The sequence below is a fragment of the Girardinichthys multiradiatus genome, chromosome 9 (assembly GCF_021462225.1).
Source record: "Girardinichthys multiradiatus isolate DD_20200921_A chromosome 9, DD_fGirMul_XY1, whole genome shotgun sequence".
In the NCBI taxonomy this organism is placed as follows: domain Eukaryota; kingdom Metazoa; phylum Chordata; class Actinopteri; order Cyprinodontiformes; family Goodeidae; genus Girardinichthys; species Girardinichthys multiradiatus.
The window spans coordinates 39,183,855-39,309,835 of NC_061802.1; the positions used below are offsets into that span (position 1 = coordinate 39,183,855).

General features: G+C 41.4%; 4 protein-coding genes across 8 annotated transcripts; 1 reads left to right on the forward strand and 3 right to left on the reverse strand.

The window, feature by feature from the left end:
• The first annotated feature begins 1,159 nt into the window (after window positions 1-1,159).
• On the forward strand, window positions 1,160-54,287 carry wwc3 (WWC family member 3). 4 transcript variants are annotated; one of them, XM_047375811.1, is made up of 23 exons: window positions 1,160-1,756; window positions 22,207-22,316; window positions 22,875-23,075; window positions 23,521-23,597; window positions 26,693-26,772; window positions 30,218-30,347; window positions 31,963-32,112; window positions 32,279-32,352; window positions 34,705-34,953; window positions 35,219-35,308; window positions 43,924-44,495; window positions 44,578-44,698; window positions 44,900-44,980; window positions 45,062-45,148; window positions 45,698-45,893; window positions 45,984-46,154; window positions 47,606-47,727; window positions 47,810-47,972; window positions 48,047-48,211; window positions 48,320-48,412; window positions 49,163-49,396; window positions 49,484-49,611; window positions 53,356-54,287. In XM_047375811.1, exons 1-23 carry the CDS (start codon window positions 1,611-1,613, stop codon window positions 53,420-53,422), a joined length of 3,507 nt encoding a protein of 1,168 aa, XP_047231767.1. In that variant the 5' UTR covers window positions 1,160-1,610; the 3' UTR covers window positions 53,423-54,287. The 4 variants fall into 4 exon arrangements, with proteins under 4 accessions (XP_047231767.1, XP_047231768.1, XP_047231769.1 ...); XM_047375812.1 differs by having other exon boundaries at window positions 1,162-1,756; window positions 49,166-49,396; XM_047375813.1 differs by having other exon boundaries at window positions 1,162-1,756; window positions 47,825-47,972.
• Window positions 54,288-55,852: 1,565 nt separating this feature from the next.
• On the reverse strand, window positions 55,853-62,879 carry traf3ip2l (TRAF3 interacting protein 2-like). The gene is made up of 10 exons (XM_047375800.1): window positions 62,675-62,879; window positions 60,497-60,601; window positions 57,808-58,445; window positions 57,684-57,726; window positions 57,536-57,600; window positions 57,358-57,455; window positions 56,560-56,628; window positions 56,255-56,371; window positions 56,096-56,170; window positions 55,853-55,999 (listed from the first exon to the last, which is right to left on the reverse strand). The coding sequence occupies exons 2-10, from the start codon at window positions 60,559-60,561 to the stop codon at window positions 55,853-55,855; spliced, it is 1,317 nt and encodes a 438-aa protein (XP_047231756.1). The 5' UTR covers window positions 60,562-60,601; window positions 62,675-62,879.
• Window positions 62,880-68,714: 5,835 nt separating this feature from the next.
• On the reverse strand, window positions 68,715-90,535 carry chd1l (chromodomain helicase DNA binding protein 1-like). Of its 2 annotated transcripts, XM_047375815.1 has the most exons (25): window positions 90,297-90,535; window positions 89,968-90,080; window positions 88,651-88,757; window positions 88,445-88,556; window positions 88,325-88,356; window positions 88,004-88,085; window positions 87,748-87,910; window positions 87,150-87,305; window positions 86,976-87,068; window positions 86,791-86,887; window positions 83,534-83,607; window positions 83,179-83,289; window positions 79,418-79,532; window positions 77,996-78,149; window positions 77,728-77,914; window positions 77,404-77,549; window positions 75,280-75,443; window positions 74,994-75,190; window positions 74,775-74,873; window positions 74,610-74,680; window positions 74,277-74,391; window positions 73,368-73,476; window positions 73,033-73,284; window positions 72,808-72,889; window positions 68,715-68,981 (listed from the first exon to the last, which is right to left on the reverse strand). In XM_047375815.1, exons 1-25 carry the CDS (start codon window positions 90,388-90,390, stop codon window positions 68,862-68,864), a joined length of 3,045 nt encoding a protein of 1,014 aa, XP_047231771.1. In that variant the 5' UTR covers window positions 90,391-90,535; the 3' UTR covers window positions 68,715-68,861. The 2 variants fall into 2 exon arrangements, with proteins under 2 accessions (XP_047231771.1, XP_047231772.1); XM_047375816.1 differs by lacking the exons at window positions 68,715-68,981; window positions 72,808-72,889; window positions 74,277-74,391 and having other exon boundaries at window positions 73,144-73,284.
• Window positions 90,536-93,590: 3,055 nt separating this feature from the next.
• Window positions 93,591-97,652, reverse strand: sft2d2a (SFT2 domain containing 2a). The gene is made up of 8 exons (XM_047375818.1): window positions 97,425-97,652; window positions 97,248-97,337; window positions 96,488-96,573; window positions 96,243-96,324; window positions 95,245-95,280; window positions 94,116-94,174; window positions 93,998-94,027; window positions 93,591-93,900 (listed from the first exon to the last, which is right to left on the reverse strand). Exons 1-8 carry the CDS (start codon window positions 97,488-97,490, stop codon window positions 93,861-93,863), a joined length of 489 nt encoding a protein of 162 aa, XP_047231774.1. The 5' UTR covers window positions 97,491-97,652; the 3' UTR covers window positions 93,591-93,860.
• Between the last annotated feature and the right edge of the window lie 28,329 nt (window positions 97,653-125,981).

Below are 125,981 nucleotides of genomic sequence, written 5' to 3' on the forward strand. Positions count from 1 at the left end.
GTCCTGCTGCTGGGTTGTTGTATGGCCTCCTCCACGTCTCCTGGTGTACTGGCCTGTCTCCTGGTAGCACCTCCAGGCTCTGGACACTATGCTGACAGACTCAACAAACCTTCTTTCCACAGCTCGCATTGATGTGCCATCCTGGATGAGCTGCACTACCTGAGCCACTTGTGTGGGTTGTAGAGTCTGTCTCATGCTACCACGAGTGTGAAAGCACCACCAACATTCAAAAGTGACCAAAACATCAGCCAGAAAGCATAGATACTGAGAAGTGGTCTTTGGTCCCCACCTCAAACAAATGGCTGCATTTCCTCCTCAGTATGCAGTCAAATTCTCCAGAGTCCTGCTAATGACCTAATTATTTGATTCAGGTGTGTTGAAGCAGAGGAACATCTAAAAGTTGCAGGTTACCGGCCCTCGAGGACTGGAGTTTGACACCTGTGCATAAAAGATTTGTTGTCGTTGTATCAACCTTTAACACCAATCAGGTCTCCTGGTTTAAGTCTAGTCCACATTCACAGTATCAGAACCAAACATGAAGATGAGGCATTCAGTTGTTATGCTCCACTAATCTGGAACAAACTTTCAGAAAATTGCAAAAATGCTGAATCCCTGTGTTCTTTTAAGTCAAGGTTTAAACCCATTTATTGCTTTTGATTTTTCTATTTTAACTAACTATTTTAACTTTTTCATATCACTGAAATAAATTGAGTTTTTGATTATGTTTTGACCACCACCCATAAACTAATAAATAAATGTGGCATCTCATTCAAAAGTCTCCTTTTCTCTCTTAAATTCATATTCAAGAAAAGGAAATGCATAAGCGACTGTCTGTGACGAGAGAGCGACAACAAACCTGTTCAAGATGCTATTTGCATGTGAGACACGAGGTGGCGCTGTTGTAGCACTGCAGAACACCCAGATTCACAGCAGCAAACTTAGTGGGAGGTGTCCATGTGTTTAAATCAAAGTTTTCCTCGTTAACTTAAATATTGTTATTCTTGTTTTTTTTTTTTTTATTATAAAATACTCGCTTTTAAGTTAAATTAAAACAGGGTTGCGTCATATAGACCAATGAGTGAAAAGTTTTATTTGAACTTTTTTCTTCTAAGTTAGCATTTCTTGTTTATCGCTGTTTGCATCTTCCACCGTTTTCCGGGTAAAACTCCTGAGTGGAGCGGCACTTTAAAGCCGTTTTAAAGCCCCTGTTTGGGTTGTAGTAATTAGTTTTAACGAGAGTGCTGACTCCCAGAGTTTCCTCATTGGACGGAGGAGTTCGCTCAGTCGTACGTCCGAGCGTTTATGCAAATCCGCCCCTGAATATGGACACGAAGGAATGAAATATGGTGGAGGAGGCGAACATGGAGGACCGTGAGAGCGCCGCTGGACTGTTTTCAGGGGGGTTGTAGGGGGAGAAAGTGGATGTTCCTCCTGCGGAACTGTTTAAGCGAAGAACCTCGGTGGAAACTTCTGTTTTTGCGTTTCTTTTCCCAAGCGCGACGAGGTGGAGTCGCTTGTAATGCAGTGAAGACCGACGACTCCCATTTTTTCGGGGGGGATAAAGAAAAGCAGGGCAGGGGGGCTTCTTCCCGACTCACCGTCTCGACGCTATGCCGTGGGTCAGCGGCAGTAAGCGGAGAGAGAGCTCGGAGCTGCCGCTGCCCGCGGGCTGGGAGGAAGCCCGGGATTACGACGGGAGAGTGTTTTTTATCGACCACAACACCCGGCAAACTTCGTGGATTGACCCCAGAGATAGGTAGGCAGGCTGGAGGCCTGGGGGTAGAGGGATTACACACACACATACAGACAGATGTATGTTAATTAAACAGGTGGGCTTTCTAGACTATGTACGCACATGGAGATGTCAGTCCTATTGAAAGGAGATATCTCTGCAGATGAAGACAGTGTATGTATGAGTGAGTTTATTCTTCCCTCCATTTATTCAGCTTCCAGTTTGATGTGAATAAATTATCTGGAAATCTCTGATCAGCTGAGATCAGCCTCCTGAAACAGGGGTGTGCGCGACGCCCATCCTATCAACGCACCATGCTGGTTACTTTAATGTGTCCCTGCACGCACCAAATCTGACAGTGTTTTGACAGGGAGTTAGACAGCAGCCTCAGCCTCAGTTGTGTTTCATAGGAGTTTGGTGTTACCAGACCAGCAGCCTGCCCTGAGCCAGTAAGAACCCTGTCTGTCCGGTCAGCCAAGGCAGTCCTCAGCCTCAAGGAAGAGCAGGCTTGATTTCTGTTTCATACTCCAATCACCTGAAGTCATCAGCACACTCGTTGACTTGATGACTTTCAGTGACCTGAAACATTCCTGGCTGACGAATCTTAACAGAGAGCCATTGTTTTCCAGCTACCCCTTTCCTTTTCATGCAGAGACACCTCCTTCAGATGAGCAGCGTTTCAAGAACAGCCTAAAAGTCTCCTTGTTTATGTCCAAGTGACCATGATTGTGTGTTTTTGACTGGGTTTAAGAAGTGGAGTGTTGTAGGGCACGAGCCTGAAACTCCATCTCCCAGAAATCTTTGTAGAAATATGTGAAGAATGCTAGTTGGGCCAGTGGGAAAGCTGCAAGGATGTGCTTTTGTGGGGACTTGAATTTCACCAGCCCAGAAATGGTTTCAAGTAGGGACTTAAAGCAGATTTACAAGATTACTGGGAATTAGAGCAAGTACTTTACTTCAGCTGGGAAATGTAGAAATTGACAAGAGTACCTTGGTTTGGCCTAAAATTGTTAACTATGGTATGCTGCTGCACAGTGAAGCGTACAATAAAGTGAAAATGTCTTTCGCCAAATGCAATTTTGTCATATATTACGTCCAAGGTGTCTCCTTGTAGTCTTTTAGGTAGTTCCGATTGATATTTTTTTGAGATCATTTCGTTCTTATTTAATCACTGGCTGCTTTTTCTCTAATTTTAACCCCGGTCCATTATGCCTGGAGGCTGTTCCTGGAAAAATGCCACTCTGGGCGAGGCTTCGTTCTGTTCCTGGTACCCATATTTTGTCCACACAAACAGAATAATGGTTTCTCAAATTAAAACAATGTTTTAAACAATCTGTGATCAGTGTAAATATTTCAATCTACTGCAGTACTTGGGCCAAAACAAACAAGTGAACACACTGGCTGTGTGTGTGTGTGTGTGTGTTTTCAGAAATATAATAAAGTTTCATAAGCCTCAAACTATGTGTTTGAAAATCTATGTTCAGTGCAAGAAGGGAATTAGAATCAGCTTTGTTGTCAAGTTTGTACAGACAAATAAGGAATTTGAATCTGGTACACTTTGCTCTCAATAACAAAGAATAAAGGGAAATAAAAATATTTATTTTTTTGTGGAAATATGTAAACCTAATATTCAAACGTAGTCCAAATTCTGTTAAAAAGAATGAAATAGTCCCCCAGTTTAGCACCAAATAGGAATCTAATAATCAAATTCCAGCATCATAGTTTTTTATTTTTTTTCTCCAGTAGTATGCCGACATGTTTTCTTTCAGTGCTTAAGCTGTAACACCACAGGCAAGTAAGCAATAGAAACTTTTTTTTTTTTCCAAGTGCTTGTGCCGCCCCCTGATGGAACAGCACCCTGGGCGGTGATGCCTATTGCCCATGACTAAAACAGTTACAGATTTATCTCTTAAGTGTTATACAGATTACAAATACAGAACAGGTTTTTGACGTTAAGGTTTTTTTTTTTTTTTGCTAATCAACTTTTGGGCCCAAATGCAGCTCGTGGAATGTGAACAAATCATTAAATTTAAAAACTGCTTGTTCCTGTTGAAGATAATGCTGCCACCTTGTTTCACAGTAGGATTGGTTTTCTGTCACACGTAGTATTTTGAATAAGGTCAAAAAGTCTAGTTTTTGGTCTCAAGTGACCACACAGCGCATTCTTCCACATGTTTGCTGTTTTCCTTACAAGACTTGTTGCAAACTCCAAGCAGGACTGTTTTTCCAGCTGTGTTTCATCAGTGTTGTTTTTGCTGTGACTCTTCTATAAATGCCAGATTTGTAGAGTGCACAATCGATAGTTGTCCTGTCAAACGGTTCTCCACCTGAGCTGTGGATCTTTGCAACACCTCCAGTTACCATGGCTTCTTAAATGCTTCTCAGATTATTAGACAATGTTTCAAGTAGGTTTTATTTAGGGGTATCAGAGTAAGAAACAGGACTAAAGATGCATGCCACACATTTCAGATGTTTGTTTGTAGAAAACCTTGAAAACCATGTATCATTTTACTTCCGCTGCACTGCTTTGTGGGGGTCTATCATATAAATCTCAATAAAATATATAGATGTTTGTGGTTGTGACTGGGCATAATGTGGTAAAGGTACAAAGTACTATAGGTGCATGAATAAACACTTTTGTTGGCAAGTAAAACTTTCAATTTAAAGGCTCTGGAGTTTAGGTGTCTTGACGTTCTAGAAGGATCCCGGGGGAGTATTGGCTGAGAACTTGTGAGGCAGGTCAGTTTTAAAAATTACAAGAAAAGTTGACTTGTTGGGAGCAAACTATTAAGCCATGTTTGTTGATGATGAGCCACTCAAGACTTTTGCCCAGAAATGCACAAGATTTCTTGCCTGATTCCAGCAAGAGGACAACATTGTAGCTGGATGTAATCTAGATAAGAAAATCCTAATTTCCTTGAAGGCCCCCTTTTCCTTCCTGCTGGTTAATGAAGTGTTGTTACACAGGGCTGATCACAGTTTCACAAGATCTTCCAGTAGTCGGTGTCTGAAGGGAGGACGGTGTAGGTTTGCATGACGAAAGGAATGTTTCTTGCATTTGTTCTGGTGCTGCTCAGTGATTTATTGGCTATCTTGCCAGGGGAATGTCTTCTGTCACCACCTTAAACAACCTTTCCTATAAATCACACTTTTACCTAAGACTAAATCCGTCTGGCTGACATGCATCTGAGAAAAAAGTTGTTTTTTCTCCTCCAGTGTGAACGCTCCTGAAGCACGATGCAAATGTGAAGGCCCAGTTTGACAGCTCATCTGTTTAAAGCTAATTAAGAGTGTATATATCATCTACTAGCTCACTGTTGTTGGTGATTCATAACTCTTTAGATGAGATAGCATGTCATTAGAGTCTTAAAGAATGCCTGAAATCACCTTTTAAGATGAAACTGTCCAAATATAGTTGGGTGCAGTTGTTGAGTCTGGCTAATCAAAGCGTGGTAGGAGATTATTACCAACCCTATCTGTTGTTTTAAGCAATCCAAAACCACAAATGTAAAATTATACTGATAAGAGGTGAGATTCGCACTGTATGAGTAAAGAAAAAACCTAATTTGCACCGAAATATAAACCAAAATGTTAAACATGAGCGAATAGTTTAATAGAAGAACAGTTATTCTAATAATGGCTTGTTTATTCTTTATCTGATCAACAGGCCTACTCTATTGTTCATGTTTTTAATTCTACTCTTTACAGAATAACACTAAATAACACTTTAACAGATATTAGCCGCTTGTAGCTTTCCGACTGTAGTTTTTCCTTTAGCTTCCAGACCATGTGAGTCCAGAAACACTTGTCTAAGCCGCCTGGTTTCTCTCTTTTGTAATTGGGGGGGAAAGTAGTAGACTTCTTTCAGCTAGCTGACCAGCAGTGCACAGCAACTGTTGGGGAAGGGGCAGTGGTGCATTGCTTTATCCTCTATGGAGTAATGCAGAGAAAACTCAGAGCTCTCTGACCCTTTAAATTATCAGTTTGAGTAAATACAAATTGATTTCTGCTATGAAATGACTAAAACTGCCAAAGGAAAAGATGATGGTCCAACATCCAACAAAAAAGGTCTTTCTGATCTTAAATGACTCGTTTCAAAAATCTCATTGGACGAAGATTCACATCTTAAGACCAGTGAGGAGAGCAAGGGGTTGGGATGGGAACATGCCTTATTTTCAAGGGTAAATGCTTTTCAAGTTCCAATTTCCTTTGGGACACTGTTGCTTCTGGAGCTTCTCTTCAATCTCTCATGGCAGACTTCAGCTGTTTGTGTGAGCACTTCTGAGAGCAGGCTCCTTCTGCTGAGATCTAATGTACTCTAGCTCACAGCAGGGCTGTTCAGAGTGCAATTGGTTCGGGTCCTCTAGCCCACAAAGAGCTGCGGTGGATTACCGTCTTATTGCTGAGATGATAGTGATGTGCTGTACCAGAGCTGTGTACCAGCCAGAGTTCAAGTTTGTTCCTACCGGCGCGCTGAACATCTGCAGGCAGGAGAGAAGCGAGTGATGGACCTGCTTTGGTTAGGTGGCGGCATGTAGTGAAAACTTGGATCCGAGTGTGAACGGATACCTGTGGTATATCTGGGCACATACAGGTCCTTCTCAAAATATTAGCATATTGTGATAAAGTTCATTATTTTCCATAATGTCATGATGAAAATTTAACATTCATATATTTTAGATTCATTGCACACTAACTGAAATATTTCAGGTCTTTTATTATCTTAATACGGATGATTTTGGCATACAGCTCATGAAAACCCAAAATTCCTATCTCACAAAATTAGCATATTTCATCCGACCAATAAAAGAAAAGTGTTTTTAATACAAAAAACGTCAACCTTCAAATAATCATGTACAGTTATGCACTCAATACTTGGTTGGGAATCCTTTTGCAGAAATGACTGCTTCAATGCGGCGTGGCATGGAGGCAATCAGCCTGTGGCACTGCTGAGGTCTTATGGAGGCCCATGATGCTTCGATAGCGGCCTTTAGCTCATCCAGAGTGTTGGGTCTTGAGTCTCTCAACGTTCTCTTCACAATATCCCACAGATTCTCTATGGGGTTCAGGTCAGGAGAGTTGGCAGGCCAATTGAGCACAGTGATACCATGGTCAGTGAACCATTTACCAGTGGTTTTGGCACTGTGAGCAGGTGCCAGGTCGTGCTGAAAAATGAAATCTTCATCTCCATAAAGCTTTTCAGCAGATGGAAGCATGAAGTGCTCCAAAATCTCCTGATAGCTAGCTGCATTGACCCTGCCCTTAATAAAACACAGTGGACCAACACCAGCAGCTGACACGGCACCCCAGACCATCACTGACTGTGGGTACTTGACACTGGACTTCTGGCATTTTGGCATTTCCTTCTCCCCCGTTTTCCTCCAGACTCTGGCACCTTGATTTCCGAATGACATGCAGAATTTGCTTTCATCCGAAGTACTTTGGACCACTGAGCAACAGTCCAGTGCTGCTTCTCTGTAGCCCAGGTCAGGCGCTTCTGCTGCTGTTTCTGGTTCAAAAGTGGCTTGACCTGGGGAATGCGGCACCTGTAGCCCATTTCCTGCACACGCCTGTACACGGTGGCTCTGGATGTTTCTACTCCAGACTCAGTCCACTGCTTCCGCAGGTCCCCCAAGGTCTGGAATCGGCCCTTCTCCACAATCTTCCTCAGGGTCCGGTCACCTCTTCTCGTTGTGCTGCGTTTTCTGCCACACTTTTTCCTTCCCACAGACTTCCCACTGAGGTGCCTTGATACAGCACTCTGGGAACAGCCTATTCGTTCAGAAATGTCTTTCTGTGTCTTACCCTCTTGCTTGAGGGTGTCAATAGTGGCTTTCTGGACAGCAGTCAGGTCAGCAGTCTTACCCATGATTGGGGTTTTGAGTGATGAACCAGGCTGGGAGTTTTAAAGGCCTCAGGAATCTTTTGCAGATGTTTAGAGTTAACTCGTTGATTCAGATGATTAGGTTCATAGCTCGTTTAGAGACCCTTTTAATGATATGCTAATTTTGTGAGATAGGAATTTTGGGTTTTCATGAGCTGTATGCCAAAATCATCCGTATTAAGACAATAAAAGACCTGAAATATTTCAGTTAGTGTGCAATGAATATAAAATATATGAATGTTAAATTTTCATCATGACATTATGGAAAATAACGAACTTTATCACAATATGCTAATATTTTGAGAAGGACCTGTATAATCTTCTGCAGCACAGGAGAAGAGGTTCTTGTGTTTATCTTGGCCATATGTGAAACTAGTACATCCTGCCTTCAGCATCTGCAATGTTCATATCTCTGAGGACAATTGATACTTCAAGTAACGCCTGGCCATCTCCTGCTGATAAGCCAAGCACTCCTGTGGGGCTTTTTTTCTGCTGTGGAATGAGTGTTATGTCAGGCATGCCTTCACTTATGCCCGGGGGCTCTGCTCGCTCACGCCCCCAGACAGAGCAGCAGAACAGAGGCAGTTCCCATGTGTCTCTATCCTTCTCTCATCCTGGGCCCTTATAGGCCTCCTTTATTAGCTCTGTTATGCAACAGTCATGGTTGGCCTGCCGCTCAGCAAAGGGAGGCCTTTATGCTTGGTCACAAAGCACACCAAATTCAATTATTCTGGAAAGGGTGAGCTGTGTTTCCAGCACTGAAAGATTATTCACATGTGCTGAACCCCGCTGTTATTTTGCCTGCCCCAGTATTTTCATTATGATAGCTCTTTTTTGTCTTTTGCTGCAGAGGGTGTTGCTGAACATGGGCTGTCATTTGGCCCTATGTGTTTCCAGTGTTCTTTTTTTATTTGCAGACAATATGTTTGTCAACCCTCTCCTTGTTCTGGATGTTCAGACCTCTTTCCTCCAGCTGATGCCGTTACAGGGGTTAACCCCCTTTGATGTCCCACTTCCTGTCTCTTTAGCTTAGATTTCTGCATGATTTACTACAATAAAGATGTCCACTGATTGCTTAAATTCTGCTTAGCATCATTTCTGTCCACCTCTATGCCCTTTCATCAGCTGCAGCAGCTGTATGCGCTTTTCCTGTGTGTATATTGTGAAGAATGCTACCTAAACAGGACATGCCAGAGTCAGTGGACAAAGCTCGTACTCAGGGGGCACCATTGTGCCTTCCCCCCTGCCGTCCACACATCTGCACAATTCTAATGCAAAACAAAAAAAAAACCATGTAGATGATAAACATGGGTCAGGAGGAGGTTCTGACAATATGATACACTGAAGTAAATTACCCAATGATTTTTAAATCAAATGTGATTTCATTTTTTATTTCAAATAGAAAAACCAATGACGAACACTGCTGCAAAAAATGGCATATTTATTTGTAGGGTTTCTAATAATTACACCTAAAATTGGCTAAGCAGATTTTGATGCATCAACTTAAACTAACATTTAGAATATACGCAGGCTAAATGTAAGATTAGTTTTCACGTAAACATGCTAATTTTAGAGAATATTATATATTAATGTTTTGCTCTTATTGAGCACTGGTAGTATAACTGATAGTAACATGTTCTTTAGTAATCTTCTCAGCTAGCCTGTACTCTGCTGCTTTACAAACATGTTTCTTGGAACTTGTATACCAGTCTTAAAGCTTTAAACTGCAAGAGGTCAAAATTTTAGCTGTTTTGAAACTGTAACATCATAAAACCTCGATACAGGTGATCCGCCCAGGCCTAGCAGGTGACAGCTTGGTGTGTGTCCATGATTTTTGACTTGCTTTTTGAAGTAATTATTGCAGCTTTTACTGCAACACACATTTATTTGTAAGCTGTGTACTTGTTGGGGCGATATTAATTTCCATTTTTTAATCCAGTTTGAATTTTTTTCATCACAATAGCGGCATTGCAAATGACTGTTCAAAATGCAGTAATTGCTGGCTAATAGTTTCCTAGTGTTTTGAGTTTGCAGTGTGCCTACCAGTGTAATATTTAGCCTGTTGCATGGGATCCAACTTTAGTTTATGCTCATCGCTGAAACAGAATAAGGGTGTCCAAGTTGTAAAGGCCACAGAGAGTGTTGGAGGTACAGATGAACAAGGGAGCAGTAGGGAAAATGTGTATTTATAAGTAATATTGCCATCTCAATATTTGCAGATAATGAATAGATATGAGTCCAAACAAATGTATGTGTGATGGTCCATAGAAAAAAAAATTTATTTGTCCAAAATCAAAAATTGCAGCTACGACTTTAAAATAACTTTTGTCCCTCTTTTTCCATCCAGTGGTGCTAAGCTACCTATTAGCCGGCTGAAGGGGCAGTTTTACCAAGTGTCGGGATTATACCACAGATCATTTAACTTTTCTCAGTAAAGTTAAGAAAGCTTGTAGAAAAAGGAACCAAATATTGTAGAATTAAAGTATTAAGGTATTTGAGTACCATCACAGTTGAGCTGTGAACTGTCTTGGTAGGTAGGATAAATCCTCCATCCCTGACAGTTGAGCAGTTTTACTCTGGTTGCGGTTGAGCGAGCTCTGCCCTGGCCCACTCCCTTCCATGTGTCCAGACACTGTCTAAATGTGCACAGAGACGGGGATCTCAGTCTACTTATAGAGACTTATTTCTAAAAGATTTAACATATAATGGGAGAAGCACTTGTGTCAGCTGCTTGCTCTGTAATGGACGCTCCAGAGAGGCTGGGACATTCCTCCGAAAGTTGTTTTCAAGTTTCTTTTTTAGCACAGAGAGGAATTTTTAGACCAACAACACTTGTGGCCTTTTTGTTTCTCATTGTTTGTGTCACACTTTGGGAATTAAAGCAGGTGGCATTTAGGGTAAGAAGAAAAATGTGCAGAATTTGATGTGATGGTTTTGTGTCTGTCTAGGACATCCTGCGCCAGTCGTAGCATTTGCTGTTTTTATGGTGGTCGAGCAAAGATGCAGCGGTCCAGATTCTAAGATTCTCACTGTATTGAGTAAAAATGCCATAACATCATGTTACTTACATAAATTGTATTGGATCATCTAAGTGTTGTATTCCTCCTGCTTCTAAAGTAATGTATCATTATTACTTTTATAACGTTGAATTATTTCTCTATTGTAGCCGTTCTGGTCTTTATAGAGTAACACATGAATAACGAGGATGTTTGATGGTTAGTTAGTCAGGCTGTCTGCAAAGGTAGTGCACGGTTGACTATTTAACAGATATACAACTAGCAGATTACCAGTTTTACTTATGATACTTTAGTAATGATGACAATCTTGGTTTTTCCTGAACAGAAATATGTACAAACAGCTTAATCTGTCATTCTTGGAAGCAAGGTAAAAGTGTATTAGCTGTCTTTTTGTCAGGTGACCTTCATTATCTAGCAACATGTGGGGAACGGGCTGCACTGTCTTACTTTATGCTTTGTACAGTTGGAGAAATCAAGGGTCCCCCTCGGATCTTTCTTGGGCATTTCATTAATGGACTTTAAACTGTGTGGTGGAAAATTTTAAGCATTTTAAATGGATAGTTTGGATCTTTTCAAGTGGGGTTCTGTGGTCTTGTCAATAATAGTTACCTTACCTTTTGTAAATAATGTCAAACCATAATGAGCTGGTGGAAGAGTCAGCAAATGCTCAGGACGGAGGAAGGCTAACGGCTAATTATTCCACCCCCACTTAAGCTGGTTTTTAGCTATTTAAAATGAGTCAAATGGAAAATATTCATAGGTGAGAAATACAGCCCTATCTTAGCCAATTTAAATGTCTACAGTTTTACAAAAAATTAAGTCTTCTGTTGCTATTCTTAGCTGCAACTTGTCTGTCTAATCTTAGACCGCCAAGCGCAGTAAAGGTTTTTGACTTTGTGACAGGCCATTTGTTCAATGTCATGGAAGATCTATGTTCCTGTGGTTTTCCAGGTCTCGTCGTTCGGACATTATCCCAGAAGACTCATGATCATCTGATCAGACGGATTGATACAGCTTGGAGCATCCCCCAGTGTCACTTTAACGTAGTAACACAGGATGTGTTATACAGTGAATAACGTAAATACATGAGGTCTCTTGAAAAGTGTAGAAGGCAGATAACCATCAACATAGTGTTGGATCCCACAGATGTGAACATGCTCAGTTTGTTTTTAATTGCTTTGCTTTTCTGTCTACTGCAGGTAAGGGAGCTATTACCGATAATAACACAGAACTTAATTTCAAAAACTCAGAACCACCTTTTGGAGCCTTAGTATACCTTACGACCGGTAACCTGCCCATGCCTGTTCCAAAGTAATGAAAACAGTTTGGTCCTTTTTTAAAATACCAATAATCTATTATTTTTTAGTGAGATCTGTAGTCTACTTTGTGGAAAATAGCTGTTGTTGCCCAGGTGCCACAACTAAGGAGCTGTTGGGGACGACCCGACCATACGAAGTCCGGCCACTCAGACTCCAGTTTCACATGCCTTTCCCATCCTGCAGCCCGTCACCAGGCAAAGCATGGGTGGGGGGGTCTGTGCAGATGGAAATATCTTCTGGGACAACCCAGAATGGCACAGATTATTCTAGAATTAGCAAATGTCTCCAACAACTAAATATGTTTTACTGAGACACTGCAAGACATGAGCAGACCTCCAAGCATCTCGTCCCTCCACAGCTGAACATGCTTCTCATTTTCAGATTCTATTTTTCTCGTTTTTTAGATAATGGTCTCACTTTCTGTCTTTTCTGTGACTGAAGGAAGATGATAATCAACATGTAAAGCGTTGAAATAAAGATATCTGTACCCACTTTCATTAAAGGTTACAAACACCCCCAAAAAACCTTCCTTTTAAATTGTGGTTGAATTTGTAGGACAAGTATTTTTCTTACCAATTTTAATGTAGCTGTTGTATTATTGGTAATGCTTTGCTTGTGAGACTTCAGACTAATGGGCCAGTTACCAGTATCAAGGTACACCAAGGTTTAAAGAGCCTTCCAAAACCGATTGAAATGTCCCATCATACCGTTCCTATACTTTACCTTTAATGACAAAGTGCTGGAGTGAGCACGGAGTTGCGCAGCCCTGCCTTTTCTTGTGCACTGCTCCTCAGCTGGCTGAAGAAGCACATCTTAGTTTGTTGTTCTGATTTGAGTAACAAGACAAAGGTTTCAAAGTAAAGGTAGTCTTGGGAATGTTTTTCCTTGTAGTAAAGGTATTACGTAAAGTCTTTTTCTTTTTAATCAGATATTTATTGAAATCATTTGTGTGGAAACCCGTCACTCATAATAAATGACTGAAACTACTGTTGAAAAGCTGTTGGAGCCATGTTGAGCAACATACTGCAACCAGACTAACAACACATAATTAACCAACTAATATCATCTTGTTACACTTCTGTTACCCAATAATGGGGACAGGGGATGCTAATCTGCACAATAAGCACTAATACATTTACTCTACATGCGTCTTAAGTGCATGCATGAAAATCAAAATATCAATATACTACATTTTAGCAGCAGTACGTAGAATTGGATGAAAACTCTGCATTTTAACTCAAGGTTGCCATACCATGAGAATCTGGGTTCGACTCCTGGCCGGGGGTCTTTCTGCATGGAGTTTGCATGTTCTCACTCTGCATGTGTGGGTTCTCTCGTTTTAATTCCCCTTTTTATTTATTGTAATATGCTCATAGTGCTGGTATATTGAACACTATTCAAAAATGAGAGGCAGATCTTGACAATCAACACATGGAGGTTGATTAGAAAGAAGCCATCAGCATAGGTCTACTTTTACCTGCAACCACCTGCGAGAAACTCAGTACAGATATTAGCTTTGGCTTTAAAGAACTCTGATGTTTTGCACAACATTATTTATCATGTCTCCTCTTTATGTATCAAATGTCAAAATTAAATTGGTACCATTTACCTTAATTTCTGGGAACATAAATTAAGTACAAGGATCTGGAGTCCTATTATCTCAGATCTGAGCAACATTTTCAAAAACCAGGTTCAAAGAGAGCCTGGATTTTGTTTTTTCCTGGTTTACCTTCAGTAGAAATAACAATAACCCGTTAACAGTGTAAACTATATGACAAATTGTTGCTGGCTCAGAAATGAATGCTTATTAACTGAATCAAGGATAAACCTCCCACTGTTTCTTTGTGGTACAGGGAAATGTTCAGAATTATTCCCTATTAAAAGTTGCTCCTGCTTCGTTTCTCGATGTTTGGTCTCCTCTGCTTCTTTAATTGCCAGATGATTTGTCCCAACTGCTGAGGAGGGGGCGCTTGTCTGTAGGGTGTTTCCTGGCAGTTCAGTGTTGAGCACAAAGGATAGAAGTTTGATGTAGTTTTTTCTTGAACTTGTGGGTGAATGGATGGCAAATATTTGAATTGTATTTGCTGTTGTCTTGATAATGACAACTCGTACACTGATTTTGCTTTTGCTTTCTGCTGATAATTTATAAAAATGATTATTCAAGTAAGAACAACCAAACTGAGGCACCTAACAGGCCAGTTATAACAGGCTCCTTCAGTTTGTGGATCAAAACAGTACTATAGTTGTAGACCAACCAGCCAACAGATAATTGTATGCTGCAGGCAAACAAGCATTATCACATGGATTAACCAGGTCGAAAGTATTCTGAGCTCTCATGACTGATGATATTTACGTTATACGTTAGCCAGTGTATTTTCAGGTCCCCAAACATGTTTTTATTGTGTAATGTGGCTATAGGAGTCATTTATTTCAGATTTAAAGCACTCTCCACATATAAATAAATCTGTAGCTGCATAATTTGTTCAGTAGGGGAAAAAACCAACTTTATAAAAGTGTGATTAATTTGTTTTTAACTGCACTCCTAACCATCCTTTAAAATAAGTGTAGCTGAAGCATTTGTAATTTTGATCAAAGTTTCTAGGAACTTTTATTTAGTAATCCATGACTACCTGTTACCCAGGGATACTATTACTGACAAATGTGACACATTTGGCCCTTTTCTTTCCCCTTCAACATGGGGAACACAAGAGAGCATGCCACTGAAGTAAAGCAGATGTGTTGATCTTCATGTGTCAGGAAATGACTATAAGTCAGAGCAGTAATTAAAACGTTAAAAGAAAACTGGACCCGTGACACACACTGATCAGTATAGATATAGGGTTTATCTTGCCACCATGTACAATGAGGAGGAAGTAAGGCAGGTAAAAATACCTCCAAAAAGTGGCATCATGAGGTCACAAAGTAGCTATACCAGCCATTAGATGCTATCTACATGGCAACCGGTTATTGGCAAACGATGCCAGGACAAAGCCTTTTCTGTTCTACCATTATAAGGCCTAACCATGTGGAGTTGTGCAGAACTTTACTAGGACTTGAACTGGAACTGTAAGCTTTGGACTGATGATGGTGAGATTGAGCTTTTCAGCAACAAACACTCATGGGTGATCTGGTTTAAAACAGGAGGAATACGTGGTAAAGCACCTCATGCCCACTATTGACTAAGGTGGAGGTTCTGTGATGCTGTGGGAGTGGTTCTTTTCAAAAACACCCTGAGTAGATTTTACATGAAACTCTGGTCTGCTTTTTATATATGCTTACTGGGGTGCAAAAAAAGTGGAGGGTAGCTAATCTTTCATTAGGATCTATGTCATGTCTGCTGTTTCTCAATAAAGCAGTTAAAGTTTAACTTTAGCTGTAGATCAGGAGCCTAATAGTAATTGCAGATGTGTTGTCATTTACGCCCAACATTTCATGCTGTACAAGAAGATAACTTCAAGAAGCCTACAAAGGAATTTCAGGAAATCAAAAATAGGCGATCATCTCCTGGAAACCATTGAAGGCCATTAACTGCATTAGATCTTGAACGTCTTTGTGGTCAGTCCTAAAAGGCCCTGTTTAAATATGGACTGCTAAGATGTGTTATATATCTACAAGCATTGGTCATCTAATGAATCACACAGCCAGCAAGACAGGAATCTTGCTTAATAGTCCCATTTTAGCACTTATTGTTTAGTTACACTAATCCTGCAGCTGCCTTCATAATGTTGGCGTATAAATATAGTTATTATGGAAATCCCTTTATAACCTTAAAAGCCAAAGCCAAGTTAATTTGGTGTTGGCTGTTTCACACTGTCAGCAATCACAGGTTTATTTAGTTTCAGTGTGCCAGCCCGACAGGAGAATGACTTGGATATTTGTCCCCCAGAACCAGACTGAGGCTGATCCGTAGACGTTTTTTATAAACATTTCATATCAAGAGTCTTTAAGAGCCTACCACTTATGATTATTAGCTTTATTTTTACTGAATAGTGACTGTTCTTTAAGTAGGTGTCCTCATGAAGCTCTGTCCTGCTGTGTGTCCGTTTCTTTAAGAGTCTGCTCTGCAGCGGTTAGAGACTCTCCCAAGACAGGACTTGGAACACAGAGGCCCCTGTCACAAGACTGCGTTACAAACCAAACATTCAGATGTTGAGATTCAGAGCTGTGAGAGGAGGACATGTTTTTCCCTTTGCTGTCTCTGTCTCTGTAGCTGGGTCAGAGGGCAGTTCAGGATTAAACTCCCTCTGACGTCACGTAGCTTCCCACATCTCTGTCTTTCTTCTGAGCATTGCCCTTTTTTTAAGTTTGTTGTTTGTTGGTTTTACTTTTAAGAATAGCACAATGCCTTAATTAGAAGCCCCTGCTTTTCTTTTTAGTGTTCTTGCTTCTGTCTATATGCAAGTTAAACCTCAAAGCAAAGGTATTACTGACCCTTCCTGATTGCTTACAAGAGTAATTAGTGTCTTGACATTTGTTTGCCTTTCACAAACATTCAGAGCAGGAGCAGGTAAGAAGTGTGGCCTTGTTTGCTTTGTCCTGAAGCTCGACATGCGCGGCTCCTTTAACCCAGTGCGTTCATGCCTCTGGCTGTCTCACTGAGGTATTTAAAGCATTTTGGTAATCTCTTTATCATTGTTTTATGAGTCAAATTAGGTTCTTATAAGTTTGGGAGACTTATGGAGGAAAAATCATTGTTTTATGTAATGTGTTGGAGAATGAGGAATTTGCCTTTTTGATTGAAAGGTCAAAAGCAGAAGAAATTCATAAATTGTGGCATTAGCCTGCTTACAAAATGTAATCGACAAGAATTTAGTGGTTTTATTCTGAATGAGACTGACGTCAGTGTGAGGTGGAAAGGAAAATGATGCATAGTTTTCAAAGGTTTACAAATATAAGGCTGAAAAGTGTTTGGTCCATTTGTCATTAGTCCTCCATTGATCAATACTTTCCAGAACCACATTTTGCTCCAATTACAGCTGCAAGTCTTTTTTGTACTGGTTTTGGACATCTAGAGACTGAGATTTTATTCCTCCTAGGCAAAATGACTCAAGGTCAGTCAGATTGGAAAGTGAGTGTCATGCCATGAATTTTCAATTCAATTTAGGTCGGGACTTTGACTGGACCTTGACTGGTCCTATCTAAAGCATTCCATTGTAGCTCTAGCTGTATGTTTAGAGTTGTTGTTCTGCTGGAAGGTAAACCTCAGCCCCAGTCTTAAGTCTTTTTCAGCCTCCTAAATGTTTCCTTACAGGTTGTGTTTAGCTCCCCCCCCCCACCTTCCCATCAACTCTGATCAGTTTCCCTGTCCCTGCTCAAGAAAAACAATCCCCACAGCATAATGCTGCCACTCCATGTGTGACAGTGACAATGGGGAATGGGCAGTGTTAGATTTCGGCCACACTGTTGCATGTAGGTATAATAGTTCAGTTTTGGTCTTATCTGACCTGAACACCTTGTTGCTGTGTTCTCTGTATGGATTATGGTAAACTGCATACAGGACTCTCACAGCCTTGTTTAACGCCATCTTCCATAAAAGCCAGATTTGTGAAGAGCATGAATAATAGTTGTCCTGTTAAATTCTCTCAACTGAGCTGTGGATCTCAACTCCGTGATTTAAATATTTTTTTACTGTCGAATGTCATCACTGTCTTATTGGAAAAACAACGATGACCGTGCTCAAGTAGTTTTATTGTGTATAATCTATCTATCCAGGCATTGGGTATACTTGCTCATCCTTTATTAATTGAAAAAAATTCAACTATTGATGGGATAACTAAATATCCAGTCAGTAAATTATTTTCAGAATTTGAAAAACATCTTAATTTACTGCTGATTAAAGTTAGAAAACAAATGATTTGTTTCTCTTGATTGAATCATACCGAAAACAGACCGTTAAAAATATCCTTATTTTCCCACAGTGGGGAAATTCAGGTGTTACACTATTAATCTTTTCAGCATGGTTTTTCACAGAACAGCTGTTTACTGAAATTAATGAATTGGTCTGAATGTTATTGAATTGAATATAATTAATTCAATTCCACAATAACATAATTGTTATACCCTAACCTACTGATTTATTAAAGTGCGTGTTTTGGCAGACTATTTCACTTTAGTGCGTTTATCGGTTAATCCGTGTTTGAGGAAATAAAGGACATCAATAGGAGCATTTTTGCTGTCATAACATTCTGCACTACTAAATTATACCAACTGGAATGTGTAGAACTGACATGACCTGTTGAATTTCCCAGTAATGTGTGGTATGCATCGGGAGCTCGACTCTGAAGCCCTGAATGTTTTTGAGAAGCCCAACTGATTCATCACGGAGTATGATTGAGCACCGCTCCTTGAAGCTTTTATTGGAACATCAGACATTTTTATGAGAGTACGCCCTCTTTCATAAACAGCCTTTTTTTTTTTCAGATCGACTGACTAACGCTGTGTCGTCTTCTAATTTAAATCATCGGGATGTGTCTAAACGCTGATGGCATTTCGCCTGAAAGCCATTTTGTTGACAAAAGAAAGCGGAAGTAAGATCCAGTGCAGTAGGTTTTGGAGCGTAGAGAGGAAAACCGAAGCGTCTGTCTCCTGAGGAATGCAGAGCAGTTACTTTTACTGGGACGTCCATTCCTTGTATGCATACCTCACCATTTACCAGGTCTCATGCCCTGACCGGACCCCCTGATTGATGGTAATCAGTTAGTGTATGCAACACTATCATCAAACATTTTGATAGCCAATGTGTTATGTATCTGTCTGTTAGAACTGCACCATGCTAAGGCTTTGCTTTAGCAAAATGTTTCATTTTTTTAAGGTTTTTTTGTGTTTGTATCACCACTGGATCATTATTTAGGAAGAAAGTCCTTTTTATAACTATTTATATCACATTCCCAAAGTACGGTTTTCTATGAGTTTAACATGAAGGCTGTTCTAATTAGGTTCAGTCTAGTTTTCAAAGACTGAACCTGACTGAAAGAACGTTTCTTATTTTATAAACTGTATCTAACTACATGAAATCACATTTTAAACTAGAGATGCACCGATCAAGCTTTTTTCCTGGCCAATACCAGCTTCTGGTTTTTCTTTGAGGTCTGACCTGTCTATTTAGATTTTTCTTTGTTTCTTTTTTTTTTTTTGTGTTGAAACACAGTTCTGAGCTGGATGGTGACATATGTTCAAAGCTAAAATTAAGAAAATGTTCCTGTAAAGTTTTTCACTTTTAACCATACTTGGACTACAAACCTGATCCTCAAATTAGCACATCTGCAGCACGCCAACAGTCTTGTGGGGGGAGGGGTGTAAGCAGCGCGTGATTGACACCGCTAAGACATTTCTCCTGGTTCTGATTGGTTGTTTCTGACCTGGAGCGGTGTATTTCTGCAAATGATAGTAGGACCACTGGGTTTTTGTTTTTTTTCCAAAGATTACCTGACCCATTTGACTGTCAGGACATAGTTATAGTTTTAACAAATATGTGAAAAAAAATACATTTTTACAAAAGTTACATACTGCAGCTTTAATGTTTAGAAATGTTTAAATAAGACTGTACCCATAGAATAAAACTTGTTTAAATCCCTTTGGAGTTGTTTTAATATTGAGACAACCTAATATCCCAGCTTTACCTGAATGCAACATGATCATCTGTTAGGAAAATCCCCAGAAAACGACTTGCAAAAAAATAATGTACAGAGTTTATGCTGATTGGATGCTACAGGTAGGTATCTGAACATCAGCTGTTATTTCTCCAGTATCTTTGTTGGTTAGCTTAATGTTGTTTCAGGTGAGTAATTCAGTTAAGAGCAGATTGAGCTATGACTCATCTTTGTTTTGGTGTCACTGTTTAAAGTTGTGCTACAGAATGTTGCATTGCACACTTAGTTCTGCACATAAACATTCTTCATGTGTTCAGGTATAAAACAACGCTTTATTTATTTGGTGCATGTCTACTGAACCGTCAGGACTGTACCAGATGTTTTCGGTATTTTTGTGTACTTTTACACCCCTACTAAGTGTGGAAAAACAACTGAGCATGGAAAAAAATGTCTGGGCTTTTTTCCTCAGTCCAATATCTGACAAATCTAATTTTTGAAAAGTTAAGGGCTGTTTACATTCTTTTCATTACATTCATAATAAAGTGTAATTTCACTGCTTGTTTTAGCATCCTGAGCCCTCTTATTTTAGGCTGCCTGAACCTTGGACTTTAACTGAGATAGAGACTTGTAACCCTAAATAATGCTTGCTAAGAGATATAAATATTGGTACCTCCACCACACAACATCGTGTCACCGATGCCATAGATTCCTATTTGGCCTTAATTTTTGTCAAGCCTTTGTGGTTTGTTATTGAGGAGTTGGATGCAATAACTTTAAAAATTACCCTATTCTGCAATGGCAAGGAATCCTTTAAAAAAAATCCTGGATCCGGATCACCACCAAACTTTTATGGATCCTTGCTTGGGCTAAAAAAGAAATAATAAAATTTTTTAACATTTCCCGTGAAGTTGCTAACACAGACGAACAAACTCAACTGAAAACATGACCTCCTTGGGGGAGGTAATAATAATTCACTCGTCAGCTATTAATATTTGGTCCATTCTCATGGCTACTGATTTTGTCTCTAAACAATTATTGCAAACATGCACTCAGCAATAATTCTTTGATAAATATAATTAGGTTTTTATCTCAGACCATAGCTCATCAACAAGCAGAACAAATAGCAAATCGCTTGGTTTTTCTGACTTGGAACAACAACATGGTTTAGTTGGATATGACATTATTATTGTGTCAAAATTCCTACTTTCTAGCTAAAGGAAACGCACTAGCTACTGTGTAGTAGCTACAATAATGCTTGCTAAGCTAGCCTAGTAGTTTTTTGACTAAATTTAACGGCTGCCCTAATCGTGTAGAAACCTGATAAATTAGGTTTACAAAATGTTAACACACCATATATTTATTTTAAACAACATGAAAACACCTGGAAGACAGAAATGGTCAAGAAGAATATTTTCTGAATTTGGCTTGTCTTGAATGTGGGTCCTTGACTTGCTTTACTGTGATTTTGACCAACGTTTCTTTATGTTTTGTTGACCCAGAACATTTCTCAGCATTTCATGTCTAACTCTAGTCTTGATTCTTTTTCTAAAATACTTCTAAAAGCTTCATGTAGGTTAGCTGGGGATGTTGCTGGCAGTTTTAGTACTGTCCTCTGAAGGTCTTCAGGCAGTAATTCAGTTTACTGAGCCATTACGGAGGACTGTCCACTGCTTTGTTTTCTGATCTAATGACTTCATGGTCTTCATGCCAAGGTTTTCATTTTGTCATGAATCCACAGCATTGCAATAATAAACAGAAACCTCCAGGGTAGCAAGGTATACTGAGGTTTCAATAAATTATGCTATTAAAACAGCTAAAATTTTCTGCCACGTATCTATATTTTAAAGTACTTTTAAGATGCTGGGAGGACTAGTTTTCTCCAGGTATATGGAGATTAGAGAAGTACAGCACTCATCCGTACCCATCATGTTTCTGCACACCCCTGGTCAGCTGGCTGAAAGTAGGTAACTACAGTTTATGACGAAAACAAATTGGGCTGCATGGAAGTATGTCTAGTAAAAGAAAACGGCTTTGAATTGTTTTTTAATGTTTTTTATAAAGGGAATTATGTCCTTGTGTGTGTGTGTATATATATTTTTTTTCTTTGTTTTTTTTTTGTAAACACCATGATAGCATAAAACAGGTTATTTTACTTAAGGTTACCATACTGCCTTTTCAGCAACATGATGAATATATGCCAATTTGTGCTTCAAGTCTCGTGTCAAAAACAGGCTTAAATATAAAACTAAAACAAATATTTTTCTGTGACCTTCTATGAGAAGCTGTAAAATTGTAACTCATATAACTGGTTCAACATGTGTGCGAATGTTTCCTTTTTGTTTTGGTCTCCTCCATTAAGTCCTCCTCCATAATCTCTATTTACATAATAAATTGAGGCATAAAACCCTGCAAGCTTCTTGATGCCAACAGAAAAAATTACAAATTTTTTTAAAAACATGTTTTTAGTTTGATACTTGCTGTGTTAATCATTATGTCAAAAGCCTTAGTTTATATGGCTGAAATTGTTATGCTTCACTTTTCAATAAAGGTTAAGAAAAAAAGGGGGTTTTAACATATATGAAACAAAGTACAAGATATGTCATAACTTCGCTAAATGTTCTATATTTTTGTAACTGGACTTAATAATAATTTTCTTTTCCTCCAGGATTACAAAACCACTAACGTTTGCTGACTGTGTTGGAGATGAGCTTCCTCTAGGGTGGGAGGAGGTTTACGACCAGCAAGTGGGAGTTTACTACATCGACCACATTAACAGTCAGTACATCTAAGGACTTTGGTCTCCACATCCTGTTGTCATTTTAGATGTACTGAATACAGGTTACATCACAACTGGTGTGCTTCAGTATGGTAGACAAGGGTCCCCTGCAGAGGATAGTGAGGGGAGTTGAAAGGGTCATTGGAGTTTCCCTACCCTGTGTCCGGGATCTTTTTCGAACCTGCTGCAGGAACTAGGCTCTGATCATTCTAGGAACCAGCAGAATGCCACACAGCTTCCTGACAAAAACTGCTGTTTAGTTTGTTTACTTTAAATTATGGAACTAATGTTTATCTCTTTCCATATTCTCTCATCAATCCTATAAATATTTTTGTTTCGTTTTTGATGCCTGTGAGACACGGTTAGGTTTTGTTATATGTTGTCTAGTACACAATGAAGTTGTAATATAGTGATTTGAATTTGAATGATCAGTTTCCATAAAATTCTGAATTTTTAAGTATTTCTAAATAGTAAGAAGTGTAGAGGGAGTGTATTATTTCTGGCTAATACTACCATAAACATTGTTGATGCATCTCTGCTGTTTTGCTTTTTGTTAGAAACCACCCAAATTGAGAACCCGCGGACACAATGGCGGCAGGAGCAGGAGCGCATGTTGAAGGAGTACCTTGTGGTGGCCCAGGAGGCCCTCAACGCCAAGAAAGAGATGTACCTGGTCAAGCAGCAGCGACTGGAGCTGGCTCAGCAGGAAATGCTGCGATTAGACGAGCTCTCTGGGGACAACCACTCTATCACCAGCAGTAAGGCTCGTCATTGTCTTCCATCTGAATGTATGTATAGCCCAACCCTATGTAAGATGGGATGGAGGGAATGGAGTGGTGAGAAAAGAAGGAATCTGAGGATCCCATGTGAACAAACCCTGAGCTGAGCTGTCCTAATTATCTGGCCTGGACATGCTGCACTGCTGAGGTCTTCTCACACACTGGGGGAGATGCAAAGCTATAGAAATCCTTCCAAATGCTCATTCTTCCCTCACTCCACCCTCTTCTTTTAACACTTCCACCCAGTTCACCCTCTGACTTCAGTCCATTTTCACACATAAAGCATCCAGGGGGCATCAGCTTCCAACAATGTCAGGGAAATGATACTAGATCCCTCTCCAACCTTACTATCACAGCTTATGCTTAAAACCAAAACTATTAGCTGAGAACAACCCCCTCTGTTCCTTCCTTTCTGTCTTTGCAGCTTTTTCCGGCTCGTCTTCAAGTGCGAAATACGACCCTGATCAAATCAAAGTGGAAATAGCCTGTAAACGAGAGCGGGTAAGTTGTTATCCAGGGAGAACAATGGGCTGTGGTGAGGGGTGCTTTTGGACTGAGAGGGGGGGGGGGGTGCTGGGGTGTGGCCCCTACAGGATATTGTGCCTCTGGCCTGGGGCCTCAGGAGGACAAGGGTGAGATCATCATCAAAGGGTCATGCAAAGGATAGGCCCAGGACTCAGTGGGCAAGGTTGGATATTACTCTGAGATCAGTCACATGGGTGAGGGTATTTCCTGAATCGGGTCCTTTTTAAAGCAGTGTTTAAAAGATGAGTAAGGTATGATTGTTCTGTTAAAATAGAAATCTGTCTGCTGAAGCAAACTAGAAGCATGTCTAAACACGTCCCAATGACAAAGAAATCCCAGATTTTAAAATCATACAAGAACTGACTATTTTTTCACAGCCATTCTTCAACAGGGTGGGGTCAGATGATCAGTTTTTACTAATTCGGGTTTCAGTTGGTTACATTTTGTTAGAGATGTGTTAATCAATCATTTAGAAATGGAAATTGGCCTATTTTCTCTTAATTGGAGATTGGCAAATCAAATAATGAAAATCAGATTCATTTTACCTTTAATTAAATGCCTCAAAACCAAGAACTCCCACCTGTCTGGCTCTATCAAAGGCATTAACCAACAGCATGGAGTTTAGTAAAAATCAGATAAAGGTTAGGGATATGTGCTTTGATGCATACATTTAGATAATCTTCTATTTCATTCATAAAGAAAAGGTAGCACATTTCTTCTCTTTTGTTATTTTCTTTAGAAAAATAATTTCATTATTCAAAGCTAGAATCGGTAAGTTAGTTCTCCAACTCTTGATGTATCTCTACATTTTACTTTAAACTGATCTCTTATACACATTTGTTTTATACTAGAATAACTTCCTAGGTATGGGTTAGGAACCCTGAAGAAAAGATCACATTCAAAGAAATTTAATATTACCCGATTAACATCTAAAGGGCAAAATATCATGGAAAGTGGGGAAGATCTTATTCCAAGTATGAGACAAGGACATCCTTAATGGAACCCAATAGCTTGTGGCAAAAAGTCGTGTATCTGGACAGTGAGTAGGAACAATCAAATTACCTTCTCATCTCCCTTCGTTATCCTCTGCAGGTTTCACAGGATCATGGTATTTACATAAGCATTTAAAACAGCAGCAGAGGTTATTCCTACTGCTGCAAAACTAACATAACACATTGATTACTGCAGATATGGTCATAATATCTGGAACATATTTTGTTTTATTATTTTGATTCATAGATTTGATTAAAGCTAGATTCAGTAGATTGAGTTTTTGAGTGTTTATTGCATGAAATATTTTAATGTGGGACAATGATACTTAAACCATCCTGCGTCTCTGGACATTTTGTTGTGTTTTGAATCTTTGTCTGTATTGATTTGGCCGGGTTGTGTATTTTAGGCTAAATATTATTTTTTAGTGATTTAGTGGTTATGCTGAACTCCATATAGCTGGAGATGACTCCGGTCACTCTGACACTTTCTCTGTTATCTTCACGACTTATAGAAACACTGTGATGGAAAACCATGAACTTTAATTTCATCTTTGGGTAAAACTACTCATTCCAGAAAATACTGTCAAAATGTCATCTCTGAATCCATGCTAATGTCACATCCACTGTGTACTTTCCATGATGATGCACTGGCTCAGAGAAAGACAGGTTTGTTAGTTACAGGGGTTGAACAATGAAACTGAAACACCTGGTTTTAGACCACAATAATTTATTAGTATGGTGTAGGGCCTCATTTTGCGGCCAATACAGCGTCAATTCATCTTGGGAATGACATATACAAGTCCTGCACAATGGTCAGAGGGATTTTAAGCTATTCTTATTGCAGGATAGTGGCCAGGTCACTACGTGATACTGGTGGAGGAAAACGTTTCCTGACTCGCTCCTCCAAAACACCCCAAAGTGGCTCAATAATATTTAGATCTGGTGACTGTGCAGGCCATGGTAGATGTTCAACTTCACTTTCATGTTCATCAAACCAATCTTTCACCAGTCTTGCTGTGTGTATTGGTGCATTGTCATCCTGATACACGGCACCGCCTTCAGGATACAATGTTTGAACCATTGGATGCACATGGTCCTCAAGAATGGTTCGGTAGTCCTTGGCAGTGATGCGCCCATCTAGCACAAGTATTGAGCCAAGGGAATGCCATGATATGGCAGCCCAAACCATCACTGATCCACCCCCATGCTTCACTCTGGGCATGCAACAGTCTGGTTGGTGCGCTTCTTTGGGGCTTCTCCACACCGTAACTCTCCCGGATGTGGGGAAAACAGTAAAGGTGGACTCATCAGAGAACAATACATGTTTCACATTGTCCACAGCCCAAAATTTGGGCTCCATTCACCATTGAAACCGACGTTTGGCATTGGCATGAGTGACCAAAGGTTTGGCTATAGCAGCCCGGCCGTGTATATTGACCCTGTGGAGCTCCCGACGGACTTGCTGTCTTAGTCACAGATGTGCCAGCAAGACGTGCACCAACAATTTGTCCTCTTTTGAACTCTGGTATGTCACCCATAATGTTGTGTGCATTTCAATATTTTGAGCAAAACTGTGCTCTTACCCTGCTAATTGAACCTTCACACTCTGCTCTTACTGGTGCAATGTGCAATCAATGAAGACTGGCTACCAGGCTGGTCCAATTTAGCCATGAAACCTCCCACACTAAAATGACAGGTGTTTCAGTTTCATTGTCCAACCCCTGTATACTATATTAGTTTTTCTTTTGTGTTTCCGGGTGTGCTAAAGCAATGCTGGAAACACCATAAAAAACCAGCAGCACTAAATTATTATTTATTTAGGTCTAATATGACTTTAAAACCATGTAACGTTTCTCAGCCGGCCGCTGTTCTTCAGGGTCAAGGTTTCCATGTTTCAGTTCAAAACCTTTTAATGAGAGAAAGCCCCAGTGTGTGATCCAGTGCTTGTGCACCTCTGTACAAACATAGTTGAGCATTCCAGTATGCTAGTAGTCATGACTAAGCAGTTTTGTCCAGGCAGCGGTGGTGAGAGAAGCCCATTGTGCACCATGGTAACTCGGCTCTCACTTGTGTCTGCAGCTCTCCAGACTGAAGCAGGAGCTGGCCCAGGTGAAGCAGGAGCTGCAGTATAAGGAAATGGGAGTGGAGACCCTGCAGGAGTGAGTGTTCGTCTGCTTCTATGTGTGTGTGTGTTCCCGGTCCACCCTTCCTCCCATGGCCAACCTTCTCCTTCCTACACTTGGCCCGGCTGCTCCCCACCCAGCAGCCTCTTCCCTCTTTTACTGCCTCTGTTTGGTCTCGTCCACAAATTCCAGTTTGATCTGTCTCTTTATGTTTCTATGTTTCTCCTGCTTCCCTTCTTATCCAAATGGTTAGTGATTTTTTTTAGCTTAAAAGTAGCCCTTTCACACGTAAAACACCCTTTAAACTAGTTCCAATGACTGAAAGGAGAAAGCTTTAGAGTAAAGAAAAATCCTTTCATCAGATTTTTTTGTGATGCATATTTGAACAAGTTGTCCACCTTCTTTTGTTTTCTTTCTTTGATGTGTTGCTTTCAGATACAAACACAGGGCATCTTTAAGTGCTGGGAAGATTTCTGAGCCAATTTTCATGTTAGAAATGGAAGCTCCACCTCTCTGAGCAAGAGGGGAAAAAAAGAACTTTTGAGAAAAGCCAAATGGAGGGAGTTTTTTTATTTTTTTTTTGTGGAAAAGGGGACTCCACCTCAGGAAGAGGATGCACCAGTGGAGTGCAGGGAGCCAAGGCTCAGCCTGGAGAGGAAGTTGTTCCATGGAGGGACAAGGAGGGGGAGGATGGGGGGCAGCTGTGGGCTCCAAAGCAGTTTAAAAAACACAGAGATATCTGGCAGCAAATTCTTTTGCACTTCCTGAGTCCTGGCAAAGAGTTCCTTATCTTTTAGATAATACACAACTTAAGTGATTCCCATTATAGCCCGGAGAATACACAGCTTGCAAAAAACATTGGCGCGTCCCCCTCTCACAGTATTCTGATGTGTATACGTGCTCGTAGGCGTGTTTGTGACTTTGTTTGCTGGTGTGTGCGTGTCCCATTGTTCTTTGTGGACGAGTAGGGCTGAGAACAGGAGTGACCCTTCAGGCTGTTGTGCTGTTGTTGTTGTTTTTTTTCCTAGTTAATCTTAGCTGTGGTCAGCAATAAAGCTAATTGTTCTCCCCATCAGATAAACTGATAAACAGTTTCTGGTGAAAAGCCTCCTCCCCAAAGGTAGAGTTGGACTTCAATTCAATTCAATTCAAAGATACTTTATTGATCCCCGAGGGGAAATTAGAATTCCAGTACAACCCATCCTTTCGGTTTTATTCATCTTTGTGCCACCTTATCTTTAAAAAAATTTAACAAATGCTGAAATGCTGCGCATGCTTTTACTGTTTCTCCAACTGACATCCTGCTTGATTGTTGTCATACCTCGGCAGACTGAAGGAAATGTATATGCAGTTCAACAGGACGTAGGGTGGGTGGGGGAAAGGTTGGCACAGAACAGTAGTTTTTTTTTCTGTCCTAGGCATATAAAACTTATAAGCTCCCAGGCCGCACCAGTGGGTTGGGGAGGAAAGACAAAGCAGAGCTTGTTTTCGGGGGAAGTGGCAGGATCGAGGTGAATGAACAGTACCTGCTGTTGAGGAGAGTAAAGGAAGCGGGTAGAGACAGGAGAGGCCCCGTCCCAGGCCTGCTGATGGAGGAGTCACCATGCCACACCCTTTCAACCCCACCCCTATACAGTGCCTTGCAAAACATTCAAAACACCTTGAACTTGAATGTGCTATTTTATTGGGATTTTATGTGGTAGACCAACACAACATAGCAAAGCAATAAGTTTGGGGAAAATAATGCGTGTTTTTTATTAATAATAATCTGAAAAGTACGCTGTGAATACTTTAAACCCCTTAATAAACCCCATTGATCCAATATCCATTGATCAAAGAAGCTGGCAGGAAACCTCTGGTAACTCTGGGGGAGCTGCACATTGCCAAAGCTCAAGTGGAAGAATCTATTCTGAGGACAATTATTACTCATGCACTCCTGGTCCCTATGGAAGAGTGGCAAGAAGAAATTGTTTTAAAGAAAGCCACTAGAGCCTAAATGAAAAATTCATTTCATAATTTTCAGATTTTTATTTGAAAATCATGTGTCATTTCCTTTCCACTTCACAATTATCTACTGTGTTGTCAGTGTGTTGCATAAAAACATTTTAAAATATTGAAGTTTGTGGATCTAACATGAGAAAAAGTGAAAAAGTTCAAGGAGTATGAAATGCTTTTGCTTTTGTAAGGTTATTTGCTTACGTGTGTGTGTGTGTGTGTGTGTGTGTGTGTGTGTGTGTACACACACACACGCAAAGCATTAAAGGATGGTTGGGTTAGTTTTTTAAGACCTAATCATATCCTGTCAGCAAATTCAAAGCCTAAAAGAATATCTGAACATCGAAACAAAATGTCACATCCGCTGTCTCATGACTAAAACTGACCACAATCGAAAAAAAACAATTGCGTTGTTGATGAATAATACCTCCCCCAGAAATTCTTTAGATTTTCATCCGAAGCTTGAAACATTGAAGCTTGCTTTGTGTGGAAGCTAATAAATAAAGAACAACTCTGTTGCTTGTCACTGAATTAGTGAATTATTCTTAGAACAAGAATCAAATTGAATCCAGTTAAAATCTATAGTATTGCACTATGAAATGAAATAAAGCAGAGTGTAAAATGTACACTGGATCTGCTTTATTTCATTAAGTTGAAACAATATGTCATTATCTAATTTTAAGATTGGGTAAGGAAACAATTTTGACATAAAGAGAAGGTATAAATGGACAAGCACTCTCGCTGACTAGAACTAGTTAGGCTGCTTTCACACTGTTCCCATATTGTTATACATGGTGGTCTATAAAGACCCATCTTCTCTGGGTTTAAACGGGAAGAAAGGAGGCACAAGTCAGTCCTGTGATCGAGTGTTTGAGTCAATTTTAAGCTCCGCCGTTTCATATAGGGCATTTATTGGGAGGGAAATTATTAAATTCAGTGTTTAATTGCATCCGGATGGGATTCGCTGCTCTTGCGAGACGTTACAATGTCCTTTTATTTTTTTTAATGTAAAGAATCAACTGACCATCTGGGTATAAAAGTTCAATGTTTTGTGTCCCCGAGTGGTCGAATAATAAAGGACTCAATCAGGAAATCACTCAGGTTGCCGTCCGTCGGAGTCACGTTAAGCATTCAGCATGTTGGGATGAGTGAATCTTCATCTGTGCAGACGGTCCTGTCATTGTGTTGACATTGGAGTCAGAGTTGTGTTAATTCCATAGGAGTGGCACTTCTGTGTGGTGTTTATACTTTTCTTTCAAAAAGTATTTTCTCCCCTACAGATTGCTTCTGTTTCTGGTGTTTTGTCTTACTGAAATGTTTAAGATCATTTAACAAATTTCAAAAACAGACAATGACAATCTGAGAAAATACAACAAAAAAATGTTTTTAAATGATGTTTTTATTTATTAAAGAGAAACAAGCTAATGTCTTAACTGATGTATTAACATTCATGTGTTAAGCAAACATGTTTGACATTTTCCTTCAGGATTGATAGGAAGATGTCCTGCAGTCAGACAAACTACAAGCTGGACGAGGCTCAGGCCATCTTCAGCGAGCTGCGGAGCATCAAGAAGGCCATCAGCACAGGCGAGAGGGAGAGGCAGGACCTCATCCAGGTGACTTCATTGTTTTTACCTCTGAATTCTCTACTAATCACCAGTAGAAGTTCAACATGCAGGCAGCTGGCATATTTGATGCTGACCTCTAGTGTCCATTTCTGTTACTGTTCTGCTTCCTGTTTTAATTGTCCTGCAATGAAACAACACAAATAGATCACCCATCACATCAGATGTTTTTAGCTCTGATAAAGAAAGTGACTTAATTACAGATAAACAGCAAAATTGTTTTACTCATTGAATAAATTATAATAAAAAACAGCGTATTCTGAGGAAAAAGTCCTTAAGCCCTAATACTTTGTGTTGTCTTATGTTCTTGTAGCAATCTACCATTCTCTGACATTGCTCTGAGGAAAGTTTGCCCTACTCTTCACTTTCAGCCTTGAGATGTTTGATGGGTTTCCTGTATATACATCCTGTTCCAGGTCACCCCGCAGCATTTCAATGAAATCAGGATGTTTGCTTTGAATCAGCCCAGGACTTTCCATTTCTTAATGTATAGCCAGCCATGTTTTGGTTCCTTGTCATGTTGTAGGGTCAGGTTTTGCTTCAGGCTTTTACAGAGGGTTTCACATTATCACCAAACACCTTCTGATACTAGGTAGAATTCATGGTTGATTATCTGATGGTGAGCTGACCAGGTTCTGCAGCAGCAAAGCATCCTAAAACTAAGAGGTCTCCAGCTCTGTGCCTCAAAGGTGGTGAGATTCGTTCCCAGGAATGCTTTATTTTAAATTTGCCAAACATGCCCTCTGTTCTGGTGTACAAATAATTCAGTTTTGGTCTGATCTGTCCAAAGAACATTATTACACAAGTTCTGGTCTTTGTCTACGTTCTTGCTCCCGGGTATCAGTGTGACCTTCATGGTATTTTTTTTTTTTTTTTTAGAAAGTTAAGCTATTGCAGTTCAGTTCTTTCTGATTTTTTTTATTTTTGTATAAACAGTAGCAAGAGTCTGCTGTAGGTCCCCTGATGACATCTAAGAGTTTTTGGTGACCTCTTGTAGCATCTTGCAGTCTGCTTGTAGGCTGAACTTGCTTGCATGGTTAGGCCTGGGCATATTGGCAGTTGTTTGAATATCCTTCAGTTGTAGACTGTATTGTATCCAACTGAATGTCTGATTTCAAATTACTTTTAGCGTTCTTTAAAACCCCTTACCAAACAAATGAGCTGCTACAGTCGTCCTTTTGAACTCCTTCAGAATCTTACCATGAGCTCACCTTAACACCCAGGAGCACCCCAGACTACATGTCTGAGGTTTAAAAAGGACAAATGTTCTAATCATTTGTTCCTAATACATCTGTGTGGGGTTTTAGAAAGTTTTAATTGGGAATAAATGTGGGGGGTGTCCTAACTTAATCCTCACCAGAAATTTACATTTTACCAAACCTTTACAAGGATTGTTTTTATTTTAATTTTTTTGTTTATATTACTTACATTTTTCAGTATAATTACAATTGATATTAAATATCCATATGTCCAAATACATCAAACCCACAGTCTGAGGTCAGTCAAACGTATTTTTTTCAAATAAAAAGATTCATCTTAATAAGCTTCACTCTCAATAAAGTCGGCTCCTGAAGGAATATTTCAAGATCTTTTTCTTTTTATTCAGAGCCTGGCTAAGCTGACAGTTAACTTCCAAAGCAGCCTGTCCATCAGCGACGCAGCCAGCGAGCTGGCAAACAATACTCCAACCATTGGTGACTCGTGCAATCCGCAGCAGTACTGCGACACCGGCTGCCAGACGGACATCATGGGAGAGGTAGGAGGCCACTCAGAAAATGACCAACTTATCTGATTTACACAGAGACTGACTGCATTTAATCCCTTCATAATTCTCCAGCGACTAACTGCAAATATTAGGATCATGTTATCTGAGCTGTCAAGGCTTCTAAGTAACGTTTTATCTGTTTTGCTTTCTTCTGAAGTATGGTTCCCAAGATTCTTCCCATTTGGTGGACAAAGTCAAACTAAACTGGCAGTATGAAGAAGCCAAGAAAAAGTGAGTCTGTCCAGCTGTTTGTTCTGTCAGTAGTAGCACCATGACACAGAGGCATGCAGCACTGAATCACTGGCCCCAGCGGCACCTCCGTCCGCTCCACATTGGGCCCTGAGTGTTGCCCCTAGGAGGGTGGGAGGATGTGTTATGAATAGTATTTGGGCCCATTGGCCGCGGCTGCTGAGGGATGTCTGGCCAGCAGAAAGAGCTGGGTGGTCACATTCTTCGCTGGCCATGCTGCTGCTGACTGTGTGCTGCCTTTGTGTGCTCAGCCAAAATAGGACTGCCCACTGCCAGCCACAGTGCACAGCCTGATCCTCCACAAGGTGGCCTAAAACACAAACTGTGCATTTAAATGACATTAGACCAAGCCTGAAATTCTGGTGAGAACTTAAACAGGGGATGTGTGCTGTCTAATGACTGGCACGTTCCTGCTTAGGTAGGCAGGATCACAACTTGAAGGGATTACGGTGTAATGATAGCTGCTTTTGCAGTAAAAACCCTGTAATATTACACGGGCTCAATCATAATCATTTTTATGAGATTCATGTTGCTATGGGGACCCGGCAAGTGCAGCACCAAGCATGGCATCAGAGTTAGAGCTGCAAAGAAGGGGGACCTGTGGAAAGTTGCACGCTCTGCCGCTGAGTCACTCTTTCTGAAATCCAGCTCATAGAAACCCGGTTATTTCATCTGAGCTGATGGTGCACTCCCTGAGATCTCATTTGGGACTGAATAAACCTCCCATTGATGTTCACCTGCAGGAGCACAGACTGATGCGGCAGGTCACTCAAACTGACTGAATCCTTTCATTATAGCCGCAGCAGTGAGACTCTCTGAGGCTGACGGAGGACTGTTGACTTTCTATTGTATCCATAAATACATTACCATACCAGTGTGTAAATATCCACAAGTTGCTATTTAGGAACTTTTTTTTACTACTTACTATTTTTTAGAAGTTGGTCAGTTAAAAGGTTTTGCTGCAATCATCAAAAGTTTGGAAAAATGCGGAATGGTTTTTACCATTTTCTCCAACTCCAGTCCTCGAGAGCAACTGTTTTAATACATGCCTGCTCCGACAAAGCTGAATGAAATGATTGAATTAGCTCTTCAGAATGCCTTCAAGTTTGGCAGAGGCCTGGTAATGAACCAATCATTTAATTCAGGTGTGTTGGAGCAGGGATGCATCTAAACGCAGAAGAATAGTAGCTCTCGAGGACTGGAGTTGGAGACCCTGGGTTTAGATAAAGGAAAAGTTATTTTCTTAAAAGTGAACAAATTTAAAATAGTTCTTATCAAGCGTTCACAGAATTTATTTGAAACCATTATGAGACAAAAACCCTCCTCGTGTTCATGTTTCTGTACTGCTCTGAAACCTCATCTTTAGCGCTGATATTCTGCTTATTGAAACAGCCTGCTCTGTGAGCTCCACTTGTCCACAGGGGGCACCAGATACAGCCTTCCTCTAGACATGTCTGGACCCGTAGGGCGATTCCTGGGATTAAGATATAAAGAGGTTCTAAAACCACTTTATATCAAACACATCAAACCATTACTATGCTTTGTCCTTTTTTATTAGATGTCAGAGAAAGAGCATAGAATACCGCAATGCTGCCCTTCCCCCCTTGGTGCTGCACACTGCCAGTAAGATGGCCTATAGAAGCCTCCTACACTATTCCCTGCTTACAAGAAAGACAGTTTAAACCAGAATGATTTCCAGTTCAGAGAAAATACAAACAGTCATGTTGTGAAAACTAAAGCAGCGCCTCCCATCACACCTATTAGGCTAGCGCTATTTGAAACTACAGCTGGAAAACTACAAGCAGCATGCCTATTAAGAAGGTGACTGTAGGCCATAGATAACCCCACTAATTGACCAGCTAATATTAGCTTGTTGTGTTTGTGGTACACTGTGAAGAGCAGTATGAAAAAAATATAGTCTTATATTAAAACACCTTTTTGCAAAATAGCTCAAGCTCAGTTAATTTGGATGGAAAGCATCTGTGAACATTATCATACTCTACTTCCTCAAGCCATCAGGACGACCATGTCTCAGTGGATGTTCTACTCCTACAGGTTGAGTCTTCGTCACAGATAATAGAAATATATGCAGTAACCACACACAGATCAAACCATTAATTTGTAAAACATACTATCTCTTACTTGACATGAACATGTGAACTTTGTAACTCCATGTTGTATGTGTTCCAACATGAGTGCCAGACAGAAAAAAATTAATGTGCTTGCCCACCCCTGACTATAAATTTGCCACCAGCCCCCATATAAGAATGCCAGTGCCAAGTACGAGGAGTAAATAAAAGAAACGAGTTGAATCTCCCCTTGCTGTTCTGTCAGGGTGCAGAGCATACAGCACCAACTCGCTCAGCTGGACAGTGAGAGCTGGCCGGGACACGCTGAAGCGGACCGCGATATGGACTTTATGCAGCTCCTGCGCGAGAAGGAGGCCCTCCTGCAGGAGCTCATCCTGGTCAGCAGGCAGTGGCACACACCAGGGACGCAGCAGCAGCTGGAGGAGGAGCGCTGCAGGCTAGAGGAGGAAGTGCAAAGAGCCCATAGCTCCCAGAGCCAGGGAGCCAATCAGAGGTGAGAACAGAGATGGTCTCCTGTCACAGATTAGAAAAATCCTCACTGGACTAAGTGAGGCTATTTCTGCTCATGTGTTTGAACTGCTAAAGCTTACTTGTTTATTATAACATTAGATTAAATGTTTACAGCCAGTAATAACATCAGATGGAATGCAATGGTTGTGTTGCATGTTTGTGATATACCACACGTATAATCCCCAACTGATTGAGAAGCTTAAGTTCTCATTTCATTTGTTGGACATTGAACAAGTTTCTCCTGACAGGTTGCTGCAGCAGGAGAAGAGGAACGTTCTGCTCAGACAGCTGCAGGAGGCCACTCGCATCACTACCTACCTTCATTCCCAGCTGAAAAGGTGCAGCACACACTTCTTAAAGCTTTCAGCCAGACATCTCTGCAGTATCAAACTCACATGAGATATAGTGTTTCAACCAAACACATGCCATGGTCAGTTTTTCTATTTGTGTGGTAAGTCATTATTTCATCAAGAATCCACCCAAAAACAAGCTTCTACGCACACATGCCTCTGATGACAATCGGTTTTTAGCTGACTTTTCTGGTCAGTGAATGCCTCATATCTAAGTGCTAACAAGTTGTGGTAATGACGCTTTTTGGTATGGAAGCAGTTTCTGTGTGAAGAGCAGCCAGTCAGAGAACACAGAGATATAAAAAGCTGTTTAAAGGGAAACCATGTTTTCTGCATGTTGAGACATGTCTGACGTTCACTGAAGCTATGAGAGAACCAGACCTAACGAAGATAACAGGAAGGCTGAAGGTATTACAACAGTTTTTCCTTTGGAAGTTTGAACTTCTGTCAATAAACAGATTGGATTTGGAAATGTTAGCAGCCTTTGAGACTCTAAGGGATACTTTTCATCGCTGTTTTAGTAATGCTATCTGTGCTAACCATGCTAATACTAGTATCTATTTCAAATATCTGCAGCTTTATATACAGGTCCTTCTCAAAATATTAGCATATTGTGATAAAGTTCATTATTTTCCATAATGTCATGATGAAAATTTAACATTCATATATTTTAGATTCATTGCACACTAACTGAAATATTTCAGGTCTTTTATTGTCTTAATACGGATGATTGTGGCATACAGCTCATGAAAACCCAAAATTCCTATCTCACAAAATTAGCATATTTCATCCGACCAATAAAAGAAAAGTGTTTTTAATACAAAAAACATCAACCTTCAAATAATCATGTACAGTTATGCACTCAATACTTGGTCGGGAATCCTTTTGCAGAAATGACTGCTTCAATGCGGCGTGGCATGGAGGCAATCAGCCTGTGGCACTGCTGAGGTCTTATGGAGGCCCAGGATGCTTCAATAGCGGCCTTTAGCTCATCCAGAGTGTTGGGTCTTGAGTCTCTCAACGTTATCTTCACAATATCCCACAGATTCTCTATGGGGTTCAGGTCAGGAGAGTTGGCAGGCCAATTGAGCACAGTGATACCATGGTCAGTAAACCATTTACCAGTGGTTCTCTGTCAACATTTGTTTCGGTATCTCACTATGGGACACGCCTCCAGCGCCTGTCCCCCAGAAGCTCTATTACATTACGCCAGTCTTGACTGGCAGGCGGAAGTGACGTCCGCTCCCATGGGAGGACTTCCTCCCAGTATAAAAGTCGACGTCACGTAGGTGATCTTCAGTCTAACACCTCTTCTCGCTCCCAGAAGCACCTCTCAGACGGTCATTACAGTAACTTGAGCTAGCTTAACTGTTCACAGAGCGAGCTAACAACTCGGTCGCCGAGCGCTTCTCAATAACTGTGCTCGACTGTTCTGAGTCCCTTTCAACGCTGGTCTGTCGCCAAACCGCAGCGCTGCAACTGGTCATCAAACTAGCTGCAACCTTAACGGAGCTCACGAAGTTGTGTAACTTGCACTCGTTCTCACCATGAACAGAGTCAAGCCACCATCTAGAACCTGCACATGTGGCAATCTCATAGCTGGGGCAGATACCCACTCTGTCTGCGCTTCGTGTCTGGGGCTGCAACATGCCCAGGATGCGTTGGCGTCACCGGCGAGCTGCGAGCACTGTGCACGGCTCTCCCTTAAGTCTCGTCGGCGCAGGCTAGCACGCCAAGCTAGCCTGTCGGAGGTTGATCCTATGATGGGGGTAGCCAATCCCCCGCCACCGGAGCTTCCTGGTACTGATGAGAGAGAGCCCACTTTGGCTGGAGCCAGTTGGGGTGATCAGCTCGACGCTGTCGCGCCACTGACTGACCCAGAGGAAGACGAGGCCGCACTTCCAGGTTTCAGTACTCTTGCTAATGCCGAGTCTGAATCTGAAATGGAGTCCATCAGTCTCGGGTCTGACGACGACGAGATGGACTGCGGGCCTTATGCCATCCCTTCGGTTGCAAAGCCCTCGGTGACGGATGACACCAGCCGCTGCAGTTCCCCAAACCCGACGGCAACGGACCTGCATGATGTCTGCAGAAGGGCAGCAAAGAAGCTGGGCATCGAGTGGTCAGAAACCCTCACCGAAACTACCACATCTCGATATGAGGGGAAGCGGCTTCCGAGAGCCAAATCCTCCGGCAGACAGCTGTTGCCGGTCTTTCCCGAGTGCCTCGAGGAAGCGACCCGGTCTTGGAGCAATCCTCTCACCGCCAAGAACCCCGCCCTGGGAGGGTCGGCGCTGGACTGGACGGGCATGGAGGCCGGCGGTTTTTCACATCTGCCTCCCGTAGAACCTCTGCTGGCATCTCACCTGCACCCATCGCAGAAGTCAGCCATGACAGCGACAGGACCCACCCTTCCCTTCGAAGCTGACTCTTTTCAGTCCACTCTGAATGAGAAAAGCTACAAGGCGGTGGCTGCATCTGTTAAAGCCTTAAACGCTTCGTCTCTTCTCCTCGCTTACCAAGCGGAATTACAGGAGCAGATGACTGGCACACCGATGGCCGATTTGTGGGACGAGTTGTGCGTGGTGACAGACCTATGCCTGCATCTCCACAGAAGTGCTGTCCAAGCATCCGGGAGAGCCATGGCCCTGATGGTCACTCAGGAGAGAGCTAGATGGCTGAACCTCTCTAGCCTGTCTCAGAGGGAAAAGAACCAGCTCCTCGACACCCCCGTGGACCCGAAGAGCTTATTCGGACCCACTGTGGCAGCCATGCAAAAACGCTGTGAGGAAAAGAAGAGGGAAGGTGAAGTGCTAAAGCTGTGTCTGCCCAGGAAAGCGCAGCCTCCTCCCCCTCCAGCACCCCGTGTGCCGTTCGCTCAAGCGGCGGCTCGACCGGCCTACCGCATCCCCAAACGCCAGCCGCAGTCAGCGGACCGTGGGAAACAAACCGAGCTCAAAGGTGCTTGGGGAAGGAAGCCATTCGCTCCCCCGACAACGCCGGGGAACCAAGCGACCCCTTCCGCTACTGTGAGCGCAAAGAAAAAGAGGCGCGTAGCCTAGGGAGCCGTCTTCGGGGTGGGAGAGCAGGATCTGCCAGACACCTGCACCCCCCCTACCAGGACACGTCCTGTCCCAGTTCGAGTTCAGAACGCCACGTTCAAGGCAACTCAAACGGCCTGCAGAGCCGACGTTGGAGCTCATCGTTCAGAGCCGATCCAAGCGGAGGAGGATCAAAGCCACCGAGAGCTCAGTGGAGCCGCAGCTGTGGCCAGAAAGCACACACCAGTGCACAAACACATGCCACTGTCTAAAAACACGACCTTCCCCCTTCACAACATGTTCAATAAAGTTGTTTTCTGGCACGCATCCAGGCCTGGAGCCGAGGGCGCAGCCACAACAAAAAAACATAAAAAATATGTTAAAAATAACACAAGGACAGGACATGGCCGTGCAGTTGCACATGAGGCCACGAGGGGGAGCTCTCGCTCCAGCTTTGGCACAGCGGCAGGCTGGAGCTCCCGCTCCACCCTTGCCACAGCTGCACATGAGGCATCAAGGGGGAGCTCTCACCCTACCTCTAACACAGCAGGCTGTTTTTTCTGTGGAAGAAGCAGACCTGGGACGAGAGCAGCTAGCAGTTGTAGCAGAACAGCAGATCCCTCAGCCGGTGTTGCGCAGTGTTTACACGGAAGCACCTTTAGGTCCACTGGCAAACAACACTCAGCTGTGGCGAGCGTGTGGAGCGTCAGATTGGGTGATAAAGACTGTATCCAAGGGATACAGGCTCCAATTTGTGACAGCCCCACCCCGTTTCAAGGGCATAGTACAGTCATACGCCCGGGGAGAGTCAGCTCGCGTCCTGCAAGAGGAAATAATTTCCCTGCAGCACAAAAGAGCTGTCCGGCTGGTACCGCAGGAGCAAAGCAGAGACGGGTTTTACTCCAGATACTTTCTCGTGCCGAAAAGGGGCGGGGTCTGCGACCGATATTGGATCTGCGGGCTCTGAACACATATCTGAGACGGTATTCGTTCAGGATGCTAACACACGCAGCTCTGATAAAGTTTGCGCGTCAAGGAGACTGGTTTGTCTCCATAGACTTGAAAGACGCATATTTCCATATCCCTATATATCCCCCTCACAGAAAATACCTCAGATTTGCGTTTCAGGGAGAGATATACGAGTACCTGGTACTTCCTTTTGGCCTCTCACTGAGCCCACGTGTGTTCGTGAAATGCACCGAGGCAGCCATCGCGCCTCTGAGGGAAAGGGGGATGCGTCTGGTGACGTATATAGACGATTGGCTGATTGCAGCTCAGTCTTTAGAGGAGCTCAGGACGCATGCCGAGATGCTTACTTTACATCTGACAGCCCTGGGATTCACAATAAACTGGGAAAAGAGCATTTTAACCCCAGTACAAACAATCACCTTCATTGGCCTGTCCCTGAATTCAGTCGAGTTCAGAGCGCGCCTCTCAGCGGAACGAGTAAAAGCCTTTCAGGCTTGTCTGGCACTCTTTCGCAGAGGCACACAGGTGAAATTCAGGTTATGCCTCAGACTGCTGGGTCTGATGGCGTCTGCGCTGGCGGTTATCACACTCGGCCGTCTACACATGCGCCCGTTTCAAAGGTGGGTGGCGTCACTCAGCTTGAGCCCCACACGCCATGCTCACCGCAGCGTCCTGGTTTCTCTCATATGTGCACGCGCGCTGAGCCCGTGGAAGCGTCCCGGTTTTCTCAACACCAGCGTTACCATGGGAACCATCCTGACACAGATGCCTCGCTGACAGGCTGGGGAGCCACTCACGAGGGGATGATGGTAAACGGCGTTTGGAGTCCACAAACACAGACAGCTCACATAAATTGTCTGGAACTCCTGGCCGTGATGCTGGCACTGAGACACTTTCTGCCCTTTATCAAAGGGCACCATGTTTTGGTCAGAACGGACAACACAACAGTGGTTGCTTACATCAACAGACAGGGGGGTCTACGCTCACGTCATTTACACGAGCTGGCATACAGACTGATAATCTGGACCAGCTCACACTTGCTGTCGCTAAGAGCGACTCACGTGCCAGGGGTAATGAACAGAGGCGCGGATCTGCTGTCAAGGGGCAATCCCCGCTACAAAGAGTGGAAACTCCACAGCGAGGTGATGACCCAGATATGGAAGAGGTACGGCCGAGCGGAGGTCAACCTCTTCGCATCAGGGGAAAATGCTCAGTGTCCGATGTTTTTCTCACTGACAGAGCAACAAGCTCCGCTTGGGCTGGATGCTCTAGCGCACAAATGGCCGCCGGCCCTACTGTACGCCTTTCCCCCGCTGGAACTGATCATTCCTACTCTCGCCAGGGTGCGAGAGGGAAAACACTCACTCATTCTTATAGCTCCCCGCTGGCCAGGGAAACACTGATTTTTCAGATGCTACACGGTGAGCCATGGCGGCTTCCCCTCCGCAGAGATCTCCTGACGCAGGCACGCGGAGAAATATTTCATCCGCATCCAGAGCGCATGGCCCTATGGGCCTGGCCTGTGAGGGGTTAAATCTGGCTGCCAGTGGGCTTCCCCAGAACGTTATTGACACAATTCAAAATGCAAGGGCCGTTTCCACGCGTAACGTGTATGAGGGTAAATGGCAGGCATTCGTGGGTTGGTGCGCAAAACCTATGGTGAGCGTAATGCAAAGCCCTGTGTCGGACGTTTTAACTTTTCTGCAGGCACTGTTGGATAAAGGCTTGGCTTTTTCCACTGTGAAGATGTACCTGGCTGCTATTTCAGCCTGTCAGGTTGGCTTTGGTGACAAAACAGTGGGGCAGCACCCCCTGGTGTGTCAATTCATGAAAGGTGCACGACGGCTCCGTCCAGTGTCGAGGAGCCTCACTCCTTCATGGGATTTACCTATGGTACTCGATGCGTTGTCACGTGCACCGTTCGAACCGTTGCAGCAGGTTGAGCTCAAAGTGCTTTCCTTTAAAACGGTCTTATTGATTGCTCTGGTCTCTGCTAAGCGTGTGAGTGACATTCAAGCGCTCTCAGTTAACCCGTCCTGCATGCAGTTTCTGGGTGAGTCAAGGGTTTTACTGAAACCTAATCCTGCCTTTATACCTAAGGTTGCTACGGCTCTGCCATGCCGTGCCCTTGAATTAATGGCTTTCTACCCACCACCATTCTCCTCTCAGGAGCATGAACGACTGCATACGCTCTGCCCAGTACGAGCTCTGCGGTTATATGTGGAAAGAACAGCAGATTTTCGTAAATCAGAGCAGCTGTTTTTGTCGTGGGCTTCATCACATAAAGGAAAGCCTCTCACAAAGCAATGTCTTTCGCATTGGGTAGTGGGGGCTATTATTATGGCTTATGAGAGCAGAGGCCTTGCACCCCCTGCAGGTCTGCGGGCTCATTCCACTCGTGGTGTGGCATCATCATGGGCACTGTTCCAGGGTATACCTGTGGAGGAAATATGTCAGGCTGCCAACTGGGCGACCCCTCACACCTTCACTAGGTTCTATAAACTGGATGTCACCAGGCCCACACTGGCTCACACGGTTCTGGGTGTGGGTTCCACATTGCCATGAATGCAAGATGCAATCTGTTGGTCTTCGAGTGAGCTTATCTGGCAATACGGGAGCAGAAATATCCCATAGTGAGATACCGAAACGAATGTTGAAAGAGAACTTTAGGTTAAGGATTTAACCCCGGTTCTCTGAAACATGAGTGAGGTATCTCACCAGATCACCCTCCTTGCAGGGAGCGAGGAAGAGGTGTGCTTATTAAACTGAAGATCACCTACGTGACGTCGACTTTTATACTGGGAGGAAGTCCTCCCATGGGAGCGGACGTCACTTCCGCCTGCCAGTCGAGACTGGCGTAATGTAATAGAGCTTCTGGGGGACAGGCGCTGGAGGCGTGTCCCATAGTGAGATACCTCACTCATGTTTCAGAGAACCGGGGTTAAATCCTTAACCTAAAGTTTTGGCACTGTGAGCAGGTGCCAGGTCGTGCTGAAAAATGAAATCTTCATCTCCATAAAGCTTTTCAGCAGATGGAAGCATGAAGTGCTCCAAAATCTCCTGATAGCTAGCTGCATTGACCCTGCCCTTGATAAAACACAGTGGACCAACACCAGCAGCTGACACGGCACCCCAGACCATCACTGACTGTGGGTACTTGACACTGGACTTCTGGCATTTTGGCATTTCCTTCTCCCCAGTCTTCCTCCAGACTCTGGCACCTTGATTTCCGAATGACATGCAGAATTTGCTTTCATCCGAAAAAAGTACTTTGGACCACTGAGCAACAGTCCAGTGCTGCTTCTCTGTAGCCCAGGTCAGGCGCTTCTGCCGCTGTTTCTGGTTCAAAAGTGGCTTGACCTGGGGAATGCGGCACCTGTAGCCCATTTCCTGCACACGCCTGTGCACGGTGGCTCTGGATGTTTCTACTCCAGACTCAGTCCACTGCTTCCGCAGGTCCCCCAAGGTCTGGAATCGGCCCTTCTCCACAATCTTCCTCAGGGTCCGGTCACCTCTTCTCGTTGTGCAGCGTTTTCTGCCACACTTTTTCCTTCCCACAGACTTCCCACTGAGGTGCCTTGATACAGCACTCTGGGAACAGCCTATTTGTTCAGAAATTTCTTTCTGTGTCTTACCCTCTTGCTTGAGGGTGTCAATAGTGGCCTTCTGCACAGCAGTCAGGTCGGCAGTCTTACCCATGATTGGGGTTTTGAGTGATGAACCAGGCTGGGAGTTTTAAAGGCCTCAGGAATCTTTTGCAGGTGTTTAGAGTTAACTCGTTGATTCAGATGATTAGGTTCATAGCTCGTTTAGAGACCCTTTTAATGATATGCTAATTTTGTGAGATAGGAATTTTGGGTTTTCATGAGCTGTATGCCAAAATCATCTGTATTAAGACAATAAAAGACCTGAAATATTTCAGTTAGTGTGCAATGAATCTAAAATATATGAATGTAAAATTTTCATCATGACATTGTGGAAAATAATTAACTTTATTACAATATGCTAATATTTTGAGAAGGACCTGTAGAAGTGGTTTGTGAGGAGGACCAAGAGACACTGAGATGACCTGATTTTATCATCAGGAATCTATAGGGATCATTTCAAGCCAAATTTGTCAGAAAACTCTCCGGTCTGGTTGATGGTTCCATTAAGATGCAAATGTCGGAAACTGCAGCTGTTCTGCAGTTTGTTACAAAAACATCGGCTGTCACAGTTAGCTTCAGCTTCTCCACGGACAGCACTATCCATCCTGGTTAAGGAGTTGTCGCCATGTATGGTGGAACCCATCGCAACTCAAATGTTTCAGAATCTGTTTAAATCTGTCACAAATGGCTCATTTGCCATAATGTTTACTAATGCCAGCTGATCAGCTCAATTCTTTCGCCTCTTGGGATGTCATCAACTTATGAACACACACAACAGGGTCTTTTTCTTCAGTGATCTTTTCTTAATACTGTATTTTGCATTGGAAAGCCATACTATATTACCAAGCTGTGTTTTTATTGTCAGTGTGCAATTGTTAGAGACAAATAAAACCCTAGATGGTATCTTTAAAGCTTTCTGTCTGTGCTTTCTATCGTCTGTCCCCAGCCTGTCAGCCAGTTCTCTGACGGTCTCCTCCAGCAGCAGCCGTGGCTCTCTGGCTTCAAGCCGGGGCTCCCTGGCATCCAGTCGAGGCTCCCTCAGCTCCATCAGTTTCAGCGACATCTACGGAGTTCCCCAGTACGAGCGCCATGACGGAGCAGCAGAGCCTCTCGACCCCTACGTCCGTTACCTGCTTCCCCCAGAGAGCATCTCCAGAGACTGCTCGGTTTTCAGCCCCGACCACCTGACTCAGAACAAAAGCAAACGCTCACACGACACCCCGCAGTCCCTGGCCTCCCTCTCGTCCCGCTCCTCGCTCTCATCCATATCTCCGCCCAGCTCGCCCATGGACACACCTTATCACTCTGCCCCCCAGGACTGCCCCCTTGCCCAGATGACGGAAGAGTACATGGAGCAGGCGGGCCGCGGGCTATTGGAGGGGCTGCGGTCACAGTCACAAACCTTGTCGCACAGCGTCATGATGAACAGCGAGGACATGGTGAGCCCTGCCGCTCTGCAACAGCTGGATAACAAGATCCAGAGGGACAGCGGGGCTCAGACAGCCTTCACATCCACAGGTAAGTGGGAGCAGTCCTCTCTCCCCTAAACGATAAAAACTATCCAGTGAATTATTCAAAGGTTCAAGTTTTCTGCTGTTAGGAGTGACTCTGAGGGGAAACAGTGCCAACCGGAGCGGCAGGAGAGCCAGGAGAGTCTCTGTAGGGGTTTCTGAGGACGCCCTGGCCACAGACAGCGGTGTGTTCGAGGCCTGGGGCAAAAGGTCAGAGAGTGCCCTCACTCACAGTATGAAAATAGAACATTAACATGAACAATACATGTTTTTATTGTTCCCTTTGTGTTAAAAGCAACTTCTCATCCTTTCAGGAATCACTTTTGCTAATAAAGGTGCAAATCCTCAAGTGATTTTATTATAACTTGTCTCAGCATGGAGAAAAAAAAGCTTTTTGTTCTGGCTCCACAGGGCAGAAGAGTATGATGAACTTTCATACACAAAAGAGCTGTCCACTGCAAATGAGCCCACCCAGATCCAACTAGGACTGCTGTGAGTTTATTCTTATCAAAGACTGTTTGAAGATGGGAATCCATTTCTCTGAATCACCTTTTTTTTGTGTTTTTTTTACAGGTGGGAATCCACTTCTCAGTCTTTGCGACTGCACGTGCTGCAGCTGAAGAATCTGAATTCTTCAAATGTGAGAGAAAGCAATAAAGTGTAAGTATTTTCACTTCTTATAATTAAAAATATATATTGTTACAGTCAAAGCAGAAGAGAGCAAAGAAGTGGTTTTTAACTTTTTTACTTTTTCACCACCAGCTTTATGTGATAGACCAACACACGATAGTGCATAATTGTGGAGTTGAAGGAAAAAGATGCTAACAAAAAGTGTAGGTTGCATTTATAGCCTTTACTGATACTCCTAAATAAAATCCAGCTCAACCAATTGCACATGCTCATGACAAATAAAGAGATTTGCAAAAATGTAGTGGAAAAGTCAAATCAACAAAATACACAAAACGGCATGAAGACAAAAAAAGCCCAAATCTGTCCACTGTAATTCACAAAATAAACATGAAACTACCAGATAGGCATTATGGGCTAAGCACAACTACAATATCTGAAACTCTTAGAGCTGTTTATTTTATATCTATCCATCTGGTGTGATCCAATCAAAATAGAAAGTGCCAACTATCTGCAGGATACTGAGGGTCTTTGATTAGGCCGTGGGTTGTCAGGACTTCATTGTGTTCTGTTTGCTTGAAGGTATGTGAAGGTCCACTTGATTCCACTGGACGCCAGCAGGGCCTGTGCGTTTTACTGTTGTACAGCATTGGAGCCACAATGTCACATGAGTTTCAATGAAGGCTTCCGTATACCTGTCCCCGCTAACGCCCTGGCGGTGTGCGCCCTGCAGCTGTCGGTCTGCTCGCTGGGACCTCAGGCTCAGGAGGAGCTCCTGGTGGGTCTAAAAAGCTCTCTTTGCTGGCGGAGACTGAACTAACACCTCTAGTTTACTCCTAAATGCTGAAAACCTTTTTTGTTCCTGCAGGGTACAGCCAAGCTGAGCCTGGCAGATTGCGAGGGAAGTGCAGAGATGGTTTACCACTGGCTGCGAGTCCAAATATTGAGCGGGACAGACTCGCAAAGGCTGGAGCAGAAGAGTCTCAACAACCGCAGAAACAATGACAGCCAGGAGGATGAGCCACGAACCAGAGCCATGGTAAACACGCATATCTACATACCAATCTAACATTTCCACATTTTGTCACATTATAACCACAACTCTCAATGTATCAGACCAAAACAATGTTGTGCATAGTAGAGAAACGGAAAAAAATTATACATGGATTTCAACATTTTTCTTTACAAATAAACGTCTGGAAGTGTGGTGAATTTGTTTTTAGCCCCCTTTTCTTTAATACTCCAAAACAAAATACCATGCAGCCAGTTGCTTTCAGAAGTCACCTAATAAATACCTGATCATTAGGTGTAATTTAATCTCAGTGTAATCCTGTATGAAAGAGTCACATAATGAGAGAAAAAAATCAGCAAGAAGTCCCATTTAAAGTTTGCTACAATTGATGTGAGGGTCACAGCTAACATGCAGAGGCAGGTAATCTGATCAGATAAAACCAATAGTTAATATTTGGCCTACACTGGGTTAAATTTGTAACACTCCACATCTCTCTGAACACAGCATCCCCATCCTGAAACAGGGTGGTGGCAGCATAGATCATAGATAGATGGATTTAGCTAAATACAGGGCAGTCCTCGAAGAGGCTGTAAAAGACTTGAGACTGAAGATGATATACACCTTCCAGCAAGAGAACAACCCTAAACATCCTGCCAGAGCTACAATAGAATGCTTTACATCATTATCATGTTGGGATGGTCAAGTCAAAGTCCAGACCTAAATTCAATCAGGAATTTGTGACAAGATTTAAAAACTGATGTTCATAGACGCTCTTCATCCAGTCTATTTTTTGAAATAATTTTAATCTATGGATATGCAAAGCTGGTAAAGATGTAACCCCAAACCCCAAGGTTTTGAGTCAGGGTGGCTGAACTCAAATGACCACCTCACTTTTCAGATTTTAACTTGGAAAACACTCATCCACTTCACTATTCTGCACTAGTTTGTGTTGATCTATCACCTAAAATCACTGTGGCTGCCATGTGCCACAAAGTGAAAAAGATGAAGGGAATACTTTCACAAGGCATTTCTACTGATGGTAAACAAACTCCCCTGTGTAACAGGACTCACCACCTGCAGGGGTTGCTGTAAGTGTGAAGTGGATTGGGCAGCAGGATAAGGAGGCTGCTTTGGCAATTCAGTCCATCCATAACACAAAAGGCTGGCACTGGGATACAAAACATTTCATGACACATTTTTTATTTAGCAGTATTACAGGATTTTCAGTCATATGGCTGTCAGCTCAGCACCAAATAGTGGATCAGGTGAGGGAATTTAGGAGAGTAACAGATATGTGCTTTGGAAAGGATCAGTTTTGAACATACGTTCAGTAACATGTCAGTAATGACTGTAGTGTCGCTTTTAGGCTTATGGAGAATCGCTCATTAACATGAGGACAAACAAATGGTTCATGCCAAAAAGGATTAGAGGAGGGATCTTCCTCATGTGTTGATGGTGTTTGCTCTCTCATGTCACAGGACACTGTTTCCAACCTGCCGTCACGCACCACCACCACCACCACCCATTTAGAGGAGCGAGGTTCAGAGCTGGAGCTGCAGAGGTTGGAGAAGGACATGCGTGGGGAGGTGACATCTGAAAGGTGACTGTTCAGCTACAAACTCAGTCTTTTTTTGAATGTTGTTTTGCTGTGCATTCCATGTTTGGGTTTTCATGACAAGCAGGGGGGTGTTTTTCAGGAGTTGGCAGGCAGAGTCTATGGACAGCGGCTGCAGCAGCAGCACAGCGTTTGTGACTCATTGCTCAGAGGGTTTGTGCGTAGAGGGCATCTGCATTTCCACCGGGGGGCGCTTTAATCAGACTCCCGGTAGACTCTCTGCAGTAAAAGTAAATGCTACATGCAGTCTTTTTAACTTTACCCTCATGAAAGCAGGAATTGAACAACCCTGTCCTGGTTTCAGGTTGAGAAGGCCACAATGACAGAGAGTCCATTCCCAGAAGCGGTGCGAGTCCGACTTAAAGAGAGGGGAGGTCGCTGGGGCCATGCGTCCCCATTTATGCGTGGCAGCACGATTGTTCGCTCTCAGACCTTCTCGCCTGGTGCACGGAGCCAGTATGTCTGCAGGGTGAGCTTTACTCCAAAGTAAAATAAGACATTTAAATAGAACACTCAATAGCTTGAGGAGCCATGTGTGAATCATCTCTTCCTAAAGATTGATTTAAATTTCTTTCAGTTGTATCGCAGTGACAGCGACAGCTCCACTTTACCAAAGAAGTCACCTTTTGTCAGAAACACCTTGGAAAGAAGAACACTGCGATATAAGCAGGTGCTGTCTCATGGTTTGTTTTTTATCCTTACAGGACTGTGCAACAATATTCATCCCACATGAACTTTATCACATTTTGCCATCTTACAACCACTAACTAGTGGTTGTTAGTGCTACACAAATTCCAAGTAGCCCAATAGTGACCTAGAAAGAAACAGAGATATGATTTTTTATTTGTTTTACACAATAAATCTGAAAAGTGTGCTCAGATACCACGAAATGAAATCCAGAGCAACCAGCTGCCTTCAGAACTCATATATTTTCATAAATAGATTCCTCCAATGTGTGATTTCATCCCAGCAGTCTGGTAAAATCCTAAGAGAACATTAGAGAACAAACAGCATCATGAAGACCAAGAAACACGTCAGACAGTTCAAAGATAACACTTGGGAGAAGTTTAAAGCAGGGTTAGGTTATAAAACGAACAATTTAAGCAATTTGAGCATTTTGTGGAACACTGTTCAGTCCATCATCCACAAACTGTTAGTCGTGCATCCTGTCAATCAGGCCTTTATGGAAGAGTGGCGAGAAGAAAGCCATTATTAAAGGAAAGCCGTAAGAAGAATTGTAAAAAGAAAATAACTTTTCAGATTTCATCAATGCAAAAATGTCACACTGTTCAGCTTTTTATTCATAAAAATGTTTGAAGATCATGTCTCCTTTCTTTTTCCACTTCACATTATTGAACAAGTTTTTATTGGTCGATGGTTGTAACATTCAAACGTCTTTGTGTGCATTTCTGTGTGGCAGCAGCAGTCGTACCGCTCCTCATTGGCTGAGCAGCCAACACGGACCTCCCTGGACTTGGAGCTGGACCTCCAGGCCTGCAGGACCCGTCAGAGGGAGCTGATGGAGGAATTGAGCGCCCTGAGAGAACTCAAGCTGAGACTAGAGGAGCCACAATCAAGTGAGGCCAACGAGCTCCCCAACTGGGCCCTGAGGGACGAACGCTTCCGTTGCCTGCTCAGAGAGGCTCAGAGACAGGTAAAACTGGACGTATGACAGTAGCGATGCAAACACGTGCTAGTCGACCTCACCCAACAGCACCAGCTGACGGTTGTCACCCTGCAGGCCAGCCAAAGCAAGCAGGAGCAGCGTCAGGAGGAGGAAGCAGAGAGGAGGCTGAGGAAGGCTTCTAAAGAAGTTCTGCAGATGAGAGGGCAGAATCAGAAGGAGCCTCTGCCTGTGCAGACATTCAGGTTGGGAACATCCCCACATTTTCTCAGTTTTTCGTAAACCTTTCGCGGAATAGTCTTGTTAGTTAGATATTGCCGTCTTTCCAGGCATGTCTGCTTGTAAGCAGCTGTAATTTATTGCTTTAACAGCAGCACTGATGTTTGTTTGCACACTATTCCCACCTGAAAATTACTGGAACATGACAACACTCTCAGACATGCCGGTGCAAGACAACAAATGAATACCTGGATTGCTTGGCTTGAGTTAAAAACATTTTGCACGATTTACACCACTGTGTTCACATTTATTAGGCAAGTGAGCATTTTGATCATACCATCAGTATTTTGCAGCTCTAAGTGTATAAACATGAATGCTAATTGTATGTAATCAGTATCAGGTGATGTGTATTTGTGTAGTTAGGGAGAGTGTGGCTTAAAGATTACTTTATTTTTAAAAGAGATTTAACTGACTGAAAAATCAAAATTAGTACAAAGTCTTTCAGAGTGATGCAGCAGTCTTGACCTTGCAGAGAGATGGGGGTGTGATCACAGAACCATCAAATGGTTTGTTGCAAATAGTCACAAGAAAAGTGTTGAGAACACTAATTGGCTGCCCTTGTAGCAAAACACTCCCAAAAAGGTCAGATTACTGAAGTGCACAACTGGTAGCTGTCCTGTTAGAAGATTTTTCCACCCGAGCTTTTCGACTCTACAGCTCCACAGGAGTTACCCTAATCCTCTTGGCAGTTTCTCTGATTAATGCTCTCCTTGCCAGGTCTGTCAGTTGCAAACCTACCATATCTTGGTAGGTTTGTTTCATGTGGAGCTACACAATATATCGAATCTAAATCACCATCTCAATATCAATGTTTGCAATGTTTGGCTGCATGATGTATGTCAGGTACCATGCATTCTCTTTTTGCATGTCAGCAATATATTTAGCTAGATGGATGGTCTCAAACTGCAAACTGGTGCACACCATATGCTGGAAAAGAAAAGTCCAGATATGTAGCGTAATTTTAATAGAGATCGCAATGTTTAGCATCTGTTGGAGTTATCCCTAAACTCCTGCATGCTCGTTTGTTTGGTAAAGCTAAGACCTCCTATTCTGTTATTAATAAAAAACAAAGTAATAAAAGAAACACGGAGACTGCAGTCTTTTAGATGCCTGTACAGGGAGAAGATCGTCCGAATCCTTCTGAAACTTCCGAAACGTCTGATTACTTCCCCAAGAACAGCAGTCTTTATTCAAAAGCCAGGCATATACAGATCCTTCTCAAAATATTAGCATATTGTGATAAAGTTCATTATTTTCCATAATGTCATGATGAAAATTTAACATGCATATATTTTAGATTCATTGCACACTAACTGAAATATTTCAGGTCTTTTATTGTCTTAATACGGATGATTTTGGCATACAGCTCATGAAAACCCAAAATTCCTATCTCACAAAATTAGCATATTATTAAAAGGGTCTCTAAACGAGCTATGAACCTAATCATCTGAATCAACGAGTTAACTCTAAACACCTGCAAAAGATTCCTGAGGCCTTTAAAACTCCCAGCCTGGTTCATCACTCAAAACCCCAATCATGGGTAAGACTGCCGACCTGACTGCTGTCCAGAAGGCCACTATTGACACCCTCAAGCAAGAGGGTAAGACACAGAAAGAAATTTCTGAACAAATAGGCTGTTCCCAGAGTGCTGTATCAAGGCACCTCAGTGGGAAGTCTGTGGGAAGGAAAAAGTGTGGCAGAAAACGCTGCACAACGAGAAGAGGTGACCGGACCCTGAGGAAGATTGTGGAGAAGGGCTGATTCCAGACCTTGGGGGACCTGCGGAAGCAGTGGACTGAGTCTGGAGTAGAAACATCCAGAGCCACCGTGCACAGGCGTGTGCAGGAAATGGGCTACAGGTGCCGCATTCCCCAGGTCAAGCCACTTTTGAACCAGAAACAGCGGCAGAAGCGCCTGACCTGGGCTACAGAGAAGCAGCACTGGACTGTTGCTCAGTGGTCCAAAGTACTTTTTTCGGATGAAAGCAAATTCTGCATGTCATTCGGAAATCAAGGTGCCAGAGTCTGGAGGAAGACTGGGGAGAAGGAAATGCCAAAATGCCAGAAGTCCAGTGTCAAGTACCCACAGTCAGTGATGGTCTGGGGTGCCGTGTCAGCTGCTGGTGTTGGTCCACTGTGTTTTATCAAGGGCAGGGTCAATGCGGCTAGCTATCAGGAGATTTTGGAGCACTTCATGCTTCCATCTGCTGAAAAGCTTTATGGAGATGAAGATTTCATTTTTCAGCACGACCTGGCACCTGCTCACAGTGCCAAAACCACTGGTAAATGGTTTACTGACCATGGTATCACTGTGCTCAATTGGCCTGCCAACTCTCCTGACCTGAACCCCATAGAGAATCTGTGGGATATTGTGAAGAGAACGTTGAGAGACTCAAGACCCAACACTCTGGATGAGCTAAAGGCCGCTATCGAAGCATCCTGGGCCTCCATAAGACCTCAGCAGTGCCACAGGCTGATTGCCTCCATACCACGCCGCATTGAAGCAGTCATTTCTGCAAAAGGATTCCTGACCAAGTATTGAGTGCATAACTGAACATGATTATTTGAAGGTTGACGTTTTTTGTATTAAAAACACTTTTCTTTTATTGGTCGGATGAAATATGCTAATTTTGTAAGATAGGAATTTTGGGTTTTCATGAGCTGTATGCCAAAATCATCCGTATTAAGACAATAAAAGACCTGAAATATTTCAGTTAGTGTGCAATGAATCTAAAATATATGAATGTTAAATTTTCATCATGACATTATGGAAAATAATGAACTTTATCACAATATGCTAATATTTTGAGAAGGACCTGTATTTGTACATGAGAAAACATACATTTTAATCGACTGTCTGATTTCATATCTGGAGCTGTCTTACACCCATTCAGCTGACTTTTCGACACTTCCTGTTTTTCTACTTTTGACCTTTCTTTACATATGTAGAAATATAAAAATATCTGTTGTCACTGGGCAAAAGTAAGTCTTACATACAGAAATATCTTATCACTGGGCAGAAGTTATCTAAGTCAAACACACACAGGAGCCTGTTAGCAGACCTCCTCTAAATTACACAATACATTTTATTTCACACATTATTAAACATACTTAAGCATAGCATGAATATTTTCCAACACATCATTATCGCAATTATATGCTTTTCTGATACACAGCCCTGCCATACATTCTATATTATAGATGAGTTGAACAGGTGCTCTGTGGATATTGTTGTCTAACCTAACTGCTTTGAACCTCTCCACGTCTTTCTCTCTGACCTGTCTGCTGTGGTCATTGGTGTTCATGATGCTGTTTGTTCTCTAATCTTCTCTAACAAACCTCTGAGGCCTTCTTCACAGAGCAGCTGGATCTATACTGAGATTGAATTACACACAGGTTGACTTACTAATTAGGTGATTACTGGAAGCTGTCAGTTACATTGGACTTTATTTAGGAATATCAGAGTAAAGGGGATTTAAATATAAATTCATGCCACACTTTTCAGATTTCAGAGAACCCTGTTCTATTTTCCTTATACTAAATTGTGCTCTACTTTGGGTCCCTCTATCATAAAATCCTGATAAATACCTTTGTGTCTTGTTGTAACCTAATAAGATGTGGAAAACTTTGAGGTATGAATACTTTTGCAAGGCAATGTTGAGTTCACAAACCAGTACAGGTTTAGCATTAATCAGTTTAATTTTTCTGCAGAGAGAAGATGGCTTTTTTCACCAGACCAAGGTTCAACATACCTCCTTTGCCAGCTGACGACGTATGAGGGCTCACCTCCGTGTTTTGTGACTAAACATGAAGTATTTGTCCATTTCTTTTTTTTTTTTTCTGAGCTCATGAAGTACAACATTGTTTCTGCTAAGGATACTAGTCATGTGACATGCATATGATGAAGACCTTAATGTGTCTCACGTTTTCAGAAGCCTTTGTGTGCATTTTTACAAACCCCACACAGTTATTGACAACAACCTGGATGTACAATTCCTTTTTTGGGGGAAGATGATTTTTCAAACCTGATTTTAATTTTTTTTCTGATCCTGTATGCGTTACTTCAGTTTGTGCTTACAGTAGGCTGGAAGATGGGAACAAAAGTCAGTTTGGACAAATTCATTGTACTGTAACTTATTTTATAGTACTTTTCCTTGAAGGAAATAAAACGCTTCCTGCTTTTTAAATGTATTTTGTAGCTTTTGAACAAATAGCACTTCAGTGTTTTTACATCCAGTAAAATGAAACTGTCTGAATTGTTTGTTACTTAATTCTTGAGGTATTTACATAAAATGTCATTGTGTAACCAGCTTTTATTATAGATGTCATTGTTATTTTTATTCTTATTATTAAAATTAATATTTCATGTACTTTACTGGATATATATATATATGAAAGACTGTATTCAGGTTTGCTTCAATGTTTGTATGAACATTTGCAGTGAAGATAAAACCCATTAATCTGCATCAGGACACCTGCTGTTTGTTAGTTATGTTTCAGGTGCAGGACTTTTTTTCTTTCACCATGAACCTGCGCTGGGATGAACGATACCTGTTCTGCCAACGCAAACATTTTCTTCAAATGTGTCAGTGTGACAGATGCAGATTTTTCTCAAACCACATAAAAGTTTTGATGACCCCGTTTTTGAGTGCATTTCTGCTGATTCTTGAGAAGTCCTACCACACAACAGACAGGCAGCCGCGTCAGCTGCTTATCTCCTCATGACTTCCTGTCGAAGCATTTCTACACAAGCCACCAGAAGCTCAGAAGAGGAGCAGCGTCGACCCAATGCATGTGTTCTGAGAGAAAAGGGAGAAGCAGCAAGACTGGATTTCTGTTGGGGAAGGAGGGGTTGGTACACACAAGCCGAACTAACGATGATTAACATGATGTTCCCATGGCTTGCTGTTTGAGGAACAGCAACACCCTTCAGGCGAGATAAGCCGGGTCTCTGCTTGTCTGTGATTAATGGTAAAGATACGGGCCAACACACGACAGTCATGGCTCCCGCCGGCGGAAATTTACTGCAGTTACCTTTTCAACGCATCAACTAAAATCCAATTTGCTGAATAAAAAGATCAGCAATTGTTTTTTTTTAAAATCACAAGATGAAATAAAAAGATGTTAAGATTTTGTCAGTGGAGAGTAAGTTTTAACTCCTTATATTAGGAATTTTTCCCTTATTTTCACAAAAGACCAAAAATATTAACAGTAAGTTGTGAGAAAGTGATGAAAAAATAAAACTTGACAAAAAAAAAAAAAACGATCAGAACGTTTTTTATTATAGTTACAAAACAGTTGAAGAGTCCCCTGAAATACCTGCTGTTGCCCTACATGGGCCGATATGAGATATGATTACCTTGAGTAAGGAGAGCAAGGTATTTACAAGAAGAATCAAACTAGAATGTATTACATAATTTAACTGCTTTGACTTCAAACACAAAATCAACAATTATTGCTAAACTATACAATAACATCATTGCAGGTAAACACTTTTTCCATTTTCCATACTTATACAGAACTGGGAAATACTAAAAGCCAGATTCCTGTATCTGGGCCTTTTTCTCTGTTGCTGCCCCCGCAGTCTGCTGCATAACATCTACTGTAGTTTTAGAGCAGCCTTATTTGTCTCTGTTGGAATGAAGAGAAAGATGTAGCATCTTCTCTCAGCCAGCTGACATGCAGTGTGTAGCCACTGGTGGGGAAGTAGAAATGCGTGACTCGCACCTTCTCTGGTGTTTCACTAAAATGATTAAACTTTGGGAACCATGTGACTGAAGCTTTGAGCAGTTTTGATACCCTAACTTAATAAAAAGTTCATTTTGGTCTCATTGAATATACCGATAACCAAACCTTGCTTAGCTCTTACCGTACCAGACATCACAGTACCTGTTTTTAAATCTTTTGTTTCACAGTTTAACCAAGTAACTTGTGCGTGACTCACTTATGCACGAATGAGATTTTTAAACTGATACTAAAATACAAAAGCACACTGAACAAGTGCAAAAAGATACCCTCTTGATACCCATATTCCATGTCAACTCTGGCCCTTCATGTAGAATAAAAAGAAAGTTAAAGAGTCTCTCCCTGATAGTCTTTACAATCACAGATTAAATGAGGGCAGGAGTGTGAAACAAGTCCCGGTTCCCCTCAGCAGATAGAGAGCGAGAGAGAGACAGTCCTGTATGTGTGTCCTTGGGTCAGCTCTCTAGATGGGGATGGAAACGATGGTTGGAAGTTCCCCGATGGGAGGCGGATTGTACTTCTCCACCCTCATCAGCCGCCGGAGAATGTCATCGCGATCACGTGGCCAGCCGTAAACCTGAGTGTTTTGAAGCCAGTTAGGAACGTGACACTGAGCAAAAACAGAAATGATGAGGTTTCCAGATTGAGCTAGATCCATATATAGTGTTATAATGTGCACTCTCTTCTCAAGGAGCTCAACGCTTACCTTTTTAGCCCCGGGAAACAAAATGGGAATGAACCTGAAATTCTTGCTTCCATTCTGGATGAACTCATTCTGAAGCTGAGCAACATTAATACACTTATTAGTCTCAGGCCTCACTAAAGGCAGCTATTTCAGTGTGCTGAGAGCAGTGAGGACTCTGACCTGTTTGTGGATGTAAACCGTGTTGAAGGTTCTCTCATCGTTCTCCAGGTCGAACGGAGAGGTGGTCACCGTTTCATAGTACTTGGGACTGATGATGATGATGATCAGGTACTCTTTCTGGGGGAGCAGATAACAAAACCATGATTCCTCATTAAAATCGGTGAACTGTTTCCAAAGACAAGTTTACTCCTGCTCAGAATGGTGCAACAATATGCCAAGGTGGTGAGATGATTACCTTTACAGTTAATTAATGTTAATATTTCCATTTCTATAAATCAAATTCTAAGATATTTATCTGATCTTACCTCACTGAGGTACCTCTCCATGAAGTCAATCTTGCTTATACTTCTGTACTGCTGCTCAAAAATGTCAATCTAAAACAAAAGCATTTGTCTGTTAAAACATGGAGATCAATACAGTCAAAAATGAGCAAAGAACTCCATTTCTGTTGAAATGTGTTACTAAGAGCAATGCAATCTGAACAAGTGTGGAATTTCGTCTGATCATTCTTCAAGTTTCGTCATTAATAAAAGTTTGACTTTCCAGACTTTATTTCGTATTCAGTTATAAAAAGATAAAAATTGGAATTTCCAGAATAAAGATAAAATCCCAATCAATAATCACTCTGAAAAAGTGTGTTTGTTAGTAACTCCAAAACCAAAGATAAAAAAGGGCCACTTCCCTTTACTTGATCCTTTTACTAACTGGTATTTAATCTGGACCTAAGGTTCTTGAACTGGGTCCAAACAAAGTACTGACATTCCTACTTTTTCATTTTAAGTCGGTTTCAGCACAAACAACTAGTAGTGGAACGCAGTTAAAATAACTGGTTGTGTTTTAAGCTTCATATCAAGAAGGGGACTTGTAATATATATATTTACATTCCACACAGCAATTAAATGTGGTTTTAATTAATATTTGCATTTAAAAACTGATGGGGGGGGAATGTAGACAATTGTGCCTTCAACGTTTGGAACTGGAAAATTTGTTGGAACCATGTATAATGATTATTAAACATTACAGGAACTGTTTTGGCGATACAGTTTATTTTTGGCAGGGTGGCAAATAATCTAAAGCATGACAAAAAAACAGCCAATACATACATGAGTGTCAAAACCGTTGTGTCGCAGCAGAGCCACAAACTTGATGATCTCATTGACGTGCTTGTCGTTGTCGGCTTCATAGGTGACAAAGACCCTCCCTGGGTTCATGGATGCAGAAACAGACAGTTAGAGACGGGTGTGCAGCGCCTGGATCTGCTGCTGAGCCATCAAGACTTACTCTGCTCCAGAGAGAGCGTGTTGCTGTACGTAGGGTGTCTCTCCTTAACCGGGGCATTGGGTCCACTGCAAGAAAATAAAAATACTTTAGTATCAAACTTTGTAATAATAAATGCACTGAGGCCAGCTTAAAACTTAAGTAAACTCACATGTGTGTGAATCCAGCTCCAGGAACTCTGCACTCTTCTGGATCTAACGGACAAAGACAGAATCAAGGAAAACTGCCTACTACACACTGAAAGTGGTTGCTAGAAAACGGAAGATAAGACTTACGGTATGGGCTGTAAGCTGGGTTGTATTGAGGCCAAGCGTGTTTGTTGGCCACAGGCCTCCTGCTAAAGGCATCTGCAGGGCACTGAGCGCAACAGGCAGGGCCCTGTGGTGGGCACGAGTACGGAGACAACGTATAATGGTACAGCTCGGCTGAAGGTGGGGTGGAGTGCAGGGATAGTGGTTGCTCCAAGCTCATGTTGCTGCTGTGTTGACCGGGGAGCGAAGACGACTTGTATCTGGACAAACAGCTCTCCTCGGAGCAACTGGAGTATTCCTTCTGGCTCAGACAGGACGGCAGGCTGTTGGGATACCCCGTCCAGCTGCTGGCGAAACTTGGGTGGAGCATGTTAACCTGGCTCGGGAACGGAGTCGGCTGGTTGTATCCGGCAGGCAGGCTGTGAGGGGGCCTGGAGGAGCAGAAACTGGAGCTGGCAGGGGGGGACTGTTCTCTGTTCCACCCCCGCCTACTGAACATGGAGTCATCAGGGACCGCGGTGTGGTCTAAGGGTCGGCGGTGGCCGTTGAGGGGGGACGCGGGGTCCACTTTGTAGACAATGCTGGCTTCTCTCTCCTCTGTGTTCATGGTCTCATCATCCTCTTCAGGCGTATTGTGGCAGGTGCTCAGCTGGCGGACAAAACTCGGAGCAAAAACATTTCAACAAGTCTGAAACAAGCAGCACTGGTGGTTCTTGGGTTGCTTTTAGTAGCACTCTGAAGAAATGCAGACATCAACCAAATAAAGCTGATTAACTCCTTTGCTTCCAACAGAAACTACTCCAGACAGAGGAGAATATAAACAGAAGCAGAGAACAGTAAAGTAAGAACAAGTGCTAGTGACTTATTTATCTCTGAAATCTGAATGTGGATCTGGCTGTAGGCATGGACTGGGTATCGGTATCAACATATATAAAGGGGTTAAAAGGTTACTGTAATAAAACCTCTAAACTGTTATTTCCTAACAGTTAAAAAGTTTTTCTGAGATTCCAGAGAAAGTGAGCAGCGTTTTCACTGGCTGAAAGTCTCTGACCCCACTTGTTGCTGCACACTGTTGGTCAGCTGGCTGAAAAAAGGCTCTTACACTTTTCAACTTCTTATAGAAAAGGTAAATTTGTCAGTTTGGAAATAGTTCCCATCACAAAAAGCACAAACTGCCACGGTGTGGAAACGTAAGGGAACTCTGACATGACGTTTAATTAATTTCTGCTGTTTTAAAACTACTGTACTGCTTATTTAATGCAAGCTAGGAGTAGCAGATCAGTTCAGCAGAAGATTGCAGGCTGGTTATCTGAGAAAATAGCCTCACTAATTAAACAGCTGATTTTAGCTTTCTAGGGTCCCGCTGTTACTCTACAGAGAGCAAAGCGGCCAAAAGGTACTCTGTGCACACTTACACTGTGATGTTTAGCTCATGCTTATATATCAAAATGAAAACAGCAATCAATACATGTTGCATAAAATCATTGTAACCATAAAAATCTATATCACATTATTTTTGCAGAAGTAGACCAAAAGAAATAACATCACTATATACATTTACATTTGTGTGTAAACACCATGATACCGTAATATTTTTAGGGCTGCACAGTATATAGCAAATATATTGTCATTGCAATATCAGTGTGTGCAATATTCCAATCACAAAGTTTGGAGTGCAGTAACTGTTGGCTAACATGTCAAGATGTCAACATGTTAACTAACAGAGGTTACACAGCAGTATTATGTGAGAAAGATTTAATCAGACAAATCATACCATCAAAAGTGAAAGTAAACTGTTTAATAACAGCCTATATTTTATTTCCAAGGCAGCCATGTTGGATTTTGAGATCATGTTTGGTGAAAATCGCCAAACTTTGCCAGTTTTGAGGACTTCCTGTCTATTCTATGAACTTGCAACATAGAAAGTGTTAGAATCACTACCCTAGAACAATAAGTGCATCTAAACCATGATACTTAACAGAAATGCCTATTTTATCCTTGCATAAAGTTGGCATACGTCCCTCAAAATATTTCTTGTTAAGACTGTGCGTTCCTTTTTAAATCAATAAAGATCACCCTGGACATATGAAGATACAAACATTCATGTTTCCGTGTACACATAGCTACACACACGGTGGTTATTATTTTTTTCATTTTTTCTTTAAAATTAATTGTTTAAATTATGAACTGGCATCATCATCAACCTTAAACATTATGATGTAATGTGTTAATTAAAAGGTTATTCATTTTATTGTCAGATGACTGAGCATCCATTTATTGCATTATTTATGTCACAATTTACTCCCATATGAAGAAAATAACCTCAACCTTTTTATTGTTAGTGATTAAACAAACGTCAAGACTGCAGAATTAAACAAATAATTAAATAAACAAATGAACTTAAGCACTTTGACTCCTATTTAAAATACATTTCCACAATTAATAATGAGATTATTGGGGTTAACAGAGAAGCCTGGCCCTAGCAGGTGTTCTTTATTTTTCTGCCTGAAATGCCGCGACCTTTCATCATCTTATAAGCTGAAATATGTCCTGCTTTCATAATTTCTTATCACAAAGAGATATTTACAGAAACTCACTTAAACAACCTTCCCACAAAAAAAGTGCACAGCCTAACAAACGGCAGCGAATCCTACCAGATTCAGCACCAACGTCAGCAGTTTTAGAACGGCGTGTTTGTTTTTGTTCGGCTCACCTATTTGGGGCAGACAGCGAGCAGACCGAGGTGGGCAGCATCGTTGAGCTTATTCCTTCTGACATCCATGTGTGTGTGTGTCTCCTTTAAGATGCGTTTGAACTTCTACAGAGGATAAAAAAAATGTGATGAGGCCAGATATCTGATTCAAAGGTCAGTATAGACAGAGCTGTAGCGTCTGTTTTTCTTTTCTGTTTTATCAGCCCACACTTGTGTGAGAGTGTGTTTGATTTGCATGAGAGCACACCGGGACATGACAACGTTTCTTCCACATAGGGGACTTTTCTCTAAATGTTGAGCAGTTAATATCGAGGACTTAACCAACACATGGGAATTAGGACATGATGTCTGTCATTTACAATATTTTAACTATTTAACAGTTAACGTAGAGGAAAATTCGCCCTGTTTGCTTTTTTGACACGCTTAGATGTTTCAGATAAGTAAAACTTACTTTTTAAAAAGGCAAACTCACCCTTTGGTAAAATGTAATCACCCCTCATGACTTAGCTGTGATTACCCACAATATTCTGTTTAATTTCATGAACCACATCTACGTCTGGTTACTGCCAGACCTGCAGAATCAAGAAATTAATTCAAGAACAGGTGAGAAACAGTTTTATTGACATCTGTCAGTCTGGGAAGGGTTACAAAACCATTTCTAAGGCCTTGGGGTTCTAGTGAACCACAGTGAGCCCCATTACTCACAAGTGGAGAAAACATGGAACAGTGATGAACCTTCCGAGGAGTGGGAAGCCAACCAAAATGATTTCAAGAGCCTTTCAATAACTCATCCAGGAGGTCAGACAGAACCCAGAAACATCTAAAGCAATGCAGGCCTCACTTGCCTCAGTTAAGGTCAGAGTTCATGTTTCAACAATAAGAAAGAAACTGGGCTCTAAGACCAACATTACTGCTGAAAAGATCCCAAAGACCTCATATTTGCCATAAAAAACGTGATTCTCTCAAAAACTTTTGAGACAAAAGTTAAAATTTTGTGTGCCTCCCATTACATCTGGCATAAAACTAAAACAGTATTTAAGAAAAACATTATACTGACAGTTAAACATGGTAGGAGTAGTATGATGGTACTGGGCTGTGATGCTGCTTTGGGACTTGGACATCACTTTAACTTAAGCTGAAGCACACTTGGATTATACAGCAGGACAATAATCAACACAACAGCTTGTCCCCAGCTGAATGGCCCTGTCTGCGGTCCTACCTTAAACAGGTCCTTCTTGTTTGAAAACCCTCCAGTGGAACGAAAAGCAGTTCAAAACAATTCAGCAAAGAGGAGTGGGCCAAAATTCCTCCGCAGAGATGTAAAAGACTCATTTCCAGTTATCGCAAACTCTTGATGGCACTTGTTGCTGCCAAGGGTGGTGCAACCAGTAATTATGTTCAAGTGGCAATTACTTTTTCACAAAGGATTAGTTTTTTTTTTAGATGGAATTTATTTCCTTATTAAACAAAATTAATTTAAGAATTTTGTCTTTCCTCAGGTCCAATATTAAAATTCAATCTTAGACAACGTGCGACCAAAGGAAAGCAAAACCAGAAGAAATCTTCACATTCCAAGCCAACAAAGTAACAGCATTACGTACTGCAGCCCAGTTATGATTTGTATGAAGTCCATAACAACAAGAGTCCTAACAATTGCTATTCTGTTTTTAATTCAACCATAACTGTTTTAAATATATGTAAAATAAAATGGTAAAACCTATCAATTAGAAGTAATTATCAAATAGATTTTCTGTTAGTTCAAGAACCCAACACGGGTGTTTTGTGGCTCACAACGGGTTCCCGACCCCACCTTTGGGAAACACTAGTTTGAAGCACCTACTAAACATTATTCCTACCATATCTGTTTAAAAGCTCCATGATGTAACAATCACCTCTGCTGATGGAAAAGAAAACAGAGAGCTCAGGCTTACAATCTGCATATAGGTTGATATCATATGAGCCGTGTAACCTGGTTCTAGGTGGGTTTATCTTCCAACCCCCCCCCAGAATTCCTGTAAATGAAAATGACAGTCGCTGAAACCCTCGCTGTGGTCGCACACAGATAAAGCAGCTCGCACTTTCCATGAGGCTGACCCAGATATCTCTCCGTCAGCCCGGACTCGCGTCTCAGCCTTCACGCAGCCGCATTAGCGCCCTTACAGCTTCAGGTTAACTTACCGTCGACGCTTCAAGTGAAAAAGTCTCCTTCTGGTAACTTTGCCAAAACTGTTTTGTTCACATTCATTCAAACAAGAAGAAAATAAAAAATATATGTATCTACAAGTAAAGGTGTGTCGTCAGACCGGAACTGAGAGTAAATCTAAAGTTTTCAGTAGCGTCGTCCCCTGCTGCCAGGTAGATTTCACAGTGGAGCTTCAGCTCGGAGCGCTGTTATTTAACTCATCTTCACCGCCCCTGAAACTCACTCAAACTCCACCTTCCACCCCCTCCACCATCCCTGGGCGTAGGTGACACCGCACAAGTGCTCACAATTTCCTCTTCCAAACTGACACATATTAATTATTAATTTTCTGGGCAGGGGCGAATCTAGTTTTTTTTTAACTAGAGGGGTTCTGGGATGGGAAAGTACCCCATAATCTTTGGTACAGTAAGTACATTTTATTTGTATAGCAACTTTTACAGATGAAAATCCCAAGGTGCTTCACAAAGACATCATAAAAAAATTGAAAACAGGATTTAAAACACAAAGCAACAAATAGAATGATAATTTAAATAGATGTTAATATTTAAGATCTTAAGGAAAAGCATGTTTGAATAGCTTCAGCCACTTTTTAAATGAGTCCAGACTCTCAAGGCAGCATTGAAACAAAGAAAGTTCATTCCACAGTTGAGGTGCGACAGTCTAAAAAGAGAGATCCCCTTTGGTTTTATACCCGGTTCTCAGGACGGAGTAGATTTTGGTTTGAGAACCTGAAGGGCTCAAGTTGAAGTAAGTGGGTTTAACTAGAAAGGAGTATGATCTTGCAGGGCCTTGAAAGCTAAAGTCAGGTTTTGAAAATAAACGGGTAACCAATGCAAAGACTAGACTGATGTAAGCTCTTCTCTTTGGTGCAGTTGAGTCTTGCTCTTCACATGTGAGAAGTGCCTCAAATGATTAAACTAGTTTAGAACTGTATGTTTTGAGTTTTCTTTAAGAAATTTGATTGGTCAAAAACAATTGAGTTCCTTAAATTTGGCTTGTTGCCAAGGTTGAACGTCGAATCTGTTACCTGAGCAGAGGAACCATGCTCTCCGAGGCAATGATCAGTCAGTCTTCTCAGAGTTCACTTGAATGCAGATATCTTTTTCTTTCAGCCACTGAAGTAAATCAGTCAGTCGTTTTCTACCGCTTCTTCCATAGTGGGTCGCGGGAAGCTGGTGCCTATCTCCAGCAGTCTATGGGCAGAAGGCAGGGCAGCCAGTCCGTTACAGTGAAGTAAATCAGATAGTTTGAAAAATTCTGAATTTTAGATAAGGTTGTACAGCTGAATGTGAAACGAGATAGGATGAATGCCCGTGAACATAAATTTTCTAGTCTTGCCAAAGACTTTTATTTGGATTTGGGTCTGGAATTGACTGGGCCACTCTAAAATGAATGTAATTTGATCCACAAATTACATCCATTGTAGATCTAGAACTAAGGAGCCAAGCCCAGCTCCTAAAAAACAGCTCCAGACCATAATCCCCTCTGCACCAAACTTTACACTGAACACCATGCGGTTAGGCAAGTGTTGTACTCCTGGCAAACCAAGACAGAGGGGCACAATTCCTCACTCCAGAGTACATCTCCGCTGCTCTATAGTCCAGTGGCAGCATGCTTTATATCACTGCATCCAATGCTTTGTAGTAAGACTTGGAAGCAGCTGCTTGGCCAAGGAAACCCATTGCATGAAGTTCTCTACTTACTGTTCTTCAGCAAATCTGAAAGCCACATGGGTCTGTAACTATGAACTGTAGAAAGTTGGTGACCTCTGTAGACTATGCCCCTCAGCATCCGCTGACCCTGCTCTATGGTTTTATCGTGCCTACCAATTCATGGTCATGTTTCTCAACATGTTATAAAACCACTAACAGTGGACTCTGGACCATTTAGCAGCGAGTAAAACTTCATGACTGGACATATCATCTCATAACAGTACCACACAGGAATTTAATAATAATCATCTTCATTGGTCATTGCACATTATAATGAACTTTGCCCTCTGCATTTAACCCATCCCTTACAGGGACCAGTGGGCTGCCATTGTGTGGCACCTGGGGAGCATTCTGGGTCTAAGGGTCTTGCTCAGGGACCCAGAGTAGTAATCTATGGGATATGAACCTGGCCCATTGTGTCACCCTCTGGAACACAAACCTCCTGTTCTAACCACTAGGCCACCACTCCCATTAGACCAAGCTCATAAGAGCAACCCATTCTTTTACAAATGTCTTTAGAAACTGCATGTTTGGCTGCTGGACTTTATACACCTAAAATCAAAATATGGAGGTCTGAGCAAATTTATTTGGCAATATATGTGTCTGTATTTCATGCATTCAGGCACTAAAGGAAAATGCTTGTGGTTGTACAAATGAGGTTGTACATGTATTTATGTTTAGGGAAGAACTTATGAGAAACAAGAAGTGTAAATCAGCTGTTTATTGCTGCACATACAGGTCCTTCTCAAAATATTAGCATATTGTGATAAAGTTCATTATTTTCCATAATGTCATGATGAAAATGTAACATTCATATATTTTAGATTCATTGCACACTAACTGAAATATTTCAGGTCTTTTATTGTCTTAATACGGATGATTTTGGCATACAGCTCATGAAAACCCAAAATTCCTATCTCACAAAATTAGCATATCATTAAAAGGGTCTCTAAACGAGCTATGAACCTAATCATCTGAATCAACGAGTTAACTCTAAACACCTGCAAAAGATTCCTGAGGCCTTTAAAACTCCCAGCCTGGTTCATCACTCAAAACCCCAATCATGGGTAAGACTGCCGACCTGACTGCTGTCCAGAAGGCCACTATTGACACCCTCAAGCAAGAGGGTAAGACACAGAAAGACATTTCTGAACAAATAGGCTGTTCCCAGAGTGCTGTATCAAGTCACCTCAGTGGGAAGTCTGTGGGAAGGAAAAAGTGTGGCAGAAAACGCTGCACAGCGAGAAGAGGTGACCGTACCCTGAGAAAGATTGTGAAGGGCCGATTCCAGACCTTGGGGGACCTGCGGAAGCAGTGGACTGAGTCTGGAGTAGAAACATCCAGAGCCACCGTGCACAGGCGTGTGCAGGAAATGGGCTACAGGTGCCGCATTCACCAGGTCAATAGTCTTGTTAGTTAGATATTGCCGTCTTTCCAGGCATGTCTGCTTGTAAGCAGCTGTAATTTATTGCTTTAACAGCAGCACTGATGTTTGTTTGCACACTATTCCCACTTGAAAATTACTGGAACATGACAACACTCTCAGACATGCCGGTGCAAGACAACAAATGATTGCTTGGCTTGAGTTAAAAACATTTTGCACGATTTACACCACTGTGTTCACATTTATTAGGCAAGTGAGCATTTTGATCATACCATCAGTATTTTGCAGCTCTAAGTGTATAAACATGAATGCTAATTGTATGTAATCAGTATCAGGTGATGTGTATTTGTGTAGTTAGGGAGAGTGTGGCTTAAAGATTACTTTATTTTTAAAAGAGATTTAACTGACTGAAAAATCAAAATTAGTACAAAGTCTTTCAGAGTGATGCAGCAGTCTTGACCTTGCAGAGAGATGGGGGTGTGATCACAGAACCATCAAATGGTTTGTTGCAAATAGTCACAAGAAAAGTGTTGAGAACACTAATTGGCTGCCCTTGTAGCAAAACTCTCCCAAAAAGGTCAGATTACTGAAGTGCACAACTGGTAGCTGTCCTGTTAGAAGATTTTTCCACCCGAGCTTTTCGACTCTACAGCTCCACGGGAGTTACCCTAATCCTCTTGGCAGTTTCTCTGATTAATGCTCTCCTTGCCAGGTCTGTCAGTTGCAAACCTACCATATCTTGGTAGGTTTGTTTCATGTGGAGCTACACAATATATCGCATCTAAATCACCATCTCAATATCAATGTTTGCAATGTTTGGCTGCATGATGTATGTCAGGTACCATGCATTCTCTTTTTGCATGTCAGCAATATATTTAGCTAGATGGATGGTCTCAAACTGCAAACTGGTGCACACCATATGCTGGAAAAGAAAAGTCCAGATATGTAGCGTAATTTTAATAGAGATCGCAATGTTTAGCATCTGTTGGAGTTATCCCTAAACTCCTGCATGCTCGTTTGTTTGGTAAAGCTAAGACCTCCTATTCTGTTATGAATAAAAAACAAAGTAATAAAAGAAACACGGAGACTGCAGTCTTTTAGATGCCTGTACAGGGAGAAGATCGTCCGAATCCTTCTGAAACTTCCGAAACTTCTGATTACTTCCCCAAGAACAGCAGTCTTTATTCAAAAGCCAGGCATATACAGATCCTTCTCAAAAAATTAGCATATTGTGATAAAGTTTATTATTTTCCATAATGTCATGATGAAAATGTAACATTCATATATTTTAGATTCATTGCACACTAACTGAAATATTTCAGGTCTTTTATTGTCTTAATACGGATGATTTTGGCATACAGCTCATGAAAACCCAAAATTCCTATCTCACAAAATTAGCATATCATTAAAAGGGTCTCTAAACGAGCTATGAACCTAATCATCTGAATCAACGAGTTAACTCTAAACACCTGCAAAAGATTCCTGAGGCCTTTAAAACTCCCAGCCTGGTTCATCACTCAAAACCCCAATCATGGGTAAGACTGCCGACCTGACTGCTGTCCAGAAGGCCACTATTGACACCCTCAAGCAAGAAGGTAAGACACAGAAAGAAATTTCTGAACGAATAGGCTGTTCCCAGAGTGCTGTATCAAGGCACCTCAGTGGGAAGTCTGTGGGAAGGAAAAAGTGTGGCAGAAAACGCTGCACAACGAGAAGAGGTGACCGGACCCTGAGGAAGATTGTGGAGAAGGGCCGATTCCAGACCTTGGGGGACCTGCGGAAGCAGTGGACTGAGTCTGGAGTAGAAACATCCAGAGCCACCATGCACAGGCGTGTGCAGGAAATGGGCTACAGGTGCCGCATTCCCCAGGTCAAGCCACTTTTGAACCAGAAACAGCGGCAGAAGCGCCTGACCTGGGCTACAGAGAAGCAGCACTGGACTGTTGCTCAGTGGTCCAAAGTACTTTTTTCGGATGAAAGCAAATTCTGCATGTCATTCGGAAATCAAGGTGCCAGAGTCTGGAGGAAGACTGGGGAGAAGGAAATGCCAAAATGCCAGAAGTCCAGTGTCAAGTACCCACAGTCAGTGATGGTCTGGTTGCCGTGTCAGCTGCTGGTGTTGGTCCACTGTGTTTTATCAAGGGCAGGGTCAATGCAGCTAGCTATCAGGAGATTTTGGAGCACTTCATGCTTCCATCTGCTGAAAAGCTTTATGGAGATGAAGCTTTCATTTTTCAGCACGACCTGGCACCTGCTCACAGTGCCAAAACCACTGGTAAATGGTTTACTGACCATGGTATCACTGTGCTCAATTGGCCTGCCAACTCTCCTGACCTGAACCCCATAGAGAATCTGTGGGATATTGTGAAGAGAACGTTGAGAGACTCAAGACCCAACACTCTGGATGAGCTAAAGGCCGCTATCGAAGCATCCTGGGCCTCCATAAGACCTCAGCAGTGCCACAGGCTGATTGCCTCCATGCCACGCCGCATTGAAGCAGTCATTTCTGCCAAAGGATTCCCGACCAAGTATTGAGTGCATAACTGTACATGATTATTTGAAGGTTGACGTTTTTTGTATTAAAAACACTTTTCTTTTATTGGTCGGATGAAATATGCTAATTTTGTGAGATAGTAATTTTGGGTTTTCATGAGCTGTATGCCAAAATCATCCATATTAAAACAATAAAAGACCTGAAATATTTCAGTTAGTGTGCAATGAATCTAAAATATATTAATGTTACATTTTCATCATGACATTATGGAAAATAATGAACTTTATCACAATATGCTAATATTTTGAGAAGGACCTGTATCTCCATGTTTAAATGCAAAGCAGCCATGTTGAATTTTGAGGTTGGTGCTGGAGAGAAACCTCCATCTTCCCATCTTGGAATTGAGTTAATTTGTGTTGCAGCAGTAAAGATAAAGTTAATTTATTTGCTTCATATTCAGATTTTAAAAAATCATACCGATTTTCAATCTGTTGTCATCTAGTGTACATCAACCAGCATACCTCCAAGCTTGTCAAATAACAGTTTAACAATCTAACAACAAACATGTGTTCTCAGAGCTGATGTTGGAAGTGTACAGCGTTGACTTTATGTTGTTTGGAGAAGCAGGACTCCAGCCAGGTCTTCTTCACAGGAACAGCCTGCTGGTACTGACGAACCAGATCCTGTAGCTCCTGGTTCAAACAAATCACAGTAAACGTTCAGTATTAAAGCTACTAAAATCTGCTTAAGAACCTTGACAAACAGATACAGTGCCTTGCAAAAATACTCATACCTCTGGAATGTTCCCCTTGCAACCCCAAATGTTAATGTATTTGAATGGGATTTTATGTGATTTTTATGAGAGCAGTAAAAAGTAATGAATAATTGTGAAGTAGAGGGAAAATAGGTTTTCTTAAGCAATATCTGAAAAATGTGACATTAAATTTTAGAGCCCACAGAACCCGCTCATCTACAGGCTTAATTTTTGTCCACTTATTTTTAGGAAAACAACTCAAGCTCACTTTAAACTTCCAGAGCAATGGAGATTAGAAAGACAGTATCTGTGAACATCAATTTTAAGTTCCACCACAAATTCTCAATTGGATTTTGTTTTGGACTTTGACTGGGCCATGAAAATGCTTTGATTGCTGTACGTTTTGGGTATTTTCCTGCTTGATGGTGAATCTGCTCACAGGTCTCAAATCTGCATAAGTTTTCTTCCAGGACTGTCCTGTATTTAGCTCCACTCATATTCCCATACACTCTGAGCAGCTTGGGGGATCTTAGTTGCCCAGCCTGCCAGTTTGGTTGGAGATGTGTTGGTTGGTTTGCATTTGTGCCACACTCCATTTTGGAATGATGAATTGAACAACGCTCCAAGAGATGTTCAAACCATGGGACGTTGTGTTATAAGCTACAAACGTCTCCCTGACCGGTCTGGTGTGTTTCTTGGCCTTCACGATGCTGTTTGTTTACTTAAGAGGAAAGTGGAACAAATTCCTTGTTTGTGTGCACAGACCTGTGATAAATCATTTAATTACTTTTTCCATCTTTATTGTGACATTTATCCTGTGCAGTTCCACTGATGTCAAAGGAAGAAGTGCAAAAGATAAAGGGGCAACAACTGGGTTGCAGAGTGCATATCACTTAATCACCACATTGTTAAAGCCGTTTTGATTGAATCTCTGCATTCAATCTTATTGGATGAACACCTAACATTAATTATAATTCATGTATTTAACTTTCTCAGTCGGACAGTCCTGACATTTGCTCATGTTCATCCTTGTAGCTGAAGCCATAATTGGCACAGAAGTTAGTGAGGATCAAAACGTTCATGGTCCGTATTCACAAAGAATCATAAGACTAAAAGAAGCTCCTAATGACGTCATTCTAAAAAAAAAAAAAAAAATCTTCTCGTCTTTGAATTTTCCCTTGGTAAGATAAAAGCGATTCACGAAGCACCTTAGGCCTTGAGAGAGCTCCTCTAGTAAGGTATTATTATAGGAAGGATAAATAAATAATAGAACCCTGAATAAAAAGTGAACAGAATTACAAACAATATAGTACAGAATTATTTACATGTTTACAGACTGAGAAATGCTATCAAAAAATACATTTGAAAAAAATTGGAAAAACTCAATATATATACATAAATACAAACTCTAGATGAGATACAGTGCAACAATCTCAGATGTAAATGAGGTGAATAAGTATTTGCTGTATTGTTCATGATGTCAGCAGCCTAAATGATCGTCTACAACGCTCCCCGCTCTGGTGTGCTGCAATCTCCTCTCTAGCTTCTGACAGCAGCAGGAACCAGAGCTGCTCACGTTCCAGGCTGGTGCTGAAACCAGAGGGAACGACGCATTGATCTGCTGGGAATACCTGTTTGTTCCCACCGTGATCCCAGGACCAAATCTACCTTTCAACACTCCTCTGTTCTCCACCAGCAGGCTCTGCTCCTCTGTTCAGTTCAGTTTTCTCCACCTTTTTTTCTCTGTGTTGTTTTGTTCATTTTACCAAACTAAACCTCATTATACAAGGAGATCACATTAAGGTGCTGAATTTTAATTTTAATATTAATATTAAATTAATTAATATGAAATAGATGCAGAATGAAAACCACCAACATGGCGAGTAAACATAATAGGCAAATCTAAATAATGACGAGCATGTAAAAAAGCTACATTCAAACATGTTAATGTTGTAAAAATGAATTTAATCTTGCTAAGTAATCATGATTTACACATTTCTGAATCCAGTCTAAATTCCATCATCATTTACTTTCTCTCCACTGATTACTAGGAGCGTTTTTTTTTGTTGCTAAAATCAATCAGAGCTCTTAGAAGACAGCGTCACACCTAGCAACGGGGTCAACCACACCTCCTCACTAAGAATCTCTGTCATCTCTTTGCTTAGAGTCGCTCTCAGCAGCAAACTGAAGCTAGGAGTCCTTGTCAAGAATTTGTAGGCTAAGATAGGAGGTCTCTGAGAGGACTCTGAGAATCTTTGTGAATATGGGCCCTGAATCTTAACTGGAGCTTTCTCCAAAATAGTTGAGAACTGAAGGTGGTCAGGGAGACTGAAGGGAGCCCGACAGTAACACTGAAAAACCTGCAGAGATTTCAGGTTATTACTACATGTGGCAACAGTCTCCTCTATTCTCCAAATGTTTGGACGAAGGAGTAAGGTTGTTAGTAGGGGTGCACCGATCGATCAGCCGGCCAATCAATCGGCCCCGGTTTCCATAATTTTGGGTGATCGGCTGATACTTATATGTGAAACTGATCTTATCCACCAATCTCATCTACCTCTGCAAAGGTCTGAAAATCACCCACTGTCCCCTTTTGCTCCACCATGTGAGAGAGGGCTGAGTGACGGACCAGCTCACCAGGTCATGTCTGCACGTGCCCGGTTTACAACTGTTGACATTATAAGATTGGAACATTGAAGGTGTGCTGTGACCTTATGACACCTGACAGTGTCAGTTATAAAGAAAATTGGAATCGGCCAAAATCAGAATCCGCAGGTCAGACTTCCTAAAGATCAGTAATCGGCCAGAAACCCCCTTGTTGTAAGACAGCAAAGACCTAGCTAAAATCTACAAAAAGCTTGTGGGAGAATGTGTTACGGTTTAATGAAACTTAGACAAAAAGGTAAAGGATACTTTAAGGTTGATCCACAATTCACCAATCATGAGCTGTGGTTATGTTTTAACTATTTTGAACAGATCAACAAAACCTTCAGGTGTCTGCTAAAGAATTGTAGGTGAACAGAGATTTTATTTTTCTGCACCACATTAAGTCCAAGCAAACAACAAAGAAAAAAATAAAGATTTGTAATGGCTATAAATAGAAGGTTGTAGATTTTCTCTAAATCTGATAAATTTGGAGAACTTTTGCTAGGCAGATTGGGCAAATACTACTAAGATGTGGGATGCTGACAGTAACCTATCAATGAAGACTGGATGCTGAAATTAAATCAAAAAGTACTTTAACAAAGCATTACTTTAGGCCAGGTTACTTTAACTATTTTGTTATAGTTCATTTTACTTTTTTTTTTTACAAATTGGTTTTTCAGTTAATACATGTCACATCATATGTGGAAAAAGTTCTGAAATGATTTAACTTTTTTGCTACATCCCAAAAATTCTGCCATTTTAATGAGTGTGTACAATTTTGAGAGTTGCTGAATTTGGCCTGAAGATTAGTTAAACACAGTGTGACTGTTTATTAATTGGATGATTTCTGAAAATTGATGGTTGCACTGGATTTCATTTAGAGGTACCAAAGCGAAGGTTGTTGAATACAAATGCACACCACGCCCATCAGATTTTCATAAAAAAAAATTTTTCTTCCACTTCCAACATTACACACTACTTTGTGGTGGTCCATCACATAAAACCCCAATAATTTGAAGTTGGCTGCTGTAATGGGACAAAATGTGAAGAAAGTTAAAGGGCTATGGATACTTTTGCATGATGCTGTATGGTACAGAAAAGATTGGGTAGATGCAAACCTGTATTTGGATGTGGTTCTCCACCTCTGCAACAATGTGAGTGATCTCTTCACTCATGACGTCTTCCTCATCTCCATCATACGTACACTTCAGCTAAGGTTTTCTCAGTTTCTTCTCTATAAAACTACACACATTTACAAAGACTGTGGCAACTATTGTCTTGTAGGACCTTTAGAAAGAAGCTTTAAACCCAGAAGTGGAGAAAAAAGAAGCCTGAAAGGATATGTAAGAAGGTAACGGCCCAGCCTCCTCCTTTCTGATGCAGGAATGTTGTAGAAAAATACCCTGACTCCCTTCATGAAGCTAGGGAGCTCTACAGGGCTAAAGCTTTGTTGTCGAATAGAGGGACCTGGACCCTCCGTTTCTGTCTCACCAGTGGGCCGGTCTGAGCTCAGCAAAGTTGCTTGAGGAGCAGCAGTTGATGTTGCAGGTGTCTGAGGTGAAGCAGTTTTCTTGATGGCTTTGCTGTGGTAATATCTTTCATTCAGGTTAAGTGCAAATAGTTGCAGCAATTATCACTGCTCTGCATTTGTCCCAGCCCGGGAACAATAAAAGGATACATGAATGTGGGGATGCCCCTGGAAGCTAAGTGTTTTCTGATGAGTCTCTCTGTGCCATACCAGTTGAAGCCCTTGGTGGAGTGACCAATGCGAGGAAGATGAACGCTGGCTAAAGACACAAAAAGATAGAACATGCTGAACTGAAGTATGAACGAACTCATTCAGATACCATGTCGCACGATTACATTTCTGCCTTTAATTTCAGCGGCATGGGAAGACATTATGCCACTGGAGAATAATGCCTGGTATTGTCTTTATACGCATTTGATGTGTTAGCACACTAACAATGATCACCAGCTAAAGCAGGGTGCAACAGAACCTTTGAACATGTCTAAAGCTTCCAACACCTACACAGATGCGCACCTGTGGTACAAAAAGCAATGTAACTACAACTCAAACTTCACAGAACTGACCCAGTAAACCCAACACTACGCTCTGATGTTTGCACTAATGAAGATTTACTCACCTCAGCATGCTAAATGCTTGACAGTGCAACTACTTTCTGATTATTTCAGCTAATTATTTGACCTCTAGGGGGCACTCACAAATCACAGAATTCTCATTGCTAGACTGTCAGTTGATCTTTAAATGTAAAGTAAACATTATGAAGTAAGACAGTAATGTATATCATCCTGAAGCACTTAAATACTTCCACAGCTTGATCTCTATACACATACACTATTTAGAATGGCATCACATCAAATGTCACACATTCTGCAAAGACATAACATCATTTGATATTCCACAAGATCTGCTTAATCGCCTTACATTTAGACCTGCGTAACTTGGGTTCTTCAACACGCCAGCAACCAAGACATGCTGGCAAACAGTATAAGAAGGAGCTCTCAATAAAGCAAGGGCAATCTTAGTTTTTGTTGCATGGCTTATTTGTTTTGTGCTTCTCCATACCACTGTTTTTCTTGGCTGCAGAATAAATCTTCTTCAGTCCTTCCTCCAAAGTACTGAGGAGGATCCCAGACAGGTTGTTGGCTTTGTCTCTTTGCTGCGCCACTATCAGGGCCAACTGGGGTGACGGGAAGGATATTGAAGAAGGTTAATTTATTATCTGATCAACTCTGCAAGTCTGCAACCACACAAGAACCCAACCAAGGTATATCATGCTGATAATATCTAATACTGCTCAGATCTTGCACAAATTGCAAAAAACCAGCGTGCATTTTAAAGCAGGACTGCTTTTGAGTTTCACTGTGCAGCGTAGATTGTTCTGTAAACAGAACCTACCTGATCTTGGCCGTCCAGTCTTGACTGCTTGTCGTCGATGGGGAAGAGGAACACATTTCCAAGCTCCAAATCTGAGACAATGATTTGAACGGAATTTCAACAAGACCACACAGATAAAGATGTCTAGTTAAATTGTTGTACAATTTTCATCTTGGTTAAACTTACCTTTCATCTTCCCTGCCAACTCGTACTGCTTTCGTGGTTCATCTGATCTCATCTCCAGTGCTGTAAAAAGGCCTCCTCTGCCCCACCGGCCTGAGTCATCTAGACAGAAATTACCCCAAGATAAGAGGAAAATAAAGCAGAACCCATGCTCAAAAGATACTATATTTAGTTACATTTTATCATGAAACATATGTTGTCGTGGTTACACTGAGTACTTACCGACACAGTGGACAATGATAGCATCTCCTCTAGCAGTGTGGGGGTGAGTAACATCCCCCAGAACATAGTGGATATCTGTAGAGTTTGAGTGTGTGGAGCATACACTGCTATCATCCTCTTCATCTTCCCCCTCTTCTTCGCTGTCCAGAGGCTGCAGGCAAAGTGACCTGTAGCCACAGGACTCCCACCAGGCCATTCTGTACGATTAACCAGAAACAAAAACAATTTATAAATAATAAAAACAGAGATATCAAAGCCCACTATTAAACAGTTGCGATATCTTTACTTTTTCCTTTGTCTTTCCTCTTGCTCCTGCTTCTTTTTGTCCTCAATCATTTTGGCTCGCTTTGCTGCAGCCTCCTGCCTCCGCTGCTGCCTGAGCTCCAGCTCTGCCTCGGTGAGAGGTTTCCTCTTTTTCGCTGGAAGCGCAAATGCGACTGAAAGTGAAAACTGGAAACACAAAGAGAAAATTGCACCATCAAGGCCAAATTACTCACTCAGTAACTCATGTTTTTTCATTTTGATAAAGCCCTAAATCCTTGGGAATAGTACAGTGAAACATAAGTTGAAAATATATCTATTTACGTTTGTGTATTTATTTTTCATTTTACCAAGTATGACCCCCAACACATACTTTGTCTCATCAACTGTATTTGATTTGTGTTGATTTTTACAGTTTCTCAAGTCCTACGTTTCACGTTAAATCTGCTAGAAACTGTAACAATTGTGTAATGACTCATTTTTGACTGAAGAGTCTTTCAGAAGCAAGTGTACAGTTCCTCACTGCAGTATTCACAGCTCTTGAACTTTTACACATTTCAACCTCCCCTGACGCAATAGTTTTTAGAACCACGTTTTTTACAGTTACAGCTTCAAGTCTTTTGGAGTTCATTTCTACCAGTTTTGCACATCTGAAGACTAGGTATTTTGCAAAGAACATGCAAAGATTTTAAAGCTCAGTCAGAGTGGACATGGACATCAATCTTCTTGCCTTGGAAGTTCGAAGATTTTCATTTTGGATTTAGGTTTGGACTTTGACGGGACCTTTTAATCCATGAATATACTTTGCTCTTTTCTATTATAGCTCAGCCTGTATGTTTAAGGTTGTTTTCATGCTGGAAGGTGAACCTCGGCCTAGTAAGTCTTTAACAGCCTCTGACTGATTTTCTAAGAGGACCAGCTTCTATGGTCCAGCTGGAGATCTTCATCATTCCCTCATTATGAGGATGATGTTTTTAGGGAATGTTTTGCTCTCATCCACACCTTTTGCTGTGTCTCCTACATGGACTGTGGACTTATTATGGCTTTCCTTTAACAAAGAACCATATGCTTTTCATTTTTAGATGCTGGGCTCAACACTCCTCTGTCAGATATTCGAAGCTTAGCATGTTGTTTTATAGCTAGACCACGTTTTACATTTCTCTGCATCTTTTTCTTTGACCCGTCTGCTGTGTTCCTTGGTCTTCGTTCTCTAACAAACCTCTGAGGCATTCAGAGAACAGCTGGATTTAAACTGAGATTAAATTACACACAGGTAGACTGTTCACCATTTAGGTGAATACAAATGCAACCTGATGTATTCCATTTTAATCAGAGTAATGGGTCTGAAACAGTGTTTCGTTTTCAAATTTTTGAAAAGCTTTTACTTTTTTCTTTTCACTGCAAGACCCTGCGGAGCTTAGAGTGACACCACTCACAAACTTTCCAAACCCAGGTTTGTGCTTCCATAATACCTCTTAGCCAACCAGTATCAAAAAAAGCTAATTCCTTTGGATTTGAAAATGTAGGTCATGAGGCCAAATTCTCATTTAATATTTTTTTCCCATTCAGCTTTGCTTATTTCACTAGTTCACAAACCGCATGTCAGTTGCAGCTAAATCCATTTAACTGGGGCTAAACATAATCAGATTTTAACCAAATCAAACAGATATGGTTTAAAGCATATGTGGCAGGAAAAGTAGAGCAAACCTTCAGGTTTCACATTTTCATTTCAACAGGTGGAATCAGTCATGTTAGGCAACAATCAGCAGTGAGAAGTCCCGCTTCATTGCAAAAGCTCGGTTTGTTTTTTCAGTCCTATTAGTCTAAGTAGGACACAGACATCCTGGAATCACAAGCAGGAATTTTCGTTGCACACTAAACAAAGAGTTAAAAACATGACCTAATTCAGTGGTACAAACTTCACCTATAATGGCTTAAATAAATAACATTTTCAGGGTCTAAGTGGGTCTACTGTGTTTGAGATGTTAACTTAGTCTTTGAATATGGAACAGGTAAAACTACATGGAGAGACAGACAACTTTTAAAGAATTGAAATAGGGAATATCGTCTGGAATTACTAAACTGACTGTAAATTCCCAAATATCTGTGAAAGATTTCTCTCCTTTGGAATTTAAAGTGACAGTCTTACTCCAGCTTTGCGTCGCAGAGCTCGTCCCTCTCCCGCTGCTTTCTGAAACTCAGCCATCTGCTCTTCCAACATCCGATCAAAGCTCTTCTGGTCCTCTGAGCTCGGGTCTTTACTATAGTCTATCCCCTCGAAGAAGTACATATGGTCTGAAGGATGAGACAATATGATGGTGGGATTAATCGGCCCATGGGATTGGATCATAAAACACAAACTGAAGACCTGATAAGCTGATTCCTTACTGATGAACAGAAAATTAGGCAAAAAACCACAACCACATAAAATGAGTGAAGTGATGCCGATGAATTGTGATATAAAATAGCATACTTTGTGCATCAGAATCAGACTCGTTTTCCACTTCGTCTTCCTCTTGTTTTGATGGTGATAATTCATCATCATCCACCCACTGACCATCACGTGATGGGCCAAGGATCTTCTCCAGTTTTACCTCTTCTATTGAGCTCTCGTCCGATGATAAAAGCTTATCTATTCCAAACTTCAAGATGTCACTCAGCTGTTCGGGAGAAGTCAAAAATAGCTGAAAGACTTACAGGGGGATTCAGTGAATGATGATGTTGTGTTAGTGAGTGAAGACCTGCAGACACGCCGTTGCTGACTGGGCCTGATCCAGCAGAGAGAAGCGTCCTTCTTCAATAACAGTGTTGGTAAGCTGCAGCTTGGACACAGCTCGAGAGTACATGATCTCCTCCACAGTGTCTCTCGCAAGGAGGCGGATCACTTTCACAGGCCTGGAAAATCACAGTTCCTCAAAGGTTAAAAGGGACATTACAGGGCTAAAACTCTGAGAAATCTCAAACTACAGGGGGGTGCTTTGATATTCTATCATGGTGGCCAGGTCAGCTGGATCCAGATTCAGTGCTGAAGAGCAAATGCCTTTAAGAGCTTTCCTGGGTCCAAATGCTGTAGGTATAAGGCCCGATAATGAAAAAGAATGATGGGGGAAGAAAACAAATCACCCAAAAAACTGATTACTGAGAGACTTCACATAAGACCCAAACCAGATACATGAAATCATCAAAACCAGGGAACCTCCAAAAACGTTTTAAACAGGTGGACAAATGGGGGCCACTGAATGTGGCAAACCAAAACCAAAAGCCATGATATAATTTTAGAATCCACAAGCCTTGGACTTTTCAATAAGGAATGGAGTATCCTAAGCTAAACATACATTTTGTGAAACAGGTTGTTAACTTCGGTACCTATTTCTAAAAATAGCAGTTTTAGTGCTTTGGCAGGTCCAGTTGAACCCGATTTTAAATTTGATTAAAGACCGAAAAGGAAGTAAAACGGACCTTTTTTAAAATGAGTTAGTTCAGTTAGTAAGTGAAAAATGAAAATACAGTTAAAATGTTGCATTCAACGTGTGATGTAGCAAGAAATGAAACATCTCAATTTAATATAAACTATTATTTTAAAGCTATATTAGGTATTATAAGACGTCTGCTTAGAAAATGTGAGAAGGAAACAAATTCAGGAATATCTAACATTTTTCCAAACTTATCCAGTCCTGAAAAATGATAAAAGCAACTATTGCAAAGAAACACCAATCAATCAATGCAGGTCAAACACAATATTTACCATTGAGTGACACCAATTACATCTTAAGTGAATTAAAACTAAGTTTAAAATAATTAGTTTACCATATAAACATAAAACTGATCTAAAGAGAATAGTCCCAGTTTTAGTTTGCATTTCCTTCAGTAGGTAGTCTGAATGTTTTCTGGTAGTTTCTATCATGTCTTCAACAGTGTTGTCAGAGCACAATGCTGTACTGCAAACAGGAAGAGCTCTTTCACAGCCAGCGACAGATAACACTCCTGCCAGCTAAAGATAACCTTAACGGCATCAACAGGTTTACTTGCAAAAGCAAAATCTGAAAAGGCTGCTTGTAAAAACAGGAATGTTTTTCTCGTGTAGAGTAAAATGCTTTTACGCCGGTAAACAGATGGGATGATTTGCTATGCAACTTCATTGGAATATTTTCAATACGTGTCACCTGTTTTGGCCAATCCGATGGCAGCGCGCTGCAGCCTGCAGGTCGTTCTGGGGGTTGAAGTCAGTATCCACAAAAATAGCTGTGTCAGCAGCTGTGAGGTTTAGGCCAACTCCACCTAAAAGGACACAGTGTTGTAAAGCCAAAACAGAGACTGTTCAAACAACCTACACTTCTGTGTCTATTTTTGCAGTCTCTACATCCTGTACTTTTTGTACATACAGGTCCTTCTCAAAAAATTTGCATATTGTGATAAAGTTCATTATTTTCCATAATGTCATGATGAAAATTTAACATTCATATATTTTAGATTCATTGCACACTAACTGAAATATTTCAGGTCTTTTATTGTCTTAATACGGATGATTTTGGCATACAGCTCATGAAAACCCAAAATTCCTATCTCACAAAATTAGCATATCATTAAAAGGGTCTCTAAACGAGCTATGAACCTAATCATCTGAATCAACGAGTTAACTCTAAACACCTGCAAAAGATTCCTGAGGCCTTTAAAACTCCCAGCCTGGTTCATCACTCAAAACCCCAATCATGGGTAAGACTGCCGACCTGACTGCTGTCCAGAAGGCCACTATTGACACCCTCAAGCAAGAGGGTAAGACAGAGAAAGAAATTTCTGAACAAATAGGCTGTTCCCAGAGTGCTGTATCAAGGCACCTCAGTGGGAAGTCTGTGGGAAGGAAAAAGTGTGTCAGAAAACGCTGCACAACGAGAAGAGGTGACCGGACCCTGAGGAAGATTGTGGAGAAGGGCCGATTCCAGACCTTGGGGGACCTGCGGAAGCAGTGGACTGAGTCTGGAGTAGAAACATCCAGAGCCACCGTGCACAGGCGTGTGCAGGAAATGGGCTACAGGTGCCGCATTCCCCAGACCTGGGCTACAGAGAAGCAGCACTGGACTGTTGCTCAGTGGTCCAAAGTACTTTTTTCGGATGAAAGCAAATTCTGCACGTCATTCGGAAATCAAGATGCCAGAGTCTGGAGGAAGACTGGGGAGAAGGAAATGCCAAAATGCCAGAAGTCCAGTATCAAGTACTCACAGTCAGTGATGGTCTGGGGTGCCGTGTCAGCTGCTGGTGTTGGTCCACTGTGTTTTATCAAGGGCAGGGTCAATGCAGCTAGCTATCAGGAGATTTTGGAGCACTTCATGCTTCCATCTGCTGAAAAGCTTTATGGAGATGAAGATTTCATTTTTCAGCACGACCTGGCACCTGCTCACAGTGCCAAAACCACTGGTAAATGGTTTACTGACCATGGTATCACTGTGCTCAATTGGCCTGCCAACTCTCCTGACCTGAACCCCATAGAGAATCTGTGGGATATTGTGAAGAGAACGTTGAGAGACTCAAGACCCAACACTCTGGATGAGCTAAAGGCCGCTATCGAAGCATCCTGGGCCTCCATAAGACCTCAGCAGTGCCACAGGCTGATTGCCTCCATGCCACGCCGCATTGAAGCAGTCATTTCTGCAAAAGGATTCCCGACCAAGTATTGAGTGCATAACTGTACATGATTATTTGAAGGTTGACGTTTTTTGTATTAAAAACACTTTTCTTTTATTGGTCAGATGAAATATGCTAATTTTGTGAGATAGGAATTTTGGGTTTTCATGAGCTGTATGCCAAAATCATCCATATTAAGACAATAAAAGACCTGAAATATTTCAGTTAGTGTGCAATGAATCTAAAATATATGAATGTTAAATTTTCATCATTACATTATAGAAAATAATGAACTTTATCACAATATGCTAATTTTTTGAGAAGGACCTGTATTAAAAGGCAACAGAAAGTATGATTACTGGAAGTTATTTCTGATAATAGGTGTTTCAACAAGCTGCTAAATGATAAAGGTTGGCTTTTTTCTTCCACTGCATCCTAGTAATTACATAGTTTAAGTTTAGTCTTACTGTAGTGTACAGTTGGGACATTAATGAAGATTAAAGAACGCAAAAGCTGTGACAGGAAATCGCCTGTGTTCCTACCTGCTTAGAAAAGAAAAAGCTGCTGGCCTTGTTAACACCCGAGTAACATTCTGCTGCAGATATTATCTTTGTCTGAGTCGTCCCTTTTCCTGTCTCTGCCTATTTTATGAACTCTACGAATACAGATATCGTGCAAAAGAGCCCTTGAACTTCTTCAGATTTTATAATGTGGCAACCACATACCTCAATGTACTTTGCTTCACCTTTGTGAGATAGACCAACAAAATGCAGCACATAATTGCAAAGTGAGAGGAAAAGGATACATGGATTCCAAAAATTTTCAACATCTCTTAAAAATAGACAATGAGAAAGGTGTGTTCTGCACGTGTACTGCAGCTGCATACTATATCATATGACAATATCAGCGTGTGCAATAGTGCAACGGCAAGGATTGCTTGGATGCAATATTTGCAAAGATTTTACATTTTAAGTGTCAGGCATATACGCCCTGCACATCAATGACATATCTGGCCAGTTGGATGGACTGTAACTGTCCTTGATTTCCTCTTAGGTTGCATATTGTTAATGTTAGTGCTAAAGATTATAAAGGGTGGTGGAGACAGTGTGTGATGGTAAAGAAATGAAAATGTCTGGAAAATCTGGGTTAATTGTTCTATATATCGTCATCTCAATTTTCAGCAATAGTATTGTATTGACATATTTTCCTGATAACATGCAGTCACACACTGTCCCACTGTGTGATTTCATCTCAGTATAAATCCAGCTGTTCTGTGAAGGCCTCAGAGGTTGGTAGAGAACATCAGTGACCAAATTTCATCATGAAAGAAAGCCTTCACATGTCTAATTTGCAGTCTGTCAGGAATCATGTAGAAGACATAGCAAACATCTGGAAGAAGGGGCTCTGGTCAGACGAGATCAAAGCTGAATCCATCCTACCACTGCATCTCACCCTGAGCGAGCAAACCAACACCACTCCATGGAGGTGGCAGCATCATGCTGTGGGGATGATGCCTTTTTTTTAAGCAGGAAAAGGAAAGCTGGTCAGAGCTGATGGAAAGATCAATAAAGCTAAATGCAAAGCACTCATTGAGAAAACCCATTAGAGCACAGATGTCAAACTCCAGTCCTGCAACTTTTAGATGTGTCTCCACTTAATCACACCTGAATCAAATAGCTAGGTCATTAGCAGGACTCTGAAGAACATGACTGCACGCTGAAGAGGTAAATTAGCCATTTGATCCAGGTGTGTTTGACTGGGGACACATCTAAAAGTTGCAGGAGGGCTGGAGTTTGACACCCCTGCATTAGAGGACAAAAAAGGCTTGTGACCGGGGCAGAGGTTCACCTTCCAGAAAGACAAGGGCCCTAAACATACAGCCAGAGTAACAAGAGATGTTCTCCATCCAATTAACCGAGTTAATGTGTAATAATTCCAGACTCTCAATGTTCAAGGCTGAAAAGGTGCTAAATAATAAAACAATGTATTCATTTCCTTCTACCTGATAATTTTGCTGTATGTTGTGTTGAAAATCTCAGTAAAATGCATAGAAGTCTGAGGTTCTAATGTGAAAATGTTTAAGGGGTGTGAATACTTCAGCGAGGGAAGGCTCACTTCTGGGTGATTAACAAACCTGGCCACGGTGAAGCAGCAAGATGCAACCTGAGTGTTGTAAACTTAAAGTGAAATAATAATGATGTCCGTAACAAAATCAGTATGCTTCAAGGCGAAGGCTCAAAACAGGGAACATTTTTCTCATTTTTATTCTGTATTTTAAAAAGATGCTCAAATAAATCTCAGTCACCTGCTTTAGTGCTGAGTAAAAACACAAAGATATCTTTGCTGCTGAAGTTCTTCACGGCCAGGTTTCGTTCTTCCCCTCGAACGGACCCATCCAGACGTTCATAGCTATAACCTGAACAGAAAAACTCCTTAGAGCGTGTGGCAAGGGTCAAATTTCACACCAGAAAACAATCATCACCCTGGATGGCTTGCTACTCCATCACAGGGAAACTAGAGAACCAACCATGCAGAAACATACTCACCGATTCATTCCTAAGGGCAGTTTAGAGGGATCAATTAACAGAACAGGCCTGTGGGAGGAAGTGAGAGTGCACAGAGGGATCTCACACATACATGGGGAGTTTAGTCCCACTCACCTCTGTATTCCATGTAGTCCTGAAGAATATCCAGTATCCTCTTCATCTGAGAGAACAACAGGACACGATGGCCCCTTATTCAAAAAAAGAGAAATAACTATAAGATTATATCCGGAGAAAAGGTTTCCAGATTTTTTGTACCTTGCTTTAATTTAACTTTAATATTACACAAAACCAAATGCAAATGATTTGTTTTTTTTTGTTTTTTTGGTTGACACATACATTTAAATGAAAAACATCTCGTGAGTTCAAAATAAATAAGTTAATCATTCCAACCAAAGGAATAGGCTGAAGCAATGCTTATATTAACCCATCCTTATTTAAACTATATATCAAGTACTGATTTTTTTTTTTTTTTACAAATTATGAACAAAAGACATATCTTTCCATTTTACACACACTGATAATCACAAACAATTTTACACTTTAATAGTTTTTTGTAAGAGAAAGATGTAGTTTTTGTTCATCAATAAGTCCTTTCCATGGCTTCACACCCACAACTAAAACACATCTGGATTTCACATTGTTCCTTACTTTAACATTTTCGAAAATAAACCTCTGAGATAGTAAGAACTTTCCCTTAATTTAAAAAAATCTTTGACACAGGAATAATATTAAGCAGCTCTACTTTATGTTTTCTATTTGCAAAGCGAATGAGAGTATTTGTTGTTTTTAATTGTTTGTGTGCCATGCTGCTATTGTACTGTCAATAGGGATTCCTTTGCTTTCAAAGAACTGAATAACTTGTTGCTCAAGCGTCTGCAGTTCACCTGGTGGTGTGTCCTCCCCTTTCATTGACATTTTCAGTGACCCGAGCATACGGGCTTGTCTCCAGGTCAGTTATCACCACTTCCTCCATTCGTGTGCGTTGTTCTAGCTGCTCCACTATGTTTTCAAGCTATTCAATCTTCTTAACCATCTCTCTTATTATAGCTTTCAGATTTTGGAATTCCTCAATCAATTTCAATAAGTCCATCTGTTGTGTTGCCACTTTAGTCAGCTCACCTGACATAAAGTTAAATGGCTTTTTAATTTCTTCTACTTCTTTAGCCATAGAGGTTTTTGCCATTTGAAGTGGTGATGTAGGCCTTCTGTTGATCCAGCAGGTCTTTGTGAAACACAGACCAAAAAACTTGCTCAAGATGTACAAAATAGCAAAAAATGATCCCTTGCTTTCAGGAATTACTTCATAGCACATCAAAAAACCTTAGGCAAGTGATCTCATGGTAATTGTCTCTGTATGATATTTGTTAAATCAAGATAAGCTGTTCAGCACAGATATCTACCAGCCGCCATCTTGAAAAATCAACTCCTCAACTTTGATGTTTGATACTGCTGTTTTATATTTGGAGTTAGCTTGGAACGAATAGCCTGATTGCCTGAGATCAAAGTAGCTCAAACAACAACAGTTTGCATACAGGAATTATGTAGTAATTATGTAGTAAACAAGAAGTTTGAAATAACATTTTCATATTTTAGATTCTTCCTCTCTTGGCGTTCTCTCCCTGAGCTTCATGATGTGGTCACCTGGAATGGTTTTCCAAATAGTCTTAAAAGAACTTCCCAGAGTTTCACTGAGAGACGGTCAAAGGTTAATATTTCAGTCATCACAGCAAAGGGTGACTACTTTAAGGAATCTAAAATCCAAAACATAATTAAAGTTCTGTTTACAATTTTTGTTTGCTACAAATTTTCATAAGTGTTCATTTACAGTTTTAAGGCTTTCAGTGAGAATCTACATATAATGTAAATAGTCACAAACATAAAGGAAACCATTAAATTATAAAGGTGTTCTAAAACTTTTGACCGGTAGTGTAAATCTGATGTCATCATCAAGTTTGCAGATGATACAACTACTGTAGGACTCCACAAAAATTATGAAAATGTTTACAAAGATGGGGTCCAGAACCTGACCCATAGGTGAAATGATAATGACCTCCACTGGAACATTAAGAAAAAAAATCACAACTGACTTCAGAAAAAAACACCATGATAGCCAGTGCAGCAATGGAGATGATTTAAATTCATATATGTTCACATCCCTGAGGGCCCGACAAGGGGCCTAAACACTTCCTGCATTATCAAGCCAGCCCAGCAGACATTGTTCCCCTTGAAGAACCTTAGATGAACTAGCTTCCTCAGAAGCTGCTCATCAGCCTCCAACTCTGCACAATAGAGGTCAGTGGTTAGTAGTACTTTGGTAGCATCGCTGCAGACAAAAAGGATCTAGATTGTGTGGGACCCCTCACACCCACAACACTACGTCTTCACCACACTCCCCTCATGCAGAGTCAAAACCCCCAATATGCATGCAAACAGACCCCACAGCTCCCCCATTCTGAACAAGGCAGGGTGTAGGACAGCTTGGAATCTGTGCTACACGGACTCTATAGACGTTTTAATCTAATCTTGAGCATAACCTGTATTTTGTGTCTATCTTTCAGTTTTAATCACCTCTGTGTATAAATTACAAGGAAACAATTATTTATATTTTACATGTTTTTAAAAGCTGCAATTGATTTGCTCTATAGTGGTGAACTGGTGACCTTAGGGTGTACCTCTTGCCTCAATGACCTCTGGACATGGGCAACAGATCCCCACGCCACCCCACCCTATCGTATGTATGTATGGATGGATCTAACAATTTTCTTGTCTATCTATTTCTAAATTTAATAACAGACATTGCAGAAAACCTAGTGGCATTTTATCTGGAGTGGAAATACGTCAGAGTTCATATGGTTTGTAAACCCCTTTTATGTCTTTTTTCATGCTTCCTGTCCTTTTACAGTGTAATAACATTTCATAGTGTGTTTGTCATGCATATTTGCTGCCACCTTGTGCAATACTTCATCGATGAAAACCAACAGGGCCTTTCTAATTTAAAAAAAAAGGCAAATAAATAAAATTGACAAGAAAGAAGCTTCTAGCAGTCCAAGTGTCTAATGCCACTCCAAGCCTAGATCTCTTTCCCAGGAAGTTACCTATTCTTCATATCTAGACGGTTGTCTTTATGCAACAACTCTCCTACAACAGTGCAATGATTGTTTTGATCCTTTTGTTTGAATTTCTTTAAAAGTAATAACTTCACCTGAATGCAAACAAGAATAGGGGCCAAGGTGAAAAACATTAAAGACCTTTTTTTTAAAGTGGGGAATATCCAAGCTAAATCCTTCTAGTGTTAATATTTCCTTTAATTTTCACTGACCATAAAATGCCACGAGGTAGAGACAAACAATAAGCATTTTGGACATGCCCACCCTTTATGCAGAAAGGCCAGGATGTTGTCTAGGAGGCACAGTTTTCCACTGGCTTCTACGAGATGTTCCCCAATCTGAAACGGCTCAGGTTCCACCCCTAAACAGGAAGGAGGGACAAAAGCCTTCAGACACAACACAAGCTTTTACATCCTGATCCCAACTGGACTTTACTACGCACATCTCACCGTCAAACAAGTATGGGTGGTTGACACACTTTCTCAAATTCATCAAGATGTTCAGCAGCCTGTTCTTGCTGCCTTGCTCATTTACAAAAGCCTCTAAAAAGGTTCACAAGGAGATGAGTTGTTTTTTTTTTTTTAAATCACCTTTGTGTTAAGGTTCAAAACAAAGTTACTCACCATAATCCCTCGTTAGAATAGCTTTGTAGTATTTCTTCTGCAGAGCTGACATGCCGTGGTACACCACCAGCTCTGTCTTCTTGGGCAGATCCAAAGCCACCTCCGACTTAACTCTACGGAGCAGAAAAGGCTCCAAGATGCTTTGAAGCTCTGAAGCTGGTAGACATAAAAACATATTAATGCATGCTTCAGTGTGTCTACCTGAATGCAGCGTAGCTAAGAAATAACATTGTGTTTAAGCTTAGCAAGAGTGTTTATAACCCTTGAACCTCTTCATATTTTTCCATGTAATACATTATACATTATGTGACAGACCAACACAAATTAGTGCATATTATGAAGTGGATGACAGAAAGGATACATGTTATTCCTTATGGTTCACAAATACAAACCTGAAAAGTGTGGTGGGCATTTGTGTTCAGCCCCCATTGATCTGACACCTCTAAATAAAATCCAGTTGCTCTGAGAAAACACCTACTTAGTAACCTGTGTGTAATTTATTCTCAGTATAAATCCAGCTGTTCTGTGAAGACCTGAGAGACAAAATGTGAATACTTTTGCACTGCATATGCATTTACATGGTAATTTTATATTATACCCAGAGCAGGTTGACTTTGCACAGTGGAGTAAGAGTTGACAAAGTTGTCAGACTCCTCTGGTGTAAAGATGCTGGGCTGAATGAAGCTCAGCAGAGAGAAGAGCTCCTGTAGATTGTTCTGAATGGGAGTCCCTGTGAGCAGGAGTCTGAAGGCAACTGAAAACTACACAAACAGACAACCACACTGAGCTGAAGTGTAGTGAAAGCATGATGATGAGAAACATCAGAAGAGCTCCTTCAAGGAACATTGCAGTACCTGTGTCAAGGTTTGGTGTAATAGAGACTTTTGGTTCTTCAGTCGGTGAGCTTCGTCTACAACAAGCACCTTCCACCTCCACCTGAGGAGGAGAGTTATAATGTAAACAGATAGTTGGCAGGAAAAAACTGAAGGCACACTGAGACATGTCACTCCAAGACGCTTTATAGATGAACCAGTCCTGGAATGTTTGCAGACATCTTCTCATTTATTTAATTTATATATACTACTGCAGAATTCCTTTGGTCTCTTTGAAAGGTTCACTCACACCTCAATTACAATTCAAACAATAAAAAATGTTGTGAATGAGAACCCACTGACCTTTTCAAGAATGACTCATCTTTAAGACAGAGCTGAAAATTAAATAATGACATATAACATGTGTTAGGTTAAGGCCAATAACACTTTCAGTCACTTTGTTTTCACCTAACAGCCACAGACCTCATATGTGGTGAGCAGAACATGGAAGTCATTCGTAGTTCTTTCCCTCTGAATCTCAGCTCGTCTCTCTTTGTCTCCTTTGTAGCACAGCACAGTCAGAGATGGGGCAAAGCTGGAAATGAGTTCCAACTGGATTAACTCATGCCAGGTCTATATAAACCACTTGCAGATTGGGCTAGCACACCGACAGATAGATTTCACTGTACCTTTCCAGCTCCTTCCTCCAGTTCTCCATGACAGAGAGTGGGCTTAGCACCAAAAAAGGACCTTTCTTCCCCAGAGCTCCTGACATGTAAACCATCAGAGAGATCGTCTGGAGAAGAAGTCAGCATAAAAATCTTTAGACATACAGAGGAATTCCATTTAAAACATGTTTACAAGTAAAAAGATCCCCTTTGGCTTTTAACACATTGTAGAAAAGAAATTTTTTTTATGTTGCGTACTACACCTGCAAGGCTGTTTTAATAAAAAAAATAATAAAAAAACCTAAAAACTATTTCCTAGTTTAACAAACCAAATACGTCCACTTGTACAAAGTGTGCGGGATTCATTAGATGTGGATGTAGGGATAGTGGGAAAATCCAACATAAGCACCCAGAACTGTAGTTACTTTTTGAACCTTTGTTCTTTCTCCTTTCATACATCTCAGTCTACGGCTCTGAAACAACACATTTCTTGACATTCTGCACTGTTTTTGGTGGGTTTCACAGAAATTCAAACTGCAGCTTTTCGAGAAAAATGGACTGCAACAAGGAGTTCTGTTTACTTTCTATTAACTGACAAATTTCCCCGCAAAACTCAAAACATTTGATCAGCTCTCTGCTTTGATTAAAGTTCTCTTCTAAAATGACCACGCCGATGCTTCTGTTCTGTTAAAATAACACCAGCTTTAACAGCAGAACTTTGATCATTGATGTAATTGATGTGACTGAGCCTGAGCCATGTCAGTGCGCTCTCGGACTGCTGTATCAATAGTGCATTTACACTACAACTGTGTGACAGCTTTGATACGGATAAAAAAAAAATGTTTGACAATAAAAATGCATATGTGGGCACCGCTCATTACATAGCCTCAGTCCCTGATGCTGAAGTTCCAGGTTCGAGTTCTGATCCGGTGGCATCTTTCCTGCATGTCTTCTCCCTCTCTCCACCCTATTTCACGTACTGTCCACAATATAGGCCACTAGTGCCACAAAAATGAATGCTAATGACATGGTTAATAAAAGACAACCATTTAAAATTAACGCATTTTTTTCTTTCTGATAAAATACTGCATTGTAATAAGATTACATTTAGCCATACACTATTAGGTTAATGTATAAACGAAATCAATTGCGACCTCATTCATCCTAGAGCTCAATTTGATGCCATGGTGACAGGAACAAAAACATGTTATTAAATAAACATCCAACTTGCATAATAACTGAAAGCTCAGGACATTGAAAAGATTCCTATAGTTTAGACATGCTGGCTAGGCTGTACAGGACCAGGATGAAAGGTAAATTGATAAATGTCATACACACCTGGCAGGTTTTACCCAAACCCATCTCATCTCCTAAGATGCATCCCTGCTGGTCGTTCAGGCACTGAGTCAGCCACTGCACCCCATCCAGCTGGTAGGCTCTCAGCTGTATCCCTGTAAACAAGTAACCTACACCTGAGCAATTCATTGTAACTAGTAAAGAACTGTTCTGGAAATACGAAACAGGTTTACAGATCTTAAAAACTACCTGACTGTGTTAAACCCTGTCTGTCAACACATTATCAGTAGCTATTAACTAAAGGAAACGCTGTTTCACAGTTTGAATGAATGTGTACAAACTTCTCTTCGACAGTTAACAAGACTCCATACCTTGTAAACCAAACTTCTCCAAGTCGCTTTGACTAAGAGCCGTTCTCTTTTTCTCGGCTATGCAGTTTCTAATTTTCCCCAATATGTCTGACATGTTTCCACACTAAAGGGAACAGAATTAGTTTAAAGGTCTCTGTGCCGCAGACAGGGAACGCTGTGGTCTTCTTCTTCTTCTTCTTTAATGACGGTTGACAAGCAACGTTTCGGTGCATTACCGCCACCAACTACAATAGAGGGAGGATGAGGATACGAGCTCATGTTGTCACATGTTGAACGCTTCCTGGTTGGGTCACGTGACGGTGAAGAAAGGCGCGAGCGCACCTTTCTTCAGAATCACGGTAAGAATTCATTAAAACACCTGAGAGATCTAAGACGAAGTATCATGGTCACTTAGAGAAACGAATTTAGAGGAAGCATTTTTGTTGCTCACATGACGAGAAAAAGTATATCATCAATAAACCGAAATTACAAGGAAGAAGTTGAAATGATGAGAAAGAAAATGGGAAAAGTAAGGCCTGTGGGGGTGTCTGTGTACTTTTGCGTTAATTCATTATTCTATTTTTGGATGTGAAATCAAATTCTGTATAGTGCCAGTTTGGTTTTCTGATTCGTACGCCTTAAAGAAAAAAAAAAAAAGGCTTTATTGTGCTTTAAAAAATCCGTGTATGGTTCATGGGGTTTTCCTTTTCAAAATAATACAAGAAAAAACGAATAATGAGCCGTTTTTTAAGCTTTTTTCTTTTAAAATTAAATTAGAAAAACGACAATTCTAAAAATCACAAGGGCTGTGATTTTCTAATTTAAATGGTTAAAAGAAAGACATGTTTTACATTATGTTTGTTGACAATTTAGGCCATTTTGGTGGAGCCAGCTAGCGATGGCTTCACTCGAAATAATGTGGGGTTAATGGTTAGGTTAGTGGACAACAGACTGGTGAGGAGAATCTGCTGAGGACATATTATATCCAGGGATTCGCACAAGTTCTGTAATCAATGCAGGGTTCAAGTCCAGCCATTGCCACCTACCTTAATGTGCATGCGCAAACCGATCATACGTCACAAGTTGCTTACCTGAAAGCCCTCACCGGGACTCCCTACCTGTGGAAGTTTCACTTCGTCGAAGGTTACAGTAAGTCTTATTTATTTTATGTCGTATTTTCCTTAAGTTTTTATATTCTTGTTTACATGACAGTGAGCTTGTAGCATATTGTAAATGACTTTAGCTTTGACGTCTATCTTTATTATGATGTAAACCACAAACTGTTTAGCGTCAACCACGTGAATCACGACAAACACGGTCTATTTTGGGCTTATAATTATACTACATTTCTATATTTTTGAGTATTGATGATCTGTATCTGTCACTTTATCATTTCAGGTGCAGCGCCTATGCGGTGGGGCCCATTTCGACTGTGCCAGATATAATAGTACATAGTGTCACACAGGGATAACCTGTATTTGTATATGTCCATTTAATTTATTTGCGATAAAAGCTGATCTCAAACGTTTTCATTCTTTAATTCTTCAAGGATTTCCTGATGATTCATAAGAATCAGACAACCAAACTGACACCCTTCGGTGCTTCGGGATTGTAAATAATTTGACATATTTAGAATTAAACATTTGGAGGACTCATTTGTCCTAAAGCTTTAAACTCCTGGTTGTTGTCTTCAAGTGTTGCTTCAGTGTTTTCAAACAATGTTTTTTTGTGAAGTACACCGGCCCCCCTTGCAGCAACACAACGGGGAAGCTGTTCTCAGGCTTGCAAGATTCCCACTTTTCCCTCCAAATGTAATGACGGTTATTATGACCAAACACTTTCATTTTAGTTTCAGACCACAGTACATATTTGCAATGATTTAGTTATTTGTGCATGAGTGTTATTTGTAACAGAGGCGTGCACAGATAGACGCTAGGTGGTGCTAGAGCATCTGCCGTTTTATCCTTTGGAGAAAAAAAGTGCCCCCCTGAATTTTTTTTTTACAGTGTATAGTGTGGGGCCCAACGTAACATTTCTGAATTTAAAGGCCTATAATACCAGTGCCCCACGTTTTGAAATCCCCCCCCCCTTCGCCAACACACATACGTGTCCCGCTTCGTGTGTCTCTCAACGGAGACGGGCTGCGTGCAGACAAATGAGCTGGTTAACATTACAATTCATATACTAAAATATCTTTAATAAAGTTCAGTAAATGTGGGGCATGTAGGCTAAGTTGTATTTTCTACTTCTGTGTGTGTAAAAATGATGATGTGATCAGAATATTTTATTTTCTAAATAGCAGACATCTTATCAGTTCTCAGGACTTGTAATCTCATTCATTTTTATTCTCTAAGAATAACCTCTGTCATAAATCACACTGGCTACATGCAGAAGTATAGATGATTCTTCTTATGATCATATTCTCTGATGTTGGTTTCATTTTGACTATAAAAGATTTTATAACTCATTTTCTGGGTATAGTTGATTTACGCTGTAGAATGGTCACTGGTTACTAAAGATAACTCATTTAGTGTGACCTACCTGGTATATTTGGCAGTGTAACCTGCTTTGCTACAACATAAGGTTATTTGGTGCAGAAGACATTTTGTGATAAAAGTACAGAATGATATAGTCAAGACAAACACGTTGTGCTCAGTGTGTAAAAAGAAAAACATGAAGGATAACGTAAGTTTCAAATTTGACTCAGGAAGTTCAGGTTGTGAATCAGTCATCTAACTTTAAATCAGTCTATGATCATTTTGTTGCCTTATTAATCTTAAGAATTTTGTCAAATGCATTCTTGTTTTTTTCCTGGGTGGTTATTTCTCTTCAACCCACAGGACAGTTTGTTTTGGGGGTGCTTAGTAATACATATAAATTATGTTCATGTTGTGCCTGTAATAAATCTCACAATACAAAGGCAACCGGCAGGTCCATGTGCCGCACAAGGTGCCCTTTTTTTTCACTTGAGCACCTGCCCCCCGAAATCTCTGCATGCCCCTGATTTGTAAACTAATCTGGATTTTATGTTGCCTTTGGAGTCCTGGCTTATTTCTCAGAGTGGCCTTTCAGTCCATTTCGGCAAAGGAATGGTTTTACTGTGAATGACTCTCACCAGATTCAACCAGCATCTTTGCAAGGTCTATCGCTTTTGTTCTGGGGTAGAACTGCACATTTCACACAGAAAGAAGCATGTTCCTCTCTGGGACAAAGAACTTGTCTCCTTCCACATTCCCATTGTGTTTATACTTTTGCATAACGAAACCTGGCACTCAAACATCTGGAAATTGTACCGAAGAATGAACCAGACTTGGGAAAGCTTTAATGTATTTATTTGTACAGATATTTACGCATAATACAATTAAAGGCCACAGTTAAGATTCACTTAAAAATGATCAATAGACTCAACAGAAAAAAAAAATCTATTGAGGTAAAAGGTGTGTTTTGCCTATTTTGCCTTGAAGAATCACAGACTCTTCAAGCAGAGCCATTAGTGCAGGAGGTTTTGAGCAGCTTCTTCCAGAGCCCCATCCCAGTGTTTAAAATACTTAATTTAGCCTATATCCTTTGCTCCAAACAGCAGTGTCACTTTATGCAGAGAGCCACACCTTTCAAGATTGCCTCCCTGGAAAATAATGCATATCAAGCAGACTGTTTAGAAGACAATTTCATGCAGAACGTTTAGGCAGATTATTTGATTAAATTAGGCTAAGCTGACCAACCTGACACAGGGGATGTATGACAGACTGTACCTGCAAACAAAACATAGTTCCTGTAACAAAAGCTCTCGGATTTCACACGGAAACCAATCAGATGTAAAGATGGAGATTAAGAGCTCACCAAGAAAAGGACAAGATCTGCAAAATGCAAAATAATAAAGCAAGTCCAAAGTTCTTCCACTGAAAGAAAAACAAAACGAGTTAGTAGCTACAGCAGATACCAGTACCACTATTTATGAGTAAAGTTGGGATTGATCATGCAGTTTTAGTCTGAAGCTTACATGCACTCAATGGGCATGAATGTCCATAATTTAGCACTTTTAGCAGGAGTAACAGTTTGTTCAAACTGGGTTTTTTTTTTTTTTCTGGAGAGAATGATAATACTAAAAAAAAAAAAACAGGAATTGGGTACACAAGTTTAACGCAATTGTAGATTTTTCTCCATCCACACGGGGTCACATAATCCATAGAGGTTAAAATATATACGGTAAATACATTCACCTAAATCTTTCTATTAGTGGTCCTGAAGGTTGTAGAATGCCTTTTGACGTAATAAAACCAAGCTTAATAGCTTAGTTGTCATGACTGAATGTAGCTGATGGTTCACCTTTGTCGGCACAAAGAGTATTTGTTTCACACCACTAACTGGACAGATAGGTACCCATAACAATCAAGTAAAGATCACAAGTAAAGATCTGACAAGAATCATAGATTCACCAAAATTAAGTGTCTTGACTGAAATTAGAGCCTGTCCACATTAACAAGACAGAGGCATTCTCGGAAAACACATTAAGCTCAGACAAGACATCCTTCAGATTGTTTCCTCAAGAAAGGTATGTCTGAAGGATACAATGCACGGCTTCCAAGTTGAAGAACACTTCCTCAATTGTCAAGCATGTAGGGTTGTTTATCTGCGGGTTTGCTGTGATGAAAAGCAAAAAGTGGATAGAATAGTGAAGAACGAGCTCGCTCAAAATTCATCACTCTCTCCTGAAATCAAGAGATATATACATTACTGGTTGTCTAGATCTGTATGAGCCTGTGTGGTTTAGAGAAAATCATAAAAAAATAAATTGTGCACCCACTTATTATTTAAAAAGCTCATCGCATTCAGATTTTGTGTGAAAAATTCCATCCTGAAAAAAATGGGTGGTTTAAATGAATAATTCAAAGCCCAAAGTAAATGGTATTCCTCCCCGTGTTGAATGTATGTAAACGTTGGACAGGAGCTGTATTTGCAGTTTACTTACCCAGAAAGCTGCACACAGAGTTAAAACAAGGCAGGTCTGGAGAAAAACAATGATAATAATGACAATAAGTCCATATCTTTCTGGTTTTTGTTCATTAAGAGTTTTTACGTGTTATTGCCTAAAATACAGAAATAATTGATGCATTTTTTTTAGTTGTCATGTTTTGTGAAAAATTTTAGTGCACATGGACAGTCTGTAGTGGACACAGTAAAAACAATAAAATGACAGTTGCTTCTAGTCCATAATAACACTTGTGTGCTTCTTTAAAAGTTTACCTTTTTCATATCTAATTGCAACTGGCCTTAAAATAAAATATTCATTTTTTTTAATTAAAGATCTGATGAGTAGAAAGTACAAATATCACATTTCAAAATAAAGTTCAATCTAATTTGTATTTGTTTTATTTTGGGTCAAGAAGAAAATCATATATCATTTGATTAATAAACAGCTCACATTAAAACAAATTAGTTCAGAGGTCAGCAACATGCATCTCCAGAATCACAAGGGGCTCTTAATAACTTTAGCCAATAAAATAAAAAACTGAGCAATGCTTTTAATTATAAAAGTGAAAAAAAAGAAAAAAAAACTAGTTTTAGCTATTTTTCCAGGCAATACTTGCATAACATTTTCAAAGCAGAATGAAAACAAAAGTGCATATCATTAGGAAGGAAACTTCCTGTTTTTTTATTTCATTTTCAATAAATATGGAACAGTTCATTGAAGAAAATGTATCAATTTCTTGTTTGTAAATTTTTTTCTTTATTCTAAAACCTTAAAATAGAAACTGAATATTTGTTCTTTATTTATAACAATGCACGTTATCAATTAGGGCCATTTACCATTTTTAAGATGTAAACTAATTATATTACCAGATGGGAGCAAATATGTTTCATTGTGTTGGATTGTGCTAAACCCTTGATTAGTCAGTCTGAGTTTTGCCCTGAGGTTTTAAACTTTACTACATGGGTCATACTGTATATAAATCTGTACACTCTTACTAGCATGAGAGTGGTGGCCAGTGCTCTTGTTTTATCACACATCCTCTTCAGCTGCTTCACCGGGCCCATCAGAAACATTGTGCTGTTGGACAAAATGACGAAAAACAATACATATAAATAATAGTTTTAAATTCTGGGTCCAATTAGACACACAGCCTGTTTCATACTGTTCAAATAAGTGAAGGTCAGCAAGAAAATTAAATCATCACCAGGGCTCTTTTTAGTTCTACATTTCTGATTCTTACCTGCAAAGAGCACAAATGTTTCCAAATGTGTAGAAGACAATGAAGAGAGTGAGACCAACCTTGGGCAAGAACAGCATGCACACTCCCTGTAAGACACACATGGCAGACGTTGGTGTAATCCATGTAAAAATACTAAGTTATACCTGTGCGTTTAAGCTGCACTAAAAGGCAAGACATAATGAGTGACAAATGCCACAACGTATTAGATAAGTCATTAAATAAATGTTTATGTGCTAGAATTAAAATTAAAAAAATGTAATTATTGTTTAAATGTGACAATATTTAAATATAAAATTAAGGTTTATTTATAAAAAAATTTAAGTTATGGTTAAACCTATATTTAAATATTTTAGTCTTGAATTGTTTCATGTTCCCATGCTGTAACCCATTGTGAAATACATCATCCAGACCCTAACATTTGTTTAGTTAAGCTGCACAAAACTTCAATAATGTTAACAAGAGGAGAGGTAGATCATTTTTATCATATTTTATCATAGCATATTTTATTTATGATATGTTGAATAAAGTTTTCTTAACTAATGCATTTCTAATTAATTAGGGACACATTTAAGTAATAGTTTTTGTCTTCACTAAATAGTGGCACAGCTGTTTGCTCTCCACAGCCCAAAGGTTGAAGTGAAATGAATTAGATCTTCCACATTCCTGTAAGCCAGTATAACCAGTAAGGCCACATATGCTCTGCTTTAAACTTCCTTAAAGAGCAGCGACACAATCAGCAAAGAAATTGGGTTATAATTACCACAACTGTACACGCAGCTCCCACAACGAAACAGGCGATGAATCCTTTTATGCGTGTTCCCCAGCCTAACGTGGAGGCTTCATTCACAGACTGCAACAAAAACAGTCAAGATCATTATTAGATGTTCAAGCAGAAATCATTGTTATAATAGAGAAAGCTGCAAATCTCCATTTTTACCTGTAATATGTTGCGGTCCTCCCGTCGCGACTCTTCGCCGCTTAGGACCGATTTTAATTGATCCATTACCGAAGATCCTTCAAGTGTAAAAGACCAAAAGAAGTCTCCTAGTTTCCCGGACAGAAAGAAACTTTGCCGGGTTTCCTCAGTACAGAATACGGTCACTGCAACCGGAGGAACCTTGTCAGAGCTTCGCCTGGACAGGTCTGTGATTTATGTCAGTCACACCTGGGAGCAGCGGCAGAGAGGTCTCACTCTGATGTTTTTTTCAACAGCATTCATATGGAATGTGAGCAAGCAGTGGCGGATCTAGGAATTTTCTGAGTAAAGGGCCATCAAGGGGCCATATTTGTTTGTAAAGTTGCACAGTGAAAAATTTAGAGCAATGTTTTCTGTTATTTAGCCAATCAGGAGAGAAGAAAATGGGGGTTAATTCTTCAAAGTCAGATTTTCACAATATTATTCATACATTTATAAATGTCACTGTTCCAAACTTAATTTTTAATTAGCAAGTTAAATAAAAGCTAAATGTTTAGCTCCAAATAAAAAAAATTGTTACCAAGGTAAATATTTAGCTCCAAACTAAATAGACTGCTCAAAAAAATAAAGGGAACACTCAAATAACTCATCCTAGATCTGAATGAATGAAATATTCCCATTGAATACTTTGTTCTGTACAAAGTTGAATGTGCTGACAACAAAATCACACAAAAATCATCAATGGAAATCAAATTTATTAACCAATGGAGGCCTGGATTTGGAGTCACACACAAAATTAAAGTGGAAAAACACACTACAGGCTGATCCAACTTTGATATAATGTCCTTAAAACAAGTCAAAATGAGGTTCAGTATTGTGTGTGGCCTCCATGTGCCTGTAGGACCTCCCTACAACGCCTGGGCATGCTCCTGATGAGACGAAGGATGGTCTCCTGAGGGATCTCCTCCCAGACCTGGACTAAAGCATCCACCAACTCCTGGACAGTCTGTGGTGCAACGTGACGTTGGTGGATGGAGTGAGAGATGAGGTCCCAGATGCGCTCAATCGGATTCAGGTCTGCGGAACGGGCGGGCCAGTCCATAGCTTCAATGTCTTCATCTTGCAGGAACTGCTGACACACTCCAGCCACATGAGGTCTAGCATTGTCCTGCATTAGGAGGAACCCAGGGCCAACCGCACCAGCATATGGTCTCACAAGGGGTCTGAGGATCTCATCTCTGTACCTAATAGCAGTCAGGCTACTTCTGGAGGTCATTTTGCAGGGCTCTGGCAGTGCTCCTCCTGTTCCTCCTTGCACAAAGGCAGAGGTAGCGGTCCCGCTGCTGGGTTGTTGCCCTCCTACGGCCTCCTCCACGTCTCCTGGTGTACTGGCCTGTCTCCTGGTAGCGCCTCCAGGCTCTGGACACTACGCTGACAGACACAGCAAACCTTCTTGCCACAGCTCGCATTGATGTACCATCCTGGATGAGCTGCACTACCTGAACCACTTGTGTTGGTCGTAGAGTCCGTCTCATGCTACCACGAGTGTGAAAGCACCACAAACATTCAAAAGTGACCAAAACATCAGCCAGAAAGCATCGGTACTGAGAAGTGGTCTGTGGTCCCCACCTGCAGAACCACTCCTTTATTGAGTGTGTCTTGCTAATCACCAAAGATTTCCCCCTGTTGTCTATTTCATTTACACAACAGCTGTGAAATTGATTGTCAATCAGTGTTGCTACCTATGTGGACAGTTTGATTTCACAGAGGTTTGATTTACTTGGAGTTATATTGTGTTGTTCAAGTGTTCCATTTATTTATTTTTTTAGCAGTGTATTTAGGTCTTAGCTAAATGTTTAGTTTGCAAATTAATTATTTAGTGTGTAAACAAAAATGTAGCTTGCTAACTAAATATCTAGTATTGAGCTAAATATTTAGCTTGCTAAGTATTCCGTTTGCTAATTAAATATTTAGTTTGAGACAGTGACATTTATAAAAGTATGAATAACATGGTGAAAATATGACTTTGAAAAATTAACCCCCATTTTTTTCTTACAACAGGCTAAATACCTGAAAATATTGCTGTCAATATTTTTACTGTGTAACTTTACAAACGGCACCCCATATATTATTCATAAAGGGGCCAAATATTTTTCCATCATCCTTGCACACAATCCCCAGTTTTGGTAAGGTGCATACATTTTACCAATCACTAGTTTTTAAAACCTTTTTAATTTTTCACAAATACTGTCAGTTCAAAACATTTCTCTTATATACACATAGTTCCATGTAGGTAACTACTGTACATTTTGCTCTTCTAAAACAGCATTATTCTTTGGTTGTGTCTTAAATTCATTTGTGTCTAATGCCTTTGTTGGGATGTTCAACACCCCAAGATGACTCAAACACTCATCTGTCGTTGTTCGTATATGAATTGTAATCAAACGTAGGGCTGAATAGCTGGTGCTCACATAAAGAACTGCTCACTGGTATCACAATAGCTTCTTTCTCACTGAAAGCCCCAGGATCTAAAGCCCCAGGATGTGTTTGACTTGGGGAAAAGGAATCCTGGGGATTTGAGTGCCTTATGTTTTTACTACTTAGAAAAGCCACAGACCAGTTATTTAAATCAGTCTAATCACGTAGTTGTGAAGAAAACTGCAATACACCTTCAGTCCAGCAGATGACATTACTCCTTCACTCAGTTTAGAAGACTCAACTAATAATAATCAATATTTTTGTTTTGTTTCAATTGATAATAGATGATGAGCAGCTTTAGAGTTCTGCAGTTGATTAATTCCTTCCATTATTCATTAAGTTGTACAGGATACATAAGCAGGAAAACTTTAAATGCTTATTTTACATTTCAGTTTTTACCAACCTGCATCTGGCCAGAGCTACTGCTTAACAACTGCATGATTCATTTATATTCTATTAATCTATTATATTAATAACTACTAAACGCTGATTAACACCCTTATTTTCTTTCATTACCATCAGGTAAACTCACATCAGATAACTACAGAAAAATATTTCTAGTAGAAATTTATTTATCAGAATAAAAAAACTGATAATCAGTCCAGAAGTACAGTGAACTGATTCCTTGACTGTCTAATCATAAGAAAATATTTATATAAAGTAGAATTGCGTAGACAGTGGAGTAGATAGTAGCACTGAGGGTGAAGAGGATCAAAGATCTTCTGGCAAACTGCATCCAAACCTGAAACTGTTGTCTCTCCTCCTGCGAAGTGGTCTGAATGAAACCATAAAAAATGGAAAATATTAAGTTAGGTTTACATGAAAAGACAATCTTAGGGACATGTGTAGTTTTTATGTACAATGAAACCTTAAAGTGCTCTGTTCATTGGTACTCCATTAAAATATTTTCCTTACCAAACCATCTATAATTAATTCCTTATTAAATAAAATTAGAAAAACATCCCGTTAAAAATATTACATCTGAAATTCTGGTACTTGCAGTTATATACCACATACCTACTAAACACTATATATTATCTTTCAGCCACCAATAACAGGTAATGGGGAATCCCAGAGAGGGGGATCGAGTGAGTATTTTCCTGCCTGATTGTTTGTTGATACACAAATGTGATTTAATTTCCGTCAGACAGGTTTTTTGCTCACACAGAGGATGACTGTATTTTTTTTCTTTTATTTTATTATTCAGTTTCCTCCTCTTTTTATTCATTGTTTTTTATTATTGTTATTTTTTTAATTTTTTATGTTTCCTTTAAACAGCGTCAATCACACATGAAACACGTTTTATGATCGAAAGGGTAGAATTGTGAGAGAAAAATTTTAATTGCTTTTGTCCTTCTAGGGTGACGATCCGTCTGACCTGAAAATGGCTTCCACCTTCCTTTCTGCTCCCTCCTGTTGGTCATCCCCACTGTATTTACAAGCTAAAGGGGTAATGTTTATCACAGAGGAGTCGAGATGTCTGCGTGAAAGTTAGGTTGATTCTAACCTCTGCTCTTCCTAGCGGGGTGTCAGGCCACATGGGGTTTTTGCTAAGCTGATATAAGGAAGTGTCGACCTTTGTCTCACCATATTGGTCTCAGCTCTCCTCAGTAATACGTCTGATGCTGAAAAACCTCCCTTATAAGGCTAAATTAATAAAACTAATTGAATGGTTATCATTGTTCTCTTTCTTTAGAAAATACTATTTTTCTTCAACATACTTCCATTTAGATCTGCTATGTAAACAGGCTTTTATGTTTGCTTTGGCTCTGCCAGAGGAAGGCTGTGGTTGCTGGTCTGGTGCAGCCATTTTGTGCAAACTCATCATAACAACATTGTAGGCTTTGCCAACAGCAGCATTTTTACGGCATTAGGTGTCAAAATTTTAATGTGTGTTTGAAAAAACACTGACTTGAAAAAGGAGCGTTACAAAGACAAATACACACATTGTTCGTTGATTGTTTGATTGTTGTTTTCCACAGAAATTGAGAAAGGATCACATTAAGAGGGGTAAAGCATTCATACTTTAGTTCAGCTTTGAGGTCAGTTAGATATAATAAAAATTAATAATGGAGTTATAAGCATCACTGTACAATTTAACTAAGATTTTAGAACATTGTTTTATTAGTTAGGTTCTGCTTGTTTCTGTCTACCAGGAGACATGTAAAGAAAATTCTTTTAAAATGGCTTTATCTGCCCTTTTTTCTGGGGGGAAGGCGAATAAAGGGAAAAAAATAAATGTACAGTACACACCAAAAGTTTGGACATACCTTCTCATTCAAAGAGTTGTCTTTATTTTCATGACTATGAATATTGTAGCTTCACACTGAAGGCATCAAAACTATGAATTAACACATGTGTAATTATATACTGAACAAAAAAGTGTGAAACAGCTGAAAATATGTCTTATATTCTAGATTCTTCAAAGTAGCCACCTTTTGCTTTGATTACTGCTCCACACACTCTTGGTATTCTGTTGATGAGCTTCAAGAGGTCGTCACCTGAAATGGTTTTCCAACAGTCTTGAAGGAGTTCCCAGAGATGCTTAGCACTTGTTGGCCCTTTTGCCTTCACTCTGCGGTCCAGCTCACCCCAAACCATCTCGATTGGGTTCAGGTCCGGTGACTGTGGAGCCCAGGTCATCTGGTGCAGCACCCCATCACTCTCCTTCTTGGTCAAATAGCCCTTACACAGCCTGGAGGTGTGTTTGGGGTCATTGTCCTGTTGAAAAATAAATGATGGTCCAACTAAACGCAAACCGGATGGAATAACATGCCGCTGCAAGATGCTGTGGTAGCCATGCTGGTTCAGTATGCCTTCAATTTTGAAGAAATCCCCAACAGTGTCACCAGCAAAGCACCCCCACACCATCCACAAACCTAATAAATTTAAGAGTCAATTTGAACAACAATACCCGGTGATACTCTATTACACTATTTTGACTTCAGAGCACTATGTTGCAAAGCATATGAAAACAGTCTGTTTTTTTTCTATTCTTCTCCTACTATAGATTTTAAATACTTTTCTCAGTTTAACCTTTTTTCTAATGTGAAGCTTTTGATGGCAGCATTAATGATTATGTCAAGATTGGTTGTCTATTTATTATCTCTAAACTAAATTACTGCAATTCTTTATAAGTTGTGCTAATATGGTAATTGCGCAATATGCTAATATCATGGCTGTTGCTCATTGAAAATGCACAGCCAAAGTCTTACATACCCAGTGTATGAAACCTATGTACCTTATCCTGTCAATAACAGATAAGATAAGTGACCAGAATGGGAGCAAATTTTAAAATCTTTGCTAATTTTACTTTTGTTACACGTATGCAGACTTATTCTTGATTGTTTAAGGCTCAAGATTTCATCCAGAGCACTACTGAAAGGCACACAGGTGTACAATGTAAGAATAGAAGACAAGTTATAAATGAATGCTTATTATTAAAAACGCTCCAAAGTCTTGAACTTGCATATCTTTGCTTTGCTTGTGCTGTCAGTGATCAAAATAAAAATGCAATGTTTGTATTTTGTGAAAGGTTAGTTTATTTATGCATTACAGATGTTGCACATATTAGACACAAAGGCCACAATCATTGGGATTTACTTAAAATAATTCAATAGACTCAGTAAAAATCCCGTTAATTATAAAACTGTGAAAAGCATAAATTAAAGACACAAGATTATTAACCCTAAAAGTTATGGACTTTCTAAACTAGCACACAGTTAGAGGGAAACCCATCAAAACAAAATTTGAACCTCGACCCGAAAACACATGGGTCATTATATCTTCATGAGAAAGAACATCTTCAGCATCTTCCTGGAAGGTTAAACACATAAGTCAGATATGCAGGTAACACAGTAATACTGTAGAGCTATGAATATTATTTGAATAAGTGCTTCTACAATGACCATTATAAAGGACTTTAGGTGATGCACAGTTGTAAATAAGTGTTGAAAGAAACTAAGGAGTCATCATCATTAGGTTCTGCTTTGAAGTTCACTCACCCAGAGAGCTGCATAGGGAGTCAAAAAAGGCAGGCCTGGAAAAAAAGTTTAATCAAAGACTACCTTTGTCTCAGTTTTTGTCCAAATTGTCTGTTCCAACCATTCTCATACTTTCTCTATGTTTATATTTTATGTACTTCTGTCAGTTTAAATTAAGGTTTAAGTTCTGAGTCTAACTCTTCCCAGATGTCTTAAGTTTCCCTTGTTTCAGGCTTTCACCTCCTGGTCCTCATACGCTCTCAGCTCATCTGTTTCCATTTGCCAATTAGCTCTCCCAGTATAGGCCATTTGTGCGCTCAATCTCCACTTAGAAACTGGAACGTGTGAGTTCCAAGATGGAAAATTCAACTACAAGCTTCCTTAAAGACTGATTTAAAGACCTTAAAGACTTGGAAAAAGTAAGATAATTTTTACCAAGCCCAACCTTGAAATCCAACATTGCTGCTGCACATTTAGAACATAATGAGATAAGCAGCGATTAACTATTTGCAAGTTGTAACATGACATTGGTAGCATGGAACTGTACAACAAATATTTTTAAACATATTTCTTTAGTATTTAAATGCTTAAAGTAGAGAAACATTATAATTGGCTTGCTTGATGCTGGTTTGCTTGTTAGTCTGATCACTGAGCACAACAAATACTGTATGCTGGGATGCACTTTCCTAAAAAGTTATAACTTGGGTCTGGGAATGATGTCACACCCAACTTAATGAGTTTGAGTTGAAAGTCAGCTAAGCAGTGGAATTTGCTAATTGTACCTTGTGTAAAGGCTACAATTAGCAACAAAAGCCAATAATAATGTATTTCTCAGCATTTATGCAGACAAACACGATGAATGATGTTCACAAAACATGTGGCATGGAGTAAGACACAGAGTCAGAAGTGCACATTACTGGATGTATCACATATTTGATATTTGGCAGCCATATTGGATTTTTGAACTTAAGGATGATTGCCAGGTTGTTTATTTCATGTGATGTTACGTGAGCATATTTTGTTTTGCCTTTGGACTTCTTAATAACTTATCTAGTTAAAAAAAGGTGAAATTACATCAATTTCAAAACTTCTTGTGTCTATGTGCCTACTTCTTTCATGTTGGTTAGAGCCCAAAAAATTGTGCAGTATGGATTATTTTGTTGTTGCTCTTTGTGTAATTTTTCATATATGAGGAACCTGGGTAGATACAGTATATAACAAACAAATATTTGGAATTCAATAAAAGCATACTGTACTTCATTTCTGTACTCTCACAAGCATGGTAAGGGTGGCCAGTGCTCTTGAAATGTCACACATCCTCTTCAGCTGCTTAACTGGCCCCACTAGACACATTGTGGTATTAGACAAAAAAATATACAATGCATGAAGTGGATGCTATAAAGAAGTATACAATAAAACAAAACTATTAGCAAGTTTTTTGGTATTCTTTCTTTCTTTTTTGGCTTGATCAGAATTTTTTTCTCTATATTTTTGTTTGAATCTTACCTGCAAAGAGCAAAAATGTTTCCAAAAGCATAGAGGCCAATGAAGAGATCAGTTCCAAAGTAGGGCAGAAAGCTCACATATACTCCCTGAAAGATACACAAGACAGCGTACATATATTGTAGTTTTTATACTGTGCTGAAGCAGTATTTTAAAGCGGGACAAGTTGTAGTGGGTAATATTAGTAAATGGGTTTCAAATAAAGTGTTAGGGTTAGTTATTTAGTACCACATCTTCCACATTCCTCTGAACCAGAATAACAAGCTGGGACATCACCTGCACATAAAAAGGGGAAAAGTAGCAATCTCATTATAATTCATCACCTACCAGAACTATGGATGCAACTCCCACCACGTCTCAGCAGATAAATCCCGTCATCAGTCTACCCCAGTTTACAGTTGAGGAATGCTTCAGTTTCGGTGACTTAAAAAAGATGGTGACTAAATGGTTAATCGACAACCCTGCTGGGCTAACAGTTTCCATAATAAAAATTGCGTTTTTTTTACCTGGAAAACTTTTCTGTTTTCCTTTTGGTCCTTCTTTCGATGCTTAATTGACTGAAGCATTACTGGATCCTTAAAGAGTCGAGTAAAAGGAAGAATAAAAGTTGTTTCTTGAGGGAGAGAAACGTTGCAGGGCTCCTGTAGTTCTGGGTGGATGGAGTGAAACTGAGTCAGTCAGAGGAGCTGCCATTATATCACCAGGCCAGGTGTGCGTTTTTATTTAAATCACATCTGGGCAGAGCAGGAAAGAGGTCTCACTCTAATATAATTTCTATATATTTTGTGTACATGCATTTAAATCATTTTGATCAGTGTTAGTGTTGGAAAGCTGATAAACACAGACAAGTGTAAAATAAGACACAAGTGAACCAAGTAAGTTTGACAGCGACTTCCTTCTCACAAGGGAAATATCCTTGCACCAGCCTTTTATGTACAACTCACATTCCTACAAGCAAAAAGCGGGAATCGGTTCAGCCAATTCTTACAGAGATTTCAACCTAAAAGAGTAATCATTCCCATATATGGTATAAGCTGTCCAGGGAGTGATCCACTCCAGACCGCATTTATTATTGGTTAGTTTAATATCACATCCATGTATACACTTCCAAAAAGCTTTATGCATATACTTCATTAAAACATTAAACTATTGTTAAGTTAAATGATTTCTCCTCCAAAATGTCATCATAATCCTGCTTCTTCTCCAGAAGTTCCAGACTGTGATCAGAGGTTTTCTTGAGATCTCCAACAAGGAACAAGCCTGAGGTGCCACGAAGGGCAAAAACACTCAGGCGCAGAAGTGCAGGTGAGCCGCCCTCATATAGTCCTCTGAACTGATGAGTCAATGAAGATCACCTGTCACACCTTCGGTCCTCCAGCTCCGCGGCCCCTAGAGGTGGAAAAAGAAAGCAGCAGGCACGGAGACAACCAGACTGACACTACCTCCCCTTCAACGCCCGCCATCCGGCGGCCCCGATGGACCGGCCTGGAAAGCCCAGAAGTCCAGGATGAGAGTGGGATCCCGAATGAATGAACCAGGAACCCAGGAGCGCTCCTCCGAGCCGCAACCTGCCCAGTCGATAAGGTACTGCCATCCCCTGCCTCTCCGACGGGAGGCTACAATCCGGCGAATCAAGAAGGCGGGAGGGCCTTGGACATCCCGGGCGGGAGGAGGGGGCTCGGCCGGAGGGCAGAGCGTGCTAGATTAGACGGGTTTAATCTGAGAGACATGAAAAACAGGGTGGATATGGAGACTGGCAGGCAAACGAAGGCAAACAGAGGCAGGGTTGATGAGAGACTGAATAGTGTACGGGCCGATGAACCTGGGAGACAGTTTTTTGGATAGGGACTTGAGTGGAACGTCCCGTGTGGACAACCAAACCTGCTGACCCGGGCGGTAGGCAGGAGCGGGGACGCATCGTCTGTCCGCATAGGGCTTGTTCTGGGCTGCGGTCTGATGGAGAGCCTTGGAGGCAGCGGACCAGATGCGCTTACTTCTCTGGATATGCTGCTGGACTGACATCGCTGCAGTCTTCTTCTCATCAGACGGGAAAAGGGGTGGCTGATACACCAGCGAGACCTTGAATGGAGAGAAACCAGTAGCAGCCGACACGTGAGAGTTGTGTGAGTATTCGACCCAAGGGAGGTAGGTGCTCCATTCGGTGGGATTGGATGAGGTCACACAGCAGAGTGCAGCCTCTAGCTCCTGGTTGAGCCTCTCTACTTGACCTTTGGTCTGTGGGTGGTGACCGGACATCAGCGAAACCTTAGCTCCCAGGATGGTGCAGAACTCCTTTCAGACTCGGGCGGTGAATTGGGGGCTGCGGTCGGATAGAACATCTTGGGGAATACCATGGAGCCGGAACACATGCTTAACCAGGAGCTTGGCAGTCTGAAGGGCTGAGGGCAACTTCCTGAGAGGAACGAGATGACATGCTTTAGATAACCTGTCTATAATAGTCATAATTGTGGTCATACCCTGAGTGGTAGGGAGGCCGGGGATGAAATCCACAGTGATGTGGGACCAAGGTCGGTGAGGAATACTGAGTGGTTGTAGGAGACCCACAGGCGGACGATTAGAAGTCTTATTTCGGGCACAGTCTGAACAGGCAGAGACGTAGTCCTTAACATCCTTGTGCAGCGTGGGCCACCAGAAACATCTGGTAATCAAGGCGATAGTCCAACTGGCTCCTGGATGGACGGCAAACTTTGAAGTGTGAAACCATGTTATAAGCCGGGACTGTACTGCAGCAGGGACGAACATGCGGTTAGGTGGCCCCGATCCAGGACCCGGGTCAGCGAGGATAGCCTGTCGCACACAGTCCTCAATCTCCCAGGTAACGCCCCCTATGGTGCAGCAGAGTGGCAGTACGGGCACAGCCAGCTTCTCTCAATCATCTGAATTGAATTGTCGGGACAGGGCATCAGGCTTGGTATTCTTGGTTCCAGGTCTATAAGACATCAACAGATTAAAGTGGGAAAAGAAAAGTGACCAACGTGACTGACGGGGATTTAACCGCTTAGCGGCTTGGATGTATGACAGGGTTAGAGTTAGCTAGCACCGGCTGCTCGGCGCCCTCCAGCCAGTGCCGCCACTCCTCCAAAGCCAGCTTAATGGCCAACAACTCCCTGTCTCCGACATCATAATTTCTCTCCACCGTCGACAGACAGCGAGAGAAAAAGGTGCAGGGGTGAAGCTTCTCATCACAGCCATGGCGCTGAGACAGTACCGCACCTACTCCAGAGTCTGGTGCGTCGACCTCCAAAACGAACTGCTTGGCTGAATCCGGGTGGACCAGCACAGGAGCCTGGGTGAACTTAAAGTGGAGAAGGCGGCCTCAGCCTCCGGAGTCCAGGTGAAGGGAACTTTTGTGGACGTCAAGGCGGTCAGAGGGCTGGCCGTGCGGCTGTAGTCCTGAATAAACCTCCTGTAGAAGTTGGCAAATCCTAAAAAGCATTGCAGTTGTTTTCGAGTGGTAGGTGTAGGCAAGTCTTCCACAGCCCTGACCTTGTCTGGATCAGCACGAACCTGTCCACCCTCGAGGATGTAGCCCAAGAAGCTGATGGATGACCGATGAAACTCGCACTTCTCAACTTTGACATATAGTTGGTTCTCCAACAGCCGTTGCAAGACCAGACGGACATGTTGGCGGTGTTCAGCTGTGTGTCTTGTCTTCTTTTTGGAGCCTCTTTTTGCATATCTTCCAAAATTCTGAGTTATGGATTTGGTCAGCTGGTCTCTCAATGCAATTGATCAAATTTTCTCGACGAGAAGGCAGGGTGGGGGGGGAACCCTCTTGTCCAGACGGGACGTTTTTCTCCGAATACACAATGGGCTCCTGGCAGAAGTGGAGGATTGTGTGTTTGTCGATATTGTCAGTTGAGGATGTTGAAGATGTGTATATAATTGGAGGTTTGATATCAGGATTTCTGCTTTTTGGAGTCAGCGGTTACCTGGCATATTGAGAAATTCGGAAAATGTCAGCAGCTGTTCTGGCAATTGTAAGGCTGCCTGTCATGTGTGATGGGATCTTCAGAGCGATCAAAACTCAGACTGAGATGTTACGTGAGCTGAATTGCAGACTGGATATGATCCTTACACAGGCAGGTTGCGGTTCCTGGACTCAGGGGTGAAATGGGATAAATCTTGGAGAAAGTTGTTCGCTCGGATCTGGCGAAAGACCAGGAATTTGGCTGTTTGGATTTGCCTTTGAGAAGCACCAGCGAGACCCTCAAGGCTGACGGAAAATTAAGAGTCAGCCTAACCCAAATAATTGTTGTTTTTCTGAATCTGGCTCCCCTGCAAGGCCTTGATGGCTGGCTATCTTCAACTTCTCCTGGAAGTTATGTAAACATGACGCTCTGCTCCCTCTGCCCCCTCCCTTCCCTGAGGACATCTGTGGGCCTACTCAGAATGGCCGGTTGATGAACATTCCAATGTACCATCAAGGACAATGGTCTCTGTGACAGTGCTTCATGGACTTACTTGCACACACTCACTTGCACACACACACATGCTCAAGATAAACATATGCACCCCCTCACACCACCTTCACCGATCCCAGCATGATGTTGTTTTGCATACGTGTTGTTTCTTTGTGCTGAGGTTTTTTGCAATCTCAAACTGTATCCTGCTAAGGATAAAGTGTGAAATATGATTTTTTTCCCTCTACTTACCTTATGTGGTCTCTTTTCTCATCTAGCAAGGGCAGCACCTGTGAGTGGGCAGCAAAGCCTCGGTGACCCGTCCCCCCCTTGTCTTGTGTCATGATGTCTATTTGGATGGGTTGTACTGGAATTCTAAATACCCCTCGGGGATCAATAAAGTATCTTTGAATTGAATTTGAATTTAATTCTGCAAGAGTCTTAGGGTGTATTCACACCAGGAAAGTCCTTTGGTCCGCTTGTTTGGTCCGGACCAAAAGCGAACTTTATTTTTTTCATTTGGTGCGGTTTGTTTTCACATTGTATGTTTTGCAAGTGAACTATTACTTGTAAACAAAGCCACGCGGGTGACGATCATTATTCCCATTGGACAGAAATGACAGGGGCGGGACAGAGCACAGACCCGGAAATTGAGGAAAACAGCTGTAGACGTGCTGCGTGCAGCATCTCTGTTCTGCATATTTGTGCCGTTATTACAGCTGCAATATTATTTTGAGAGTGAAGAGCAGCTCATTCAACAGACTTGAGACGTTCCATTTATAATTCTTTAAGACCGTCGGAGAATGCGTGCTGAACGGCGACGTTCTCTACGTGCCTTGTCCCACAACAAGCCAGTAGCGTTGCTAAGCAACACACAGCTTATCAGGTATGATTACCTTACAACACACACCTTTGCTACCGGCTACGGTGGCTTTTTATGTCCAAAGAGACATATGCTTTTTGTAGTTGGTTCGGATCGGGGCCGGTTTGTATTCAGACCATAATCGAACCGCACCAGAGTCCGTTTGGAAGCGGACCGAGACCACCTCAAAAAGTGAGTCTCTGTCCGGTTGTTTGGTCCAGACCAGGGTTCGCTTGAGTGTATTCACACCTGCACAAAAGGGGACAAAGGGGGGAAACGAACTCTGGTCCGTTTAAAGCGGACCAAAAGTGGCAAGGGTGAATACACCTTTAGAATAGATCAGGATGTCATCTAAATAAACAAAAACAAACAAATGCAGGAAGTCCCGTAAAACGTCATTGATGAGGGCCTGAAAAATGGCAGGAGCATTGCATAGTCCAAAAGGCCTGACAAGATACTCAAAATGTCCCACCGGGGTCTTGAATGCCGTCTTCCACTCATCCCTCTGGCGGATCCGAACTAAATGATAGGCATTTCTAAGGTCTAGTTTTGAGAAGATAGTGGCCCCATGTTCAAAAGCAGATGAAAGTAGCGGTAAAGGGTACTTGTTTTTAACAGTGATAGTATTTAGCCCCCTTTAATCTATACAAGGACGTAGCCAACAATGAAAAACCCCGCCCCGAGGGGAGACGAGGATGGCCAGATAATGCGTGGTGCAAGGGATTCGGCTATATAATTCTCCATTGTCTCTCCTTCTGGCCGTGAGATTTTATATAACCGGCTAGTAGGTAACAGAGCCCCCGGTAACAGGTCAATGGCGCAGTCATATGGACGGTGTGCAGGAATTCAATGCAATCAGTGATCTTTTCCACTCTTTTACATTTATTAAATGAAATTAGTAACCTTTGATTATCAAGTTAAAAGATGTATGACTGAAATGTGGTTAAGAACTGAGAATTAAAGTAAAAAACATTAAGGTTTGACATTCTCAATCAGCTATATATGAAAGAGATATAACATTAATCATTTGTGAAGCATGAATAAAAAGAATGAAGTGATGGTTTTGTAACTGTGTTTCAAAGTAAATGCAGAAAGCTGAGAATGGAATGTGTAATACTGTGTGAAGCTTAAAACTGAGCAGATTAGGGAGAGAACTGTAGGATGACCAGGAGTGACTAGAGCCAGCTGCATGGTGACGGCGAATCGTTTGAAGGCTAACTGGAGGAAGGGAGGATGCGACTACTGTTGGAATAATTTAATATAGATTTATCTTATATTTTCTCCTATCCTTAACTTGACTATTTGATTTTTATAACCTTTCATGATGTTTGTGTGAGTGAAGGATGTGTGAGTTTGTCTGCAGGCAAAGGTCATAAATGGAGCTGAGAAGGAAGCAGTCGCAGTTGAAGAGGTCATAAAGATGAAGGCTGATTGCACTGAACAGAAGACGCACTGATGTTAAGATGGAGAGACTGTGGAAGTGTGTTGTTGAAAGATAATGGTGTTTATGACCTGTTTACGATGCAGCTGTTGTTTCCCATCCTTAGAGAATGACGTTCTTTGTAACTAGGGACCCCCGAATGATAATAAAAAGAGGGGGTTGGACAGATGGTTTTTAGAGCGGTGCAAGATTTGTAACTGAAAACATCCTGTCCGTTCTCCTCGCAGCTAGTAAATAACTAATTATTTGTCTTTCTCTTCTTTTTGTGATGTTATAAGTATTTTAGGTTGTTTAAACCTGACATTAATTTGGTCCTTCGGAGCCGGATTCCAAATACGCCTGATGATTCCAGCGGGTTGGTAGACTCCAGTAAAGACCGTGCGCACGGCAAGTCTTATCAGACTCACAGACCCTTTCCGGGACTGGATCTCGGCCCGCCCGCTGGGATCTGACAGCTGACGGAACTCTGAGAGAGAGGAGAAGACAAAGTGGTGAGTTGAACCTGGTGAAAAAAAAGTGTGACGAATGACTGGGGGTCATTGCGTGAAATAAAAACCCTGTGAATCCTAGGCCCTAACAGGTACGAGCAGGACGGCGGAGAAATGAATGGAGGATTTAAACCACTAGGTTTTACCTCATACCAAAGCAGTAGGATTGTAAGTGACTAACTTTTGTGGAAGCAAAGGCAAGAATTCTCCACTCGAAAGAGTTGAAGTGAGAATTACCACAAAAGGAGATTTTTCTGTCACCCTACTGAGCAGAATAATCCAGTATTTAGAATACCCTAGGTATTTATATGCTGGACCAAATTTAAATAAATGAAAAAAAATGGGAAAAGGGGTGAGTAAAATAAATTAAAAATGAATAATAATGCAAAGATTGGAAATTTATAGAAGCACAGGATCAAATTAAAATATAAAAATTTAAATATTTAGATAAATGGATAACCAAATATCACAATGATGGTTGTTTAAACTCTAAAAAATGAGTTAATCTATAGGATGCAATAATTAAAAGTACATTAAAAGTACACGTGATTTAAGAAAAATGGACAAAGAAGGTTATGAAGATGTAGATTATTGGTTAAAAGTAACTAAAAAGAGAGAGATGTGATGCAGGAGATAAGAATGGACGTTTTTGTGGAAAGCAGAAAAGGTCAGAGGGCTAAGAAGTAATTTTTGATGGACTTGTAAAGTAGAACAGCAGGACAAAAGAAAGGGAGTAAAAAGAGCAGGTGGAAAGTTTTTGTTTTGTACCAAAGATTTGATGAGGTTTGATAGGATTGGATGGGCTAAAATGAGTCCCTTTGGTGAATAAATCCATCCCCACCATGGCTGTACCTCATGTATGTTTTATTTGTGTTTATTTTTTTTATTATTGTTTGAGACGCTGGAGGCTGTTGATACAGCGTGTCACGGAGGTTCATGGCATGACACGGTTTTTTTCTGTGTAACCGTAGAAAATATTTTACTATTTTTAACAGCAGAACAAACAGAGTGAGGGAATTAATCGATAGGCTTACAGTCAGGTTCAGACGCAAAGCTGACTACGCAGAAATAGCCAGAGTGAAACAAAAAGAGGAAGAACCTTTTGAACCCCCTCCTTGAACCGTCACCTTAACGTGGTGGAGGGGTTTGAGTGCTCAAATGATCCTAGAGGCTATGTTGTCTGGGGCCTAAATGCCCCTGGTAGGGTCTCCCATGGCAAACAGGTTCTAGGTGATGGGTCAGACAAAGAATGGTTCAAGAATCCCTCATGAAAAACACAATATCGAGGCACGTGACGTCGCCCGGTACGGCGGAGCCGGGGTCCCACCCTGGAGCCAGGCCTGGGGTCGGGACTCGTCGGAGAGCGCCTGGTGGCCAGGTTGTTCCTCGCGGGACCCGGCCGGACCAAGCCCGAACGAGAGACGCGAGGCCATCCCCCAGTGGGCCCACCACCTGCAGGGGGAACCGTGAGGGACCGGTGCAAAGAGGATTGGGTGGCGGACGAAGGTGGAGACCTCAACGGCCCGATCCCCGGATGCTTAGGCTGGCTCTAGGGACGTGGAATGTCACCTCGCTGGGGGGGAAGGAGCCTGAGCTTGTGCGGGAGGTAGAGATATATCGATTAGAAATAGTCGGGCTCGCCTCCACGCACAGCGTGGGCTCTGGAACCCATCTCCTTGAGAGGGGTTGGACTCTCTTCTACTCTGGAGTGGCCCACGGGGAGAGGCGGCGGGCTGGTGTGGGTTTGCTTGTTGCCCCCCAGCTCAGCCGTCTCGTGTTGGGGTTTACCCCAGTGGATGAGAGGGTTGTATCCCTGCGCCTTCGGGTTGGGGAGAGGTCTCTGACTATCATTTCAGCCTACGGGCCGAGTGGTAGTGCAGAGTACCCTGCCTTCTTGGCGTCCCTGTCGGGGGTGCTGGATAGTGCCCCTCCCGGGGACTCCATTATTCTGCTGGGGGACTTCAACGCCCACGTGGGGAACGACAGTGACACCTGGAGAGGCGTGATCGGGAGGAATGGCCTCCCCGATCTGAATCCGAGTGGTGTTTTGTTATTGGACTTCTGTGCTAGTCACGGATTGTCCATAACGAACACCATGTTCAAACATAAGGGTGTCCATCAGTGCACTTGGCACCAGGACACCCTAGGCAGGAGGTCGATGATCGACTTTGTTGTCGTATCATCAGACCTTCGGCCGCGTGTTTTGGATACTCGGGTGAAGAGAGGGGCTGAGCTGTCCACTGATCATCACCTGGTGGTGAGTTGGATCCGCTGGAGGAGGAGAAAGCCGGACAGACTCGGCAGGCCCAAGCGCATAGTGAGGGTCTGCTGGGAACGCCTGGCGGAGACCTCGGCCAGGGATGTATTCAACTCCCACCTCCGGGAGAGCTTCGACCAGATCCCGGGGGATGTTGGAGACATAGAGTCCGAGTGGACCATGTTCTCTGCATCTATTGTCGATGCTGCTGCCCATAGCTGCGGCCGTAAGGTCTGCGGTGCCTGTCGTGGCGGCAATCCCAGAACCCGGTGGTGGACACCGGCAGTAAGGGATGCAGTTAAGCTGAAGAAGGAGTCCTATCGGCTGTGGTTGGCTTGTGGGACTCCTGAGGCGGCTGACGGGTACCGTGAGGCCAAGCGTGCTGCGGCCCGGGCTGTGGCAGAGGCAAAAACTCGGGCCTGGGAAGAGTTCGGTGAGGCCATGGAGAAGGACTACCGGTTGGCCTCGAAGCGATTCTGGCAAACCGTCCGGCGCCTCGGGAGGGGGAAGCAGTGTTTTGCCAACACTGTTTATAGTGGGGGCGGGAGACTGCTGACCTCGACTGAGGACATTATCGGGCGGTGGAAGGAGTACTTCGAGGATCTCCTCAATCCTGCCATCACGCATTCCGTGGTGAAAACAGAGGCTGGGGACTCGGGGTTGGACTCTTTCATCACCCAGGCTGAAGTCACCGAGGTGGTTAAAAAGCTCCGCGGTGGCAAGGCTTCGGGGGTGGATGAGATCCGCCCTGAGTACCTCAAGTGTCTGGATGTTGTAGGGCTGTCATGGTTGACACGCCTCTTCAACATTGCGTGGCGGTCGGGGACAGTGCCTCTGGACTGGCAGACTGGGGTGGTGGTCCCCCTTTATAAGAAGGGGGACCGGAGGGTGTGTTCCAACTACAGGGGGATCACACTCCTCAGCCTCCCTGGTAAGGCCTACGCCAGTGTATTGGAGAGGAGAGTCCGACCGATAGTCGAACCTCAGCTTCAGGAGGAGCAGTGTGGTTTTCGTCCCGGCCGTGGAACACTGGACCAGCTCTATACCCTCTACAGGGTGCGCGAGGGTTCATGGGAGTTTGCCCAACCGGTTCACATGTGTTTTATGGACCTGGAGAAGGCATTCGACTGTGTCCCTCGTGATGCCCTGTGGGGGGTGCTCCAGGAGTATGGAATCGGGGGCCCTTTATTAGGGGCCATCCGGTCCCTGTACGAGCGGAGCAGGAGTTTGGTCCGCATTGCCGGCACTAAGTCGGACCTGTTCCCAGTGCATGTTGGACTCCGGCAGGGCTGCCCTTTGTCGCCGGTCCTGTTCATAACTTTTATGGACAGGATTTCTAGACGCAGCCAAGGGCCGGAGGGGGTCTGGTTTGGGGACCAGTGGATTTCGTCTCTTCTTTTTGCGGATGACGTGGTCTGCTGGCCCCCTCTAGCCAAGACCTACAGCATGCGCTGTGGCGGTTCGCAGCCGAGTGTGAAGCGGCTGGGATGAGGATCAGCTCCTCCAAGTCCGAGGCCATGGTACTCGACCGGAAAATGGTGGCTTGTCCTCTTCAGGTTGGAGGGGAGTTCCTGCCTCAAGTGGAGGAGTTTAAGTATCTCGGGGTCTTGTTCATGAGTGAGGGAAGAATGGAGCGGGAGATCGACAGACGGATCGGTGCAGCTGCCACAGTAATGGGGGCGCTGTGCCGGTCCATTGTGGTGAAGAGAGAGCTGAGCCGAAAAGCAAAGCTCTCAATTTACTGGTCGGTCTACGTTCCTACCCTCACCTATGGCCATGAACTTTGGGTCATGACCGAAAGAACGAGATTACGGATACAAGCGGCTGAAATGAGCTTCCTCCGTAGGGTGGCCGGGCACTCCCTTAGAGATAGGGTGAGGAGCTCGGCCATCCGGGAGGAGCTCGGAGTAGAGCCACTGCTCCTCCACATTGAGAGGAGCCAGTTGAGGTGGCTCGGGCATCTATACCGGATGCCTCCTGGACGCCTTCCTCGGGAGGTGTTCCAGGCACGTCCCACCGGGAGGAGGCCCAGGGGACGGCCCAGGACACGCTGGAGGGACTATGTCTCTCGGCTGGCCTGGGAACGCCTTGGGCTCCCCCTGGAGGAGCTGGAGGAGGTGTCTGGAGAGAGGGACGTCTGGGCGTCTCTGCTGAGTCTGCTGCCCCCGCGACCCGGTCCTGGATAAGCGGAAGACGACGAACAAACGAACCTTTTGAAGAATATAGGATTAGACTGAAAAAAGTGTTTAAAATACATAGTGGTCTACAAGAAGATGAAAACGAGCAAGGAGTTTATTAACAGCAGTTAAAAAATGCACTACATGCTGGTTCCAGGGATGCAATTAATACCTGGGTAAGGAGACATTTTATAGGGTTCCCCACAGCAAATCTAGAAGACTATGTTAATCATGCCCTCCATGCAGAAAAAGTAATGAAGGATAAAAAACAAAACAAAAAAGATAGCCAACACCTTTTTTCAGCAAGAAGGGAAAAAAAGAACAGATTTATTATCAAAACAACAGAGGAAGAGGAAAAATTAGAGGCAGAGGACAAAATCGCAGGGGTCAGAGAGGAGGAGTAGGCAGAGGAAATTACAGACAATACACCTCAGGGTGTTGGTGTTGTGGGAAAGAAGGACATCTGGTCAGAGATTGTCCTGAGAGGGAAAAAAAATGATTCAGCATGACTAGGACAGAAAATAAGAGAAATTGTTCTTAGTACCTCAGACACTGATGAAAACAAAAAACAGAAACACAGGGGCAGGATATCCTCCTAAATTTCCAGGACCTTCTCTCCCTAGATAGCATAAAACCTGAAGTTACCTTACTGTTGAATGGAAAATCAATTACTTTTCTTTGTGATACCAGAGCATGCAGGACCACCTGTAGAAAAAAATAAAATAAAAAATCCCAAATTCCAGACTTAGTGATCAGCAAATAACAGTAAGGTCAGCTAGTGGGAAATTGACACAAGTCTGTGAGTCTGAACCAGTTTGGATAAGAGATCCCAATGGACAGTCATGTCAGCTATCTATTTTAATGTTCACTGAGTGTCCGGTGAATCTATTGGGACAAGATGGATTACTACATCTGGGGTTAGCATTAATTCCAACCTCAGAAGGACATATTGTAGTAAAGAGAAAAGCAGAACTCAGCCAAAGAGATTATTTTGTGTTAAAAGGAGTGGGACCACCTCATTACCACTACTCACTGGATGTTCCAAATAAGCCACCCCAGACATAGGGACAGCTTTATTAACAGAAGGAAGAAATGGCATTACTCAACTACAAGATTAGATGACACCAGATGATCTACATATTACCATGTGGTATAAAAATACTCCTGGACCAGATAAAACTTATGAAGAAGCATTAACTAAAGTAACCCCTACAAAAGTTATGGTAACTTATGTTTATACAGATGGGAAGAATAGTGCAGGAAGAGATACATTTGCATACAAAGCAACAATGAGAAATATTCCTTACTGAACAGGGGGAACTGTTCTTGAATGAAGTCCCTAATAAGTTATGGTCAAAAGACCCTACTGATGTGGGTTTAGTAAAAGGAGTAGTACCTGTCCAAATTAGAGCAAAAACAGAATACAGGCCCAGTGTAAAACAATACATTTTGAAATATGATGCTCGTGAAGGAATAAAACCAGTAATAAAGGATTTAATAACTGCAGGGGTGATAATAAAATGCGAGGACTCACCATGTAACACCCCCATTTTTCCAGTTAAAAAACAAGCTCCATCAACAGGATGGCGCATGGTGCAAGACTTACAGACAGTTAATAATGTAGTTGTTCAGAGAGCACCGTGTGTTCCTGATCCTTATACATTATTAAATTCCCTAAGACCAGATGCTAGAATATTTACTGTAGTTGATAGAAGCAATGCATTTTTCTCTGCACCTGTAGATAAAGATAGTCAGTTCTGGTTTGCATTCACCTTTGAGGGACAAAGATATACTTATACCAGACTACCTCAAGGTTACTGTGAAAGTCCAACTATATACTCTCAGGTAATGAGTGCAAGTATGGCCAAGTTTGACCCTCCAGAAGGTAGTCAGGGTTGATTATATGTTGATGATGTGCTATTAGCCTCTCCTGATGAGGAGACTTGTAAAAATGACACAATAGCATTGTTAAAACATTTAGCAGAAGAGGGACACAAAGTCAGTAAAAAGAAACTTCAGTTGTGTAAAAATGAGGTTAAATACCTAGGCCACAATCTTAGCGCAGGGTGACGCACAATTGTAGAAGAAAGAAAGACTGCAATATTAAAAGATCCAAAACCAGTAACAAAAAAGCAAATGATGTCCTTCCTTGGACTAACTAATTATTGTAGAAACTGGGTGCCAAATTATGCAGAAATAGTAGCTCCATTAAACAAACTAATGTATGAGGAAGAGCTGAAAATGACGTCTGAACTGAAATGGAGTGTAGAAGCTGAAGATGGAAATTAACATGATTGTCAAGAATTAGCAGAAAAAGAAGCAAAAAACTAGAAGTGATTTGCAGGATCATGAAATAGTTTATGTGAATGATTTCTCCAAAAAAGATGAGAGAGGGAAGACACAAACAGGATGTTGGTGGCATTGGTGATGAAAGATATAGTGTTAAAAGAAATGCAACAACAAAGCCCACTACAGGGAATAGAAATGTGGAAAAAACATGGAGCTGCATTAAAAGATGAAATCTATATTTGACCAGATAATAAACCTGTCCTACCAAAAACCTATATAAATGGGCGGCAATATTGAGCCATTGTGTTACACAATGTCTCGACAGGGAGGAATAGTAGGACAGATATATTAATATTATATAACATATGGATTTAATTCTTAATTCTTATTAAAAAATGTCTTTGTAAAACATGTTTAACATGTGCAAAACATAATCCACAAGGGAATTTAAGACTACGAAGGGAACAATTTCCAAAACTAAAATACCCTTTCAAACAATTCATATGGATTTTATTGAGTTAAACCAGAGTGAAGGGAAAAAGTTCTGTTTAGTCATTATAGATGCATTTTCTAAATGGATAAAACTATTTCCAACTAAACATTACAAGTACCTCAGGGCTAACACCCTATGAAACGTTATTTGGAAGACCATACAGATTACCACAGTTCAAAAATAAGTGGGAGTTAGATGAAGAAGATAACCTAACTATGTGTACTAAACAAACTTCTTATACTTATGGCATTCAAGTGTGCGTGAAATCTAATACTACAGCTGTGGTGCTGATCCCACTCATTAGCTTGACCAAACGAGGAAGGAAAGGGCAGGATTATAGAAGTTATAAATGGTACTTAACTAATGATAGAAGAGACACCTCATGGTCCATGATGGTAGCTGATGAAGGAAATAATTGGACACCAGAGTGGTGCACCACTGCTTATGCTAGTCATCAAAAGAAGTTGTTTAAGCTCCATAAAGCTGATAATGCAATCCAGGTAACAAAGTGAAGAGAGTAAAAATTATGTTAGGAAATTTAACCACAGATGACTAGTTCCAGGTTATTACTGGAGTATCAGGAACAAATAATAACTGGTTATTGATGGTAGAACAAGCAGCTAACATGACTAAAAGAGATTGTGTTGTGTGTTTGGGTCCCAGGCTTTGTTATAAATAATTCCAGCTGTGATACCACAAGCCTGTGTGATGGAAGTAATTAATCAAATTAATCCTAATGAAATGTGTCAACACTGGGATTTTGTTTTTCCTGTAACTACAGCAGATAAGGATAAACCAGTATTCCATAAACGGGTCACCACTGGAAACTACACATGTATAAATATGACAGAGAGAGGCAATAAATTGGGAAATTTCACTGCAGGATGGTGTACTACAATTGTAAAAGTAAATAAGTATTTTAAACCAGTCTCTAGAGGAGACATTTGGTGGTGGTGTGATGACGACAGGTTGTTTGATCGATTACCTTCAAAAAGTAACGGGACTCTGTGCTCTAATTACTTTATTGTTACCAGTTTCAGTATATCCTATGTTAGTAGATGAAGTAACAGATGGACTATTTAGTGTTAAATCCACATGATTGGCGTGATAGGAAGAGCAGAGCAGCAGCTTGGCAGACTGAGGGAGACTCTACATACATAGATGCTATAGATGAAGATAAATTAACTGATCAAGTAGCCGCAAGATTTGAATCAAGTATCTGTTGGTGGTGTACGTTGAACAGAAACGTAGACAGGATCAATTATATCCATTACAAGGTACAAAAACTAAGAAATTGGACACAAAGCGGGTTTGAAACTGTCCATGACTAATTGGCTTCAACTTCCCTGATGGCATTCCAGAATAGAATTGCTTTGGACATGTTGTTAGCTGAAAGAGGAGAAGTTTGTGCTATTTTTGGAGAAAACTGTTGCACATTCATACCTAACAACACTGCTGCTGACTGATGGCAGCCTAACGAAAGCCATAGAAGGTTTGAGATCTCTAAATGGCAAAATGAAGGAGCATTCTGGAGTAGACGCCTCGATGTGGGACTCCTGGCTGGATATGTTTGGGAAGTATAAAATTTTAGTATCATCAGTAATAATTTCCTTTGCAGTGTTTGCTGCAATTTTTGACATTGTGTGGATATTGTTGTATTCCCTGCCTTCGTTCTCTTCTTAACCGTTTCATCACCACAGCTATTTCTCCTATGGAAGACAGAGTTACCCAACTCTAACTGTTATTTAAACATCAGGATGATGAAGATGATGAGGATGCGACTGACCATTTTTCTGGCCTGTATCCAGATCCATTTCTATATGATTCTGTGATTTAGATGTCAGTAAGTACCTCTGAGTATAATTGTTTTTGTACTCATGAAAATGATCTTGCCGTTAAAAATCTAAAATAAGTGGCTGTTTAAGTGATATGAGAATATGAGCAAATATTCGATAAACAGGGAGGAAATGTTGAAATAATTTAATATAGATTTATCTTATATTTTCTCCTATCCTTAACTTGACTATTTGATTTTTATAACCTTTCATGATGTTTGTGTGAGTGAAGGATGTGTGAGTTTGTCTGCAGGCAAAGGTCATAAATGGAGCTGAGAAGGAAGCAGTCGCAGTTGAAGAGGTCATAAAGATGAAGGCTGATTGCACTGAACAGAAGACGCACTGATGTTAAGATGGAGAGACTGTGGAAGTGTGTTGTTGACAGATAATGGTGTTTATGACCTGTTTACGATGCAGCTGTTGTTTCCCATCCTTAGAGAATGACGTTCTTTGTAACTAGGGACCCCCGAATGATAATAAAAAGAGAGGGTTAGACAGATGGTTTTTAGAGCGGTGCAAGATTTGTAACTGAACACATCTTGTCCGTTCTCCTCGCAGCGAGTAAATAACTAATTCTTTGTCTCTCTCTTCTTTTTGTGATGTTATAAGTATTTTAGGTTGTTTAAACCTGACAACTACAGCCAGCTGCGTGGCAGAAGACCAGCGAACAAGATTGGACGGAGAAAAGAAGCTTAGATGGAAAAGGAACAGAGACACAGCCCAACTGATTGACTGCATTAAAAAGAGGATCAACCCGTTTGCCTTAGAAGAACTGTGGCTCAAGATTAAAAATCTGATTTGATCTAAAGCCTTTTTATCCAGACAACAGAAGTGAACTTGATCGGTGAACAGCTGATTGCTCTAAGTTTCAGGCTTCTGGAAGTCCTGAATCAACCTCATTTATGTCTCGGGGTTTCCTTCAACTCTTCATCCTCTGGAAACTACTGTCTTTGGAGACATGTGACAACAAAGATCCTGTTTTACCATCAAGCCTGGAGTATCAGTGCCTGCCACTTAAAGGAAGAAAACTGAAGATTAAGTTGTATTCCCTTCAAGAAACCACTCGTTGTTACCAGAAGAATCTTCTCCATCAGGTGCATGGATGAGCCTCCGTCTTCAAAGCCTCTCCAAACTCACTAGTTTCAGCATCGGGGAAAGACAGGTTGAGATGATTGATTCATTTCTATTATTGAAATTATTTTGTGTTGCCAAATTTAAGCTGTTACTGACCCCTGCAAAAGCGTTACTAATTAAAGAAAGCATATAAAATTCTAGTTAAATCGTGGACATTCAATTATTTGAGTCAACGTATTTTTGGTTTTTCATTGGTGGTAAAAAGTCTTGTTGCCTGGTTCCAAGATATTTTAGGAGGTTTTTATAGGTTGCCTTAGCCAAGTTTGTTAAAACAGTGCCCTTGGGGCTCGTGCCGAGCCACTAAAATTAACCTAACCCATATACCAAGAGCCAGTTGTAAAATTAGGGAACGAGCAGCCGTGAACAAAAGTGACTTTTGAAAGTGTGAATGATTGCGGTGGGCTACTCAGTCGTCCAGACCTCCAGTTGAAGAAGGGCGAGACTTTTGTATGAAGGCTATCAGAGGCTAGGCGAGTCATATCCCGACACCAGCTTAAACAGAACTTTCAGTAAACCTGCTTAGTAAGATCTTTCAGGTTTAGGGAAGTCCGGACCCGTTGGATGGAGAGCTGGATTGAGCAATCCCTTTAGACATGGGGAAGTAGGAGGGAGGGGTTAGCTCATTGGACAACGAAAAGGTGCAGCAGGTCTCGTTCAGGAGAACGCAAACTCCCCCAACCGAAGCCGTCAGCAGGTCCAACACCATCCTGTTCTGCAACACCACGGTTCGAAGAGCCATGACTTCTGTGGACAGTCCTGTAAGAGCTTTTGTGGTTGCAATAACAAACAGTCCCAGTCGATAATCTATAGTTTCTAATCTAAGCATGTTCTTTCCTACTCCCAACCATGGGAATAAACTTAGCAAAATCTTATTTCCTGTTGATCTATGCTTGAATTCCTCAGGAACATCTGATCCACACACACTAACATGTGGCTTCACTTGGATGAGTTCCCTCTTACTCCTATTTAGGGAAGGTTGAACTGAAATGACATAAGTGTGATCTGTGACATAAACAGGTGCATAAACACCACTCGAACTTGGAGGTAACTGCAAATAAATGGCAGTTCCACACATCCGGTGAAATCCATCTATTGCATAAGCGCCCTTTAGATCATGGATTTTTCCCCCTGGCTCAGCTTGGTGGGAAGAATAATAGTAAGTCGTGTTACACATGTGCATTGGAATAGTCTCCACTGGGATGGAATTGGTGCCTACGACACAATGAGGAAAATGGGAACCTGCAAGAAGCTCCACAAAGTTGGACACAGGGGTTGTAACATTAAACTGTTTAAACTCTGTAAAATCACAGTTGTAAAATGTTACATTACCCATTACCACGCAGAAACTGGTACTGGCACCAGAAATGCTGTTTCTGATAAAACATTCATCTCTTGGCACTGGTACTGGTCTAGCTGTTAACCTGGGCTGGCTGGAAGAGATACGAAGTTTGGTGCATACATAACAACCAGAAATGTTCCTGGACTTGGTTGCAATTTTTGCATATTGGTACCAGCTGTTAGTCTCATACAAGTAATTTATATTTTGTTCAGACATTCCATGGAAATCTTCATTTATCCACCTCTTTAATTTCTGAAGATCATGAGATTGTGGAAATTTCTAGCATATTATTAACACAATTAGGGCACACGTGATAAACAAAACTAAATGTGTCAACAACATCTTTCCTTTAGATTTACCTGTTAGTCTCTCTCTCATCCCTAAGGGCTAGGAAGGATCGTTGGTTTCTTTACTGATGTTGAGATGAAGCCTCCTCTAGATGGCGACAACCCCTTTGTAGTCAGACTTATATCACTTCCTAGCCTGTGGGTGGAAAGACTGACAGGCTCACCAGTGTATTTTGGATTTTCACAGCAGTGGGAGTTGTCAATAACACTTGGAATGGATCCTCCCACTTTGGATCAGGCCACGTTTTCTTCTTAATGGTCTTAATCAGCACCCAATCACCTTCTTCCATGTCACCAGGAACCTGTAGGGCTTCAGAAACATCATTTGGCAGATTATTAAAATTTTGTATGTCTCTAAACCATAATGTCTTGCATCTTGTTGTGGATCTTTTAGGTCTTTTTGTAGATCAGGGATATAATAAGGTCTGCCATGTATTATTTCAAAAGGTGTTAGGTGAGCTGATGGGGTTATCCTCATATTAAGTTTTACTATATATAAACATTCAACCCAATTTCTTTTTGTTTCTTCCATTGCCTTCCTAACCTTACTTTTAACTGTCCCATTTGTTCTCTCTATCAACCCTGCACTCTGGGGGTGATAGCTACAATGTGTTTTCAGGTCAATCTTAAAACATTTACGAAGTTATTGAATGACTTTGTTGACAAAATCTGTTCCATTATCACTATAAATCCTTCTTGGAATTCCAAATGTGGGTATTATATATTTACAAAGCCCCTTTTGCCACTGTTATAGCATCTGTAGCGTCCTTTGCAAGGAAAGATTTCCTTGGGGGTAATGTTTCAGACATATCAAACAAGATGCACAAAACATTTTTATAGTAAGTTTTTAGTGAGTATTAAATCCATATGTAGTAAATTGTTTGTTCACTAGGCCAATCATCCCCCATGTTGAGACATGGCTCTGTCCATGGCTCACATTTGCAGCCCAGTGGAACATTGCTTTAGGTAATATAGGCTTTCTTTCAGGGCATCTAGTAATCCCAACATTTACACTCAACTAATTTAGCCAGTAACAGCACAGCATTTAATAATTTCAGTAATAACTCAGCATTTTTCCATTGTACTGTCCATTATACTTTTTATTTTATTTCTTTCCATACATTAAGATGTTAATAAAACCTGTATGGTATCACGATAGATAGGGTTAAATAAAATAAAATTGGATCTTTCCTACAAATGTTTCTGTTTGTCATGATAAAGTTGCTCTCTTTTAATCATCTGGTTCCATAGCACATTTTTGTGGTATTCATCAGCAAGATTATAACAGTTCTGAATAATCTATTCTAATCTAGATTTTTTTTTTAAAGCAGTAAGTCCTCATTATATTTAAGAACGAGGTCACTATTTTTGTTAGTTGCTATTATTTTAATAATGCTTGGTTTACTTTAGCTTTCATTGGTCCTAAAAAAAAAACTAACTCCTCATCAGTTCAGAAGGCTTAATAAAATTGATGAACACAAAAATGAAGACCGTGTTATGTCTTATAATCTTTGTTTGTCTTACCCAG

What these genes read in the sequence shown, in the direction of transcription:
- chd1l (XM_047375815.1), bottom strand. Translation starts at nt 90,390, where the DNA reads ATGTCAGACATATTGGGGAAAATTAGAAACTGCATAGCCGAGAAAAAG. An exon ending in CATCGGATTGGCCAAAACAG is followed by an intron (nt 78,150 to 79,417) that starts GTGACACGTATT and finishes GTGATTTTCCAG; the next exon opens with GCCTGTGAAAGTGATCCGCC. An exon ending in GAGGAAAGACAAAGGAAAAA is followed by an intron (nt 75,191 to 75,279) that starts GTAAAGATATCG and finishes TTAATCGTACAG; the next exon opens with AATGGCCTGGTGGGAGTCCT.
- wwc3 (XM_047375811.1), top strand. Translation starts at nt 1,611, where the DNA reads ATGCCGTGGGTCAGCGGCAGTAAGCGGAGAGAGAGCTCGGAGCTGCCG. An exon ending in TAGCCTGTAAACGAGAGCGG is followed by an intron (nt 23,598 to 26,692) that starts GTAAGTTGTTAT and finishes TTGTGTCTGCAG; the next exon opens with CTCTCCAGACTGAAGCAGGA. An exon ending in TATGAAGAAGCCAAGAAAAA is followed by an intron (nt 32,353 to 34,704) that starts GTGAGTCTGTCC and finishes CTGTTCTGTCAG; the next exon opens with GGTGCAGAGCATACAGCACC.
- traf3ip2l (XM_047375800.1), bottom strand. Translation starts at nt 60,561, where the DNA reads ATGTCAGAAGGAATAAGCTCAACGATGCTGCCCACCTCGGTCTGCTCG. An exon ending in TCGCTGTCTGCCCCAAATAG is followed by an intron (nt 58,446 to 60,496) that starts GTGAGCCGAACA and finishes TTTTGCTCCGAG; the next exon opens with TTTTGTCCGCCAGCTGAGCA. An exon ending in TGGAGAGGTACCTCAGTGAG is followed by an intron (nt 56,372 to 56,559) that starts GTAAGATCAGAT and finishes CTGCTCCCCCAG; the next exon opens with AAAGAGTACCTGATCATCAT.
- sft2d2a (XM_047375818.1), bottom strand. Translation starts at nt 97,490, where the DNA reads ATGGATCAATTAAAATCGGTCCTAAGCGGCGAAGAGTCGCGACGGGAG. An exon ending in GAGCTGCGTGTACAGTTGTG is followed by an intron (nt 96,574 to 97,247) that starts GTAATTATAACC and finishes TGTGTCTTACAG; the next exon opens with GGAGTGTGCATGCTGTTCTT. An exon ending in TGGCCACCACTCTCATGCTA is followed by an intron (nt 95,281 to 96,242) that starts GTAAGAGTGTAC and finishes GTTTTTCTCCAG; the next exon opens with ACCTGCCTTGTTTTAACTCT.